The sequence below is a fragment of the Saccoglossus kowalevskii genome, chromosome 3, assembly GCF_978046115.1.
Source record: "Saccoglossus kowalevskii chromosome 3, keSacKowa6.1, whole genome shotgun sequence".
Lineage (NCBI taxonomy): Eukaryota > Metazoa > Hemichordata > Enteropneusta > Harrimaniidae > Saccoglossus > Saccoglossus kowalevskii.
The window spans coordinates 8,010,355-8,154,533 of record NC_140643.1 but is presented as its reverse complement, the minus strand read 5'-3'; the positions used below and the strand labels follow the sequence as shown (position 1 = coordinate 8,154,533).

The 144,179-nt window shown below is 36.4% G+C and overlaps 2 protein-coding genes across 2 annotated transcripts; one reads left to right on the top strand and one right to left on the bottom strand.

Moving 5' to 3' along the window:
* Positions 1-49,991: 49,991 nt before the first annotated feature.
* Positions 49,992-95,094, top strand: LOC100374401 (sodium- and chloride-dependent GABA transporter 1-like). Its single transcript, XM_085496713.1, has 12 exons — positions 49,992-50,655; positions 70,303-70,434; positions 71,830-72,094; positions 72,657-72,789; positions 72,963-73,097; positions 73,767-73,870; positions 74,421-74,545; positions 74,777-74,889; positions 74,991-75,122; positions 75,465-75,668; positions 91,332-91,502; positions 91,760-95,094. Exons 1-12 carry the CDS (start codon positions 50,298-50,300, stop codon positions 91,958-91,960), a joined length of 2,073 nt encoding a protein of 690 aa, XP_085352839.1. The 5' UTR covers positions 49,992-50,297; the 3' UTR covers positions 91,961-95,094.
* Positions 95,095-103,892: 8,798 nt separating this feature from the next.
* Positions 103,893-121,258, bottom strand: LOC100374554 (sodium- and chloride-dependent GABA transporter 1-like). Its single transcript, XM_002741509.4, has 12 exons — positions 121,168-121,258; positions 113,061-113,192; positions 111,642-111,906; positions 110,770-110,902; positions 110,055-110,189; positions 109,853-109,956; positions 109,500-109,624; positions 108,183-108,295; positions 107,161-107,292; positions 106,829-107,032; positions 105,957-106,127; positions 103,893-104,573 (listed from the first exon to the last, which is right to left on the bottom strand). Exons 1-12 carry the CDS (start codon positions 121,241-121,243, stop codon positions 104,442-104,444), a joined length of 1,722 nt encoding a protein of 573 aa, XP_002741555.2. The 5' UTR covers positions 121,244-121,258; the 3' UTR covers positions 103,893-104,441.
* Between the last annotated feature and the right edge of the window lie 22,921 nt (positions 121,259-144,179).

Here is a 144,179-nt window from a genome sequence, read left to right as displayed (position 1 = left end):
GTACCATCACTATAGTGAAGTAAAGCAGTTCCCGCCAACTAAATTATATGTGCTACTATTTTGGTACCATCACTATAGGAAAGTATAGCAGATCCCGACAACAAAATTATATGTGCCACTATTTTGGTACCATCCCTATAGTGAAGTATAACAGTCCCCGACAACAAAATTATATGTGCTACTATTTTGGTACCATCCCTATAGTGAAGTATAACAGTCCCGACAACAAAATTATATGTGCTACTATTTTGGTACCATCCCTATAGTAAAGTATAGCAGTTCCTGCCAACTAAATTATATGTGCTACTATTTTGGTACCATCACCATAGTGAAGTATAGCAGTTTCCGACAACTAAATTATATGTGCCACTATTTTGGTACCATCACTATAGTGAAGTATAGCAGTTCCTGACAACAAAATTTTATGTGCCACTATTTTGGTACCATCCCTATATTGAAGTATAACAGTCCCTGACAACAAAATTATATGTGCTACTATTTTGGTACCATCCCTATTGTGAAGTATAGCAGTTCCCGCCAACTAAATTATATGTGCCATTATTTTGGTACCACCCCTATAGTGAAGTATAACAGTCCCCGACAACAAAATTATATGTGCCACTGTTTTGGTACCATCCCCATAGTGATGTATAGCAGTTCCCGCCAACTAAATTATATGTGCTACTATTTTGGTACCATCCCTATAGTGAAGTATAACAGTCCCGACAACTAAATTATATGTGCTACTATTTTGGTACCATCCCTATAGTAAAGTATAGCAGTTCCCGCCAATTAAATTATATGTGCTACTATTTTGGCACCATCCCTATAGTGAAGTATAACAGTCCCGACAACTAAATTATATGTGCTACTATTTTGGTACCATCCCTATAGTAATGTATAGCAGTTCCCGCCAATTAAATTATATGTGCTACTATTTTGGTACCATCCCTATAGTGTAGTATAGCAGTTCCTGCCAACTAAATTATATTAGCCACTATTTTGGTACCATTCCTGTAGTGAAGTATAATTTGTGTGCAATTTTACTGTTAAAGAATTTTTGTCATCAAATCCATTTTCAAGAAACATTTAATTTGGAACACACCTTCAATTTATTTTATTTTCATGCTAAACGTTGATACTTTTACAATCCACCAATGTCCAAACAAGCTGCAATTATTTTGGTTACTAGTGGCGGTCTTTATTGTCGCAGTAGTTATTGTCCGCTTGCTCATTAGTAGTATTCAATAGGCTTTACTGCCACCTCCTAGGTCGCTCATTATTGACACGGTACCAAAATAGTGGCAAATACCAAAATAGTGGCTTAACACACGTCCGATTTATTGACCAAGCACAATTTTGAAAGTTAGGTGCACCAGTTCTCATGGTCCCCAATTTGCATGAGAAGTTTTAGAAGTTTAGGTGCAACGGTATTCAAGTTCTAGGTCGACAAAAAACGGCGGAAGAACTTGAGAAAGAAGAAAGGAAAACTTGAACAAAAACAATAGGGTTAAACTTGAGTTGGGCCCTAATAAGCTTATGTCAAAAGTCAAACAGTAAACCAGAATAAATAAATAAATAAATAAATAAATAAATAAATAAATAAATAAATAAATAAATAAATAAATAAATAAATAAATAAATAAATAAATAAATAAATAAATAAATAAGCAGTAATATTCATATCGTAAAAACAGCCATACACCATCTTTAATAGAAGATTACCTAAGCAATAGTAAAAGTCCAAATTTACTTTTATAGATCAGTAAAATAACATACGCAACAAAAAGTTCAAGAACGTTTCTTGATATCTTTCTGCCATGATGCTTACGCAAAACTCCCAAAAGAACCTGGTCGTTTAATACAGTATATTATGATTCTAATCACGTAATAATCCCGTGATTATCAAGCTTTTTATCCATTTGAAGAACAGATCGCCAGTTTATTTATATGTATTTATAACGACAATTATATGTGATAAAAATTGTATGGTTAATAATAAAATTACGACATTTTTTTCATAGAATAATTTATTACTCTCAAGGGCCTGTCTACATTGTGATCCGACGACCTGACCCGACCCGATGCGACCCGACCTGCGGCCGGCGGCGTGCAGGCTTTGCGCTAATTCACTGCGAGTCAAGAAGAGAAATGTCTACATTCGTTGACACGTTCCCAAAATGTTTTATTACAACGTTGGAAATTTTTTGTGGGCAAGTAAATGAAGACGATGAAATGTCTAAACATTTGTGCAAACCGTTTTTATTAAACTGTCGAAACTGATAACATATCGACTTGGCCGATCCTGTCTTCGTTGCAACAAACCACGTTCTAGTTCTAGTAACCATGAACAAACACATCATTTTGCTCAGATACAACATTTAACGCTTTCTTTTGATGGTCAGTAAGCTAGTTCATTGTTTGTTGATTTATATATTCCACTATTTTAAATTTACCAAGTACTAGTATGTGTCGTGTCTATCTTGAGTTCTGATCGGGTAATGCAAACGAGCCCGAGTTAATCTTATAATCGCTTGAGGGCGTGTGACATACAGTAAATTGTGGTGAAATCTGTCAAGGGTTAATGTTGAGGCTTCGGCCGAATAAATGATCCTTGGCTGGCGAAGATGCTAATATCATTACATGAGCAGTTTTGTCTGGAATTCTGATTATCCCTGGAAATTTAGAATAATGGTATATTAATTTGTTGGGCATATGTCAAACAGGTCGGTGCCAATTTTAGACCATGGGTGGCCTGGTATTTCATGCGGAATCATCGGTTCAAATGGCATTTTACTGCGAAATTTCATACATGTAGTACATTTAGAGACGGTTTATCTATCGTCTTCAATGACTTTACTATTCTTGTGGTTTGCGTGTATTTTTTTAATGATTTCCGGGCGCATATTTGAAGGAATTATCACAATAGCCCATTAGATTAGGTTATTTCATCGCGATATGTATGAAAAGGCTTAGCTTCATTAGGAACACGTGCCCTGCAATTTGGCCATCCTGAAAATTGAAGCTAGATTAATAATATTAATCATAGCGGGATCTCTCGCCGTTTTCTCAAAAGCAACATAGATAGTTTCTGGTTGGAAACGGGCATTTGTTTTGTGACATTTAGTTAATAGGCTCGACTAAGCATACCATGTACACACATTTCTTTGTCTCGTTTCTTGATGACATTGTATTATCTAAAAAGTGTCATGATCTGTCTCGCTATAGTTTTAGCTCCAAATATGTAGTCATGAAAGCTACTGCAACCGAAAACAATTGTGCTCAGTTGTTTTTCTATGGGTGCATAGTCTGATTCAGCACACATTTAGCAAGGTATACCATAATGTCTAGAAATGTCTGAACCTTTGATTTGTTTTGTAGTTTAGGCATTTCTGTGAGAACTCTAATTGTACTCGGACTAGTTTATTTTTTGTTAGCAGGTGAATTGAAAACTTAACTTCATCTAAACCTATCTCATATTTTGGGCAATTGACTTTAATTAGGGAAGAAAATTGTTTTGTTGAACTTTACTATCTCTATAGGACAATATGTCATCTACTATAACTTCAAATCATTCGACATTCCTGAACCATTGTTCTTTGCCAAATGTATTCCTGTCATTGCAAATGGCGTCCGTTTGAATGTGTATTTCTTCCAGGGAATGTAGTCTATTCTCTCACTCGACCTTAGTTGCATCAATTTGTCATTATTTTGTTTTCAAGGTGCTTCATTTCTCGCGGATCGAGACATAACTGAACCTGGCCATTTTTATGACTGTCGCAATCTGACTAACAGTAGATAGTAGTGAGTTTCAGCGAACGGTTCAATTATATACAATATAACCGGTTCAGTTTTAACTTATAAAACTCGTCTTTTGCGAGAGATTTGGCGTGGTGAGGGTTGCACTCATCATATTCACAGTTTTGCACCCTAACCCTTTAAACAGGTCCTTGTTGTGCCCAAGCAATTCTCGCGCCTCTTTGTGACCAGCTATGGGGTTCATATCCATACGAGTAGTTGAATCACTGAACTTTGTCAGGTTTTAATTTACTCCAACGCCTAAAAAATGACTTCCAACTAGATATAATTGGTGGTATCATTTAGAGAAAGAGACTTCAAATGATCAACAGATATCTCTGCTACTTTACAGTCGTCAATTGTCTTTTTCAAGGTCGATTTGTCAGCTCTCTCACCTTCTCATTCTTATTATAAATCAGTCGTTCGATGTTTTCCGTTGTATAAAATGTGACAAGGACAGTAAAACTGTCTAACAGTAAATCATGTCACTAACTCGAGATGTAAATTTAAGTTACATTTTAAAATCAGGCCATTGACGAGTTCCATTGGACATGATTGACTGGGATGTAAAATTGTAAAAGATTTTTTTTTTCGAAAATCAATCGGTTCTGAATTGAACACGATTATAGAGATGACTTTAATTTATATATAACTGTTAAAAATCTAGATATTTCAGTGGCATCTACTTAGATATTCTGACAGACTATATCGTGACTTGACCATCTTACGAAACTAGGTAAGTAGGTACTTGACGAGAGAAGACAAGATATAGTTATAATCAAAACACGTCCCACTCTAAACTGTTAACAATAAGATGTAACCAGATAAAAATCATCTAAAAACAGCGCCACCACAATATCAGCATATTTAGTCACAAGTGATTTAAAATCGCTGTCAATAATGTATATATTTGTCATATTTTAACTTTTAAATTGGATGATTTAAATCAATATAAAAATAGAGAACTTATAATAATGTCAATATTTGCATACGCGCCCTTTTTTATCATGGTGCGATAGAATGACTGTACTAAGTCCTAACTAAATGGGGTAACACCTTTGATAAGGCACAGTAAACAGACATTGAAAATCGATTGTCAGATCAACATTGTGGTCGCTGATTGGAGTGCTACTAAATTCACTCCGTAGTCTACCCATGCAGGTGACACTGACCTTGACTGTGCGATACATATGACCCATGCACAGTCATAGACAGTCATATATAAACATATATATTTAATACACATTATTGAGATTTGGAATCGGTTCATTAAATTGATTGTTATGGTTACCTAACGAGTGTGGTTCATCTATCGCACCTAAGTTGAATCTCGTAATTTTCCATCTTGTTTTTAGGTTATTTCGAGCCGCGTGTCAATTTGTCGTGTACGAGTTCTTATCGGTTATGTCAATAGAGATTTATTATCACGATTTATCACACACTATACATGCCGTAACACTGCCACAATGTATTTTGTTCTGAATGAGAAAAGCCAATAGCAGTGGTAAAAATCATGTCAGAAGGCAACGCCCAAAGTTAACAAAAATGTACTCAGATGGCCAAATTTATCGTGCACGTATTCATTTCTTAAGACGTACATTGATGATTCTCTAGTAACCAACAATATAAAAAGTTCACTCGATAAAACGTAGAATTCTGGATACTGCTGTAAAACCGGTTTATAGGCCAACAAATTGAGAATGGGTCGTAATGTTCGAAATATTCGGCAATATTTTATTTATTTATTTTTGGTATCTTGTTCAACAAAATACGACGTTCCTTGAGCCAAGTATGATAAAGCAAACATCAATGATATGAATAAACATATACACAATATATATATAATAAAATATATAATACAAAACTGATAAATCTAAATCCGCCCATGGATATGACCATAACGTACGCAAACTACTTCTGAAGTTGAGCGAAAATTTGTTTCTACTTACGGTATTCTTCTGGTATCCTGAATTTGCCACCCTCTCTGTGTTGATTGCCTATTTGGTCGTTCGCCCACTCATATTAACACGTTATAGGTATCGAAGGTTGACTCGTACATTGAAATGCAGCATACAATGATGGATAGGAAAAAACACTCAGCCTAAAGTCAACTTAGCTATAATATTTTGTGAAACTCCAGTTACCAATATTATATAGAAATATGACGCAATATATATTAAAACTAATTGTATTTCCAGTGTTTACATAGCTACAACAAGTTGAACCAGCTGCTACCTAGCTGTCAATGCGGGAGTTTGAAACCACATGGGGTCACTAATATCACAGTCATACATATATAGTTATTAATGTAGAATATAATATGATATCAAGCAATAAATTAATGATAATAACACATGTCATAGTGTGAATAGTAAACACAAACAATGAAGCAAACTGTCGCATACGACGTATTTACCACTTCCGTGTCACTGAGAATGTTCTAGAACCGTACTGTGTCTGGGTGGAATATTCTAGATTTTTTTAGAAACTGGTTGAATAGGTAATAGAACACTGTAGGAGGCAATAGAAGGTAATGGAACATTCTAGAAATTTGTAGTAAGTGCCAGACTCATTATGTATGCTGATGTAATGGTCTATTTATAGACAGTGGAGGTATATATAGGGGAGTTGATCAGCACTGGGTTCAGATCGGAGATCTCGTTGAATTGTATTGGAGTTTAAGTATGTAGTTATTGGAGTAGTGGAGTTTTACCGCGTTATTGTACTTGATGTTTGCATAGTATAATAATACCAGTAACAGTTTAAACCTCATCTGTTGGCTCCGTGTTCGTATGTTATCGCCGCCACGGAAGTCTTTCTGTTACTGTTGCCATTTTGGTATTTGAACCATCACACCTGTACTATACCAATTACGGTAATATTACGTTGCGTGTGACATCTGGGGGCTCGTCCGGGAGCAATGAAGACATATAGAAGACAACATGGCCAGCGAGATGAAAGATATGTCGAAACAAGAGTTGATGGAATGGGCGGATGAACTGGGAATGACTGGAGAAGACAAAAGGAAATTTATTTTGGAGCAACTGAGTTCTCAGCGGGCTGACAGGCAAGCGGCGAGGGAACAGAGAAAGGCAAACATGGAATTAGATGAGGAAAATGGAGATTGAGGAAAGAATGGAAAAGTTACGGCTGGAAGCGTAAGCAGAACAGCGAGAAAAGGAAAGGGAGATTGAGGAAAGAAGGGAAAAGTTACGATTGGAAGCGGAAGAAAAGAAAAAGAGAATTTGAGTTGAGGAAATTAGAGCTGCAAGCAGCAATGCCGGGGTTCCAACAGGCTGATTTTGGTGGTCAACGAAATGTAGTCAGTGATGCACAGTCACCAAAGTTGCCTGCATTTGTTGATGGTATGGACGAACTTGATAGTTATTTATTGCGGTTTGAGAGGTTTGCAACGAATGCGAGTTGGCATAGAGATGGATGGGCCACAAAATTGAGTGCGCTGTTGACTGGTAGAGCACTGGAAGTATATTCTAGGATGTCCGACACTGATGCAGTTGACTATGATCGGGTGAAGGTGTCGCTGTTGACAAGATACGATTTCACAGAGGATGGGTACAGGAAGCGATTCCGCGGAATTAAACCTGAAAGTTCTGAGAGTCCTGACCAGCTAATTGTGCGGCTTAAGAATTATTTTGCTAAATGGGTTGAGTTGTCAGGCACTGCAGCAACATATGATGGTGTTACCGACTTGATGGTGAAGGAGCAGTTTATTGGTGCCTGTACAAGAGATCTTGCAGTTATCTTAAAGAATTTAGATGAGTTGGCAGTAATAGCAAAGCAGTACCTAGTGGCATATGATCGACAGTTATCCACAAAGGACCAGGTGAGGCGTAACGATAATAAGACTGCCATTAGAAATACTGATGTGGGACAGGGTAGTAGTATCTGGTGTTATGTATGTCAGGGTGTTGGTCATCGAGCAGCACAATGTCCATCCCACGTTACTGATGTCAACCATGACAAAGGTAAACAGTGCCTTCAGTGTGGTGACATAGGACATGTGGCTAAGTTCTGCCGTAGTGGACAACACAAGGGTCAAGAAAGAGTGTCAAACCCAGCACTACTACTGGTGCAGCTGCAGTGGTTAAAGAGGAGTCTAATATCAGTGCGAGCTGTGCTGTTCAAACTGACAGTGATGTGCCTAAAACGATTGAGAAGGACCATTTGTTGTTAGCATCGGGGGAGCAGTTAAAGGTTGTGAATGGTGCATGTATGGAACGGAGTGGTGTTGTGGAGGACAGGACTTTGCCTGTGGGTCAAGGGAAGGTTGGTGACACAGTTGTGACCATGTTGAGAGACACTGGGTGTAATGGCATTATAGTCAAGAAGAGCTTGGTACCAGATAACCAGTATACAAAAAAGATGGGTCATATATTGATGGTTGATCGTACTGTAAGAAGGGTTCCAGTCGCCATGGTGGAAATTGATACGCCATATTTGAGAGGCACGGTTGAAGCATTATGTGTGCAGGACCCAATCTATGAGTTAATTGTTGGGAATGTGCCCGAAGCATGACCACCAGATGACCCGGATCCAGTCTGGAATGTGAGTGGAGCAGTAACAACCAGAGCGCAAGCGAAGAAATCTGGTAAGGTGAAGCCGCTCAAAGTGTGTGATGTAAAGACTGGAGCAAATGTAACAAAAGACAAATTAATCGAGATGCAGCAAGCAGACACATCGTTGAAGAAATATTATAATAAGAGAGAACCAGAAGCGAGGGGGCACCATACAACCGAATTCCAGGTATATGGAGGCTTGCTATATCGTGTCTATCGGGATCGTTCAGTTCCAGGAGGCAAGACGGTACGTCAAGTGGTTGTGCCGAAACTGTTGAGGACTCGTGTTATGTAGATTGCCCATGATTCAATATTTGGTGGACACATGGGGATAAAGAAGACAGAAGACCGGATTTTGACTAGCTTTTATTGGCCTGGGCTACATCAAGATGTTACCAGTTTTTGTAGGTCGTGTGATGTGTGCCAGAAGACTGTTTCAAAGGGATCAGTTGTGAAGGCCCCATTAGGTAAGATGCCTTTAATTGATATGCCATTCAAGCGTGTGGCTATAGATTTGGTTGGACCAATTACACCAGCCAGTGACAGGGGTCATCGATACATCTTAATTATGGTGGACCCTGCTACACGGTATCCAGACGACGTACCACTTAAAAATATAGATACGGAGACTGTAGCCGAGGCGTTGATTGACTTTTATAGCCGATTGGGGGTTTCAGAAGAAGTACTAAGTGACAGGGGACTCAGTTTGTGTCGGAATACATACAAGAAGTATCAAGATTACTTAGCATTAAGAGACTGACGTCTACATCCTATCACCCCCATTTGTAATGGACTGGTGGAAATGTTTAATGGTACTTTGAAGAAGATGTTAAAGCGGTTGTGCCATGAACAACCAAGGCAATGACATCGGTATATTAGTGCTTTACTCTTCGCATATAGAGAAGTACCACAGGAGTCAACTGGTTTTTCCCCATTTGAGCTGTTATATGGTCGAACGGTTAGAGGCCCAATGAAGATTTTTAAAGAGTTATGGACCAAAGAAAGCGATACTCCTGAGATAGTTAATAGTTACCAGTATGTGTTTGAGTTGAGAGATCGGTTAGAACAGACTTTAGAGATTGCTCGAGAGGAATTACAAAAGGCACAGAACCGATACAAGTGTTACTATGATCGTAAAACGAAGAAGCGAGTGCTTAAGGAAGGAGATAAGGTGTTAATTTTGCTGCCAACTGACAACAACAAGCTATTGATGCAGTGGAAGGGTCCTTATGTGGTGGAGCAGGTAATAGGAGAAAACGATTATCGAGTGAGGGGAGGTGACAAAGTGAAGATGTATCATGTAAATATGTTGAAGTTGTATGTTGAGCGGGAGACGTCACCTCAACCAGATGGAAGTGAGACAAGTTACTCACCAAATACGGCCATAGACTTGATGAATGCTGGCAGATGAAGAGACTGCTGTAGACGAAGATGATCTTCTAGAGTTAGGAACTTGTAAACCCAAGGAGTCAGGTAAAGATGTTCAAATTGGTACAGACCTGACAGAACACCAGAGAAAAGAACTGGTGGGTTTAGTCAATACTTATGATCAAGTGTTTCAGTGTACATAACATGGCATTACGTGAATAGTGCACCCACAATATAATAACACATGGCAATATGTGAATAGTGTACACTCACAATGTGCATAACACATGACATTATGTGAATAGTGCACACTCAAAGTGTACATAACACATGGCAATATGTGAATAGCGTACACTCACAATGTACAAGACACATGTCATTATGTGAATAGTGTACACTCACAATGTACATAACACATGTCATTATGTGAACATTGTACATACACAATGTACATAAAACATGGCAATATGTGAACAGTGTACATTCACAATGTACAAAACACATGGCGATACGTGAATAGTATACTCTCACAATATACATTACACATGGCAATACGTGAATAGTGCACACTCACAATATACTTAACACATGGAATATGTGTATAGTGCACACTCACAATGTGCATAACACATGGCAATATGTGAATGGTATACTCACATAATGTACATAACACATGTCATTATGTGATGAGAGCACACTCACAGTGCACATAACATGGCATTATGTGAATAGTGCACACTCACAATGCACATAACACATGGCAATATGTGAATACTGCACACTCACAATGTACATGACACATGTCATTATGTGATGAGAGCACACACAAAGTGTACGTAACACATGGCAATATGTGAATAGTGCACACTGACAATGTGAAAAACACATGGCAATAATGTGAATAATGCACTCACAATGTACATAACACATGTCATTATGTGAACATTGTACATTCACAATGTACATAAAACATGGCAATATGTGAACAGTATGCACTCACAATGTACAAAACACATGGAATATGTGAATAGTGTACACTCACATTGTACCGAACACATGGCAATATGTGAATAGTGCACACTCACAGTGTACATAACATGGCATTATGTGAATAGTGCACACTCACAATATACATAACACATGACAATATGTGAATACTACACACTCACAATGTACATGACACATGTCATTATGCGATGAGAGCACACACACAATGTACATAAAACATAATACATGGCATTATGTGAATAGTGCACACTAACAGTGTACATAACACATGTCATTAAGTGAACAGTGTACATTCACAATGTTCAAAACACACGGCAATATGTGAATAGTATACTCTCACAATGTACCATACACATGGCAATATGTGAATAGTGCACACTCACAATGTACAAAACAAATGGCACTATGTGAATATTGCACACTCAAAGTGTACATCATACATGGCATTATGTGAGTAGTGCACACTCACAATGTACATAACACATAACAATATGTGAATACTGCACACTCACAATGTACATAACACATGGCTTTATGTGAATAGTGCACACTCACAGTGTATATAACATGGCATTATGTGAGTAGTGCACACTCACAATGTACATAACACATATCAATATGTGAATACTGCACACTCACAATGTACATGACACATGGCATTATGTGATGAGAGCACACTCACAATGTACAAAACGCATGTCATTATGTAAACAGTGTACATTCACAATGTACATAACACATGGCATTATGCGAATAGAGCACACTCAAAGTGCACATGATACATGGCATTATGTGAATAGTGCACACTCACAATGTACCAAACACATGGCAATATGTTCATAGTGCACATTCACCAGTGTACATTTCATGACATTATGTGAATAGTGCACACTCACAATGTACATAACACATGGCATTATGTGAATAGTGCAAATTCACAGTGTACATAACACATGGCAATATGTGAATAGTGCACATTCACAGTGTACATAACACATGTCATTATGCGAATAGTGCACATACAAAGTGTACGTAACACATGACAATATGTGAATAGTGCACACTGATAATGTGAAAAACACATGGCAATATGTGAATAGTGTACACTCATAATGTACATAACACATGGCAATATGTGAATAGTGTACTCTCACAATGTACCAAACACATGGCGATATGTGAATAGTGCAAACTCAAAGTGTACATAGCACATGGCAATAAGTGATATAGGGCACACTAACAGTGTACATAACACATGTCATTAAGTGAACAGTGTACATTCACAATGTTCAAAACACACGGCAATATGTGAATAGTATACTCTCACAATGTACCATACACATGGCAATATGTGAATAGTGCACACTCACAATGTACAAAACAAATGGCACTATGTGAATATTGCACACTCAAAGTGTACATCATACATGGCATTATGTGAGTAGTGCACACTCACAATGTACATAACACATAACAATATGTGAATAGTGCACACTCACAATGTACATAACACATGGCTTTATGTGAATAGTGCACACGCACAGTGTATATAACATGGCATTATGTGAGTAGTGCACACTCACAATGTACATAACACATATCAATATGTGAATAGTGTACTCTCACAATGTACCAAACACATGGCATTATGTGAATAGTGCACATTTACAGTGTACATAACATGGCATTATGTGAATAGTGTACATTCACAATGTACATAACACATGGCATTATGTGAATAGTGCACACTCACAGTGTACATAACATGGCATTATGTGAGTAGTGCACACTCACAATGTACATAACACATAACAATATGTGAATACTGCACACTCACAATGTACATGACACATAGCATTATGTGATGAGAGCACACTCACAATGTACAAAACGCATGTCATTATGTAAACAGTGTACATTCACAATGTACACAACACATGGCAATATGTGAATAGTGCACATTTACAGTGTACCTAACACATGTCATTATTCGAATAGTGCACACACAAAGTGTACGTAACACATGGCAATATGTGAATAGTGCACACTGACAATGTGAAAAACACATGGCAATATGTGAATAGTGTACACTCATAATGTACATAACACATGTCATTATGTGAATAGTGCACACTCACATTGTACTTAACACATGGTAATATGTGAATAGTGTACACACACAATGTACATAACACATGGCAATATATGAATAGTGTACTCTCACAATGTACCAAACACATGGCGATATATGTATAGTGCAAACTCAAAGTGTACATAGCACATGGCAATATGTGAATAGGGCACACTCACAATGTGTAAAACACGTGGTAATATGTTGATAGTGCACCCAAACAATTCACCAAACACATGACAATATATGAACAGTGCACATTCAAAATGTACAAAACATATGGCAAGATGTTAATAGTGTACATTGACCAAGTACATTACACACTTCATCATGTGAATAGTGCACACTAACAATATACTTAACACATGGCAATATATGAATAGTGTACTCGCACAGTGTACCAAAGACATGGCAATATATGAATAGTGTACTCTCACAATGTACCAAACACATGGCAATATGTGCATAGTGAACACAAACAATGTACCAAACACATGGCAATATGTGAATAGTTTACACTAATAATGTACAAAACACATGGCAAGATGTGAATAGTGTACATTGACAATGTACCTAACACATGTCATCATGTGAATAGTGCACACTCACATTGTACTTAACACATGGCAATATGTGAATAGTGCAAACACAAAGTGTAAATAATACATGGCATTATGTGAATAGTGCACACTAACAGTGTACATAACACATGTCATTAAGTGAACAGTGTACATTCACAATGTTCAAAACACACGGCAATATGTGAATAGTATACTCTCACAATGTACCATACACATGGCAATATGTGAATAGTGCACACTCACAGTGTACATAACACATGGCAATATGTGAATAGTGCACATTTACAGTGTACATAACACATGTCATTATGCGAATAGTGCACATACAAAGTGTACGTAACACATGACAATATGTGAATAGTGCACACTGATAATGTGAAAAACACATGGCAATATGTGAACAGTGTACACTCATAATGTACATAACACATGGCAATATGTGAATAGTGTACTCTCACAATGTACCAAACACATGGCGATATGTGAATAGTGCAAACTCAAAGTGTACATAGCACATGGCAATAAGTGATATAGGGCACACTCACAATGTGTAAAACACGTGGCAATATGTCATTATGTGAACAGTGTACATTCACAATGTACATAACACATGGCATTATGTGAATAGTGCACATTTACAGTGTACATAACATGGCATTATGTGAATAGTGTACATTCACAATGTACATAACACATGGCATTATGTGAATAGTGCACACTCACAATGTACAAAACAAATGGCACTATGTGAATATTGCACACTCAGAGTGGACATCATACATGGCATTATGTGAGTAGTGCACACTCACAATGTACATAACACATAACAATATGTGAATACTGCACACTCACAATGTACATGACACATAGCATTATGTGATGAGAGCACACTCACAATGTACAAAACGCATGTCATTATGTAAACAGTGTACATTCACAATGTACACAACACATGGCAATATGTGAATAGTGCACATTTACAGTGTACCTAACACATGTCATTATTCGAATAGTGCACACACAAAGTGTACGTAACACATGGCAATATGTGAATAGTGTACACTCATAATGTACATAACACATGGCAAGATGTGAATAGTGTACATTGACAATGTACCAAACACATGTCATTATGTGAATAGTGCACACTCACATTGTACTTAACACATGGCAATATGTGAATAGTGTACACACACAATGTACATAACACATGGCAATATATGAATAGTGTACTCTCACAATGTACCAAACACATGGCGATATATGTATAGTGCAAACTCAAAGTGTACATAGCACATGGCAATATGTGAATAGGGCACACTCACAATGTGTAAAACACGTGACAATATGTTGATAGTGCACCCAAACATTTCACCAAACACATGACAATATATGAACAGTGCACATTCAAAATGTACAAAACATATGGCAAGAGGTTAATAGTGTACATTGACAATGTACATTACACACTTCATCATGTGAATAGTGCACACTAACAATATACTTAACACATGGCAATATATGAATAGTGTACTCGCACAGTGTACCAAACATGGCAATATATGAATAGTGTACTCTCACAATGTACCAAACACATGGCAATATGTGCATAGTGTACACAAACAATGTACCAAACACATGGCAATATGTGAATAGTGTACACTAATAATGTACATAACACATGGCAAGATGTGAATAGTGTACATTGACAATGTACCTAACACATGTCATCATGTGAATAGTGCACACTCACATTGTACTTAACACATGGCAATATGTGAATAGTGCAAACACAAAGTATAAATAATACATGGCATTATGTGAATAGTGCACACTAACAGTGTACATAACACATGTCATTAAATGAACAGTGTACATTCACAATGTTCAAAACACACGGCAATATGTGAATAGTATACTCTCACAATGTACCATACACATGGCAATATGTGAATAGTGCACACTCACAATGTACAAAACAAATGGCACTATGTGAATATTGCACACTCAAAGTGGACATCATACATGGCATTATGTGAGTAGTGCACACTCACAATGTACATAACACATAACAATATGTGAATACTGCACACTCACAATGTACATGACACATAGCATTATGTGATGAGAGCACACTCACAATGTACAAAACGCATGTCATTATGTAAACAGTGTACATTCACAATGTACACAACACATGGCAATATGTGAATAGTGCACATTTACAGTGTACCTAACACATGTCATTATTCGAATAGTGCACACACAAAGTGTACGTAACACATGGCAATATGTGAATAGTGCACACTGACAATGTGAAAAACACATGGCAATATGTGAATAGTGTACACTCATAATGTACATAACACATGGCAAGATGTGAATAGTGTACATTGACAATGTACCAAACACATGTCATTATGTGAATAGTTCACACTCACATTGTACTTAACACATGGCAATATGTGAATAGTGTACACACACAATGTACATAACACATGGCAATATATGAATAGTGTACTCTCAAAATGTACCAAACACATGGCGATATATGTATAGTGCAAACTCAAAGTGTACATAACACATGGCAATATGTGAATAGGGCACACTCACAATGTGTAAAACACGTGGCAATATGTTGATAGTGCACCCAAACAATTCACCAAACACATGACAATATATGAACAGTGCACATTCAAAATGTACAAAACATATGGCAAGAGGTTAATAGTGTACATTGACAATGTACATTACACACTTCATCATGTGAATAGTGCACACTAACAATATACTTAACACATGGCAATATATGAATAGTGTACTCGCACAGTGTACCAAACATGGCAATATATGAATAGTGTACTCTCACAATGTACCAAACACATGGCAATATGTGCATAGTGTACACAAACAATGTACCAAACACATGGCAATATGTGAATAGTGTACACTAATAATGTACATAACACATGGCAAGATGTGAATAGTGTACATTGACAATGTACCTAACACATGTCATCATGTGAATAGTGCACACTCACATTGTACTTAACACATGGCAATATGTGAATAGTGCAAACACAAAGTGTAAATAATACATGGCATTATGTGAATAGTGCACACTAACAGTGTACATAACACATGTCATTAAGTGAACAGTGTACAATCACAATGTTCAAAACACACGACAATATGTGAATAGTATACTCTCACAATGTACCATACACATGGCAATATGTGAATAGTGCACACTCACATTGTACAAAACAAATGGCACTATGTGAATATTGCACACTCAAAGTGGACATTATACATGGCATTATGTGAGTAGTGCACACTCACAATGTACATAACACATAACAATATGTGAATACTGCACACTCACAATGTACATGACACATAGCATTATGTGATGAGAGCACACTCACAATGTACAAAACGCATGTCATTATGTAAACAGTGTACATTCACAATGTACACAACACATGGCAATATGTGAATAGTGCACATTTACAGTGTACCTAACACATGTCATTATTCGAATAGTGCACACACAAAGTGTACGTAACACATGGCAATATGTGAATAGTGCACACTGACAATGTGAAAAAGACATGGCAATATGTGAATAGTGTACACTCATAATGTACATAACACATGGCAAGATGTGAATAGTGTACATTGACAATGTACCAAACACATGTCATTATGTGAATAGTGCACACTCACATTGTACTTAACACATGGCAATATGTGAATAGTGTACACACACAATGTACATAACACATGGCAATATATTAATAGTGTACTCTCACAATGTACCAAACACATGGCGATATATGTATAGTGCAAACTCAAAGTGTACATAGCACATGGCAATATGTGAATAGGGCACACTCACAATGTGTAAAACACGTGGCAATATGTTGATAGTGCACCCAAACATTTCACCAAACACATGACAATATATGAACAGTTCACATTCAAAATGTACAAAACATATGGCAAGAGGTTAATAGTGTACATTGACAATGTACATTACACACTTCATCATGTGAATAGTGCACACTAACAATATACTTAACACATGGCAATATATGAATAGTGTACTCGCACAGTGTACCAAAGACATGGCAATATATGAATAGTGTACTCTCACAATGTACCAAACACATGGCAATATGTGCATAGTGTACACAAACAATGTACCAAACACATGGCAATATGTGAATAGTGTACACTAATAATGTACATAACACATGGCAAGATGTGAATAGTGTACATTGACAATGTACCTAACACATTTCATCATGTGAATAGTGCACACTCACATTGTACTTAACATATGCCAATATGTAAATAGTGTACGCACACAATGTACATAACACATGGCAATATATGAATAGTGTACTCTCACAATGTACCAAACACATGGCAATATGTTCATAGTGCACATTCACAGTGTAGATAACATGACATTATGTGAATAGTGCACAATCACAATCCACATAACACATGTCATTATTTGAATAGTGCACACTCACTGTGTACATAACACATGGAAATATGTGAATGGTGTACACTCAAAATGTACATAACACATGTCATTTAGTGATGAGAGCACACTCTCAATGCACATAACACATATCAATATGTGAATAGTGCACACTCACAATGTGCAAAACAAATGGCACTATGTGAATATTGCACACTCACAGTGTACATAACATGACATTATGTGAATAGTGAACACTGACAATGCACATAACACATGGCATTATGTGAATAGTGCACACTCACTGTGTACATAACACATGGCAATATGTGAATGGTGTACACTCACAATGTACATAACACATGTCATTTTGTGATGAGAGCACACTCTCAATGCACATAACACATGGCAATATGTGAATAGTGCACACTCACAATGTACCTAACACATGTCAAGATTAGAATAGTGTACATTGACATTGTACATAACATATGTCATTATGTGAATAGTACACACTAACAATGTACTTAACACATGGCAATATGTTAATAGTGCACGCACACAATGTACATAACACATGGCAATATATGAATAGTGTACTCTCACAATGTACATAACACATGACAATATGTGAATACTGCACACTCACAATGTACATGACACATGTCATTATGTGATGAGATCACACTCACAATGTACACAACACATGTCATTTTGTGATGAGTGCACACTCACAATGTACAAAACACATGGCACTATGTGAATATTGCACACTCAAAGTGTACATCATACCTGGCAATATGTGAATAGTGCACACTAACAGTGTACATGACACATGTCATTAAGTGAACAGTGTACATTCACAATGTTCAAAACACACGGCAATATGTGAATAGTATACTCTCACAATGTACCATACACAAAGTAATATGTGAATGGTATACACTCGCAATGTACCATACACATGTCAATATGTGAATAGTGCACACTCACAATGTGCAAAACATATGGCACTATGTGAATATTGCACACTCACAGTGTACATAACATGGCATTATGTGAATAGTGCACACACAATGCACACAACACATGTCATTATGTGTACAGTGTACATTGGCAAGGTACATAACGCATGTCATTATGTGAATAGTGCACACTCACATTGTACCAAACACATGGCAATACGTGCATAATGCACATAAACAATGTACCAAACACATGGCAATATGTAAATAGTTTACACTCACACTGTATATAACGAGGCAATATGTGAATGGTGCACACTCACATTGTACATAACAAGGCATTATGAGAATAGTGCACACTCACAATGTACATAACACATGGCAAAATGTGAATAGTGTGCGCACACACAATGTGCATAACACATGCCAATATATGAATAGTGTACTCTCACAATGTACCAAACACATGGCAATATGTGAATAGTGCACACTCACAATGTACCAAACACATGGCAATATGTAAATAGTGCACACTCACAATGTACCAAACACATGGCAATATGTAAATAGTTCACACTCACAGTGTACATAACATATGTCATTAAGTGAACAGTGTACATTCACAATGTTCAAAACACACGGCAATATGTGAATAGTATACTCTCACAATGTACCATACACAAAGTAATATGTGAATAGTATACACTCACAGTGTACATAACATGGCATTATGTGAATAGTGCACACTCACAATGCACATAACACATGGCATTATGTGAATAGTGCACACTCACTGTGTTCATAACGCATGATAATATGTGAATGGTGTACACTCACAATGTACATAACACATGTCATTTTGTGATGAGAGCACACTCTCAATGTACATAACACATGACAATATGTGAATAGTGCACACTCACAATTTTCATAACACATGGCATTATGTGAATAGTGCACATTCACAGTGTACATAACATGACATTATGTGAATAGTGCACACTCACAATGTACATAAAACATGGCAATATGTGAATAGTGCATATTCACAGTGTACATAACATGACATGTCAATAGTGTTCACTCAAAATGTACCTAACACATGGCAAGATTAGAATAGTGTACATTGACATTGTACATAACACATTTCATTATGTGAATAGTACACACAAACAATGTATTTAACACATGGCAATATGTGAATAGTGTACACACACAATGTACATAACACATGGCAATATATGAATAGTGTACTCTCACAATGCACTTAACACATGACAATATGTTAATAGTGCACACACACAATGTACATAACACATGGCAATATATGAATAGTGCACAATCACAGTGTACATAACATGATATTATGTGAATAGTGCACACTCACAATGTACATAACACATGCCAATATGTCAATAGTGCACACTCAAAGTGTACATAGCATGGCATTATGTGAATAGTGCTCACTCACATTGTACATAATACATGGCAATATGTGAATAGGGCACACTCACAATGTACATGACACATGCCAATATGTGAATAGTGCACACTCAAAGTGTACATAGCATGGCATTATGTGAACAGTGTACATTCACACTGAACATAAGACATGGCATTATGCGAATAGTGCACACTCACATTATACATAATACATGGCATTATGTGAATAGTGCACACTCAAAATGTTCATAACATGGCAATATGTTAATAGTGCACACTCACAATGTACATAACACACGTCATGTGAATAGTGCACACTCACAATGTACTTAACACATGGCAGTATGTGAAGAGTGTACATACACAATGTTTATAACACATGGCAATATATGAATAGTGCACACTCACAATGTGCAAAACACATGGCAATATGTGAATAGTGCACACTCACATTGTACCAAACACATGGCAATGAGTGCATAATGCACATAAACAATGTACCAAACATATGGCAATATGTAAATAGTTTACCAAACTATATATAACATGGCAATATGTGAATGGTGCACACTCACATTGTACATAACAAGGCATTATGAGAATAGTGCACACTCACAATGTACATAACATGACATTATGTGAATAGTGCACACTCACAATGTACATAACACATGACAATATGTGAATACTGCACACTCACAATGTACATGACACATGTCATTATGTGATGAGAGCACACTCACAATGTACATAACTCATGTCATTATGTGAACAGTGTACATTCATCCTGAACATAAGACATGGCATTATGCGAATAGTGCACACTCAAAGTGTACATAACACATGGCAATATGTGAATAGTGCACACTCATAATGTGCAAAACACATGGAAATATGTAAATAGTGTTCACTCACAATGTACCTAACACATGGCAAGATTAGAATAGTGTACATTGACATTGTACATAACACATGTCACTATGTGAATAGTACACACTAACAATGTACTTAACACATGGCAATATGTGAATAGTGTACACACACAATGTACATAACATATGGCAATATATGAATAGTGTACTCTCACAATGTACCAAACACATGGCAATATGTCCGTAGTGCACATTCACAGTGTACATAACATGACATTATGTGAATAGTGCACACTCACAATGTACATAACACATGACAATATGTGAATACTGCACACTCACAATGTACATGACACATGTCATTATGTGATGAGAGCACACTTACAATGTACATAACACATGTCACTATGTGAACAGTGTACATTCACACTGAACATAAGTCATGGCATTATGCGAATAGTGCACACTCAAAGTGTACATAACACATGGCAATATGTGAATAGTGCAAACTCACAATGTGCAAAACACATGGCAATATGTAAATAGTGTTCACTCACAATGTACATTACACATGACAATATGTGAATACTGCACACTCACAATGTACATGACACATGTCATTATGTGATGAGAGCACACTCACAATGTACATAACACATGTCACTATGTGAACAGTGTACATTCACACTGAACATAAGACATGGCATTATGCGAATAGTGCACACTCAATGTGTACATAACACATGGCAATATGTGAATAGTGTACTCTCACAATGTGCCTAACACATGGCAAGATTAGAATAGAGTACATTGACATTGTACATAACACATGTCATTATGTGAATAGTACACACTAACAATGTACTTAACACATGGCAATATGTGAATAGTGTACACACGCAATGTACATAACACATGGCAATATATGAATAGTGTACTCTCACAATGCACTTAACACATGGCAATATGTTAATAGTGCACACACACAATGTACATAACACATGGCAATATATGAATAGTGTACTCTCACAATGCACTTAACACATGACAATATGTTAATAGTGCACACACACAATGTACATAACACATGGCAATATATGAATAGTGCACATTTACAGTGTACATAACATGACATTATGTGAATAGTGCACACTCACAATGCACATAACACATGGCAATATGTGAATGGTGTACACTCACAATGTACATAACACATGTCATTTTGTGATGAGAGCACACTCTCAATGCACATAACACATGGCAATATGTGAATAGTGCACACTCACAATGTACCTAACACATGTCAAGATTAGAATAGTGTACATTGACATTGTACATAACATATGTCATTATGTGAATAGTACACACTAACAATGTACTTAACACATGGCAATATGTTAATAGTGCACGCACACAATGTACATAACTCATGGCAATATATGAATAGTGTACTCTCACAATGTACATAACACGTGATAATATGTGAATACTGCACACTCACAATGTACATGACACATGTCATTATGTGATGAGAGCACACTCACAATGTACACAACACATATCATTATGTGAACAGTGTACATTGGCAAGGTACATAACGCATGTCATTGTGTGAATAGTGCACACTCACATTGTTCCAAACACATGGAGATATGTGAATGGTGTACACACACAATGTACATAACACATGTCATTTTGTGATGAGTGCACACTCTCAATGTACATAACACATGGCAATATGTGAATAGTGCACACTCACAATGTGCAAAACAAATGGCACTATGTGAATATTGCACACTCAAAGTGTACATCATACATGGCAATATGTGAATAGTGCAAACACAAAGTGTACATAATACATGGCATTATGCGAATAGTGCACACTAACAGTGTACATGACACATGTCATTAAGTGAACAGTGTACATTCACAATGTTCAAAACACACGGCAATATGTGAATAGTATACTCTCACAATGTACCATACACAAAGTAATATGGGAATGGTATACACTCGCAATGTACCATACACATGTCAATATGTGAATAGTGCACACACACAATGTGCAAAACATGTGGCACTATGTGAATATTGCACACTCACAGTGTACATAACATGGCATTATGTGAATAGTGCACACACAATGCACACAACACATGTCATTACGTGAACAGTGTACATTGGCAAGGTACATAACGCATGTCATTATGTGAATAGTGCACACTCACATTGTACCAAACACATGGCAATATGTGCATAATGCACATAAACAATGTACCAAACACATGGCAATATGTAAATAGTTTACACTCACACTGTATATAACATCGCAATATGTGAATGGCGCACACACACATTGTACATAACAAGGCATTATGAGAATAGTGCACACTCACAATGTACATAACACATGGCAAAATGTGAATAGTGTGCACACACAATGTACATAACACATGGCAATATGTGAATAGTGCACACTCACAATGTACCAAACACATGGCAATATGTAAATAGTGCTCACTCGCAATGTACCAAACACATGGCAATATGTAAATAGTTCACACTCACAGTGTACATAACATATGTCATTAAGTGAACAGTGTACATTCACAATGTTCAAAACACACGGCAATATGTGAATAGTATACTCTCACAATGTACCATACACAAAGTAATATGTGAATAGTATACACTCACAGTGTACATAACATGGCATCATGTGAATAGTGCACACTCACAATGCACATAACACATGGCATTATGTGAATAGTGCACACTCACTGTGTTCATAACGCATGGCATTATGTGAATAGTGCACACTCACAATGCACATAACACATGGCATTATGTGAATAGTGCACACTCACTGTGTTCATAACGCATGATAATATGTGAATAGAGCACACTCTCAATGTACATAACACATGGCAATATGTGAATAGTGCACACTCACAATTTTCATAACACATGGCATTATGTGAATAGTGCACATTCACAGTGTACATAACATGGCAAAATGTGAATAGTGTGCACACACAATGTACATAACACATGGCAATATGTGAATAGTGCACACTCACAATGTACCAAACACATGGCAATATGTAAATAGTGCTCACTCGCAATGTACCAAACACATGGCAATATGTAAATAGTTCACACTCACAGTGTACATAACATATGTCATTAAGTGAACAGTGTACATTCACAATGTTCAAAACACACGGCAATATGTGAATAGTATACTCTCACAATGTACCATACACAAAGTAATATGTGAATAGTATACACTCACAGTGTACATAACATGGCATCATGTGAATAGTGCACACTCACAATGCACATAACACATGGCATTATGTGAATAGTGCACACTCACTGTGTTCATAACGCATGGCATTATGTGAATAGTGCACACTCACAATGCACATAACACATGGCATTATGTGAATAGTGCACACTCACTGTGTTCATAACGCATGATAATATGTGAATAGAGCACACTCTCAATGTACATAACACATGGCAATATGTGAATAGTGCACACTCACAATTTTCATAACACATGGCATTATGTGAATAGTGCACATTCACAGTGTACATAACATGACATTATGTGAATAGTGCACACTCACAATGTACATAACACATGGCAATATGTGAATAGTGCATATTCACAATGTACATAACATGACATGTCAATAGTGTTCACTCAAAATGTACCTAACACATGGCAAGATTAGAATAGTGTACATTGACATTGTACATAACACATTTCATTATGTGAATAGTACACACAAACAATGTATTTAACACATGGCAATATGTGAATAGTGTACACACACAATGTACATAACACATGGCAATATATGAATAGTGTACTCTCACAATGCACTTAACACATGACAATATGTTAATAGTGCACACACACAATGTACATAACACATGGCAATATATGAATAGTGCACATTCACAGTGTACATAACATGATATTATGTGAATAGTGCACACTCACAATGTACATAACACATGCCAATATGTCAATAGTGCACACTCAAAGTGTACATAGCATGGCATTATGTGAATAGTGCTCACTGACATTGTACATAATACATGGCAATATGTGAATAGGGCACACTCACAATGTACATGACACATGCCAATATGTGAATAGTGCTCACTCAAAGTGTACATAGCATGGCATTATGTGAACAGTGTACATTCACACTGAACATAAGACATGGCATTATGCGAATGGTGCACACTCACATTATACATAATACATGCCATTATGTGAATAGTGCACACTCAAAATGTTCATAACATGGAAATATGTTAATAGTGCACACTCACAATGTACATAACACACGTCATGTGAATAGTGCACACTCACAATGTACTTAACACATGGCAGTATGTGAAGAGTGCACATACACAATGTTTATAACACATGGCAATATATGAATAGTGCACACTCACAATGTGCAAAACACATGGCAATATGTGAATAGTGCACACTCACATTGTACCAAACACATGGCAATGAGTGCATAATGCACATAAACAATGTACCAAACATATGGCAATATGTAAATAGTTTACACTCACAGTGTATATAACATGGCAATATGTGAATGGTGCACACTCACATTGTACATAACAAGGCATTATGAGAATAGTGCACACTCACAATGTACATAACATGACATTATGTGAATAGTGCACACTCATAATGTACATAACACATGACAATATGTGAATACTGCACACTCACAATGTACATGACACATGTCATTATGTGATGAGAGCACACTCACAATGTACATAACTCATGTCATTATGTGAACAGTGTACATTCATACTGAACATAAGACATGGCATTATGCGAATAGTGCACACTCGAAGTGTACATAATACATGGCAATATGTGAATAGTGCACACTCATAATGTGCAAAACACATGGAAATATGTAAATAGTGTTCACTCTCAATGTACCTAACACATGGCAAGATTAGAATAGTGTACATTGACATTGTACATAACACATGTCACTATGTGAATAGTACACACTAACAATGTACTTAACACTTGGCAATATGTGAATAGTGTACACACACAATGTACATAACATATGGCAATATATGAATGGTGTACTCTCACAATGTACCAAACACATGGCAATATGTCCGTAGTGCACATTCACAGTGTACATAACATGACATTATGTGACTAGTGCACACTCACAATGTACATAACACAAGACAATATGTGAATACTGCACACTCACAATGTACATGACACATGTCATTATGTGATGAGAGCACACTCACAATGTACATAACACATGTCACTATGTGAACAGTGTACATTCACACTGAACATAAGTCATGGCATTATGCGAATAGTGCACACTCAAAGTGTACATAACACATGGCAATATGTGAATAGTGCAAACTCACAATGTGCAAAACACATGGCAATATGTAAATAGTGTTCACTCACAATGTACATTACACATGACAATATGTGAATACTGCACACTCACAATGTACATGACACATGTCATTATGTGATGAGAGCACACTCACTATGTACATATCACATGTCACTATGTGAACAGTGTACATTCACACTGAACATAAGACATGGCATTATGCGAATAGTGCACACTCAAAGTGTACATAACACATGGCAATATGTGAATAGTGTACTCTCACAATGTGCCTAACACATGGCAAGATTAGAATAGAGTACATTGACATTGTACATAACACATGTCATTATGTGAATAGTACACACTAACAATGTACTTAACACATGTCAATATGTGAATAGTGTACACACGCAATGTACATAACACATGGCAATATATGAATAGTGTACTCTCACAATGCACTTAACACATGGCAATATGTCAATAGTGCACACACACAATGTACATAACACATGGCAATATATGAATAGTGCACATTCACAGTGTACATAACATGATATTGTGTGAATAGTGCACACTCACAATGTACATAACACATGCCAATATGTCAATAGTGCACACTCAAAGTGTACATAGCATGGCATTATGTGAATAGTGCTCACTCACATTGTACATAATACATGGCAATATGTGAATAGGGCACACTCACAATGTACATGACACATGCCAATATGTGAATAGTGCACACTCAAAGTGTACATAGCATGGCATTATGTGAACAGTGTACATTCACACTGAACATAAGACATGGCATTATGCGAATAGTGCACACTCACATTATACATAATACATGGCATTATGTGAATAGTGCACACTCAAAATGTTCATAACATGGCAATATGTTAATAGTGCACACTCACAATGTACATAACACACGTCATGTGAAGAGTGTACATACACAATGTTTATAACACATGGCAATATATGAATAGTGCACACTCACAATGTGCAAAACACATGGCAATATGTGAATAGTTTACACTCACAGTGTATATAACATGGCAATATGTGAATGGTGCACACTCACATTGTACATAACAAGGCATTATCAGAATAGTGCACACTCACAATGTACATAACATGACTTTATGTGAATAGTGCACACTCACAATGTACATAACACATGACAATATGTGAATACTGCACACTCACAATGTACATGACACATGTCATTATGTGATGAGAGCACACTCACAATGTACATAACTCATGTCATTATGTGAACAGTGTACATTCATACTGAACATAAGACATGGCATTATGTGAATAGTGCACACTCAAAGTGTACATAACACATGGCAATATGTGAATAGTGCACACTCATAATGTGCAAAACACATGGAAATATGTAAATAGTGTTCACTCACAATGTACCTAACACATGGCAAGATTAGAATAGTGTACATTGACATTGTACATAACACATGTCACTATGTGAATAGTACACACTAACAATGTACTTAACACATGGCAATATGTGAATTGTGTACACACACAATGTACATAACATATGGCAATATATGAATAGTGTATTCTCACAAAGCACTTAACACATGGCAATATGCTAATAGTGCACACACACAATGTACATAACACATGGCAATATATGAATAGTGTACTCTCACAATGTACCAAACACATGGCAATATGTCCGTAGTGCACATTCACAGTGTACATAACATGACATTATGTGAATAGTGCACACTCACAATGTACATAACACATGACAATATGTGAATACTGCACACTCACAATGTACATGACACATGTCATTATGTGATGAGAGCACACTCACAATGTACATAACACATGTCACTATGTGAACAGTGTACATTCACACTAAACATAAGTCATGGCATTATGCGAATAGTGCACACTCAAAGTGTACATAACACATGGCAATATGTGAATAGTGCAAACTCACAATGTGCAAAACACATGGCAATATGTAAATAGTGTTCACTCACAATGTACATTACACATGACAATATGTGAATACTGCATACTCACAATGTACATGACACATGTCATTATGTGATGAGAGCACACTCACAATGTACATAACACATGTCACTATGTGAACAGTGTACATTCACACTGAACATAAGACATGGCATTATGCGAATAGTGCACACTCAAAGTGTACATAACACATGGCAATATGTGAATAGTGTACTCTCACAATGTGCCTAACACATGGCAAGATTAGAATAGAGTACATTGACATTGTACATAACACATGTCATTATGTGAATAGTACACACTAACAATGTACTTAACACATGGCAATATGTGAATAGTGTACACACGCAATGTACATAACATATGGCAATATATGAATAGTGTACTGTCACAATGCACTTAACACATGGCAATATGTTAATAGTGCACACACACAATGTACATAACACATGGCAATATATGAATAGTGTACTCTCGCAATGTACCAAACACATGGCAATATGTTCATAGTGCACATTCACAGTGTACATAACATGATATTATGCGAATAGTGCACACTCACAATGTACATAACACATCACAATATGTGAATACTGCACACTCACAATGTACATGACACATGTCATTATGTGAACAGGGTACATTCACACTGAACATAAGACATGGTATTATGCGAATAGTGCACACTCAAAGTGTACATAACACATGGCAATATGTGAATAGTGCACACTCACAGTGTACATAACACATGGCAATATGTAAATAGTGTTCACTCACAAGGTACATAACACATGGCAAGATTAGAATAGTGTACATTGACAATGTACCTAACACATGTCATTATGTGAATAGTGCACACTCACAATGTACATGAAACATGGCATTATGTGAATAGTGGACACTAACTGTGTACATAACACATGGCAATATGTGTATGGTGTACACTCACAATGTACATAACACATGTTATTATGTGAATAGTGCACACTCACTGTGTACATAACACATGGCAATATGTGAATGGTGTACTCTCACAATGTACATAACACATGTTATTATGTGACGAGAGCACACTCTCAATGCACATAACACATGGCAATATGTGAATAGTGCACAATCACAATGTACATAACACATGGCATTATGTGAATAATGCACATTCACAGTGTACATAACATGACATTATGTGAATACTGCACACTCACAATGTATATAACACATGACAATATGTGAATACTGCACACTCACAATAAACATGACACATGTCATTATGTGATGAGAGCACACTCACAATGTACATAACACATGTCATTATGTGAACAGTGTACATTCACACTGAACATAAGACATGGTATTATGCGAATAGTGCACACTGAAAGTGTACATAACACATGGCAATATGTGAATAGTGCACACTCATAATGTGCAAAACACATGGCAATATGTAAATAGTGTTCACTCACAATGTACATAACACATGGCAATATATGAATAGTGTACTCTCACAATGCACTTAACACATGACAATATGTTAATAGTGCACACACACAATGTACATAACACATGGCAATATATGAATAGTGCACATTCACAGTGTACATAACATGATATTATGTGAATAGTGCACACTCACAATGTACATAACACATGCCAATATGTCAATAGTGCACACTCAAAGTGTACATAGCATGGCATTATGTGAATAGTGCTCACTCACATTGTACATAATACATGGCAATATGTGAATAGGGCACACTCACAATGTACATGACACATGCCAATATGTGAATAGTGCACACTCAAAGTGTACATAGCATGGCATTATGTGAACAGTGTACATTCACACTGAACATAAGACATGGCATTATGCGAATAGTGCACACTCACATTATACATAATACATGGCATTATGTGAATAGTGCACACTCAAAATGTTCATAACATGGCAATATGTTAATAGTGCACACTCACAATGTACATAACACACGTCATGTGAATAGTGCACACTCACAATGTACTTAACACATGGCAGTATGTGAAGAGTGTACATACACAATGTTTATAACACATGGCAATATACGAATAGTGCACACTCACAATGTGCAAAACACATGGCAATATGTGAATAGTGCACACTCACATTGTACCAAACACATGGCAATGAGTGCATAATGCACATAAACAATGTACCAAACATATGACAATATGTAAATAGTTTACAATCACAGTGTATATAACATGGCAATATGTGAATGGTGCACATTCACATTGTACATAACAAGGCATTATGAGAATAGTGCACACTCGCAATGTACATAACATGACATTATGTGAATAGTGCACACTCACAATGTACATAACTCATGACAATATGTGAATACTGCACACTCACAATGTACATGACACATGTCATTATGTGATGAGAGCACACTCACAATGCACATAACTCATGTCATTATGTGAACAGTGTACATTCATACTGAACATAAGACATGGCATTATGCGAATAGTGCACACTCAAAGTGTACATAACACATGGCAATATGTGAATAGTGCACACTCATAATGTGCAAAACACATGGAAATATGTAAATAGTGTTCACTCACAATGTACCTAACACATGGCAATATGATAAAAGTGCACACACACAATGTACATAACACATGGCAATATATGAATAGTGTACTCTCACAATGTACAATGAATAGTGTACATTGACATTGTACATAACACATGTCACTATGTGAATAGTACACACTAACAATGTACTTAACACATGGCAATATGTGAATAGTGTACACACACAATGTACATAACATATGGCAATATATGAATAGTGTATTCTCACAAAGCACTTAACACATGGCAATATGATAAAAGTGCACACACACAATGTACATAACACATGGCAATATATGAATAGTGTACTCTCACAATGTACCAAACACATGGCAATATGTTCATAGTGCACATTCACAGTGTACATAACATGATATTATGCGAATAGTGCACACTCACAATGTACATACCACATCACAATATGTGAATACTGCACACTCACAATGTACATGACACATGTCATTATGTGAACAGGGTACATTCACACTGAACATAAGACATGGTATTATGCGAATAGTGCACACTCAAAGTGTACATAACACATGGCAATATGTGAATAGTGCACACTCATAATGTGCAAAACACATGGAAATATGTAAATAGTGTTCACTCACAATGTACCTAACACATGGCAAGATTAGAATAGTGTACATTGACATTGTACATAACACATGTCACTATGTGAATAGTACACACTAACAATGTACTTAACACATGGCAATATGTGAATAGTGTACACACACAATGTACATAACATATGGCAATATATGAATAGTGTATTCTCACAAAGCACGTAACACATGGCAATATGCTAATAGTGCACACACACAATGTACATAACACATGGCAATATATGAATAGTGTACTCTCACAATGTACCAAACACATGGCAATATGTTCATAGTGCACATTCACAGTGTACATAACATGATATTATGCAAATAGTGCACACTCACAATGTACATACCACATCACAATATGTGAATACTGCACACTCACAATGTACATGACACATGTCATTATGTGAACAGGGTACATTCACACTGAACATAAGACATGGTATTATGCGAATAGTGCACACTCAAAGTGTACATAACACATGGCAATATGTGAATAGTGCACACTCACAATGTGCAAAACACATGGCAATATGTAAATAGTGTTCACTCACAATGTACATAACACATGGCAAGATTAGAATAGTGTACATTGACAATGTACCTAACACATGTCATTATGTGAATAGTGCACACTCACAATGTACATAAAACATGGCATTATGTGAATAGTGCACACTCACTGTGTACATAACACATGGCAATATGTGAATGGTGTACTCTCACAATGTACATAACACATGTTATTATGTGACGAGAGCACACTCTCAATGCACATAACACATGGCAATATGTGAATAGTGCACAATCACAATGTACATAACACATGGCATTATGTGAATAGTGCACATTCACAGTGTACATATCATGACATTATGTGAATAGTGCACACTCACAATGTATATAACACATGACAATATGTGAATACTGCACACTCACAATGTACATAACACATGTCATTATGTGAACAGTGTACATTCACACTGAACATAAGACATGGCATTATGCGAATAGTGCACACTCAAAGTGTACATAACATGACATTATGTGAATAGTGCACACTCACAATGCACATATCACATGGCATTATGTGAATGGTGCACACTCACTGTGTACATAACACATGGCAATATGTGAATGGTGTACACTCACAATGTACATAACACATGTCATTATGTGAACAGTGTACATTCACACTGAACATAAGACATGGCATTATGCGAATAGTGCACACTCAAAGTGTACATAACACATGGCAATATGTAAATAGTGTTCACTCACAATGTACCTAACACATGGCAGGATTAGAATAGTGTCCATTGACATTGTACATAACACATGTCATTATGTGAATAGTACACACTAGCAATGTACTTAACACATGGCAATATGTGAATAGTGCACACACACAATGTACATAACACATGGCAATATAGGAATAGTGTACTCTCACAATGTACCAAACACATGGCAATATGTTCATAGTGCTACACAGTGTACATAACATGACATTATGTTAATACTGCACACTCACAATGTACATGACACATGTCATTATGTGATGAGAGCACACTCACAATGTACATAACACATGTCATTATGTGAACAGTGTACATTCACACTGAACATAAGACATGGCATTATGCGAATAGTGCACACTCAAAGTGTACATAACACATGGCAATATGTAAATAGTGTTCACTCACAATGTACCTAATACATGGCAAGATTAGAATAGTGTACATTGACATTGTACATAACACATGTCATTATGTGAATAGTACACACTAACAATGTACTTAACACATGGCAATATGTGAATAGTGTACACACGCAATGTACATAACACATGGCAATATAGGAATAGTGTACTCTCACAATGCCCTTAACACATGGCAATATGTTAATAGTGCACACACACAATGTACATGTACATAACACATGTTAATATATGAATAGTGTACTCTCACAATGTACCAAACACATGGCAATATGTTCATAGTGCTTCACAGTGTACATAACATGACATTATGTTAATACTGCACACTCACAATGTACATAACACATGTCATTATGTTAATACTGCACACTCACAATGTACATAACACATGTCATTATGTGAACAGTGTACATTGGCAAGGTACATAACACATGTCATTATATGAATAGTGCACACTCACATTGTACCAAATACATGGCAATATGTGCATAATGCACATAAACAATGCACCAAACACATGGCAATATGTAAATAGTTTACACTCACAGTGTATATAACATGGCAATATGTGAATGGTGCACACTCACATTGTACATAACAAGGCATTATGAGAATAGTGCACACTCACAATGTACATAAAATGGCATTATGTGAATAGTGCACACTCACAATGCACATAACACATGGCATTATGTGAATAGTGCACACTCACTGTGTACATAACACATGGCAATATGTGAATGGTGTTCACTCACAATGTTCATAACACATGTCATTTTGTGATGAGAGCACACTCCCAATGCACATAACACATGGCAATATGTGAATAGTGCACACTCACAATGTACATAACACATGGCATTACGTGAATAGTGCACATTCACAGTGTACATAGCATGGCATTATATGAATAGTGCACACTCACATTGTACATAATACATGGCAATATGTGAATAGGGCACACTCACAATGTACATGACACATGCCAATATGTGAAAAGTTCACACTCAAAGTGTACATAGCATGGCATTATGTGAATAGTGCACACTCACATTATACATAATACATGACATTATGTGAATAGTGCACACTCACATTATACATAATACATGGCAATATGTGAATAGTGTACACACACAATGTACATAACACATGGCAAGATGTGAATAGTGTACATTGGCGAGGTACATAACACATGTCATTATGTGAATAGTGCACACTCATATTGTACCAAACACATGGCAATATGTGCATAATGAACATAAACAATAAACAATGTACCAAACACATGGCAATATGTAAATAGTTTACACTCACAGTGTATATAACATGGCAATATGTGAATGGTGCACACTCACATTGCACATAACAAGGCATTATGAAAATAGTGCACACTCACAATGTACATAACACATGGCAAAATGTGAATAGTGTACACACACAATGTGCATAACACATGCCAATATATGAATAGTGTACTCTCACAATGTACCAAACACATGGCAATATGTGAATAGTGCACACTCACAATGTATCAAACACATGGCAATATGTAAATAGTGCACACTCACAATGTATCAAACACATGGCGATATGTAAATAGTTCACACTCACAGTGTATATGACATGGCATTATGTGAATAGTGCACACTCACAATGTACCAAACACATGGCAATGTGTAAATAGTTCAGACTCACAGTGTATTTAACATGGCAATATGTGAATGGTGTACACTCATAGTGTACATAACAAGGCATTATGTGAATAGTGCACACTCACAATGTGCAAAACACATGGCAAGATGTGAATAGTGCACAATAGACCATTTTCCGTTTACTGCGAGAATCACGCGTTGTGCAAGAAATCGAACGTAAAAACAGGACAAACAAAGGTCATAGCGTCTTAGTGGCGTCAAACATCGCGTGGGATTCAACAAACGCGAACATATTTTGGGGGCATTTCAATGCTTAATAATGTGCTGTACACATTTGATGATAGACAATTTCAATTAAGTGAGGGTATTCGAAAGCAATATTCCTCTGTCGAAGATCGGCCAGTCGATGTGAGCTACAAAATAAAGAATTTCGAGTTCAAAATCAAATCGTTCGATTTTTGCGGCAGACGTTCGACGCGCGTCTTTCATGCATCTCGCGAGATCTCGCAGTTGAACGGAAAATCACTAATTACAATGTGCATGACATGGCATTATTTGAATTGTGCACACTCACATTGTACATAAAACATGGCAATATGTGATTAGTGCAAACTCACATTGTGCAAAACACATGGCATTATGTGAATATTGGACACTCAAAATGTACATAACACATGGCAATATGCGATCAGTGTACACACACAATGTACATATCACATGGCATAATGTGAATGGTGTACACTCACAATGTACATAACACATATCATAATGTGATGAGAGCACACTCACAATGTACATAACACATGGCAGTATGTGAATAGTGTACACACACAATGTACATAACACGTGGCATTATGTGAATAGTACACACTCACATTGTACATAATACATGACAATATGTGAATAGTGCACACTAAAAGTGTACATAATACATGGCATTATGTGAATAGTGCCCACTCACATTGTACATAATACATGGCAATATGTGAATAGTGCACACTAAAAGTGTACATAATACATGGCAATATGTGAATAGTGCACACTCAAAATGTACATAACATGGCAATATGTTAATAGTGCCCACTCACATTGTACATAACACATGGCATTATGTGAATAGTGCACACTAAAAGTGTACATAATACATGGCATTATGTGAATAGTGCACACTCACATTGTACATAATACATGGCAATATGTGAATAGTGCAGACTCATAATGTGCATAATACATGGCAATATGTGAATAGTGCACACTCACAGTGTACATAATACATGACAATATGTGAATAGTGCACACTAAAAGTGTACATAATACATGGCTTTATGTGAATAGTGCCCACTCGCATTGTACATAATACATGGCAATATGTGAATAGTGCACACTAAAAGTGTACATAATACATGGCAATATGTGAATAGTGCACATTCAAAATGTTCATAACATGGCAATATGTTAATAGTGTCCACTCACAATGTACATAACACATGGCATTATGTGAATAGTGCACACTAAAAGTGTACATAATACATGGCATTATGTGAATAGTGCACACTCACATTGTACATAATACTTGGCAATATGTGAATAGTGCAGACTCATAATGTGCATAATACATGGCAATATGTGAATAGTGCACACTCACATTGTACGTAATACATTTCAATATGTGAATAGTGCACACTCACATTGTACATAATACATGGCAATATGTTAATGATGCACACTCACAATGTGCAAAACACATGGCAATATGTCAATAGTGCACACTCAAAATGTTTATAACATGGCAATATGTTAATAGTGTACACTCACAATGTACTTAACACATGGCAATATATGAATAGTGTACTCACACAATGTACCAAACACATGGCAATATATGAATAGTGTACTCTCACAATGTACCAAACACATGGCAATATGTGCAGTGCACACAAACTTTATAGCAAATACATGGCAATATGTTAATAGTGCACACTTAAAGTGTACATAATACATGGCGTTATCTTAATATCGCACTCTCAACGTGTACATAGTACATGGCATTATGTGAATAGTGCACACTCACAATGTACTTAACACATGGCAATATATGAATAGTGTACACACACAATGTACCAAACACATGGCAATATATGAATAGTGTACTCACAATGTACCAAACACATTGCAATATGTAATAGTGTACACTCACAATGTACATAACACATGGCAGTATGTGAAGAGTGTACACTCACAATATACATAACACATGGCAATATATGAATCGTGTACTCTCACAATGTACATAACACATGGCAATATATGAATAGTGTACTCACACAATGTACCAAACACATGGCAATATATGAATAGTGTACTCACACAATGTACCAAACACATGGCAATATGTAATAGTGTACACTCACAATGTACATAACACATGGCAGTATGTGAAGAGTGTACACTCACAATATACATAACACATGGCAATATATGAATCGTGTACTCTCACAATGTACATAACACATGGCAATATATGAATAGTGCACACTCACAATGTGCATAACACATGGCATTATTTGAATACTGCACACAAATAGTCGTCAATGAAAAGTAACATCGATGCCATGTGCGCATATTGCACGAGTTTTATAAATAGCATGGGACCAATCACTGAACCCGAACTGTTGCTACGATTGTGGAATCATTATTTTGCTATGTTATATAAATAATAAATGTAGCACTTGACTTGTTTGTATCATATTTCGAAAAAATAAATCCATGGCATGTTGGATATACCATCAGCATCGGTAAAAAAATATTATGGAAATCGTCTTAGGTTCTACGTGACCAGCTACACATGTAAAGTGAAATTGCCTTGTGTGTATTTATCTTTATAGAAATGGACCTCCTTTTTAAAAAACAGCGTCCTCATTTCAGTCAAGGCAGTGTACAACTGTCTGTATACGTTGTTTCTAATCGCACAACTACTGTTTTAGTAGCAACGCTTTTCAGACCTTATCTATATCAAATTTGCAATGGGGATAATAAAATCCCTTCCCTATACATTGTCTTCGTTTTCATTTTATGGAACCGGCGCATGTCATGTTTTGGCGAACACCGCTCTGCGGGTATGTGTGAACACATACGTGGTTGACGCGGATCAAAATGAGCATTTAAGTAAAGGCGGTTTCGGTCCACAACTGTTAACGATACACATACAAAATGTTTTACTATTATACAGACACGCATCGTGGAAGTATTGAAAACCATCGTGTTAACACTAATTATCTGTTTCTTTTTTTCCGCTGTTCTGTGATGTTCTGTAATTGGCAGGCGGATATCTGTAGCGTGAATTGCATTACAAATAATACTTGGAGGGCTTCTAACTGAAATTTCACGACAGTACAACTTTAACCTTAAGGTAAATATATTTTGAGATAAGCTCGGCTGATAGCAACGCGTCCTTTCAATGTATTTATATACGACAGAGCGCATATTTTATATTTTCCTTTATTTTATATTTTCCCGATGTGTTTCTGGACAAAAAAAATTGATCAACAACAATATTATTACTAGTTATGATGTGTTCAACTCTTTGTCGTTCATATCGCGCTGGGAAGAATGTTTTAAATAACGAGCTCTCGGTAAGTAGAACATGTTTATAAATAGCGCCACCACGTGACTAAGATTTTGAAATTGATAACCTTGGTTTACTTATTACATGATAATGTATCTCATTTCGTACTGACGCTTTGTCCCACGTAAACTGACCTTGAGGCCACACGTGTAATATACCTCAGACCCTAATACACTGTTATTTCAACCGTGGAGACAACTGGATTTGTGAGTTTATTTCTTGGTATATAATGAGTGATCACGACAATATTCAAATAACGGACATGAAAAAACTTAATGATTATGAGGATTCTGAAATACATGGACACGACAATCCTGCCGAAGACATTGACATTGAAAGTCGTGATTCCGGGTCCGATGACAATGAGAGCAAAAAGAGTGGGGAAGAAGAAGAAACTGAAGATGACGGGCGAGGAGGTTGGGACAGCAAGGCAGATTTTATTATGGCTTGTATTGGGTATGCTGTCGGTTTGGGAAATATCTGGAGGTTTCCTTATCTCGTATATAAAAATGGTGGAGGTAAGTTGATAATTTTACTTAATCTAATAGCCGCACTACCGGCAAACTTTAGACACGTTAAACGGTTTGCCCATGCATATGATGTCATTGTTTCAATTGTTTCACTGAGAGTCATATTAAAGGTGTGCGGACAAAACGTTTGCGCTGACATTACGATCAGTGTTGACATTCTGCCAATTCTAACGGTTACTAATTTAAAAAAAAAAACAGGATTAGAAATGAATCACAAATGAGTGTTAGAGATTTCGTAAATAGAACAGCAACTAAATTCACATAAACTACGTCATTTGTTCAATTCTAAGCACTATAGAATATTGTTGTGTAAATACTGTCAGTAATATCGCATCTTACGAAGTGTAGGATGTAGACAAATCTCTCGAATTGCTGCGACACAATGCAGAAACTTCGTTCTACGTCATAGTTCCAGCAACGATCACACTAAGTGTTAAACAAGAGTACAACTCTACACTCGAAAATATCACACAGTTATAGAATGGGACTTGGAGATGAGCTTTATTTAAAACAAATGTGTATTGTACTGCATTTATGATATACTTAAATGTACTACTTTGCACTTCGTGCTATCGTGTGACATCACCTTGTGGTTTTTTGCCGAATTGATAAAACAGACGATTGCGATTTGCGATAACCCCATTTATGCAACCAAGGTACATGGTGTGATATCACGGTGTAATTAGTGTTCATAAATCACTTATTTTGACGTATGGCGGGAAAACTGTTGATTTAATAGTAGGGTGGGTGTGTACAAGTTCAATGTGCTTAAAGGCTGTGATAATAATTAGCTAAAAGGTCGAGTGTGCAGGTACTTGTCATACGCTGTCCGGGGAAGTCAACTGTCAAATTACAATGAGTCACCTTTTGACAAACTGAAATGTAATTTTAAAAATCATAAGATGGCGCCTTTTAACGACTAGCGACCCTTTAGAAAGCGTTTTGTCACGGTAAGTAAATGAAGTGTGTCCAATCGCACATGAAGGATGTTTATGAATAGCTTTTCAGATGAAACAGCACCAGCGTCACTGAACCCCAGTCCAACGTTCAAGTAGTTATTCGAACACTCCGAACAACATGTACCGGCAAAAACGTGACAGTCCATCGGAAGTGTGATACAGAGTTATAATAATAGTAATAATAATAATAATAATAATAATAATAATAATAATAATAATAATAATAATAATAATAATAATAATAATAATAATAATAATAACTGTTACAAATCTGCTTATACTTCAACTTTTCACAGGAATACATAATAACAACAAAACTATCCACTCATCGGGGTTACCTGTCTACGATTATAGCGGAGTATTGACCCGTCTGTCAAAGATTGAAATAAACTGGATAACGCATGTGTTTGACATATCACTTCGAATTGTCAAATGATGTGTAAATAACACAGTATACTTTTTACCTACCATGAAATTTCAAAGATATTATTCCGAACTGTTCCCGAAGACGCGACTTGTCATCACCCAGATAATATTGTATAATTTCAATTCTGAGCAAATCAATGACATGATTTTAGACGTTGAAGTTGTAATGTTGTCAAAATTTAGTTTCAAGCCTTTCAAGTAATCTTTGTAGCGCAATAAAAGCAGAAGCTACCGTAACGGTAAATATCCGCCTTGTCAATAACCGAACATCACAGGAAGCAATACATTGATTCGACCCGTTTTACAATACATAATGCGTCAGTCTTCCAGTAAACATAAATAAATTGTCTATCAAAGACGTACATTGTATGTCTCAATACGTACTGTCAAAATTCACATAGCAAACCACCTCGAAACCCGGTAGGATATTGATTGTACAAACGCCCCATGGTGGCAGTTCAAAGCATACACGGGGTTGAACTAAGAATGACATATCGACTCGTGGCCTGGATTGACTTAAGAGAGGAGAGCAAAACCACTGACCGGTTTTATTTAACAAATTTGATTGGATGCGACTTGGGGAGGAACATGAATAAGTTGTTTGTCTTCAACCGAGTACATTGTCCTCTTTTGTTTTGTTTTGTACGTTCAGAAAACGTGGAGGCAATTTGCTTGTAAATTTCAATATGAACCATATGTGGTTATCGTCGGATTATGGGTTTGCAATTAGATAATATGTACTATCACGCTGATCCATACACTCTTATATACTTAGTAACACATAATAATGTGTTGTCTTGAAAAGATACCCTAACTTTTGTTTTTGATTCATTATCTTTAGACGTAATGTATGCAGATATTTAAACCAGCTACAAATGTATCGTAGTTTTTGTTTTTGTTTCTTTTTAGTTTACTGCCATGACACAGACTCGATATATAATCCAGTCACTCGCCATTCAGAATTGATATTTTCGAAATATATTAGCTAGCGCGGTTTTCGTATCCGTTCACTTGTCTCTCAACAAGACTACGTTTCTACTTTTCTGTGTTACAAAGTTGTAAACGAATGTTATCATGCATAAGTGTTATTAAAACTCTTCTATGATTGGTGCACAAGTTGCTAGTCACGAAACTCATTACCATATTTAAAGATGGAAAAAAAGTTTATTATAACACGATATCAATCTTTTCAAACTTCTGTAATAGTGTAAAACATTCCGATTAAACCAGTTTGGAGGGACTGGATTTAGATTATAAGATTTCGATTAGTTTACAACGTTTTCAAGGATAAGACGTAATAATTTATTGACGTGATATCAGTTTGTCAATATTGCTATCGTGATATATGTGTTTCTAAACCTATAATTCATATCATATCTTTATACCTTTGTTTTCTACGTCAAACGTTTATGGTTATAAATTGAATTTTATCAACTTTACAGCGATTTGGGGCTTGTATTAGTATGCGATCATAAATTTATTGTAAACAACTATAAATAACGGAGAACTTTATCAGTGAATATACTACTGCCATGATCGACCAAGGTCAAACAAGGACGAAGTTTTTCACGCAAACAGTAAATAAGTTTCTATTCTATTCTATTCTATTCTATTCTATTCTATTCTATTCTATTCTATTCTATTCTATTCTATTCTATTCTATTCTATTCTATTCTATTCTATTTATTCCTAAAAATGTTAATTAGGATGGACTAGTTTTTCTTTTGACTGTTTTCCAATCGCGAAATATTGCATGAATATCCAGTTTTTAGACTTTATAATAAAAAATATTTTCAAGTTCTTCACATCTTTCTTCATTATTGGACACTCAAAATCTATTCATATGGCTTTCACCTTGTGAATATATAATGGTTCAGTCCCACTTTCATAATGACTGTTGTTATGAGGATGTTCAATGTTGGTAGCACGAATGTTTGTTCTTCCAGGTAATCATGGTTTCATGGTATTTCCTATTTATCTAGCTAATTTTAGACAATTAAAACTAGGCTTTTCGTAAACCAAAATCAAAATTGTCAGCATTTAGCATTTTAGAAAGTGGATTGGCAAAAGTACAATTCTTCATTTGGGTGACCAGTACAAACGTCCAGTACTTATGTGAATGGTTTCGGTGACCAGTACAAACGTCCAGTACTTACGTGAATGGTTTGGTGACCAGTACAAACGTCCGGTACTTACGTGAATGGTTTGGTGACCAGTACAAACGTCCAGTACTTACGTGAATGGTTTGGTGACCAGTACAAACGTCCAGTACTTACATGAATGGTTTGGTGACCAGTACAAACGTCCAGTACTTACGTGAATGGTTTGGTGACCAGTACAAACGTCCAGTACTTACGTGAATGGTTTCGGTGACCAGTACAAAAGTCCAGTACTTACGTGAATGGTTTCGGTGACCAGTACAAACGTCCAGTACTTACGTGAATGGTTTGGTGACCAGTACAAACGTCCAGTACTTACGTGAATGGTTTGGTAACCAGTACAATAAACGTCCAGTACTTACGTGAATGGTTTCGGTGACCAGTACAAACGTCCAGTACTTACGTGAATGGTTTGGTGACCAGTACAAACGTCCAGTACTTACGTGAATGGTTTCGGTGACCAGTACAAACGTCCAGTACTTACGTGAATGGTTTGGTGACCAGTACAAACGTCCAGTACTTACGTGAATGGTTTGGTGACCAGTACAAACGTCCAGTACTTACGTGAATGGTTTGGTGACCAGTACAAACGTCCAGTACTTACGTGAATGGTTTGGTGACCAGTACAATCGTCCAGTACTTACGTGAATGGTTTGGTGACCAGTACAAACGTCCAGTACTTACGTGAATGGTTTGGTGACCAGTACAAACGTCCAGTACTTACGTGAATGGTTTGGGTGACCAGTACAAACGTCCAGTACTTACGTGAATGGTTTGGTGACCAATACAAACGTCCAGTACTTACGTGAATGGTTTGGTGACCAGTACAAACGTCCAGTACTTACGTGAATGGTTTGGTGACCAGTACAACCGTCCAGTACTTACGTGAATGGTTTCGGTGACCATTACAAACGTCCAGTACTTACGTGAATGGTTTGGTGACCATTACAAACATCCAGTACTTACGTGAATGGTTTACTTATTGTATTGTTTTATAGTGCATGTCTTAATTTGTTTAAATTTAAAAATTGTAAACAAAATAGAAATAATGGTAAAAGATAATGGTAAAGAGGTTTTGTAATGTTTGAATGTTTAGCATTTAAGGTAGAGATGCAGTTTACCTGACAGGTATTTCAATTACTTAATTAGGAAACCAAGATGACCTCCCTTGTCCACAAATCTATATATTTTCGGAAAGCTTATTGTATGAATTTTAAAATTTCGTTAGTATTGTTTTTTTATGGACACATAGTTTGAAATATGCACAAAAATGTGTTTTTTTGCTCAAAAGTGATTTAAAAAAATTAGCTACTAAAACCATGCTTCTGTTTCCTGTCAAAATTGGTTTATGGGTACATCTGTTTACTATGAAGAAAGTGCCGTCTTGAAAATTGTCTACCAGTTGTCAATTTTGCAGGGCAGCAGCTCAAATTTCACTACTTCAAGTTTATGCATAAATTAACACCCAGGCTAGTTGTCTGTACGATTGTTATAACATTGTTCAACCAAAAACAATGCCCCGACGGCGTTTTGAAGATAAACACATTGTCAATCATTTGTGAAAATTTCAAAACAAAAGGTCAAAGCGTCTAGGAGCTATTTTTTTAAAAGTTCTGGGATGTGCACTAAAAAGAAGCTGAGATAATTGCTAATTTGCATAACAATTCACTCAATGAGAAGTTTGCTAATGCTCATAATTAAAATGGCTGTAACAGTTCCAAATTTAAATGTATTATCGTTTTGTTAAAAGTTAAATATAGTGTATAATATGGAGATCCCGTCATTTCTTTTTTTCACCATGTTTCTTTTTTATTATTTATGTACAACCTTGCTAAATCTTGCTAAGCATTCAAAAGAGAGAATGTTTGCACTCGTTATCTATATTTTTATATCGTTTTTTGAGTATGTTCCACTATTCACAATTCTACAAAATTTTAACAGTCTATTGCCAAGACTGTGTGGATAATAAATTGCAAAAACAAAAAATTGTCACTGCCATGTGAACCTGCATCTCTACCTTAATGCAGTTAATTTGATTCAACATACTCTTGTATTATGAATGGGGTAGGTAGGGAGGGGTCGGGTTATGAAGGTGATTCTTTGTTTTCCTTTCTTGCTTCTTCCTCATAACCATTGCTTAGGAAGAGGAACTTATAAGCAAACTTAACTATAAGTTGTATCATCGTCAAAGTGCTATGTAAAAATATATTAAATTTAGATCACTCATGGTATATTCAGCAGTTTTGATAAATAAATTAATTATTCTATTGTTAGATAATAATTACAGAGAATATACGTTTGTTCAAAATTAATATGATGGATGAAATCTGAATTGCAGAGCTTGAACTTGAGTTGAAAGACTACCCATTTTCAAGGCTGTTTTTTATAGAATAGCCTTAGAAAAAATGAAAATTGTAAAAATTACGCATATTGCGAATCTACAAGTGGTATATATATAGTGCCATGTCCTGAAAAACAATGTGTCTTGAAGGACGTGGTTGTCGCACCACGCATGCGCAAGATATGGGTCTCATATAAACAAAGATGGCGACGCTGACTGTTGCGCAGACCAACATTTACAAATTGAGACGTTACCAAGTTATAAGTAGGTAATTTCTTAGATTGGAAATATTTGAAATTATCGCAAAAGTCACCGGCGGTTATTAGTGCACTTCGCGCCCAGGTCAAAACTCGTATGTTTGATGACATTAGAAGAGCACATTGGATTGTGAGAAAATCAATGTTTATCAACATGAAAGTCGCACATGCGCGGCTCGACGATCACCGCCTTTTACTTGAAACATTTATTGTTAATTAAACTGTATTTTCTACAAATTGACTGAATCCGGGGGGAAATAATTAAGTTGGGAAAATTTGAGGATCTGAAAAACGGATAGATTGACATAAATATAACCAAATAAGCATGGTCAGGTATTATCTCGCCCAATATTGCGCACATGCACGTCCTTGCCCTGTTACCACACAGTAATGGTCAGTCTTTTATCCTTAAACTATTTGACAATTGGTCTATTGATGCCATGTGAGATACGTGATAGGGTTGACTACGATGAAGCCAGGCTGGTATGGATCTGTAACAGTCATGTGATTGGTCGGGCGCGAGTCATCGAGTCACTGGATGGTAGGTCACCTCTGTTTATACACATCACATTCAAAGTTCTGTGTAGACGCGAAGGCGCTGACAGTAGTCTTGTCGTTGTGGTTACAATGTCGATCACAACGACACTTTCAGTGTTTATATGAGATATTTGACGGTACATGAGTATCGACTCGATGATTCTTAAGTTGGGTGATATTGTTATGACGAACGAAGAAAAGTAATCAATGGAAAAATTGAAAAAAAAAACTTTAATATCCGTCAACATTTAACGAAATGGACAACGGATTAGAAAGACGAATGCCACATATTAAATTAGTCTTCGATTACCCACGTGAAGCAACTTTCTTAAACTTTGTTTATTCTTATTGAAGCAAAATAAGCGAGGGAGAGCTTTTTGTATATTGACTTTTCAAAACAAATCACTTGCTTTAAACACTAATTGGACTGTCTGCGGTCCAGTTGAACTGTATTGAAAACGCCATGTTCAATTTGACCACTGGTAGCTAAAGTGATCATTGGTTGAGCACGTACTTAAGATAACGGTCTTAAGTCTTGTTGTCAGTTATCATGTAAGTTGCATTGAGTAATTTGCTTGTATATTTTCTTAAATTAAATTAGCTCTCACGAGACACTGTTCTTGATTTGGCTGAACATCATCCATGTTTCATATATTATCGATGACAAGTTTTAAAACATGTGTGATACATAGGCAGACTGTAAAACTTACAGCTGTCATACAGCGACATATGTCTATTTTCCTGGCGGTTACCTTTATTCTCCAATGCGGCAACAAGTGACAACTTGGCGCCACTGGGGACAACTGTTCGAGATCTGTTCCTGTCCGTTTTACAGTAACGCTTACATATACAAATAAAGCTAGCCACACATGACAGTCAAATTAGATTTGTATACTGATATACTAAGCTAATCAAATGAGCCGAGCTCACAACATGTATACCAAATATCCAAAACCAATGCATACCTCCAATCATAACTCATAGATTAGGCGGGCTTGTCAAATCTTCTTCATAACTGGGCAGTGAAAAACGAAAGGGATGGAATTACTACACTTCTGTCAACAGAGGGGTTTCACGTTCCCACCAGATCACCGTAAACACGTCATTGTGAATCATTCTATGTGGACTGTTTGGGCCAATCTACGCAAGACATCTTGGTTTACAGTATTTTTCTGTTAAAGTATGTGGAAATATTATAATATATAGTTATGGCTATTCTATCGGCTGGCATCGACTTAATTCACCTTGGCTATTGCACTTTGTCACTAATTGGGTTAAAATGTTATCTGGGTTCACCATATCTTCATATATACACCTGTGGTGTTTAAAATCTGAATATACACACGTGTGGTGTTTACCATCTTCATATATACACCTGTGGTTTTTAAAATCTGCATATAAACACGTGTTGTGTTTCATCTTCATATATACACCTGTGGTTTTTACAATCTGCATATAAACACATGTGGTGTTTAAAATCTGCATATAAACACGTGTGGTGTTTACCATCTTCATATATACACCTGTGGTTTTCAAAATCTGCATATAAACACGTGTGTTGTTTATCATTCATATAAACACTTGTGGTGTTTGCAATCTGCATATCAACGCGTGTGTTGTTTATCATCTTCATATATACACCTGTGGTTTTCAAAATCTGCATATAAACACGTGTGTTGTTTGTCATTCATATAAACACTTGTGGTGTTTGCAATCTGCATATCAACGCGTGTGTAGTTTCATCTTCATATAAAAACGTGTGGTGTTTACTATCTTCTTATATACACCTGTGGTGTTTACAATCTGCATATAAACACCTGTGGTGTTTACAATCTGCATATAAACACCTGTGGTGTTTACAATCTGCATATCAACGCGTGTGATGTTTCATCTTCATATAAACACCTGGGGTTTTTACAATCTGCATATAAACACCCGTGGTGTTTACAATCTTCAAATAAACACCTGTGGTGTTTACAATCTGCATATAAACACCTGTGGTGTTTACAATCTTCATATAAACACCTGTAGTGTTTACAATCTGCATATCAACGTGTGTGGTGTGTGTGAGACGTTACCAATCTTTAATTAGCTATGTTTTAGGTGATTGAAAGGTATCAAAGGAGTCACTGGCGGTGCAAGTAGCGCCAAGGTCAAACCTCATACTTGTGATTTCCATTTGATTGTGGGAAAATCAATGTTTATCAACACAAATGTCGCACATGCGCAGCGCGACTACCACCGCCCTTTAAGCCTGTAATTTGAACATAAAAAATGCATTTAATAAACAACCTAACCAATTATAATTAGGTGACATTCACCTCGCTTGCCAAGTATTTAGTTACTATCATTTTAAAATGGTTAATATAATAAATTGGCCACTACACGATAATGTACGCGCATGCGCAATTTTACCCATTAATTGTTAATTGGCACGATATTGCACAGTTAAACTGCATTGACTGCGTGTTCAAACATGGCAGCTGCAAATGGCGATGGTAATGGATAGAAACCAATGATTTTGTAACGTTTTATTTTCATATTTTGTATTGTATTGTAGTTTGCCGTGGTAGAAATTCAGTCACGGCGAATGTCGGATTTAGTGATGATAAACCACTAGATCAACGTTGTCATGGTTTTGTTGCGCATCTGTTGAATATTCCGAAAATAAATAAATTTGACTTTTTTTGTATATCGAATAGGAATAAATCATAGTGACGAATTTAGCATATTCATAAGGGCAAAGTTCAACGAGCATGAGTGAGTTTGAAGTGGACACGAAGGGGTTCCCACGCAAGAATATTTTTATTACCACTGTACTAGCATAGGGCAAATTACTGAAACTGTCCGATATATATTAAGTCCGTCCCCTCGCCCTTTTTTCAACAATAGCTTTACTGATAATTGTTAATTGAGGGGATATTGTTTCACTTATCTTCCCAAGAGTCACATGTGGTGACTCCTTTGTCCGGGCAAACACATTCATTCAAAGATTGGTTACACCGTAACGTCTATAGTAATACGCAATTATATATTCACAAATACGTTTCCTGAAACGTTATAAACATTAATAAATACTCATCATAGCATATACTCGGAGAATTCAGGGGCTCTTTCAGTCTCAGGCTTGAACCATAATAAAGGCCTGAAATAGTTAGAAAGTGGTTTTCAAGAGCTATTTCAGCATCTGCATATTATCTTTTGACCCTTTTAATGGCAATACTCTTTTCCAGACCGATATATATCTTTCTACAAACAACCCCTGGCGTGTATTTCGCTTCTGTTGACAATTCGGCGCATTGGCCTGTGACGTGGGAACAATCTGCGCATTGGCCTGTGACGTGGGGGAACATTACTATATTATTATATCCAATAGCACTGACAGCGAATCAAACTCGTGGTTTCGTGCGTGTCAATGAGTTCGAGTACTGACGACTCCTTTAATAATATAACTTGCGCGTGCGCAATTACGCAGTAAATATTGTCAACATGACCTTCCGCGGATATGATGGTTTCACGATATTAATTTCTAGTAATATTCCATGTGTTTCTTTCTTCTTAGTTTATGTGGTTTCACCTGCTAGATTTGCGATTGCGAAGCTCGATTATTGACGTTAATTTCCCATCATTTACACGACAGTACAGGTATACCTCCGAACATGATATGTCCATGGTTCAAAATAATATTATGATCAACCCGGCTCGTTACTGTCAATGTAAAATAAAACTCGTTAATATTAATCGTTATTTTGGCATAGTGAGTTATTTACATTGTACTACATCGAGGGCCACCAAAGGGTTTTACACTAATATCTGGCATAGCTTTAACCTTGGCACCCCCTCATAGGGTGGCACTGCTCTGCCATGAAAACTTCCTCCCTACACGAGAGTAGTTCATGCAAACCAATAGAAAGCGTTTTCAGTTCGCGGTTCTCTTTAACAAGGCAGATCATTTAAATACGTTCGCATAGATCCATCATTCATCTAAGTGACAAACTGGTCTGTGTGTGTATTCACGTGAGTCTGAGCGTACATGTGCAAAAACACACCAAGTCACAGCATCTAAGTCTGTTTTGAATATTGGTAAAGGGTTGTCATAACACTCTAGCTACTGTATAAACTGTACGTTATCGTCACTTACCCGGCCTACACCGTTATGAGCAAAAACATGGACAAGCAAAACGTGCGCGGGACCTACGTCGAACTGGCTAACATGAAAGACATCATGGAGGAGGACGACGACGACGAATACAAGAAACAAGCAGATGGCGACGTCAAAACTGGTCTAAACGGCCCAGAATCATTGCAACTGACACTAAACAATACAGATTATGATCCCGACGAGACTAAGAAGAAGGAAAAGGAGAAAGAAGTTGAGGATAGCGAATCAGTTACAGATGTTAGGGGAGAAGGTTGGGCTTCCAAAACAGACTTTGTTTTAGCATGTATTGGATATGCAGTTGGGCTTGGCAATGTTTGGCGCTTTCCATATCTCTGCTACAAAAACGGGGGAGGTAAGTGATGAAGGCTATTATAACTAAGAAAACTACGATTATGACATCTCAATATCGTGTGTAATAAAATCAATCAATCCCAACAAATCGGTTGAACAGTTGCTACCTAGGAAGAGCAATTATCGAGGTCATAGTTCCCTGCAGTGTGATCATTTCAACGTGTCAGTAAAAGTCAAATAAAAACTGCGGAAATTGAATATTTCAACGTGTATTAATTAAAATGTCATAACCCCCGATATGGTGCAATTGCATAATTCTGCGTCATGTAGTGTCATGTTTACATATACCCCTGTACCACTAACAGAACTGTTTAAGAAAAAAGAAGTATTCATTTAATTAACCGTAATGATGTTAATAACTTCAAGTATTTTATCAGGGAGGCCAGGAGGAACTTCAATTGATATTTCGTTTTCGTATTCACATAAATAAAATTGTTCTTCAAACCACGTGACTGGGTTGCTGCCATGCGTTTCCTATGTTTACATTCTGTGTCATGATCACTAACTCTATCTGTCTCAGCCCCCCCCCCCCCCCCCACACACACACACACACACGCTCACACGAAGTAGATGGTAACCAACGTGAGTGGATAATTATGAAATACTTTTATATTAACTATATTTTTACTTTACTGGATTCTTGTTTGTGTGGAGCGCTAGCGTCAGAGCCTAGATGCCGGCCGGCACCTCGGTATGTCGGTATTTATTATGACTGAGTGTCACGAGGCTGAATGGAATGACATAAGTTGTGTTAAGAATCGCCATTCAGGAATTCATCAAGGACATTTACCCCAAATTACATTTCTATTGTCGTGTTTGCTAATATCAATTTTGGATGTGTCATGGAGTTTTCAGGAAATTCTAAATAACTTTCAATGTCAACATCGGTATGCAATAAACTGCGGTACGGTAAGGGTTAAGTACACGTCCCCAAGTGTTCTCATTTGGTTATGAGATGAATATGACTAGATGTAGTATCACCACATACTAGTACTTTGTAAAAAAACAAACTACCCGTCATGTTAACAAAGACCATGGCATTATATTGCTATAAATATCAACCAGTTATAGATGTAAATTGCAAACATGTCTATATCGTGTCTTACAGCGGCGTGGATTCATAAGGATGTCACGTGACATTTGCATACCCATGCGAATTATCAACATTACACGGATAGCATGCAAACCCTAAATACTGGAAAGGTCACGTGATCTACTAGTCACGTTTTCAAACCATGAACAACAAACATTAACATAATATACCCATGTGCTTTAAACGCGCCAGTTTATAGCTGTATTTCCCGCCCAGATTGAAACCTAAATCTCGAACTGCTCTGACATTTATTTGGCCTGTCTGGTATCTGGTATGAAATTGGATACTACCGGGCCTCTCGCAAATATGACGTATAGATCTGATACGTACGGATATACAACAACACGGTCGGTCGTTAATGGGTCACTCAGTTGTGCTTGAAATGTTTTACCCTTAAAATAGGTTATCCTCAACTATGTGGGACATCCATATATCGGCCAGTATTTATTGACAATTTAATTTCACGTTTCGTATTTTACGTAAGCTTGGTGACGATTTTCATGTTATAGAAACGTGTTGGCACCTGTCCATGCTTTGCGAATTTGAGAATCTTTTTACGAGTCGTACCTTGGCACGATTCCAATATATTTCTAGGTTTTGGCAACGCATGGCGTATATTTACCCTGCTGTTGAGCAGAAACTATGCTTTGGCAGCTACACATAAAAACACCGTAGTTGTGAATAAGTTACTATGGGGCGTACATCGTAGTATTTATTGGTGTTATACAATAGTATACATTTATAGTATGTGTTTATTATAGTTGAAGCGTGGTTCAATAAATATTCAGACTATGTAGACGAAAATTCAGGATTCTAAATGCATCACGGTTTTCAGGCCCTATATTTGAACTCGTGTCATGAGTGTAAACGGGCTACGGTACGACATTGAAAATGACCTACGGTTACGTCGACTTAGACAGAAAACGTGCACATTGCTACTAGCGTGGGATACTTTACCATATGCCACGGTGATTTACTGTCTCCCGGCCACGTGGTGAAAGACGGTATGACCTTGAGCAAGCAGTGAAATCAAATTCTGCTTACCCTTCTATTAAAATTCACACTTTATGTTCACGTATATACATTGTTGATTTTATTTGTAAAATTGGGGAGGGGAAACGGGGGCGACTTTATTTATTTATACACTTATTATTTATTAACTCATCAGTTTATACAATATAAACTGCATGCAGAAAATTGGGTCGTGACACAGATTTTAACCGACCACGTGTCTTCAACACAAATGCCTGGGTGACTCCACCGTCAGGTTCCTATCATCATGTCGGGATAACTTCACTGTCAGATCCGTGCTATATATGTGGCAGATCAGACGTGACTCTCAGTCTGCCCATAACATACCAGGGGTGACTCCACTGTTAGACCCGTACCGTATTGATGGTGACTCCACCCCTCAGAACCGTAACGTTCGGGATGACGCCAGAGCCATACGATTCTGTATGCGATTCCATCCTCAGATACGTATCATATCGGACATGACTCCACCGGTCAGAACCGTATCATATCAGTCAGACATGACTCCACCAATCAAAACCGCATCATATCGGACATGACTCCACCAATCAAAACCGCATCATATCGGACATGACTCCACCTGTCAGACCCGTACCATAGCGGACATGACTCCACCTGTAAGACCCGTATCATATCGGACATGACTCCACCTGTCAGACCCGTACCATATCGGACATGACTCCACCTGCAGACCCGTACCATATCGGACATGACTCCACCTGTCAGACCCGTACCATATCGGACATGACTCCACCTGTCAGACCCGTACCATATCGGACATGACTCCACCTGTCATACCCGTACCATTTCGGACATGACTCCGCCCATCAGACCCGTATCATATCGGACATGTCTCCACCTTTCGGACCTGTACTATATCGGACATTCCTCCACCTGTCAGACCCGTACCATATTGGACATGAATCCACCTGTCATACCCGTATCATATCGGGCATGTCTCCACCTGTCAGACCTGTACCATATCGGACATGACTCCACCTGTCAGATCCGTACCATATCGGACATGACTCCATCCATCAGAACTGTATCATATTGGACATGCCTCCACCTGTCATACCCGTACCATTTCGGACATGACTCCGCCCATCAGACCCGTATCATATCGGACATGTCTCCAACTTTCGGACCTGTACTATATCGGACATTCCTCCACCTGTCAGACCCGTACCATATTGGACATGAATCCACCTGTCATACCCGTATCATATCGGACAAGCCTCCACCTGTCAGACCCGTACCATATCGGACATGACTCCGCCCATCAGACCCGTATCATATCGGACATGTCTCCACCTTTCGGCCCTGTACTATATCGGACATTCCTCCACCTGTCAGACCCGTACCATATTGGACATGCCTCCACCTGTCAGACCCGTACCATATCGGACATGACTCCACCTGTCATACCCGTACCATTTCGGACATGACTCCGCCCATCAGACCCGTATCATATCGGACATGTCTTCACCTTTCGGACCTGTACTATATCGGACATTCCTCCACCTGTCAGACCCGTACCATATCGGACATGCCTCCACCTGTCATACCCGTACCATTTCGGACATGACTCCGCCCATCATACCCGTATCATATCGGACATGTCTCCACCTTTCGGACCTGTACTATATCGGACATTCCTCCACCTGTCAGACCCGTACCATATTGGACATGAATCCACCTGTCATACCCGTATCATATCGGGCATGTCTCCACCTGTCAGACCCGTACCATATCGGGCATGCCTCCACCAGTCAGACCCGTACCATATCGGACATGCCTCCACCTGTCAGACCCGTACCATATCGGACATGCCTCCACCTGTCAGACCCGTACCATATCGGACATGCCTCCACCTGTCAGACCCGTACCATATCGGACATGCCTCCACCTGTCAGACCCGTACCATATCGGGCATGCCTCCACCTGTCAGACCCTTATCATATCGGACATGACTCCACCTGTCAGACCCGTACCATATCGGACATGACTCCACCTGTCAGACCCGTACCATATCGGACATGTCTCCACCTTTCAGACCTGTACCATATCAGACACGACTCCACCTGTCAGACCCATACCATATCGGACATGTCTCCACCTTTCAGACCTGTACCATATTGGACATGATTCCACCTGTCAGACCCGTACCATATCAGACATGACTCCACCTGTCAGACCCGTACCATATCGGACATGACTCCGTCCATCAGAACTGTATCATATCGGACATTACTCCATCTGTCAGACCCGTACCATATCGGACATGTCTCCACCTGTCAGACCTGTACTATATCGGACATGACTCCGCCCATCAGACCCGTATCATATCGGACATGACTCCACCTGTCAGACCCGTACCATATTGGACATGACTCCATCCATCAGAACTGTATCATATCGGACATTACTCCATCTGTCAGACCCGTACCATATCGGACATGACTCCACCTTTCAGACCCGTACCATATCGGACATGACTCCACCTGTCAGACCCGTACGATATCGGACATGACTCCACCTGTCAGACCCGTACCATATCGGACATGACTCCACCTGTCAGACCCGTACCATATCGGACATGTCTCTACCTTTCAGACCTGTACCATATCGGACATGACTCCGCTCATCAGACCTGTACCATATCGGACAAGCCTCCACCTGTCAGACCCGTACCATATCGGACATGACTCCGCCCATCAGACCCGTATCATGTCGGACATGTCTCCACCTTTCGGACCTGTACTATATCGGACATTCCTCCACCTGTCAGACCCGTACCATATTGGACATGCCTCCACCTGTCAGACCCGTACCATATCGGACATGACTCCACCAGGCATACCCGTACCATTTCGGACATGACTCCGCCCATCAGACCCGTATCATATCGGACATGTCTTCACCTTTCGGACCTGTACTATATCGGACATTCCTCCACCTGTCAGACCCGTACCATATCGGACATGCCTCCACCTGTCATACCCGTACCATTTCGGACATGACTCCGCCCATCATACCCGTATCATATCGGACATGTCTCCACCTTTCGGACCTGTACTATATCGGACATTCCTCCACCTGTCAGACCCGTACCATATTGGACATGAATCCACCTGTCATACCCGTATCATATCGGGCATGTCTCCACCTGTCAGACCCGTACCATATCGGGCATGCCTCCACCTGTCAGACCCATACCATATCGGACATGCCTCCACCTGTCAGACCCGTACCATATCGGACATGCCTCCACCTGTCAGACCCGTACCATATCGGACATGCCTCCACCTGTCAGACCCGTACCATATCGGACATGCCTCCACCTGTCAGACCTGTACCATATCGGACATGCCTCCACCTGTCAGACCCGTACCATATCGGGCATGCCTCCACCTGTCAGACCCGTATCATATCGGACATGTCTCCACCTTTCAGACCTGTACCATATCAGACACGACTCTACCTGTCAGACCCATACCATATCGGACATGTCTCCACCTTTCAGACCTGTACCATATCGGACATGACTCCACCTGTCAGACCCGTACCATATCAGACATGACTCCACCTGTCAGACCCGTACCATATCGGACATGACTCCAATCATCAGAACTGTATCATATCGGACATTACTCCATCTGTCAGACCCGTACCATATCGGACATGTCTCCACCTGTCAGACCTGTACTATATCGGACATGACTCCGCCCATCAGACCCGTATCATATCGGACATGACTCCACCTGTCAGACCCGTACCATATCGGACATGACTCTATCCATCAGAACTGTATCATATCGGACATTACTCCATCTGTCAGACCCGTACCATATCGGATATGACTCCACCTGTCAGACCCGTACCATATCGGACATGACTCCACTTGTCAGACCCGTACCATATCGGACATGTCTCTACCTTTCAGACCTGTACCATATCGGACATGACTCCGCTCATCAGACCTGTACCATAGCGGACATGACTCCACCTGTCAGACCCGTACCATATCGGACATGACTCCATCCATCAGAACTGTATCATATCGGACATTACTCCATCTGTCAGACCCGTACCATATCGGACATGTCTCCACCTGTCAGACCTGTACTATATCGGACATGACTCCGCCCATCAGACCCGTATCATATCGGACATGACTCCACCTGTCAGACCCGTACCATATCTGACATGACTCCATCCATCAGAACTGTATCATATCGGACATTACTCCATTTGTCAGACCCGTACCATATCGGACATGACTCCATCTTTCAGACCCGTACCATATCGGACATGACTCCATCCATCAGAACTGTATCATATCGGACATGTCTCCACCTGTCAGACCTGTACTATATCGGACATGACTCCGCCCATCAGACCCGTATCATATCGGACATGACTCCACCTGTCAGACCCGTACCATATCTGACATGACTCCATCCATCAGAACTGTATCATATCGGACATTACTCCATTTGTCAGACCCGTACCATATCGGACATGACTCCATCTTTCAGACCCGTACCATATCGGACATGACTCCATCCATCAGAACTGTATCATATCGGACATTACTCCATCTGTCAGACCCGTACCATATCGGACATGACTCAACCTGTCAGACCCGTACCATATCGGACATGTTTCACCTTTCAGACCTGTACCATATCGGACATGTCTCCACCTTTCAGACCTGTACCATATCGGACATGTCTCCACCTGTCAGACCCGTACCATATCGAACATGACTGCACCTGTCAGACCCGTATCATATCGGACATGTCTCCACCTTTCAGAACTGTACTATATCGGACATGCCTCCACCTGTCAGACCCGTACCCTATCGGACATGACTCCATCTGTCAGACCCGTACCATATCGGACATGATTCCACCTGTCAGACCCGTACCATATTGGACATGCCTCCACCTGTCAAACCCGTATCATATCGGACATGTCTCCACCTTTCAGACCGAAGCATTTCGCACATGACTCCGCCCATCAGACCCGTACCATATCGGACATGACTCCACCTGTCATACCCGTACCATTTCGCACATGACTCCGCCCATCAGACCCATAGCATATCGGACATGACTCCACCTGTCAGACCCGTACCATATCGGGCATGCCTCCACCTGTCAGACCCGTACCATATCGGACATGCCTCCACCTGTCAGACCCGTACCATATCGGACATGCCTCCACCTGTCAGAGCCGTACCATATCGGACATGCCTCCACCTGTCAGACCCGTACCATATCGGACATGCCTCCACCTGTCAGACCTGTACCATATCGGACATGCCTCCACCTGTCAGACCCGTACCATATCGGGCATGCCTCCATCCATCAGAACTGTACCATATCGGACATTACTCCATCTGTCAGACCCGTACCATATCGGACATGTCTCCACCTGTCAGACCTGTACTATATCGGACATGACTCCGCCCATCAGACCCGTATCATATCGGACATGTCTCCACCTGTCAGACCCGTACCATATCTGACATGACTCCATCCATCAGAACTGTATCATATCGGACATTACTCCATTTGTCAGACCCGTACCATATCGGACATGACTCCATCTTTCAGACCCGTACCATATCGGACATGACTCCATCCATCAGAACTGTATCATATCGGACATTACTCCATCTGTCAGACCCGTACCATATCGGACATGACTCCACCTGTCAGACCCGTACCATATCGGACATGTTTCACCTTTCAGACCTGTACCATATCGGACATGTCTCCACCTTTCAGACCTGTACCATATCGGACATGACTCCACCTGTCAGACCCGTACCATATCGGACATGACTGCACCTGTCAGACCCGTATCATATCGGACATGTCTCCACCTTTCAGAACTGTACTATATCGGACATGCCTCCACCTGTCAGACCCGTACCCTATCGGACATGACTCCATCTGTCAGACCCGTACCATATCGGACATGATTCCACCTGTCAGACTCGTACCATATTGGACATGCCTCCACCTGTCAAACCCGTATCATATCGGACATGTCTCCACCTTTCAGACCGAAGCATTTCGCACATGACTCCGCCCATCAGACCCGTACCATATCGGACATGACTCCACCTGTCATACCCGTACCATTTCGCACATGACTCCGCCCATCAGACCCGTAGCATATCGGACATGACTCCACCTGTCATACCCGTATCATATCGGACATGTCTCCACCTTTCAGACCTGTACCATATCGGACATGACTCCGCTCATCAGACCTGTACCATATCGGACATGATTCCACCTGTCAGACCCGTACCATATTGGACATGCCTCCACCTGTCAAACCCGTATCATATCGGACATGTCTCCACCTTTCAGACCGAACCATTTCGCACATGACTCCGCCCATAAGACCCGTACCATATCGGACATGACTCCACCTGTCATACCCGTACCATTTCGCACATGACTCCGCCCATCAGACCCATAGCATATCGGACATGACTCCACCTGTCATACCCGTATCATATCGGACATGTCTCCACCTTTCAGACCTGTACCATATCGGACATGACTCCACCTGTCAGACCCGTACCATATCGGACATGTTCCACCTGTCAGACCCGTACCATATCGGACATGACTCCACCTGTCATACCCGTACCATTTCGGACATGACTCCGCCCATCAGACCCGTATCATATCGGACATGTCTCCACCTTTCGGACCTGTACTATATCGAACATTCCTCCACCTGTCAGACCCGTACCATATTGGACATGAATCCATCTGCCATACCCGTATCATATCGAGCATGTCTCCTCCTGTCAGACCTGTACCATATCGGACATGACTCCACCTGTCAGACCCGTACCATATCGGACATGACTACACTGTCAGATCTACGCCATATCGTGGATGGCTCCAGCGTCAGAACCGTACCATATCGGACATGACTACATTGTCAGATCTACGCCATATCGTGGATGGCTCCAGCGTCAGACCCGTACCATATCGGACATGACTACATTGTCAGATCTTCGCCATATTGTGGATGGCTCCAGCGTCAGACCCGTACCATATCGGACATGACTACATTGTCAGATCTACGCCATATTGTGGATGGCTCCAGCGTCCGACCCGTATCATATCGGACATGACTCCACCTGTCAGACCCGTACCATATCGGACATGACTCTATCCATCAGAACTGTATTATATCGGACATTACTCCATCTGTCAGACCCGTACCATATCGGACATGTCTCCACCTGTCAGACCTGTACTATATCGGACATGACTCCGCCCATCAGACCCGTATCATATCGGACATGACTCCACCTGTCAGACCCGTACCATATCTGACATGACTCCATCCATCAGAACTGTATCATATCGGACATTACTCCATTTGTCAGACCCGTACCATATCGGACATGACTCCACCTTTCAGACCCGTACCATATCGGACATGACTCCATCCATCAGAACTGTATCATATCGGACATTACTCCATCTGTCAGACCCGTACCATATCGGACATGACTCCACCTGTCAGACCCGTACCATATCGGACATGTTTCACCTTTCAGACCTGTACCATATCGGACATGTCTCCACCTTTCAGACCTGTACCATATCGGACATGACTCCACCTGTCAGACCCGTACCATATCGGACATGACTGCACCTGTCAGACCCGTATCATATCGGACATGTCTCCACCTTTCAGAACTGTACTATATCGGACATGCCTCCACCTGTCAGACCCGTACCCTATCGGACATGACTCCATCTGTCAGACCCGTACCATATCGGACATGATTCCACCTGTCAGACCCGTACTGTATTAGACATGCCTCCACCTGTCAAACCCGTATCATATCGGACATGTCTCCACCTTTCAGACCGAACCATTTCGCACATGACTCCGCCCATCAGACCCGTACCATAATGGACATGACTCCACCTGTCATACCCGTACCATTTCGCACATGACTCCGCCCATCAGACCCATAGCATATCGGACATGACTCCACCTGTCATACCCGTATCATATCGGACATGTCTCCACCTTTCAGACCTGTACCATATCGGACATGACTCCACCTGTCAGACCCGTACCATATCGGACATGTTCCACCTGTCAGACCCGTACCATATCGGACATGACTCCACCTGTCATACCCGTACCATTTCGGACATGACTCCGCCCATCAGACCCGTATCATATCGGACATGTCTCCACCTTTCGGACCTTTACTATATCGGACATTCCTCCACCTGTCAGACCCGTACCATATTGGACATGAATCCATCTGCCATACCCGTATCATATCGGGCATGTCTCCACCTGTCAGACCTGTACCATATCGGACATGACTCCACCTGTCAGACCCGTACCATATCGGACATGACTACACTGTCAGATCTACGCCATATCGTGGATGGCTCCAGCGTCAGAACCGTACCATATCGGACATGACTACATTGTCAGATCTACGCCATATCGTGGATGGCTCCAGCGTCAGACCCGTACCATATCGGACATGACTACATTGTCAGATCTTTGCCATATTGTGGATGGCTCCAGCGTCAGACCCGCACCATATCGGACATGACTACATTGTCAGATCTACGCCATATTGTGGATGGCTCCAGCGTCCGACCCGTATCATATCGGACATGACTACATTGTCAGATCTTCGCCATATTGTGGATGGCTCCAGCGTCAGACCCGTACCATATCGGACATGACTACATTGTCAGATCTACGCCATATTGTGGACGGCTCCAGCGCCAGACCCGTACTATATCCGTACTATATGAGCAATTGCCCGAAACGCCAAGCTAATTTTTAACTGTTGCTAAAGACAACGATTACCATATATTATCTACTGACAATATATCAACATTATCATTCAGTTAAAGTACGGACATGACGTCGACTACTATGAGCACATCCTCCTTTCATGTTGGTATGGTTGCATCGTGTATCTCTACTCTGGAATTAGTACTCCCTATACTTTCACGTGTTTTATTTACATTTATTACAGGAAATGTAATAAACATATATCTCGTAACATTTACACAGTCGTGGCTATCCTATCGTCACAACGTATGTAGTTAATATTGATCATTTTTTTTTAAATATTAAACTTTAAATTCTTCTTTCAATAAACTACCAAATGCTGCCTAATTTATACATTCCACACACGATGAGAATGTATGAATTTCTCTCCATATTTGGAGTGGGCGGTGACAGCTGATAGCTCATTCAATCTTTCTCTGACGGTTTAATTCATGTAACAGCGGGCAAAGACCTCCTTTTAACTATCTCTAACCTAAATGCCGCACACGAATGTGAAGAATGTCATAGATATATTCAAACTACAAAATCAGTACTAGTGAGAGAAGCTAGAACATATTCTACAGTATATACTTGAACCAGCTGATTGTTTGTCTAGTTTCCAATCCCAGTTTTCAGCCAGTCGTTAACACGAATCACCGTGTAGTTGATTTCATTGTACAACAGGCCAGGTCCGGTCGGTTTTGTTCATAATGTCAAGGTCTTACTTGGGAGTAAAACCGGCTGATAACATTCACCCTCGACCTGTGTCATGATTTCTTGGTTAGTGTTCTGCATGGCATCATAGTGGGCATATTGGTATAATTAGTCGTCTGTCTGTCGTACATCACGCTTGAAACTGGACTTCCGTCTCCTTGGGCACTAAGTTCATCTTAATTTAGAAATATAACTTGGTTATTGTGGCGACAACTTATGTAAGACGCCATACTGTACCGCCTGCAGTATTTTTTGTTTTTTATTTGGAAGTGTGTAGGGTTTGAGGTGCCCACGTTTAAAGACAGCTGTTCGCACATTGACGCCAGAAACCTACTAAGTGGGGAACCAGCGTGTGCCAAATTTATTATTACACTATGTAATGAGATGGTTTCACATTTCTGGTATTTTCGTACTCTATTTCAACTCGCAGTATCCACCGAATGTGCTAAAATAGCGCATGCGCACAGTGAACCGCCACCAGGTCTCGGGAGTTGAGTTTGGGTACATGAGTTGGTAACGTTATCATATGGATGCATTCCCACGAACAATTACCACAACACAGGTTATATTTCTAAAAAAATAAACTAAAATAAGCTTCGTCTACATGGCTTTACGGCAACGTCTGTCTGCTTTTGCTTTGATGAATATCGATGTTTTAATGGAGCAATGGCCAATGAGAAGTTGCATAAGTGGTGAGCAAAATTGAGTGCGAAACTTTTAGCAAGTCAGCAAAATTTTCATATAAATAATTCTTGTAAACAGCGAGAAAAACATACTGCAACAGATTCATTTATGTACTGACTACTTTATGTCGAAGGGACACATGCTGGCTTGAAAAATGCTGCTCACCATACTCCTACCACTGGCTGATGACTTATACCCGTAACGACCAGCCTCTAGGATGCGGTGTTTCTTTTCTTTAGTTTGTTGTGTACAATTTATAAAATTGCAATTCATGGCACACACGCATTGTAGGCTCACTCGCGTAGTGTACTAGTATTTTACTTCCAACATAATTATCCGGAGACGGCAACATCTGTTATGCCCTGGAATGATGACTACTATACTCAGCCTAGACAACAGCGTTATCGCCACCCACGTGCGTTGCGAACTAAATCATACATGATAATAATTACCGGTATGCAGATAGTCAGTGTAAATATTGGTTATTGTGGTTAATACGCCATAATATATAATACCCATACAGTTAGGCGACTCGGTTGTTTTACTGGTCGCTTAGGTAGTCTGCGCAAATGTTTAGTTTGTTTCAAAACTTGGAGTTGTAACTTATATTGATTTAGTAAATACTACTCTCAATCGGTGTTCTTTTACGGTGGAAGATGAATAGATCGCATTCATACTACGACACACCCTAAAATGTGTGAACCTAAAGGTGAAAGCATGCTGTAACTTAGTTTGAACCCAAAACATCGAAATAATATCTAATCGACGTAAGCTTTGGTTGTCGTGCAACGTACATGTATGTTTGAATTTCATGTAAGTAAACAATGTTTTTACACGCGTTGTGTACGTTATCGCATATGGAAAAAGACGCAGCGCGACGACCACTGTCCTTTAAGTTTCTCTCAATATTACTCAACTATAATGCTCATTGTCTGGCTAGGCTAAAGACAGTTATGTAATCATATCAGACCCAAAATTGAGAACATATAGTCTATTATTAAAATATGATAATATTTATTACGGTGTGATGAAGATATTATTATTATTATTATCAGCTGTGATAAAGGGACTGTGTGTAATCAAAGCAATCTAGTGATTCAGCGGTAGAAATCCCACGTGACCCCATTCTGACCAATCGACATGGCGTGCACCATATGAAAACTAATTATAAAGAGCGGGAAAGAGGTGAGCACGTTTCATGAATGGAAACAACTATTGTGGTGACATCGCCGCGTCTAAAGCAAATACCATAATTTATCGACTTAATAACTAATTCTCCAAACACACGATGGGCGTACAAGCGATGAACTATGAATCAAGAATTCCGTCATGTTTTGTTTCTGCTAAAACAAATATAGAAGCATACCTGACCTCGTTCTCAGTCGCATTTCATGTTAAATTTGTCAATATTTTGAGCATTATTCAATATATATATATCTAAAAACATAGTAAAACTATCAGAGCCCTGCATTTGACGATTCTCAGTAAATACAGGGATGGAGGAGGTTGACAGAATGGATATGATCATACTTAATTATGCAGAACATTTCTACGCTTACACAAGACGCGCAAACAACGTGTCTTTGGCAAGTATTCGGCGCATTTATTTATGAAGGCTTCATTCAACTGAAATTTCATTTCGCTTCATAAATGCTCGAAATTTGGATCGTGACAACGTCCATAAAGACGATTCCGAGTTACGAGATTACGAATAAAATACGCCTAACAGTACCAGCTATGGTGTTATGGGCACACCTGAAAGTTGGAAGTATTCCCAAACTACGCAATGCCACTATTAAATCAATTCCCCGGTGGACACGTGTACGTTCATGATAATAAATACTAGTACATGTAGCTGCAAGTACTGGTCTATGTTACGCATACTCTCCGACTGAATAGAACGATGTTGAAATAACATACGTATTATGTGTTTACAAAAACTGTACTGTCAACCAGTCAAAAAAGACTCCTGATAGATTTACGTCCCCTTCTTCCGCCGTTTTTTTTTTGTTGTCTTACAATTTGAACACCGTTGCCTGTAGTCCTCTGAGACTACGAGGACTGGTGCTCCTTACTTTCAAAATTGTGATTGGTCGACCGGTGTGGTGTCCTTCTTGAATAATAGTTTAAACAGGAAGTGGACATTTTAACCTTTCTTTGGGCTAGGCATTCTGATATTTGTGTAGTAGTATTATTGATATATGGGACATATATTTCACAAATAATAACGTTAGCGGTCATGTGACTTTTCCCGCCATGTGTTCCCCCGTAAATCACTGAACAATTTATCCGAAATTTGTTATTTTGGCATATATGTATGTTGATTTCTTCTGAGCCGGAAGTAGTTTTTACAGAAGCCACATTTATCGGATTATTTTTGCCACGCTGCTTATTTATACTTTATAGTATTTATACTGTTTTAACCAATCAACTTGATATTTTGCATATATGACCAAAGCTTCTTCGTGAAAATATAACATATATATTATCAGAATGTACATAGTAAGGTATATCCAGCCTTCAAACATGACCCGACAAAGCTACTAAACAGCTTTAATTTGAGTTGTTGTGTTCTTGCAATTATCATTGGCTTTATAATTTTGTCACCTGCACAACTCAAAAGTTTGCTGTCAATTAATTCCAAACCTTTGAGGTACAGTGGTATACCCCTAATTCAACCATCTGTGCGATTCCCACTGCCGTCGAACGGTTATCGACAAGAGTCGTCATGTGTCATATTGATACTTCATATTATTAAATTATGCATACGTCAAAATGATGATGTGTTTGGCAGTGTACCAATTCCATTATATCTTGGACATAATCCACCCTCTTTGTCTTTTTGTGAATCGTTGACAGTCGTAAATCTCAGAGTACTGTGTTCTAATTGTGTTGTATTCCACCATACTGAAAGCGGCCATTGCAGTTTATTTGCTGCTGATTGTCAATGAGGAATGTAGTTTTTCAATTACATAATGACAATTACTTTATTATAAGTATTTATTGCTTTCCTAGGCCATCGGCCCATATACAAACATATCAAAACAATGCTTAAAATGTAACAGGTACAAGTAGAATATGATAAATATTCTCGGCTATTGATCACACGGAATTAAACAATAATTAATTTGTTAACAATTGTTTCCTAACTTCAAATGCTCTGAACACAAACACACAAATATTTCGTAGAATATCACCATTTGTTGCTTGAACAAGCCTTTGAAATATATCCATGGTTGGTTGGAATGAATAATGTTGGGGGATTAACTCACGTCTTAATGTGTTATAGGCTGGGCAAATCAACAGAAAATGATATTCATCCTCAACAAAATTAGCACGACATACTTTACAGACTCTTTCCGTTGAAAGCAAACCTTCGCGCCTACCTTCTTCAATTCTAAGTGGTAAAACCCCACAACTAAAACAGGCAAAAATGCGGACGAGTTTCAGCTTGCAATTTAAAGATAAATATTTCTCCGGTTGTAAGGTATTCTTGAACTCAATGTAATTACGTAATTTAGGTTTCAAGGACGCATTTGCTTTCCAAAGCTGTTTCTGCGTGTCGGAGACTCGCAGTACATATTCAGAAAGAAAAACGTCCTTGCTACCTACTTCTTGAGCTACCAGACATACCCAAAGCCATATGAATACAAAATATGTTTAATTGCCGTCACCCAGTTATTTCTACCTATGTCATTGAGATTACGCAACATTGAATAGGCATGCCTGGGAATTCTCGTCGGGGGGTTTTCTAAGAGTCTAAGCCAATACTTAATACAACGTTTAAGTGTGGAAACGAAGATTGGAAGTCGCCCACACTCTCCAACTATAGCTTCTTTGGCAGTACCTTGTGGGAGCCCAAGAAGCCTCCTGCACCGTTTCCTATGTACTTTTTCAATTTGGTCGTAGTATTGAAATCCCCATACTTCAGATCCGTAACACAGAATAGGAGATATAATTGAATCAAATAATTTGAAATGGGTGTAAAAATGAACCCCATTGAGTTTAACAGATACCGATGAAAGAATTCTAAGCGCTTTCCCAGCCTAGTCCGCCAAAGTAGAAACTGCTTTAGAACAAATGTTCCTGGAAGAAAGCACGAGACCTAAATACTTATAATAGGAAACAACTTCTAACTCGCTTCCCTCAAGGTATTGATTATACATAAAAACAAATTTACAATGATAAGCTACATGTACAATTAAATCAGTGGATGGCCATAAAGTGTGTTTCAATAAAACACAACACCATGAAATCAATATCCGAGTCGAGATATTATTCATTTTCACAGTAATTCACTATTGTGTGATAAACTACTAAATATTGGCCATTATGGTGATTATTGGAATGCCAAATTATATTTCTACGTCTCTACCATTCGAGCATGTTTACAGCTTCTCTCTAAATCTCGACTCAACAATCAATGTTTTTTTTTTAATGTGCCGAATGTTAACTCAGACTTGAGTACTTACTTGAAAAGTATTGAATTTTTGTTACACTATCTGAGTCGATTTAGTTCAATGGATATCAGTATGTCTGTCTACAATAGTTAGTCGAACTAATTTAACTTTTTGTATGATTAAACCCCGGCTCGGGTTCGACATTGTTCAGATGGTGGACGGACGTTTAGGCCCCGGACGTTTCGGCCTGGACGTTTCGGCCAGTGGCTCTCTTCTGTTAAATAAACGTTACAAGTAATGTTGCCGACATTAGTAAAGCCATACAGAAATGTCTACCAATCAGATCAAGTAAACAGAGGTGTTAACATATAAAAATACAAACATACAAAAAATTTTCACTATTGCCAACAAGTAAACGTAAAGAAATCATTATACTTTCATTTAGAATGTTTTCACTCTGTGGCCAAGTAGATCTTATCATTGAACTCTACTTAGGCCCAAACTTCCGTGGCCAAAACGTCCGTGGCCAAAACGTCCGGGACCGAAACGTCCGGAGCCGAAACGTCCGGCATTCGTTCAAATCCAATAGAACCGAATACACAAATTGCTGTTTATATTGAATTGACGATACATACGACATAATTATTGGGAGGGGGGGGGGTACCTCGTAGCCAGAGTGTAGTACGGGTAGTATTACTGATGGTTATCCAAACTAGTTATTCGCACTTTCGCTTTAAAATATATAATGAGATTTGGACTCTTCTCCAAGACCGAGACTGTATTCATCCTGGGATCACGTGAGATTTGGGCTCTTCTCCAAGACAGGTAATGTTATCCTCATGACATCACTCTAACGATGTATTTAACTCTCCTGAGATCACGTGAGTATTGGATCTTCTCGAACACGGAGTATTGACATCACGTGAGATTTGAGTTCTTCTCATGAACGAAGCATCTATCTCTCCTGACATCACGAGCAAATAGAACACTACTCGAAGAAGTTATAAATAACCTTTAAGTTCCTGACAACACGTTTTCTTTAGCGTGATCATCAGCTCAACGAATTAATAAAGACCACGTGACATGGGCTGTGTCATATTGCATACTTATATATTTAGGTGTCTTCCGGTAATAAATACGCTATTTACCCTAATTTATCACCCTATCTCTTTATACAACCCGCATTTTTAAAATGAGCAATGAAGTGTCGCCAAATTGCGGAGTGATTCGTGGGCCCATGGATTACATGACATTATCACATTTGAGAAAAAAAACAGCTGGTGGCATAATATCAATAATATTATATCAGACTAATACATCTTGTGAACTTATCATTACGTCTACAGTGTCACTTGTTGAATACTTATTATAGCATCTCATTACAAGTGTATCTCGAGATGTGAGTTCCCAAGCAATAATAACATTGTTTGATTTAACCGGGCGACTCGAGCATTGGAGGACTAGCGTCGTTTCTTAAGCAGGGGATATTACAACTACCATTTGCAAAAACAATTATGTACCAGGTTACTGTACATTTGGGTATATATTTTTTATGACACACCATATCTAAATTCTGTGTTATGATACATGGTCATAGACTTTTCCCGAAGAGACGCCATTTTTTTCCTCATTTTGTTTGTTTGTTTGTTTGTCTTTCTCCACATCTGTATTGTATTTGATTCAAAAACCTATTAAAGATATGAAAGCAATAAAGATTATTAATATTACGCCAATTCCTCCCCTCTCTCGGGATTTTAAGTCGTGTATAAAATAACTCAGAGTTTATGTCAGCACTTAAACCAACGTGATAGCAGGCCTGAAATCAGAATTGTATACATGATGGATAATCAAAAAAGTAATATCCGATTGGATATTATAACTGCGATTAAACATCTCACTTGTAATCTCGTGAAATAATTATTTGAGATCAAATGACAGAGAGAAAAAAATGAGCAGTCGTAATACACCGCGCTCTAGGAAATAGATTGTGGACTTGGTCGGACCCGGTATTCGCTACAGACATAAAGAACGTCAACATAAACACAGGGGGACACCAGTCGCTAAAAGTGACATCAATATCATCAATATTATCAATATAAAATATGAGTATTGAATTAAAATATAATATCATAATAGAAACAATTTAGTCTATGTTACGTATACCAGCGTTTATAGTTGTTCGTGAAAGGGCGTTATAAATACCGTATTCGCGTTGTTCTTTTGATAATGACAGCACTAGGGCAAAAGCCTCAGTTTTTTGCACACGACCCGAAACCATAAAATGATGTATTGGTGATGTATACAAAGTTTATGCTTGACGCATGGAGCCGGGAACAGCCACTGGTGGCGCTTTATGCAATCGAGACCTTTTTGGCCTACTAGTATTTTGGCTTGCCGTAGCTCATTTATTTAGATAGTAGTAAACGATTAAGCAGTTGTTAAATTTGCTGAACGTTACATTCGTATTCGAAGGCCTTACATAAGCGATGCTACCAGATACATACAACAGCTAACAAGCCACACCAACCCAGTGACTGCTGAGAATTTGTACACACTCCCAGCGTGTCACACGCCGTAATATGCAATGACAATCCTGGTTTCCCCGCAACTCTGGGTACCATCGGTTCAGTTAGCGTTAGTACGACCCGGTTCTGACGCGACCTTACATGAATCGCATCGAACAGTTAATACAATTTAGGTCAAATATCGGAGAAAAAAAACAACCTTTGAACTACTCATATCGATGCCAATATTTGCATCATTCTTGGGGGCGCACTTTGCACTGGTTGACACGAATGTAATCGACTATGATGATCGGTTCTTGAATACTGAACTTAATATTTCATATTTTCTGTTACAGGAGCCTTTCTCATTCCATACACAATATGTCTAATATTATTGGGAATTCCCATATTTTATATGGAAGTTGGTCTTGGTCAATACCTTGGGATTGGTGGGATAAGTGCTTGGCAAATTGCCCCTGCATTCAAAGGTAAGTGACGTATCAAAGGTTATGGCAGTGTATTGGAGCATTTACTTACTTAGTTCTTTAGAGATCGCCTGGCATATGGAAGATTTTCAAAATGTTTGCCGAGCCTACTGTAGTCCGTATCTTGAATTGGGTTCCCTGCCAAAACCCTAATGTCAATGTTTGAAACATGGCAAATGCCTGGTAGGCCGCCTACGCCACCAAAGTTGCAACTATTGTCAGAAAATTGAATGATAGCTCATATTATTGAGTAGTATGATCTTGGTTTTTCATCTTTCTATGAAAGTAAGCCTCAAAGACCCGTCGGATTCGAGACGAGACATTGCGAGCATGAAGTGGAATTAGTGGCATTTTGCCATCATGATACTGGGTATGACAACGTAATATTAATGAGATGCTCAATTGTTTGAGTCACAGATATCGAGTTACGAACGTCGAGTTACAAAAATAACCACGCCCTTATTTTAGAAACCACGATCACTTTTTTTAAAAAATTATAACTGTTTGTTTGCTCAACTCTCGAACTTTGATCAACAGTTGAACGAACTTGAACGATCTAGAATTTGATTGGATATCGTTGGATTGGATATCATCACGTTTTATTCAACGAAAGTTACATTTTGCGTCGAACATATAAATGAACACAATTATTGTGGGCGGATAGTTCATATAATGTATATTATTCAACCCATCAATAAAATGCAATCAAGGTTTTCGAATGCACTTAAAAAGCGGTGCCGTTGCACCACGCATGCGTGAGGTATGGGTTTCATATGAATACATATGAGACGTTATCAAGCTTTAAATGTGTTTTGGAAGGTTTCGATGGAGTCAGCGCACATTGCTCCAAGACATGTGTGATTCCCTTTACAAGGGCGCATTGGATTGTGTGAAAATCAGTATTTACCAACCCCAATGTCACACATTTAAGTCGTCTATCTGCTTCCACATACTAGATCCGATCGGTTGAATCATAAATCGAGTGTACCAGAACTAGTGTTATGACTAAACAGTATTCGCATCTACCTGCAGTGAAAATTAACGAGTCTAGGGAACGGTAGTTTGGTGAGTTGCGGTGTATGCCCGTAATTAACATACATCAGAGTAAATGTTATGAAACACAGTTCTAAGCATGAATTGGAAATCACAATCACAACAACATTTCAGGGAACTTTATATAGACCGACTTTTTGCTTATTGGCTTTAGCTAGACCAATCAGTTGAAGTAGATCTAAATGAATCGGTGTGTTAACATGCTTATGATTAAAAGGTCTCGAATGTCAGACAAACATTTCCACACATTCACATGCTAACATAAAGACAAGGCCAACGATTTATAGAATAAGTTTCCTTGGATATATATATCATGACACGAACTCCATTATCTATTTTTTCTAGGTGTTGGATATGCTTCAGCCACCATCGCATGTATGCTAAATATTTACTACATCGTTATTATTGCGTGGAGCCTTATATACCTGTTCTTCTCATTCTTTCCTACGTTACCATGGACTTTATGTGACGCCAACTGGAATGATATATTTTGTTATGACTATAGCTACCATAATACTACAAACAATGGAACTGCTTTTTGTACCGGACCATACAATAATGTTACAATAAATATGACTGATTCTGAAACACCGTCTGAACAATTTTGGAAGTGAGTTCTTAAAATCATGTTTTTATTATAATTAAGGAGATTAAGTTTATATAATTTTTGTTTATATGTATGCAGGAAACAGGTGATAAAGCACAGCAAACAAACAATAATGGTTCATTGACAGTTAGAAAAGTATCAGAAGTAAATCACGACGTTGTGGACGCTCAAGGTTTACCAGGTTTCATGGCTACCTTGATATTCATTGTGTATTCATATTCTTGTCTATTCATTGTGTTTGTGTTTCAATGAACCGTACATATAGAGATTAACTTGAGATGCAGGTGTTGGTTTCAAAATTCTTTTCCGACGATAATCTCAGCTTGCAATTCCAAGTAAATAACGCAGCTTTACTTACTCCCCTTCGGTGACGATGTTGTCATGCTGAGAAAATTCATTAGATAACATATAATACATGGTTACTAAAACCAGATCTATCATGATAGAACTTTCCATGTTGGTTGAAGTTATTCACAACCGATCCATGTGGTCAAACTAATTTATTTAGTTAAACATTCATCTTCTCGCGCCAATGTTGTTTTACCATTTCTCCATCTTCTTTTAGTAATGCCGTTCTTCAGATATCTGATGGGATTCACGAGATAGGGTCTGTTATCTGGTACCTGGCATTGGCATTGTTTATAGCATGGGCACTCACGTATGCTTGTATTGTAAAAGGAGTCAAAACTACGGGCAAGGTAAGCAAACACAGTTTATCAGGCAGAACTGTTATTGCAATGATGTGTGTGATTATTTATGGTCGAGGTAATATATAAATACTTGTATATACTTCACTATTCTAGCAAATGTATCAATTAAGTACGTTTTGCATGACGTAATCCTTTAATGTAAATTATTCATTTTCTCGCAGATTGTATGGTTCACTACTACATTTCCATATGTTGTGTTAACAATCCTGTTGATCCGAGCTTGTACTTTACCCGGGGCCGAAGACGGAATTTACTACTACCTTGTTCCTGACTGGAGTAAATTATTAGAGGCCCAGGTAAGACATCCTAGCATAGCTGGTGTGTTAGCCACATCAACCGCTGTTCTTCTAAACGCGTGTAGTGAATTTAATAATGGACGCAGCACAAAAGAAAAATTAATCCACGAGTTTTAATCATTCCGACATTGGAGATTCACGTATAACATATTCACAGTTTCGTTATTTTCAAATGTCAACACGAATAGGGTCGTATTTCTCGGAATCGTTATCGTTTCATCATTTGCATACGTGATCAGTGGAACGGACGGAGCCATATTAGAGCTATCAAATAAAACATTTTTAATGACAAATTGCTTCGTTATAACAATATATTACCTTATTATAAGGAGATACTTCGTTATAACGAGACATTACCTCGCTAGTTTTGTTTGGTGAAACAAATAAATTATTTTGTTATAAGGGAATACTACGTAATACCACTTTATGACAAAGCAGTGTCTCGTTAATTACGATGTAATTTTATTGTTCCCCATACCAAATTGAATCGTACCATGATATAAATCGGAGGTGATCATGTGACAAACATGGTATGTTGAGTGACGTTAATAAAGCAGCTATACGAAATATCGTGTGATATCATGATTATAATATGATAATTTACAGATAATATTAGTGTCTCATGTAGTTCACCTTATGACTAATGTAAGGTTTCATTTACTTCTCAAGGTCTGGGTCGATGCAGGCTCGCAGATTTTCTTCTCTCTCGGTGTTGGTATATCCTCGCTGATATCATTGGGAAGTTATAATCCATACCACAATAATATAGTCATGTAAGTTATATTCCTAATCTGTGGCACTGGTTGTAAATCAATATAAAGACAGAAATGGTATAAGATGGTATAATTTGTAACGCAGCAATACTAGTTGTTTGCATTTATATGCATTCAGTGCTTATGAAAAGTTTTCGCAGTTAAAACAAAACAAATAGTCACACATGCAATCACCCATTCACGCGATGACTCTCTGGATCTAATTGCTAAAGGTTTTGATGGGCATTGTAAACGGCGAAATGCTTAAATCAGTCTACCACAACATTTCAAAAAGAAGGACTTTAACGTGTATAGTTCTGAATTATCATTCCTATTTATATTTCATGTTTGCCTACATGTATCGAGAAAGTGAAAGTTGTCAAATTCTTATAGCCAAACATGTATTTGACATGTTTTATAGGAATATATTTTCCTAAACCATTTAATTTGCATAGCATAACATATACATGTACGACACTGCGATAAACATTCGCAAACGCCCACTGCTCCCGTGTGTTGCACTAATACATGACAAGTTCTTATAAAGCAGTGTAATATTATATTATTCCAGAGATACACTTGTTGTGTGTACAGTCAACTGTCTGACAAGTTTTTACGGAGGGTTCATGGTCTTTGCGACATTGGGATTTATGGCGTGGACACAAGGCGTTGAAGTAGAAGATGTAGTGGACTCAGGTTAGTTCAATATTATCGTCGGATTAGGCCACATAAATTCTTCTAAATGATGTGCATTGGTCTACGCCAATATTTCTGATAAAATAATTGTATATGTGACTTCTACTAATGTACGACTGAGGCGTGAGTAATATTCACAACCAGTATACCATTTTTCTACATTTCTACATCTGGTTGAACGTGAACTCACAAATTGAATCGCCGCCAACAGTTTATTTTATTCATTCATAGGTCCTGGACTGACGTTTATAACAGTACCAACAGCTATAGCTGAAATGCCTGGTGCCCAATTCTGGGCGGTATTGTTCTTCATTATGTTGTTACTTTTAGGACTTGACAGTCAGGTGAGCATACGACAATAACATTTACAAGACGTATTGTCAATACGATAACTAATATTGTCGTTACTGTTTATTATCTCAACTTTCTGTGTCCATTTTTGCAGTTCTGTGTGGTTGAGGGATTTTACACCTGCATTGCCGACGAATATCCTAAGTACCTTAGATCAAAGCGACCTCTCTGTTTATTCATCGTGTGTTGTGTTTACTACCTCTTGGCGTTACCCTGCATAACAAACGTAAGACATTCAACTTGTTATAGTTTATGTTTGTTGCCATTGGAGTACAATGCAAGGTGATTTGCATTGCATTATAACTATAACCTTGAGTGTCGATGTACTTTCGTGTCACGATCATAGAGTCAATGCAAATCTATATACAAGATTGTGTCTGATTGGCTAACAAGCCCTAACACCGAACAGTCGAACTAATCAGACAACAGCTTTTTTGTTGGTTGACAGTTTTTTTGACGTAATAAATTCTGCCTCGTACATAAGTTTCGACAACTATACTACACTGTCGGCTATATGTGAGTGGAATATGAATGATGTCATCATCATTTGCTAATTCGTATTTTTCAGGCGGGAATGTATTTCTTCACATTAATGGACGGCTATGGAGCAAGTGGATATGTGTTGTTGTGGGTTGCATTGTGGGAATGTATCGTCATTAGTTATGTATATGGTGTCAAGAAATACCTGAAAGGCATGACGCACATGTTGAAATCTAAACCAAACTGGTTTTGGCCAGCTTGTTGGTGTTTTATCTCACCATGTATTCTCATTGTAAGTGAACATACATGTATCTACGCTTAAAACTAGTCCCTTCGCGTTTCGAGTTGAGAGAGCATATTTTAAATATGTTTTGTCCGATATTGAATGTTGATATTGAATTATAATTTATTCAGAACAACGTAAATAATATTGGTTGGATAAAATGATCAGCTATTTTGTATTAATAGTACATACCTACGTACTACGTCATAATTGAATTGATATTTAATACATTTAATAAGGAATATACATTATACAGAGATTTCTACTATACTAGTTAGATACGACTATTCAGATAATGACTACAATACTAGATAGATACGGCTATTCAGATAATGACTACAATACTAGTTAGATACGGCTATTCAGGTACTTCTACGATACTTGTTCGATACGACTATTCAGATACTTCTACGATACTTGTTAGATATACGACTATTCAGATACTTCTACGATACTTGTCAGATACGACTATTCAGATAATGGATACAATACTAGTTAGATACAACTATTCAGATACTTCTACGATACTTCTTAGAAACGACTATTCAGATACTTCTACGATACTTGTTAGATACGACTATTCAGATAATGACTACAGTACTTGTCAGATACGACTATTCAGATACTAACTACGATACTTGTTAGATACGACCATTCAGATACTTCTACGATACTTGTTAGATACGACTATTCAGATAATTCTACGATACTTGTTAGATACGACTATTCAGATACTGGCTGCGATACTAGTCAGATACGACTATTCAGATACTAACTACGATACTTGTTAGATACGACCATTCAGATACTTCTACGATACTTGTTAGATACGACTATTCAGATACTTCTACGATACTTGTGAGATACAACTATTCAGATACTAACTACGATACTTGTTAGATACGACTATTCAGATACTAACTACGATACTTGTTAGATACGACTATTCAGATAATGACTACAGTACTTGTTAGATACGACTATTCAGATACTGGCTACGATACTAGTCAGATACGACTGTTCAGATACTAACTATGATACTTGTTAGATACGACTATTCAGATACTTCTACGATACTTGTTAGATACGACTATTCAGATACTGGCTACGATACTAGTTAGATACGACTATTCAGATACTAACTACGATACTTGTTAGATACGACTATTCAGACACTTCTACGATACTTGTTAGATACGACTTCAGATACTAACTACGATACTAGTTAGATACGGCTATTCAGGTACTTCTACGTAACTAGACATATACGACTATTCAGATACTGACTACGATACTAGTAAGATTTTATATTCAATTTTCAGATAATGAATACAATACTTGTTAGATACGACTACTCAGATACTGAATACAATACTAGTTATATACAACTATTCAGAAACTGACTACAATACTAGTATAATACGACTATTCAAATATCGACTATGATACTAGTCAGATACGACTATTCAGATACTGACTATGATACTAGTGAGTACGACTATTCAGATACTGACTATGACACTAGTGAGATACGACTATTCAGATACTGACTACGATACTTGTTCGATACTTAATACGTTACTAGGTAGATATTGACTACAATACTAGTATGATTCTATTCAGACACTGACTACATAATTAGTTAGATACTATTCAGATACTAACTACGTTACTAGTCAGGTTCGACTATTGAGATATTGACTACGATACTAGTAAAATACGACTATTCAGATACTGACAACGATACAAGTAAAATACGACTATTCAGATACTGACTACGATATTTGTTCGATACGAATATTCAGATACTGAATGCGATACTAGTCAGATACGACTACTTTACTTTTCAGATGCGAATAATCAGATACTGTCTATGACACTAGTCAGATACGACGATTCAGATACTGATTATGATACTTGTTAGACACGACTATTTAGATACTGTTTATGATACTAGTCAGATACGACTATTCAGATACTGACTACAATACTTGTTAGATATGACTATTCAGATACAGACTACGGTACTAGTTAGATACGACTATTCAGATACTGGCTACGATACTAGTCAGATACGACTATTCAGATACTAACTACGATACTTGTTAGATACGACTATTCAGATAATGACTACAGTACTTGTTAGATACGACTATTCAGATACTGGTTACGATACTTGTCATATACGACTATTCAGATACTAACTACGATACTTGTTAGATACGACTATTCAGATACCTCTACGATACTTGTTAGATACGACTATTCAGATACTAACTACGATACTTGTTAGGTACGACTATTCAGATACTTCTACGATACTTGTTAGATACGACTATTCAGATACTAACTACGATACTAGTCAGATACGACTATTCAGATACTAACTACGATACTTGTTAGATACGACTATTCAGATAATGACTAAAGTACTTGTTAGATACTACTATTCAGATACTGGCTACGATACTAGTTAGATACGACTATTCAGATACTAACTACGATACTTGTTAGATGCGACTATTCAGATACTAACTACGATACTTGTTAGGTACGACTATTCAGATACTTCTACGATACTTGTTAGATACGACTGTTCAGATACTAACTACGATACTAGTCAGATACGACTATTCAGATACTAACTACGATACTTGTTAGATACGACTATTTAAATAATGACTACAGTACTTGTTAGATACTACTATTCAGATACTGGCTACGATACTTGTTAGATACGACTATTCAGATACTTCTACGATACTTGTTAAATACGACTATTCATACACTTCTACGATAATTGTTAGATATGACTTCAGCTACTAACTACGATACTAGTTAGATACGGCTATTCAGGTACTTCTACGTAACTAGTCATATACGACTATTCAGATACTGACTACGTTACTAGTAAGATTTGATACTCAATATTCAGATAATGAATACAATACTTGTCAGATACGACTACTCAGATACTGAATACAATACTAGTTATATACAACTATTCAGAAACTGGCTACAATACCTGTATAATACGACTATTCAAATATCGACTATGATACTAGTCAGATACGACTATTCAGATACTGACTATGATACTAGTGAGATACGACTATTCAGATACTGACTATGACACTAGTCAGATAGGATTATTCAGATACTGACTACGATACTTGTTCGATACGAATATTCAAATACTTAATACGTTACTAGGTAGATATTGACTACAATACTAGTATGATTATATTCAGACACTGACTACATAATTAGTTAGATACTATTCAGATACTACCTACGTTACTAGTCAGGTTCGACTATTCAGATATTGACTACGATACTAGTAAAATACGACTATTAAGATACTGACAATGATACAAGTAAAATACGACTATTCAGATACTGAATGCGATACTAGTCAGATACGACTACTTTACTTTTCAGATGCGAATAATCAGAGAATGTCTATGACACTAGTCAGATACGACTATTCAGATACTGATTATGGTACTTGTTAGACACGACTATTTAGATACTGTTTATGATACTTGTTAGATATGACTATTTAAATACAGACTACGATACTAGTTAGATACGACTATTCAGATAATAACTACGTTACTAGTCAGACACGACTACTTTACCTTTCAGATGCGAATAATCAGATACAGTCTATGACACTAGTCAGATACGACTATTCAGCTACTTTTACGATACTAGTTAGACACGACTATTCAGATATTGACTACAATACTTGTTAGATAAGACTATTCAGATATAGATTACGATACTAGTTAGATACAACTATTCAGATACTGACTATAATATTTGTTAGATACGACTATTCAGATACTAACTACCATACTAGTTAGATACGATTATCCAGATACTGACTACGATACTAGTTAGGTAGGACTATTCAGATACTGACTATGCTACAAGTAAAATACGACTATTCAGATACTGACTACGATATTTGTTCGATACGAATACTCAGATACTGAATACGATACTAGTTAGATACGACTATTCAGATAATGACTACGTTACTAGTCAGACACGACTACTTTACTTTTCAGATGCGAATAATCAGATACTGTCTATGACACTAGTCAGATACGACTATTCAGATACTGACTACGATATTTGTTCGATACGAATATTCAGATACCGAATACGATACTAGTCAGATACGACTATTCAGATACTGACTACGATACTAGTTAGATACGACTTTTCAGATACTGACTACGATATTTGTTCGATACGAATATTCAAATACTGAATACGATACTAGTCAGATACGACTATTCATATACTGACTACGATACTAGTTACATACGACTATTTAGTTACTGTTTATGATACTAGTAAAATACGACTATTCCGATTCTGACTACGATATTTGTTCGATACGAATATTCAGATACTGAATACGATGCTAGTTAAATACCACTATTCAGATAATGACTACGTTACTAGTCAGATACGACTACTTTACTTTTCAGATGCGAATAATCAGATACTGTCTATGACACTAGTCCGATACGACTATTTAGATACTAATTATGATACTTGTTAGATACGAATATTCAGATACTTTTGCGAAACTAGTTAGATAGGACTATTTAGATACTGACTACACTACTTGTTAGATACGACTATTCAGATACTAACTACGATACTAGTTAGATACGACTATTCAGATACTGACTACAATACTTGTTAGATACGACTATTCGGATACTGACTACGATACTAGTTAGATACGATTATCCAGATACAGACTACGATACTAGTTAGATAGAACTATTCAGATACTGACTACGATACTAGTTAGATACGACTATTCAGATACTGACTGCAATACTTGTTAGATAAGACTATTCAGATACAGACTACGATACTATTTAGATACGACTATTCAGATACTGACTACAATACTTGTTAGATACGACGATTCAGATACTAACTACGATACTAGTTAGATACGACTATTCAGATACTGACTACGATACTAGTTAGATACGACGATTCAGATACTGACTACGATACTAGTTAGATACGACGATTCAGATACTGACTACGATACTAGTTAGGTACGACGATTCAGATACTGATTATGATACTTGTTAGATACGACTATTTAGATACTGTTTATGATACTAGTCAGATACGAATATTCAGATACTGTCTATGACACTAGTCAGATACGACTATTCAGATACTGACTACGATACTTGTTAGATACGACTATTCAGATATTGACTACGATACTAGTTAGATACGATTATCTAGATACTGACTACGCTACTTGTAAAATACGACTATTCAGATACTGACTACGATATTTGTTCGATACGAATACTCAGATAGTGAATACGATAATAGTTAGATACGACTATTCAGATAATGACTACGTTACTAGTCAGACACGACTACTTTACCTTTCAGATGCGAATAATCAGATACTGTCTATGACACTAGTCAGATACGACTATTCAGCTACTTTTACGATAATAGTTAGATACGACTATTCAGATACTGATTACGATACTACTTAGATACAACTATTTAGATACTGTTATGATACTAGTCAGATACGACTATTCAGATACTTCTACGACACAAGTTAGATACGACTATTCAGATACAGACTACGATACTAGTTTGATACGACTATTCAGATACTGACTACAATACTTGTTAGATATGACTATTCAGCTACAGACTACGATACTAGTTAGATACGACTATTCAGATACTGACTACAATACTTATTAGATAAGACTATTCAGATACAGATTACGATACTAGTTAGATACGATTATCCAGATACTGACTACAATATTTGTTAGATACGACTATTCAGATACTGACTACGCTACTAGTAAAATACGACTATTCAGATACTGACTACGATATTTGTTCGATACGAATACTCAGATACTGAATATGATACTAGTTAGATACGACTATTCAGATAATGACTACGTTACTAGTCAGATACGACTACTTTACTTTTCAGATGCGAATAATCAGATACTGTCTATGACACTAGTCAGATACGACTATTCAGATACTTTTACGATACTAGTTACATACGACTATTTAGGTACTGTTTATGATACTAGTAAAATACGACTATCCAGATACTGACTACGAAATTTGTTCGATACGAATATTCAGGTACTGAATACGATACTAGTCAGATACGACTATTGAGATATTGACTACGATACTAGTTACATACGACTTTTTAGATACTGAATACGATTCTAGTTAGATACGACTATTCAGATACTGACTACGATATTTGTTCGATACGAATACTCAGATAGTGAATACGATAATAGTTAGATACGACTATTCAGATAATGAATACGTTACTAGTCAGATACGACTACTTTACTTTTCAGATGCGAATAATCAGATACTGTCTATGACACTAGTCAGATACGACTATTCAGATACTTTTACGATACTAGTTACATACGACTATTTAGGTACGTTTATGATACTATTAAAATACGACTATTCGGATACTGACTACGATACTAGTTAGATACGATTATCCAGATACAGACTACGATACTAGTTAGATAGGACTATTCAGATACTGACTACGATACTAGTTAGATACGACTATTCAGATACTGTCTACAATACTTGTTAAATAAGACTATTCAGATACAGACTACGATACTAGTTAGATACGACTATTCAGATACTGACTACAATACTTGTTAGATAAGACTATTCAGATACAGACTACGATACTAGTTAGATACGACTATTCAGATACTGACTGCAATACTTGTTAGATAAGACTATTCAGATACAGACTACGATACTAATTAGATACGACTATTCAGATACTGACTACAATACTTGTTAGATACGACGATTCAGATACTAACTACGATACTAGTTAGATACGACTATTCAGATACTGACTACGATACTAGTTAGATACGACGATTCAGATACTGACTACGATACTAGTTAGATACGACTATTCAGATACTGACTACGATACTAGTTAAATACGACGATTCAGATACTGATTATGATACTTGTTAGATACGACTATTTAGATACTGTTTATGATACTAGTCAGATACGACTATTCAGATACTGACTACAATACTTGTTAGATACGACTATTCAGATACTGACTACGATACTAGTTAGATACGATTATCTAGATACTGACTACGCTACTTGTAAAATACGACTATTCAGATACTGACTACGATATTTGTTCGATACGAATACTCAGATAGTGAATACGATAATAGTTAGATACGACTATTCAGATAATGACTACGTTACTAGTCAGACACGACTACTTTACCTTTCAGATGCGAATAATCAGATACTGTCTATGACACTAGTCAGATACGACTATTCAGCTACTTTTACGATACTAGTTAGATACGACTATTCAGATACTGATTACGATATTACTTAGATACAACTATTTAGATACTGTTATGATACTAGTCAGATACGACTATTCAGATACTTCTACGACACAAGTTAGATACGACTATTCAGATACAGACTACGATACTAGTTAGATACGACTATTCAGATACTGACTACAATACTTGTTAGATATGACTATTCAGCTACAGACTACGATACTAGTTAGATACGATTATCCAGATACAGACTACGATACTAGTTAGATAGAACTATTCAGATACTGACTACGATACTAGTTAGATACGACTATTCAGATACTGACTGCAATACTTGTTAGATAAGACTATTCAGATACAGACTACGATACTAGTTAGATACGACTATTCAGATACTGACTACGATATTTGTTCGATACGAATACTCAGATACTGAATATGATACTAGTTAGATACGACTATTCAGATAATGACTACGTTACTAGTCAGATACGACTACTTTACTTTTCAGATGCGAATAATCAGATACTGTCTATGACACTAGTCAGATACGACTATTCAGATACTTTTACGATACTAGTTACATACGACTATTTAGGTACGTTTATGATACTATTAAAATACGTCTATTCAGATACTGACTACGATATTTGTTCGATACGAATACTCAGATAGTGAATACGATAATAGTTAGATACGACTATTCAGATAATGACTACGTTACTAGTCAGACACGACGACTTTACCTTTCAAATGCGAATAATCAGATACTGTCTATGACACTAGTCAGATACGACTATTCAGATACTTTTACGATACTAGTTACATACGACTATTTAGGTACTGTTTATGATACTAGTAAAATAAGACTATCCAGATACTGACTACGATATTTGTTCGATACGAATATTCAGGTACTGAATACGATACTAGTCAGATACGACTATTCAGATATTGACTACGATACTAGTTACATACGACTTTTTAGATACTGAATACGATTCTAGTTAGATACGACTATTCAGATAATGACTAAGATACTAGTCAGATACGACTATTCAGATACTGCCTATGATACTAGTAAAATACGACTATTCAGATAATGACTACGTTACTAGTCAGATACGACTACTTTACTTTTCAGATGCGAATAATCAGATACTGTCTATGACACTAGTCAGATACGACTATTCAGATACTTTTACGATACTAGTTACATACGACTACTTAGGTACGTTCATGATACTATTAAAATACGACTATTCAGATACTGACTACGATATTTGTTCGATACGAATATTCAGATATAGATTACGATACTAGTTAAATACGACTATTCAGATAATGACTACGTTACTAGTCAGATACAACTACTTTACTTTTCAGATGCGAATAATCAGATACTGTCTATGACACTGGTCAGATACGACTATTCAGATACTGATTATGATACTTGTTAGATACGACTATTCAGATACTTTTGCGAAACTAGGTGGATACGACTATTTAGATACTGACTGCAATACTTGTTAGATACGACTATTCAGATACTGACTACAATACTTGTTAGATACGACTATTCGGATACTGACTACGATACTAGTTAGATACGATTATCCAGATACAGACTACGATACTAGTTAGATAGGACTATTCAGATACTGACTACGATACTAGTTAGATACGACTATTCAGATACTGACTACGATACTTGTTAGATACAACTATTCAGATACTGACTACGATACTAGTTAGATACGACTATTCAGATACTGACTACAATACTTGTTAAATAAGACTATTCAGATACAGACTACGATACTAGTTAGATACGACTATTCAGATACTGACTACAATACTTGTTAGATAAGACTATTCAGATACAGACTACGATACTAGTTAGATACGACTATTCAGTTACTGACTGCAATACTTGTTAGATAAGACTATTCAGATACAGACTACGATACTAGTTAGATACGACTATTCAGATACTGACTACAATACTTGTTAGATACGACGATTCAGATACTAACTACGATACTAGTTAGATACGACTATTCAGATACTCACTACGATACTAGTTAGATACGACGATTCAGATACTGACTACGATACTAGTTAGATACGACGATTCAGATACTGACTACGATACTAGTTAGATACGACGATTCAGATACTGATTATGATACTTGTTAGATACGACTATTTAGATACTGTTTATGATACTAGTCAGATACGACTATTCAGATACTGTCTATGACACTAGTCAGATACGACTATTCAGATACTGACTACGATACTAGTTAGATACGACGATTCAGATACTGACTACGATACTAGTTAGATACGACGATTCAGATACTGATTATGATACTTGTTAGATACGACTATTTTGATACTGTTTATGATACTAGTCAGATACGACTATTCAGATACTGTCTATGACACTAGTCAGATACGACTATTCAGATACTGACTACAATACTTGTTAGATACGACTATTCAGATACTGACTACGATACTAGTTAGATACGATTATCTAGATACTGACTACGCTACTTGTAAAATACGACTATTCAGATACTGACTACGATATTTGTTCGATACGAATACTCAGATAGTGAATACGATAATAGTTAGATACGACTATTCTGATAATGACTACGTTACTAGTCAGACACGACTACTTTACCTTTCAGATGCGAATAATCAGATACTGTCTATGACACTAGTCAGATACGACTATTCAGCTACTTTTACGATACTAGTTAGATACGACTATTCAGATACTGATTACGATACTACTTAGATACAACTATTTAGATACTGTTATGATACTAGTCAGATACGACTATTCAGATACTTCTACGACACAAGTTAGATACGACTATTCAGATACAGACTGCGATACTAGTTAGATACGACTATTCAGATACTGACTACAATACTTGTTAGATATGACTATTCAGCTACAGACTACGATACTAGTTAGATACGACTATTCAGATACTGACTACAATACTTATTAGATAAGACTATTCAGATACAGATTACGATACTAGTCAGATACGATTATCCAGATACTGACTACAATATTTGTTAGATACGACTATTCAGATACTGACTACGCTACTAGTAAAATACGACTATTCAGATACTGACTACGATATTTGTTCGATACGAATACTCAGATAGTGAATACGATAATAGTTAGATACGACTATTCAGATAATGACTACGTTACTAGTCAGACACGACGACTTTACCTTTCAAATGCGAATAATCAGATACTGTCTATGACACTAGTCAGATACGACTATTCAGATACTTTTACGATACTAGTTACATACGACTATTTAGGTACTGTTTATGATACTAGTAAAATAAGACTATCCAGATACTGACTACGATATTTGTTCGATACGAATATTCAGGTACTGAATACGATACTAGTCAGATACGACTATTCAGATATTGACTACGATACTAGTTACATACGACTTTTTAGATACTGAATACGATTCTAGTTAGATACGACTATTCAGATACTGACTAAGATACTAGTCAGATACGACTATTCAGATACTGCCTATGATACTAGTAAAATACGACTATTCAGATAATGACTACGTTACTAGTCAGATACGACTACTTTACTTTTCAGATGCGAATAATCAGATACTGTCTATGACACTAGTCAGATACGACTATTCAGATACTTTTACGATACTAGTTACATACGACTACTTAGGTACGTTATGATACTATTAAAATACGACTATTCAGATACTGACTACGATATTTGTTCGATACGAATATTCAGATATAGATTACGATACTACTTAAATACGACTATTCAGATAATGACTACGTTACTAGTCAGATACAACTACTTTACTTTTCAGATGCGAATAATCAGATACTGTCTATGACACTGGTCAGATACGACTATTCAGATACTGATTATGATACTTGTTAGATACGACTATTCAGATACTTTTGCGAAACTAGGTGGATACGACTATTTAGATACTGACTGCAATACTTGTTAGATACGACTATTCAGATACTGACTACAATACTTGTTAGATACGACTATTCCGATACTGACTACGATACTAGTTAGATACGATTATCCAGATACAGACTACGATACTAGTTAGATAGGACTATTCAGATACTGACTACGATACTAGTTAGATACGACTATTCAGATACTGACTACGATACTAGTCAGATACGACGATTCAGATACTAACTACGATACTAGTTAGATACGACTATTCAGATACTGACTACGATACTAGTTAGATACGACGATTCAGATACTGACTACGATACTAGTTAGATACGACGATTCAGATACTGATTATGATACTTGTTAGATACGACTATTTAGATACTGTTTATGATACTAGTCAGATACGACTATTCAGATACTGACTACAATACTTGTTAGATATGACTATTCAGATACAGACTACGATACTAGTTAGATACGACTATTCAGATACTGACTACAATACTTGTTAGATAAGACTATTCAGATACAGACTACGATACTAGTTAGATACGACTATTCAGATACTGACTACAATACTTGTTAGATACGACTATTCAGATACTGACTACGATACTAGTTAGATACGATTATCTAGATACTGACTACACTACTTGTAAAATACGACTATTCAGATACTGACTACGATATTTGTTCGATTCGATACGAATACTCAGATAGTGAATACGATAATAGTTAGATACGACTATTCAGATAATGACTACGTTACTAGTCAGACTTTACCTTTCAAATGCGAACAATCAGATACTGTCTATGACACTAGTCAGATACGACTATTCAGCTACTTTTACGATACTAGTTAGATACGACTATTCAGATACTGATTACGATACTACTTAGATACAACTATTTAGATACTGTTATGATACTAGTCAGATACGACTATTCAGATACTTCTACGACACAAGTTAGATACGACTATTCAGATACAGACTACGATACTAGTTAGATATGACTATTCAGATACTGACTACAATACTTGTTAGATAAGACTATTCAGATACAGACTACGATACTAGTTAGATACGACTATTCAGATACTGACTACAATACTTGTTAGATACGACTATTCAGATACTGACTACGATACTAGTTAGATATGATTATCTTGATACTGACTACGCTACTTGTAAAATACGACTATTCAGATACTGACTACGATATTTGTTCGATACGAATACTCAGATAGTGAATACGATAATAGTTAGATACGACTATTCAGATAATGACTACGTTACTAGTCAGACACGACGACTTTACCTTTCAAATGCGAATAATCAGATACTGTCTATGACACTAGTCAGATACGACTATTCAGATACTTTTACGATACTAGTTACATACGACTATTTAGGTACTGTTTATGATACTAGTAAAATAAGACTATCCAGATACTGACTACGATATTTGTTCGATACGAATATTCAGGTACTGAATACGATACTAGTCAGATACGACTATTCAGATATTGACTACGATACTAGTTACATACGACTTTTTAGATACTGAATACGATTCTAGTTAGATACGACTATTCAGATACTGACTAAGATACTAGTCAGATACGACTATTCAGATACTGCCTATGATACTAGTAAAATACGACTATTCAGATAATGACTACGTTACTAGTCAGATACGACTACTTTACTTTTCAGATGCGAATAATCAGATACTGTCTATGACACTAGTCAGATACGACTATTCAGATACTTTTACGATACTAGTTACATACGACTACTTAGGTACGTTATGATACTATTAAAATACGACTATTCAGATACTGACTACGATATTTGTTCGATACGAATATTCAGATATAGATTACGATACTACTTAAATACGACTATTCAGATAATGACTACGTTACTAGTCAGATACAACTACTTTACTTTTCAGATGCGAATAATCAGATACTGTCTATGACACTGGTCAGATACGACTATTCAGATACTGATTATGATACTTGTTAGATACGACTATTCAGATACTTTTGCGAAACTAGGTGGATACGACTATTTAGATACTGACTGCAATACTTGTTAGATACGACTATTCAGATACTGACTACAATACTTGTTAGATACGACTATTCGGATACTGACTACGATACTAGTTAGATACGATTATCCAGATACAGACTACGATACTAGTTAGATAGGACTATTCAGATACTGACTACGATACTAGTTAGATACGACTATTCAGATACTGACTACGATACTAGTCAGATACGACGATTCAGATACTAACTACGATACTAGTTAGATACGACTATTCAGATACTGACTACGATACTAGTTAGATACGACGATTCAGATACTGACTACGATACTAGTTAGATACGACGATTCAGATACTGATTATGATACTTGTTAGATACGACTATTTAGATACTGTTTATGATACTAGTCAGATACGACTATTCAGATACTGACTACAATACTTGTTAGATATGACTATTCAGATACAGACTACGATACTAGTTAGATACGACTATTCAGATACTGACTACAATACTTGTTAGATAAGACTATTCAGATACAGACTACGATACTAGTTAGATACGACTATTCAGATACTGACTACAATACTTGTTAGATACGACTATTCAGATACTGACTACGATACTAGTTAGATACGATTATCTAGATACTGACTACACTACTTGTAAAATACGACTATTCAGATACTGACTACGATATTTGTTCGATTCGATACGAATACTCAGATAGTGAATACGATAATAGTTAGATACGACTATTCAGATAATGACTACGTTACTAGTCAGACTTTACCTTTCAAATGCGAACAATCAGATACTGTCTATGACACTAGTCAGATACGACTATTCAGCTACTTTTACGATACTAGTTAGATACGACTATTCAGATACTGATTACGATACTACTTAGATACAACTATTTAGATACTGTTATGATACTAGTCAGATACGACTATTCAGATACTTCTACGACACAAGTTAGATACGACTATTCAGATACAGACTACGATACTAGTTAGATATGACTATTCAGATACTGACTACAATACTTGTTAGATATGACTATTCAGATACAGACTACGATACTAGTTAGATACGACTATTCAGATACTGACTACAATACTTATTAGATAAGACTATTCAGATACAGATTACGATACTAGTTAGATACGACTATTTAGATACTTGCTACAATATTTGTTAGATACGAATATTCAGATACTAACTACGATACTAGTTAGATACGATTATCCAGATACTGACTACGATACTAGTTAGGTAGGACTATTCAGATACTGACTACGCTACTAGTAAAATACGACTATTCAGATACTGACTACGATATTTGTTCGATACGAATACTCAGATACTGAATACGATACTAGTCAGATACGACTATTCAGATACTGACTACGCTACTAGTAAAATACGACTATTCAGATACTGACTACGATATTTGTTCGATACGAATACTCAGATACTGAATATGATACTAGTTAGATACGACTATTCAGATAATGACTACGTTACTAGTCTGATACGACTACTTTACTTTTCAGATGCGAATAATCAGATACTGTCTATGACACTAGTCAGATACGACTATTCAGATACTTTTACGATACTAGTTAAATACGACTATTTGGGTACGTTTATGATACTATTAAAATACGACTATTCAGATACTGACTACGATATTTGTTCGATACGAATATTCAGATATAGATTACGATACTAGTTAAATACGACTATTCATATAATGACTACGTTACTAGTCAGATACAACTACTTTACTTTTCAGATGCGAATAATCAGATACTGTCTATGACACTGGTCAGATACGACTATTCAGATACTGATTATGATACTTGTTAGATACGACTATTCAGATACTTTTGCGAAACTAGGTAGATACGACTATTTAGATACTGACTGCAATACTTGTTAGATACGACTATTCAGATACTGACTACGATACTAGTTAGATACGACTATTCAGATACAGACTACGATACTAGTTAGATACGACCATTCAGATACTGACTACAATACTTGTTAGATATGAGTATTCAGATACTGACTGTTATGAAAATAATATTTGCTTTGTTCTATCCATAATGCAAATTACCTATTATAACGGGTTCTATTCTACTTTCTAGTTTATTCAACTTTTTAGTTTCTTGACTTATGATGGTTTTATGTATGGCGAGGATTACACTTACCCGGTATGGGGTGAAGTATTGGGATGGTTGATGGCTGCCTTCTCAATGCATTGGATTCTGACCTATTTCATATATGCTTATATTGTTAGTCCTGGTAATTACAAGGAGGTAAGACTGTCTTCATTTTCCGCAAATATCCTTTCTTTTAAACTATTTAAACTTTTAAACTCAATGTACAAAGAATAAATCTCACAAATAAATAAAATTTAAAAAGACTTATTTACCGTGATGAGATGGTGACGACACGCATAAAGTTGACCACCTTGAACGAATCAGCTACTATAGTATGAAATCATCCAAACATGGTCCAATTAAATTAGCACTTATTTCTATGTAACTAACGTAATATTTCTCTTCCTGAGTAGCGCTGGCATACAATGATCCATCCTCGTCCGTGGTTAAACCTGCGTGGTCTTGATGACGACATTCCAGACGATTACCAGCCAACAAAGGACGCCATGATGATGACAGATGACGACGACTTCGATGGAGAAAGTCCAACTGGCAGTGATAACAGCGCACCCCCAAGCTATGAAATGACCGCAATAGAAATTAAGGAAACATAAGTGCACATTCACGTGTTGTGGCAAAGGCAAAAACGTACATATAATTGTGCAGCAAAAACATACCAATTAAACTACTGTTATTCTCCCTTTTGGTAGTGGAGAAATCTGATGTGATAATTTCAAAATATTATATTTCTGAACATTGGGTACATTTACTCACGTCAGTCGCTATAATTGTGACCACTGGTTGGAATAAATAAATCTCAAATTATGAAATATTGTTCGATTATTGATAATTACACTTCGAACACGTAAACGCTGACAGATCAGGTCAATTTTGATAATTTATTACAGTAAATCACGAGGCACAATGCTGTGCCTGGTACACATTACGGTTTTCACAGAAACAGATAATAATAATCTTTATTAACAAATTAATCGTCACTTTATATAGCTATTCTATTCATTTTGTTTAGTGGAAAGGTATGTTTGTGTTAATTACTGAGTAGGACGAGTTTTCATAAAGTTTTCATCAATGCAACTTATATTATACATCTATTAATTATTACCGTGTTGACTTGAGGGACTCCACTCTAAAAAGTGCTAAGTAGAACAGCTGGCATATCATTGTACGTAATTTTGTAAATTCATAAATTGTATCTATATTTTTAATGTGTCATTAGTGGACCTTCCGTCCCATAATGGTATTTTCTAGTAATTCTTTACATTTCTATAAAAAAAATGATGTGATAGGGACCGAGTCACTAGTTTCAGTACGTGCGAGACATAAAGATTGACTTGTTAATGCATTGGTAACTTTGGCAACTCGTCCTAAAACGTCGATCGAGCTGAACCTGTTAAACTTTATACGTGACACAACTTATCTATTTGAATGCATCGCTATTTTGATATACCATCGAATGACACGATAAATAACAGTATTTTGCTTTCATATATGCGTATTAATAGTATGAGGAATGTGAATACATGTATGACACAACTCATTATAAACATATAATTAACAAAGTTTTATTATATGAAATATTACACCACAATCTACTTGAATGACGTAACTGAAATATAATAACTACGTTTCATCTCTTTGCACATGCGGTGATGTGGTGTTTCGAGGCTTTAAACGTTCCAATGCAACAAACACTATTTTGTATATGAACTGTTTAATAAGAATGAAATATTTCTACATAATTCATTAAGAACCGTGTATATGCTTTTTGTGTGTCAAACTGACCAATTATGATTCAAATATCTGTTCTACGTTGAATATAATATTATTATGTAAACATTAAAACTACATTATATGACATGTACCACGACCCTCGTGAATTTGAGTTGGCTGACCATTCACGTGCGCCTGGGACATTTTAAAATAAAAAAAATAAAAAATACAAGTGTGACTTTCTGGGTTCTGAGTCTAGCCAGTGAAAATGACTTTCATTTTATTCAAAATTGCGGTGTATATTTTGTGTTGCATCTCTCACAAACTATACTATACGAGAGTCATGTCATTAGTTTTGCCAATTGACGCATATATGCATATATATACTTCTACTCCATCTACCTACATTAGTTAGTGTTTTGGGAATTCATTATCACTTAAATTTATATATTAAATACATCCTTTTTGTTCAAGAAATTCATCTTTGTTGCCCTTTTTAAATTCGTTGTCATGGTGATGGATAATTTATCTCGTTAACTGAGACATATTTTCTTTGAGTTAAATTTATTTTAGTTTTGAACTTTTTAACTTTGTTGTGTATTTTATACAGTAAAAACTGTTCGGATATCTATAGCCTGGTCTTATGCGTGAACAAATTCGTTGTACAATTTTTTCCTGGCATTAAAATAACGCGAAATACAAATACACGTATATTAATGTTTAAAACGTATGACACAATGCACCAGGACTGCATATGCCACTATTCAACTAGTAATAGTGTAGTGCTATATTATATATTAGTTTTCCTGCTATCTGAACAACGTGTGTTTCACATCATGCCACCTAAATGTAAATATCAATTAAGTGTATTTTTAAATTTGTTTCTAGTTTTTTTTTCTTTTTTTTTCGGTTATGGTTTCAAATAATATAGTTTATTTGGGAACGGTGATATGTTGATTGCATATGTAAACAACCAAGACATAATTATGTCGCTTACATCGTGGCCACTATGTATTTCATTTTGAAAGTGCGTACGTTCTATCAATGAATATACGCGTCTGCTTACTTCATGTCTTTTATACTCACACCATGTCTATCAATGTCTAATCCATGTCTATTTATACTCAATACTTACCTATCTTTGCCCAACCCGATACCTTTCTATTCCCAATTCATTCATCTCTATACCCAATCCGCCCCTCTCAATTCTCAGCCTATTCCTCTCTATACTGAGCCCATACCTCACTATACTCGATCCATACATCTTTTAACTAAACCTATACCCCCGGGCCGTTATATTCAACCCAATATCTATATACTAAACGCATACCTCCCTAGTATCAATCATACCTCTCTTTACTCAACCCAATACTCTTTTTACTCAACCCAATACTCTCTTTACTCAACCCAATACTCTCTTGACTCAACTCAATACTCTCTCTACTCAGCCCAATACTTTCGTTACTCAGCCCAATACTTTTTTTACTCAACCCAATACTCTCTTTACTCAACCCAATACTCTCTTTACTCAACCCATTACTCTTCACTCAACCCAATACTCTCTTTACCCAACCCAATACTCTCTTTACTCAACCCAATACTCTCTTTACGCATCCCAATACTATCTTTACTCAACTTCGGTTTACTCAACCCAATACTCTCTTTACTCAACTTCGGTTTACTCAACTTAATATCTCTCTATAGTTAACCCATACATCCTTACATTCACTGCACATCGCTCAGTAGTCATTGCACTAATACACCATTCTCGATATACATACATACAGCCTTTGAGTTGACCTAAAATGAAGTAAAAGTAATAATAACCCAAATGATCTTGGTTATAAGACATGCTTGAATCACCAATCTCACACATAAGTTTTTTTCATAAGTATATATACACTTTTGTGATGTTACATTTTAATACATTGTTTTATCTCCATAGTTACGATGTCAAATCAAATGAAAATACAATGCAATGATTATTTTATTTTCAATACAATTTAATTTCTTTATATGTCTTGATGTATTCGTGTGTGATTTTTGACGTAGATCTGTCAAAACCTGCCCCCATAGGAGGTGTACTATTAGAAATTGTATTGACAGAACGATTATTAACTCATGTTTCAGGCATGGGTGAAACGGAGAAGTTGTTTCCAGGCTTAACTCGATGAGCGCGACAGTCTTAGTACTTGCGATATATTAATTGTATTCAGATTTAATAAAACGTCATTAATATTGGCAAACAGCATAAGAGATTAAAATTAACATCAAACTACAAGGACACTCACGGTATGCTGTAACCGCAAAAGTAGGTAGCCTAGGGATGCAAGAACAAACACTTTTGAATATAGACATTTTGGCTTAATTAGCTAAGATAAGGCTGGTTTATAAGTTATTTTCAGTTACCTGTAGAATTTCGTCCCTTCATATGTGTTTTTCAAATCGCGTAATTCTAGCAAACTTGAAAATAAAGTTTTTGGTGAAAGAAAAATGAGCCTCACCATTCAACAAAAAAGTTTAAAAGTTAGTACTGTACTGGACATTTATGGGTCTGAATTGGTTGACCTGTCATCCAATCAGATTTCGCGCATTTGGCGGTCGTTATATTTGCATATTGACTTCTCATCGGTTAGTGACGTAATATTAGGCTTCTGCGCTTGCGCAGTATTTTAAAATGATTGATCTATAAAATGCTGATTCACCGTTGAGGTTTGTCGGCGTAATGTAATTTGTGAGTAGGTTGAGCAACTGTGTCATCATCTGCTCAACAAGGTATCTTGCATTATAGTTATGTTCTAGGCGAATACTTTAAACCGGGACATAATCATCGAACAACTCGACTATATCGGTCGGTGCTACCATAGTCGCCGCACCGTGTACGTAGCTAGCGCTGATAACTTGCATTTCGCACGGTATTTCAGCATTTGTACACGTCGTATACCGATGTTTAGTGCATTTTTTTCATTAATCGAGGTAATGTTATTACGTATTGTGTATTGTTGTGTATCTGGTGTTTTATTTTGCAATTTTCGATGAACACATTTTTAATAGCTTTTTTAATGTGATCACAATACTGATTCAAAGTCTCAATAATAGATTTATTTACTTATCGATCACGTGACTAACTGTTGGTTGTGCCTGATATAATATTGATTTTTATGTAGGGTAAAGTCTAGGCTTTCATAAAATATATAGTTTAGAACGACACTTCTAGGAATATAATTAATATGTTTTTTACTTCCGGGAAAACTCGACTACATCATTAAATTGTTCATGTGTAAACATCCCGGTTTCTGAAATGTCGCCGATAGCTAGTTGTTACTTACAAAAATCTTAAAAATATAAATAGTCATTGAAAGTGTGTTTGTGAATGGAGAACATTGTGAATGTTGTCATGAAAAACATGGATGGCAAGAGAGATCTTACAATGCAGCCTTTTACAACATGTTTGTTTTATTCTGTACAATAGTAGGAATATTCACCCCAGCCTAGGTCGATATTCAGATTTGTCGGCCCTCAGAAAGCATTGTTGACCTCGTATATCGACCTTGGCCCGCGTTAATATTTATATATACTCTAGTATATTCACAGAGAACACCGGGGTATAACGTGAGTTGTCGTTCATATACTATGCATGACATATTTACGATACTTTCTACGCAAGCAGAGTGCCAATTGTGTATCACATCGTTCTCATGTTACACCAGTAGAGTCGAGTCCTAATCTGAAACACTTGACATTTTAAGAGGCATTCATAGGGTAATTACACACATTGTGCGAGTATCATTTACGTCCATGTCATTAAGTTCATTCGCGTACATTCGACCAATTGAACATGAGCGAAAACATTTTTGTCACATAATTATTGATTTAAACATAAGCATCGACTTTTAAAATGTTGTTCATGCGATGGAAAAACTGTCTGCAAAATGCAGAAATGGGCCTTTAGTTTATTTACATAGGAATCAATGTTAAAACATTACTTCATAAAGAAACACATATTATTTTTAGATAAACATTTTAACCTAAGAATCAATGCTTTGGACCACGTTTTTGTGTTAAAAAAAGTTAAAGGTCTAAGCCAATATGAGCACAATGTTTGTTTATTTTTTTATTCCAATGAACATTATTTTAAAGATTTGTCCTATTCTATTCTATTCTATTCTATTCTATTCTATTCTATTCTATTCTATTCTATTCTATTCTATTCTATTCTATTCTATTCTATTCTATTCTATTTATTTCTACGTTATTTATTCTTCTTATAAGACCTAGGTAACAAAAGTACTATAGCTAGGCCGTCGTCCAGACTGGGTTTTGCTATTTGTGTACTTAGAATTACTAAGACAGTGTTAGTTTACAAATAAAAAAAACGGACTTAGATTTATTCATACATATTCTGCTTTATGGAAATGTTAGTCTATTCTACCCTTCTGGTGTTGAACTTGCGCAGAGGTAACGACTGGAAATGTGATCAACACGGATTATAGTATTAAGTAGCTAGTGTCTTACTGACATTGTGGCAGTGCTTCTACAAAGAATTATTTTTTGAACCATCAATGTATTTACGGTTATGGGGGTTTGTTGACAACATGTTTACTTAATTGTTGACCAATCCCATCAGTGGTCTTCTCAAATATCAACAGTAAATTGACAAGCAGTAGTGGAAGATCAGTTGGAGAAATCAATCCTATACGTTGCGGGAGTAAGTTCATTTTGAATTTTAATGCATCCACATATTAAGTATGGTGTTGCGCCGTCCCAGTTGAAATTGAGAAATGTTCAGCCAATCATAATGCTTTTTTATCTTGTACAGAAAATATACAAAATATATTTCGATGTCCGTGTACATATTTCACATGGTGTATGTGAGAGAGTTCTCTTTGGTCATAAGCCTGTGTAAACAATTTTATTTGAGGTTTTTGCCATTTTTTTATGGATAGAAGACTTTTCTGTAGTAATTGGCATAGATATTAATTTTAAAAATCGCCCGTAAGCCATCGTCGAAGCAACAACGTCCTTTTTACCAAAATATATCTTCCCAATATACTATGGGGGTGAACAGGTTAATTTGTAATCGGTTTCGCCATGATTCAAACAGTTATCACACAAATAAGTTGCCTAGTCACGGAGCAATCTAGTGTCTGGCTATGATTACCCAACCTACTACGCGCGCGCGTCACGCGCACGGTTACCCGGATGGTTCAAAAAAAGATCTTCCCAACAGACTTATGGGGTGTAAAAGTTAAATAGTAATAGGCTCCGCCATGATTTAATAAGTGGATGAGTAGAATAAAAGATATAATTTCTTAAAACTTTTAAGATATGCTCCGTATTGAGTAGTACCACATATTGAAAAGCTGTGATTCCTAATGGTTTCTGCAGGTTTTCCTAGACGTAATACAGGATTTGTCTGTATCCAATAAATTATATTTTCCCTTGTACTCTTTTCATGACAAGTGTTTTGATTGGCTTCCGATCGCCAGCAAAAACTTTGAAAATTAAAATGATATTGTCTTCTTTAAAGAATATTACCGCGAAATCATGCAAAATATGCAACTCGACCACATTGATCGTTTACAAATTGGCTACTTAGTATATCAAAACAAAACTCGACAAATTTGGCCACTGGACGTCCAATACAATCTACACCTATATACTCAAATGAGTAAGGCATATCAACTAATTAGCCCCGTGACCTGAATGGAGTATGGGCTGGAGGAATATGTGGAAGAAAATTGTCATGTAAGAAGAGAATAAATAAAAAATAATGACGTGATGACTGCTTAATTGAAAAATGTGATGTAAAAATGTCGACTATTTACATGTGCATTGTTAATGTGTTCAGTCATATTGACATAGGCCAAATTATTACATAGATTATTTGCTAACTAAGCCATGAGAAACAATAAAAACGCCATCTTCATGACTTTATCTTAAGGACTGCCGAGTCTGGATATGTTATTTATAGTCCCGACTCAACGAGCTCTGACTTATACTTAGCTCAGTGAAACATCAAGGAATGAGTCAAAACATGGCCTTAATGGAAAGTTCAAACAACTATTTCCAGTTCATCTGGAATAATAATGAATATTTGAAGATAGGAAATATTTTAAATAATAGTGCACGTGTTTCTGTACATCTGCAATTGACACACCGTATGTGATAATTAACATATTTTGTTGCATACGTTAAATTACATTAGATATCAAATAAGGTTTAGTGCCATTGAATTTAAGGTTTGTTGTAAATACATAACTCAAAAAATAACACCATCTATTTTGTTTATCTAGTGATTTTTTAGTTTAAATATCGATGTATAAATTCGTATTTAATGTCATTATTCCAGAGCAAACCCGAGTGCAGTGTTGATAAATATGCTGTGAGACCACCGGGTGTGAATGTAGACAGTGTGACCTAGTAGAAGTAGTGTTTTCCAGACAAGGTCATATGACCTCGGAAACATCAAAGACATAGTTAGCTGCAATATAGACACCAACCCCATATCCGATGTAGTTACCAGAGTTTGAAGAATTGGAAATTATGGGCGAGTTGCCCAGGGCATAGACAAATTAATAAAACACTAAGATTCCACGTTTTCAGACGCAAACGCCCATGGATGGGACATCTTTTCCTGAGCTAAATCAATTTTATAGTGATACATTCGTGTTCGATATACTCTGATAATGGTAAATAATATTATATTATAGAATAGCATATTTAATAAAAAATTGTTGAACAAATTTGTTGAAATCAGGCATAAATATAAAAAATACAACGTCTCGGTTATTTTGGTATTCACTATGCAGTCAATTTACTTGATTCATTCATTCATGTTTACAATATTTAAACTTCTCCACATACAATATTCGTTGTTGATTGTATCAATAAATCAAGCAATTTATCAATACTGTTCTCAGCCCAAAATTCCACGTACCCCTAGATATGGTCACATGAGCATAGGTGACTAATTAATTAGGTAACAAGTACAACGAGCTATCTATTATTAACAGGACAATCACTGACCAGTTATCTTCTGACAACAGGGCTACACGTGGTACCGATAAGAATGCGACGTTACAATAATGAAGAATTTAGACTAGCTACGAACGAGGTAACATAATGTTGACGTGTTTGGTCATACATACCACGTGATACCCATAGGTTGACTATTGCACGCCTGCAGAATATTGTGCCTTGAATTTGGTAACGGAAAATCATGTACATTTTAGGTGTAAAGAAAGTTCAGAAATTACAATGACGTACAACACGAGCAACAACCGAAAGCAATGTCTGACGTCGAATTCATGATAGTGCGATAGTACTCAGGTTTTGGGGCATTGGGATAACATGCGTGATACTGAAATGTACACGTTAAATCATTGGGTAATATATATAACAGGCCCGTAACCAGCACTATTGAATAGGGGGTTCGAAAACAACAATAATATATTTGACGTGAAACATGTGATTTTTATAATACTCAAAAAGTGTCTTTGAGCTCTGTTACAGATACTTTTATATTCTCGGTTTTAAATTCAATTGGTTTACTTGTGTTACGTTGGTAAGTTATTTCACATAACATCTTTGAACTATTTTACCATTTTAGAGAAGGGGTGCTGAGCCATTCCCCACCCAGAGACAAACACACCCACACTTTAGATCGTTTTAAAAACAATAAAACATCCATGTAAACATATGGTACTTATGTAAGTTAAGCTGGATTCATATTCATCTCGTCGCTTGAAAACTTTTAAAAGATATTGACAAAAGATCAGCCCTTAGATCAATGACAATGGACATATAAAAACAAAGTGAATTTCATTTACTACCATGCTAAATTCAAACGTATCACTGCAAAAACTAAAAATGTATTGATCTAACTGTATTTTTGTGTATCTGTCTAATTCAACATTATGTTTATGGCCAAAACAGCGAAAACTCGTCATTATATATTTTAGTCTATAATTGCTTGCCAATAAATCTCCCAGGTTATTATACTACTTTGATTTTTCCTAAAGTACACAACCTAATGATTGTAAAATTGAGGCGTGCCATTCTTGGCAACAATTTTTTATTCTTTGAGTAAATATCTCTAAGAAATGTTCAACTTGTTTTTCAAGCCAGACAATGCCGAAACCATATTTGAATAGGAGATTTTTATGTGGATTTCCCAAGTAAGGCTGCCGGTCTTGTCTAATCGTCTTAGCATGATATAACATGTTCTGGGGTTCCAGCTATTTTATACTTCAAGTAATTTTAACTTATATGAGATACAACGCTTGAAATAACCACAGCATAATGGCAGCCTTCCACGTTCGTCCAACATCGCTACATTGTTTGTACAACTATTAACGCTAAGTAGATATCTGCAAAATGTTGTCTGTACCCTCTCGATTTCCGAATTTTTGTACCCCCATATGGCTACCATAAGAAATAGCTGGCACAATGATTGCATCAAACAAATTAAATGCACTAACCAATGGCATACCACCAAGTTTCATACAGTATGTACATTTTTTGGTTCACTGTAAATCTGTTTTTAGAGGCGGGTAGAATAATATGCATATATATAATAGTGGCAGTTTAGCAGCGGTCTCAATAGACTTCGATGACTACATCTTCTTTTTATGAACCCACTAAAAATATAGTAAATTTTCTAAGACATCCAAAAAAAACGTGTAAAAAATATGTTTGAAAAATATGAGTCATCGCATAGGTGCAATGCTGAAGAAACACTGTGGGGTAAATTGTTGGCTACAAGAAGCTCTTCGGCCTATACAACTCATGATGATAAATCTTCGGCATTTTTTTAATGATCTGTTCAGCTGTACACTATTGTCCGATAACACAAGGTACACGCACTAATGCAATAAGTTGACTACATTTGGCTGATACACTTAGAACAAAACAGTATATATGCCATCATTAACTTGAAGAATACAAAACTAATGAACCAAACTAGGAAAGTAGAGTGTCGTGTTGTCGTGTCAAGCCCGTTCGATCCCCACACTTTACTAACTGAGCGAACACTTGCACAAGACAAACGGCCCTATTCAGGACCACCACATCCTTCAGAGAGTGACTACCACTACATTATTGTTTAAATGTTGTTTTAATATTTGACACCAGCTGCTTGAACGCGATCTTCATTATCACCGAATAAAAGCTCGTTAATTTATAACAACCTGTTTTGATTGGCTGCTGTTGAGCGTAACTTCACCAAAATGCTCATTACTATGCTATTTCGACCGAGTCTGATAGTTACCTCACTGAGTCAAGTGATTTAAACGATGATAATTATTTTAATTAATAAGGTTTGTTTTATTATGTTCTAATCTACGATCATAAATTTATTCACTTCCAAAATTTAGGGGATTCGTCTGAACCCCCCGAACCCCCCAAACTACGGGCCTGTATAACGTGTTGTAATATTATCGATGTCTATCGAGGACAGGGTGATACAAACCATCCACTGTAGACGGAGACAGTTATATAGTTATATCGCCATCATAGTAGCGACCGGTAAGCGAAACAAATATACCAATAACAATACATTGGGGCATTGACTATCTCTCACCGTGTTTCTATATATGTGGATATATTTATAAGTAATTCGGTCGACACGAAAATCCTAATTTATATTTATCTTATCGTCCGACTCGCACGGTTTCGTGTCTTCGACCTATAGGCCTCTACACGATACCGTGCGGGGTCACAGGCTAAATTGCGTATCTTAAGCAGTGAGATCTGATTGGGCGATGGTTGTTCTGCCAAAGTCTGTTTGGAGGCTTGGCCGAATAAACTTAGACCTTGGCTAGCGGAGATGTATTTATCTTTATATTTTAATTAATTGAGCTCGAAATGAAAATAATAATGTATTTGAAAACACCTTAGTTACATTATACATCACATGATATATATATATATATATGAGAGTAGTAAACACTGTCAAATGTTAGATTAACTCACGTGACCACCAAGACAGTAAAGTTTATATCTTCCAATACACAGTCACTGCATACTTATTTTGAAATAAAGTAAAGTATATTTATTTTCAAATTATATTTTTCCGTCAAAATAAAAAAACAAACATATTTCAACCGATTAAATTTATAGACGGGACATGAAACAATTCATTACGCCCGTCCCACAGGATAGTTAAATCGAAGGAGTCGTCACCTGCGCATGCGTCAGATGGCCATAGCGTTTCATTGTTTACAAACAAGCGTCTACCCATGAGTCTTTGCGTTTTTATGGGGTGTTGTAATCGTCGCTGAGGACTCAATTTTCGCGCGTGCGCAGGTGACGACCCTCCCGCTTTAAATATCGGTGCGTCTTCCCACGTCACGTCGGAATAACGAGATCTAACAGGAGCTCATAAACGCTAATAAACATTTCGTCAACATTCAACAACAGTCTATCGAGTGTATCCTTAAACTCATATAATCAACTTTATCAGATATTTAAAAAATATAAATTAACCCTAAGAAAGTTTATATATTGTGTATGCCATGGCTCATTATTATAACTGCTCAGTTGATAAAAACAAGAGATCTATATAAAACATCCTCGAATATTAGAGGGCGTTTTCTTTCGAATAGATGTCACATCCACATTGTCAAAATCACATTAGACATTGTAATAATACTCACAATTTACTTAAATAAAAAAATCTTTTGATACTTTTCTTCCAATAATTTTTTTATCATTTTTCAAATCGAATTATTAAAATATACATCATATGTGACATGGTAGAACTGATAATTCATAAAGTTCTATAAAAATATAATATTTACACATTGGTAGCAACCCAAGATGATTGAAATCATAAATGCTGAATTATGATGTGAAATGTTTTTACATAACACATAAATTGAATTCAGATATCCAATAATATATATGTGACTGAGTGATTCTTTGTCTACACAATGTTTATAACTAATTTGTTCAGTACATTGTTGGCAAGACACTTCCACGACTACAACAAAAAATACACACGTGTCTTCTTAGATTCTCCTGCGTCACATTGCGCTGCTCGATCTCAGATCGACGATACGAACGCGATGGCGCCATTTGATGGCTTTTTGGAAACCAGACTAAGCACATTTTGGCAATGAGCGAAATACATAAAAACAAATTAGTCCTTAACAATTTAAAGTTGAGCATTGAGCGATCCGGAAGAATTTGAGCAGAATTTGAAATTCACAATAAATTCGGTATTCAATTCAGCCAATTAAATCCAGCCGATCTGATTAAATAAACGAAGAATATTGTTGTTATTCGTATATGTAAGTACTATGTTATTATTCTATTTTCTGTTTTCTACAGCCACAGTCTTGGATGATTTTGTACACATGCTCACAAATCAGTAGACTCGTCGATCACGACATTTTCGTTGGTCGGCGGCAGGCTACCTTCTACGTCTTCTTTGCTCCCATTAAGACCATGGATTACTAGATGTGGACGTGGATGAGTTGCTGTGTACCAGCGCTGTATAGATACAAACATATAATTACTTATAAGGCCACGCCGACTTAATTTTATGGATGACACCCGCGCGCGCATTAGTTTTCGCCTGTTCTCAAAAAAAAAAAATAAATAAATAAATCTCCGACGACGAGTCTCCACAAATTGGTTTTCTGTCCGGAACTTGCCGACTCATATTGTCGCAAGTGTCTACCTCAAAACCAAACTCCGCACAGATAGATGCTCATTACGTAAAGCGCGAAGACCTATGAAGGGGATTGCCTCAAACCATGCCAATTTTGTTATAAATGATCCAACATGGCAATCACACCACCAAAATACGTGAACATAAAAGTTCAGAGGTAAAACGGAGGGATTGTTGTAGAGTGGTACACAATTGACGTTGGCCAGGGAGATGTGACGTTTACACAGCTATACGAGAGATCGGTAGCGGCAAGCGAGTTTCGCCCAGACAACTTTTAGGACATATTGTCCAGAGTGGCTGTCCTGCGTTTCTTCCGCAACGATGAGAGAAATGGGAGAGGAGTGGAGGTGTATGGTGGCCTAAAGTCGGTCAGGTAACAAGTCAGTTCGGTTGCTTTGTCCGCATTGAAGTCGACAAAACTGCAACGAAAGCAGCGGAAGCTCCTCGGCCGAAGTCCCCTTTTAGGGTGAAGAAAAGTTTCTTATTATTTTTGTTTTCATTTTCTGATTCGGATAATTTGCTTGCACACACAGTCAGTAATATTTTGATCATATGACAAATTTTTCATTAAGATACATGTACATAATTTTCTGCATCCAAATTTTTGTTGACTCTCTGTTGGTGTTTTTTTTTCAATATCGAGCCTCTTATAATTTGTTACATAGTTGAAGTAGTTCTAGAGAATTTGTGTCTACACTTAGTCCATCTGAAGTGTCACTTTAAAAGCTGTAGTTTGAATGTCAAAGAAGTTAATTTCTAGGTTGCTGTTGACAAACTTATTGTTCATTTTTAATTAATTGTTTTTCAATACAACACAGTAAGTTTTTCTTTATTATTGAGTTGATGTGTATGCCTTTGGCAAAGCTAACATCTGCCTTATCCTCTTGCCTTTTCAAAATCAAAGGTGATGATACCTGTGACAGTAATACAGTACGAAATGTGTACATCAACATGTGCCTCCTACAAATAAAGACTTGTTGTTGTTTTTTTTGATACACTGTGGTTCAATTCGAAATAACAGCTCCGTAGTCCTGTGGTTTTAGCAGCATTTTTTTTTGGCAGGATTTTTTTTCGCCCTCTCCGTCGCATTAGTTTTGGGGTCTTCAGAGGATGTCATCCATAAAATTAAATCAGTGTGGCCTAACAATATGTTACATACTACTGACCGATTTACGATCCGATGATCAATTTGAAAGGCTTACCTGTTTCATATTACCGGGTGTGACGATGATGGAGTATATAAAATAGGTCACAACCCAATGCATTGAGAAGACCGCCATCAACCATCCCAATACTTCACCCCATACCGGGTAGTGGTAGTCCTCACCGTACATGGCACCACTGTATGACACGAAGCTGAATAGCTGAATTAACTAGAGACAAAAACAATGTAGGCGTGAGTTGTAACAATGGTGTATACAGCATTAAGAATCCACGACTGCAATTACGTTATACGTCTTCGTTGCTTTATATTCACAGACTGTCATACAAGCGGATTCCAGATACGGTATGGCAATAACACTACACGTTCTGTACACAAATACGGAAAAATACACAAATAAAATAATACAATGCAAGATATATTGGAACTGATTCTTGCAGGTTTTTTCACAGTGTAAATTGTTTTGTCATACAAATTTGTATATTAATTGAGGGCATTGGGGCTCTATGTAGCAGGTTATCCTCGTAAAATAAGCTTCAATAAATAATTAAATAAGATATATAATCTTTCTAAAATACGATTTAATTGCCTGCACATCATTCTGTGATAATCAATGATTTCAAATGAACATTTGCATAACACTATTTAAAAGATTATAAAATTGTTAAGATTATATTAATTATAGTCAACGTCGCAGGATGAACACGAGACAGTTGTTTCACAAACTCACTACTTTGCATTATTTGAATTAAGGTATTTTCTCTAGATATTTGTGATCATATTACGTGACTTTTCCCAATTGGCGTATGATCTTCATCGCATACCTCACACTAACATAATATAATCTTATAAACCAACAATTACTGCTCTTGAAAGTGGACATGATTGCGTGATACTGTCAGTGATACTTACTATAAGAATAACGGGGATTGATAAACACCAGGAAATTGGCCAAAAATACGAAGGTTTTTTCTGCAGCATGTGGTGCATTCCACGCATAAATTTCTTTATTCCATAGACATAGCATATAGTAATACATTCCCAGAGTGCCACCCATAGTAGTACGTAGCCACCGGCACCATATACATTAAGCAGCTCAAAGAAATAGATGCCAGCCTAAAAGACATTAGTGTTCAGAACAACTCAACGTGAAAACAAATAAATGTGATTGAAATACAAATATTTTGTGCAATATGGTTTCCTGCTCAATAAGTATCGATGAACGAGATGAATGATGTACGTACGTTTGTAAGACACGGTAGCGCCACAAAGAAGTAAATAACACACAGTATGGCCAGACACAATGGTCGATGTTTTCTCAGATACTTGGGGTACTCGTCACAAAGGCATGTATAGAATCCTTCTACCACACAGAACTGCAAAGAAAGAAATGTTTATTTATTCATTTATACTAATATTTTATTAATTATTATCAATACTAGTACATTCTATTAATTAATAAGAATTATTAACATTGATTTTTATACTATCGTCTTATCGAATACTGTTATAATATGTTGATTTACATTTTTAGAATTTTAAATTCTAAAACATGTTTTCATTTACTGTATTGATAATTTCTGTTCCTTCTTTACACAAGTTGAACGTTCTATTCATAGTTTCTAATGGACTAAGGTCATTTCATGTTGGATAAAATACCAGCCTGAGAGAGACTAACTTATGCACCTTGTGGTTGAAATCAAAATACACAATAATACTTGAAGTCATGTCGTATAGTAACGCACGAGGGCTCTGTGATCTCAAGGTTTTCATTCAAGTGTTAACCACCAAATACAATAGAAATGGTTAGTTATTACTAGAGCGTTCCCATGCATAAAGGGTTTACTTCGCACTGACTTGCTGGGAACGTACAACTTTGGTATACATAAAACATGCAAGGCGCATATATCGACTCGTGTAACAGCTTACTACTTTTATGTCAATAAATTTTCCTGAAAGTACCTTAACAGGCAAGCTCCCATCCCAAATTCAACTCATGCACCCATTAAACAACACGAACATCCTAGCCAAATAACCCAAGTAAGTCAACTACAGCCCTTTTCATACACCCAATGCACTGCGTGATTTCAGAAAACAATTATATGGGTGTTATTTATATGTTGATAGCCTGTACCTTCATAGCCCATGTGTGTATTCACCACAAACGTCTCCACATTCATAATACATATATGAAAATTATTTCTTTTGTATCTGATATGTGATAAGCATGAATGCGTTCACAGAGGAAACCCTTACTTTTACGTACCTGACTATCCAGTCCAAGAAGTAGCAACATGAAAAAGAATAATATCGACCAGAATTGGGCACCTGGCATTTCTGCTATTGCTGTTGGTACTGTGATAAACGTTAATCCTGGACCTGTACCGGTGCAAATCACACGTTATAAACTCATTATTTTCAGATGGAACTTCTTTTTTAACTCAGCGTTGGATAGTACACATCCCAAGTGTTGAGCATTGATGTGTCGACGCTACCCGAGTAATTTAAACGAATGCAACTCGAAACATTTCTTACAAATTAGGTGCAGCTAGTGCGTTTGAATCGCGCAACAATGAAAGTTCCTGTCAAATTTCAATAATTCTCGAACCAACCATGTGTAATATGTTGTATGTGAGTTGCAACTATTTCGTAAATCATCGTAATCACACATTGGTAGAATGATGGGTTAGAAAAGGTGATACGTGTCACAAATTGAAGATGGCATTGTGCTTGTGTCATGAATTTGTTTTTGCGTATCTGTTAACCGACTTAATTAGCTGATTATTAGCGAATTGCTGTGTTATGTCTGTCATCGTGTAGGCCTATTTGAAGTTTTGAACGGAACTTGGCTCAGTGATTTGGAACTAATTACCAGATAACCGCCGCTTTTTAGACTACTCATTCTGACAGTTTATATTTATAGTTATTAATGTAGTGAACGATTAATCAAAAGATATGACGTATTCAGTGCTTAGTGTGATTGACTTTATGATTGAAGGTTACGCCCTAGAGTCTTTTTACTGCTTTGTAATTGGTTAGAGTTTTGAAAATGAATAAAGAGAGTTTGAGTTGGTCTTGAAGAGTACTCCACGATAGACGCAGTAGAGAGAGAGAGTGCAGTCGAGAGTCCAGTCCAGGGGCGAGCCTTGAGGCAGTCCAGTCTTGGGCGAGTCTTGGTTCAGCCTTGCGAGAGTCTTGGGGACACTTTTCCCCAGGGCGCTGTGTCTTATAGAGTGCTCCAAAAGATCGACTAAGACGAGAGCTGAAACGTATTTCGTTGTGTGTGCCTTATTTGACTGTAAAGCTTAAGTGACTTTCCCGATCCCGTACCTCAAGGGGACGAGATAGAGAGACGAGACGAGATTCCCCTCTGACAAGTGTGGAGAACCCGAGAAGAAGATTACCCCTGTGATACTTGTGCCTGACATATAGTACGAACAAGAATAAATTGACTCCTTCAAATATTAAGTTATTTTTTTTGGCTGTAATTTTTCTCAATACAAAAACGACATGACGAACATTGATCTGTTCACAGCTAGCGAGATTATATGTCACAATACGTGAGTGAAACATCAATACTCACCAGAATCGACGACTTCCGACACTTCCACGTTTTGTTCATGTGCCATAAATCCAAGAGTGGCAAAGACCATGAAACCAGCGTAAAAGCTGGTACCACAATTTACGAAACATACAACGAGTGAATCTCTGTAATAAACACAACTACACTAAATACAACATCACGATTACATATCAACGTGCAATTAGCCAATTTAGAAGTGAACTCTTTACTTCGGAAGAGAGGAAACCATGATCTCAAACAAAAAATACGTATTTTAGATTTATGAGTTATCGATAATTAATGAACTTATATGAAATATTAACGACATGGTTACAATATACACAAACTCATATATATTATGTATGATGCCTTACATTACTATATTGTTGCTGTACTTGTTATAACTCCCAAGTGATATAAGTGATGATATACCAACACCGAGAGAGAAAAAAATCTGTGACGCCGCATCGACCCAAACCTGAAGACAGAACAAATGCACAGGATAAGAATGTGGTGATAGTTCCTCTAGTCTTACAACAGTGCTGACGTTGATATTCTCACATTCCGACTACTCACCTGTGGATCCAACAATTTTTCCCAATCTGGAACAATGTAATAATAAATGCCCTCATCGGCGCCAGGTAATGTCGCAGATCGAATCAAGAGAATAGTTATTATAACATAGGGGAATGTAGTAGTGAACCATACAATCTGAAGAAAGTAATAGTATTCAAATATTATACATGGAGGTCAGCGTATTTACCGTACTTTCGTTGGAACTGTTTTCTTGTAACTAATAAGCCGATATAAGCATGGTCGTATGCTACAGCTCAGATTGGTAGACATTGTGAATTTATTCACAAATTAACGCATATATTTACATACTAAACAGTGACTATGAATACATTAATTATATAATTTGCAATAATTCATGTTTCATGGCATACATAATCACCTTTTTCATATAGAAGACAATTTGTGTCCTCACCTAACCTTGAAGTAGAATTTAAGCTAGTAAAGACACTTATACAATTTGAAAAATACGGTTAAGCTTTAAGATTTATGGTTTTAATGATTTTCAATCAATTTACCAAATCCTACAATCAAATAAATTACAAATCGTTGAGAATGAATATTAATGTAATTGCTTATATGGCCTCGGACGAGAAAATAGAAGCACCTTTAGCTTTCTAACTATGGCGACAGCAATTGATGTTTAGCGTAAATGTTGAGCTGTTTGGCCTGCATATCATCACAAAACTTTGTTACACGCTTGTCGGAATCAACTCACCTTTCCGGTAGTTTTGACACCTTTAACAATACAGGCATATGTCAGTAACCAGGCAACGGTGAGAGCAACCACCAAATACCATACAAGGGATCCAATATCGTGTATTCCGTCAGACATCTGCAACACAAAGTTACTGGGGCCAAAGTAAAATGATATTATTATCATGTCATAAATATGTCATTGGTTGATTTGTATTTGTAGTTGTCGAATGCACTTGAACCATAAGAATTATAATATTGTTAGCTTTTCAACGCAATTATAACTTAATTTTAGGTCACAACTTGTCAGAATCATAATTATATTTCATTTCAGTTCCGTTTCATTTCAGATTGCTAATAAATATTATAGGTGGAACTCCTAATTCAATACTATGCGTGGTAATTTAGAATTTGGTTAAAGATTTAAATCGTTTCACAGATTAATATGATCAACATGGTGAAACTACATGATGACTGGACGATTCCGACCTTAAATAGCGTAATGGCAGTGAAAACAATTATTATAGATTAGGTTCGCATCATGTGACCTTTTTATTGTAATTGTTATTTGTGATCTTCAGAGTCATTTACATGTTCACATGTAATATTTCAACATAATGTGATTAGAAAATGATTGCGGTCACACATGACTCGTCAGTCTGGCAACTATGTTTGGATGATGTGACATTATGTGTAAATTTAACGTAACTTCTTCATTAAACGAAATGACATAATGTCAACCTGAACCTGAAAATATATATTCCATTCGCCGTGTACTTATTTAAAAAATGCAATGGTCACAGCATGTTGACTGATTGTTATTGCGCTTGTCGCACAAAGAGTCCGATTTTTTTTCATATTTTTGTTTCTACAATGTATATATTTAAAACATACTTCCAAAACTGTTCCGACGGCGATTCTGAGTCAGTCATATTGATTGTAATATTGTTGTATTCTCCGGTACAGAATTGTGTTGCATTGTTGGTGGTATTATGGTATGTGTAGTCGTAACAGTAAATATCATTCCAGTAGGCGTCACATACAGTCCACGGTAACGTAGGGAAGAATGAGAAAAATAAATAGACAAGTATCCATGCGATGATAACAATGTAATAAACATTCATTATACAAGCGACTGACGCCGACGCGTAGCCAACCCCTGAAATAAAACAAAACATACAAGGTTATCAGAGTTCCTGTTAAATTAAACAAAGAAATATAATTCAAATCACAGTTTAACACTACGACAAAGACTTTTCGTTGTCGACATTGTGAAATTCTTTCGTTTTTATTGAAGAATATTTATTAAAGCTATTGCTCATACACAAGTTGTTGAGCATCCTACATATTTTGTAATTTCGTGATTTTAGTCATAATAATGCAAAAATACTTTTGAAATTGTCTTGATATATTTTTGAATTCACCTGTCAACATCAGTCCGAAAATAATGATGAATTTCACAATTTCGAAAATGGAAAGTCTTTAAAGTGTTTTATGCTATTAGATTATCCTATACTAATATACGTCTTTTAGAAAGAAGGTCAAACATACTGCAAACAAACGTTATAAAAATTTTGCCATTTCAGAAGCTAGGAAATTCCCTAAAACACAGACGAGATTATTTAGCAAATTAATCTAATTATTACAAGTACAAGACCCCACATACCATGTAAATATATATTTGTTTAGGAATTTAAAATATGTGGTCAAGTTTAAGCAGTTTGTCTAAATGGGGTTGTCGTCACGCGCATTCTGTTCTGTTAGACATATACGACGAATACAGTGAATATCAATTATATTGTTTGTTTACACAACATTCAACGGCAGCACGACGATCACCGTTATTTGCATAAGAAATGTACATGATGTCCATTTCACTCGTGTAAGGATCACGCATAGTTCGTAAATTGCGGCTAAACGATTCAGAAAAAATGGCGTAAAATCAAACCAAATGAATGTAAAACTTGTTTTTCTAGTGATACTGGTGATCTGTTATGTAAATAAAACATTTTTAGTTTATGATAAATCTCATTCCCGTATGGTCTACAGTATGGAACATCAATTTAAAAATGAAACAAAGTATTTGTACGCATTGCATCTTCAAATGGCTATAAGCGAGTTTTGGCGTTATTGGTTGGATAACACAGTCAATACATATAGAACATTTCAATCAATGTGTAAATACACCTGCCAAAATGAATACATGTACAAATGTACTCTTATCAATTATGATTCTTATTTATTCTTTGTTATATTCCTCTATTGAAGTTTTGGCTATACACATACACATACGAGTAGATATCATGAACCTACCTTTGAAGCAAGGTACGATTTGCCAAACGCTTATACCGCCCAATTGTAGATACTGTCCAAGACCAATCTCCAGATAGAACATAGGGATTCCCAAAAACACGAGACACAAGAAATATGGGATAAGAAAAGCTCCTTCAATAAAATAAAAACAATGAGAAATAATTGTACACGAGTCGTAATCAGACCAAGTAAATATGTTATTATTTCATTACACCAACTTTGCATATATTTATAACATGCATTGATTATCGCTTGAATTGGGGACTCCTCATGACCGAGACCCCAGGGAAATAATGACGGTGGTTTCATCCCATGTGTTTGAGGGAGCTCTAAAAAACAAATAACCGACAAGTGTGAGCAAATTCCCAGAACACTGCAGCTGAATGTTATTGTTGTCACTGTCTGACGTATAGTCATGTATATTCGCTTACAGAGTATGTTATTGAGTTCAAGCATTATTATTAGATGGTGCATGAAATGCGTTAAATATTCGTAATATGGGTCAAAGTTTACGAAATATAATCACATATTTCTCACATTGTCTATACATGTTTTGCTACAGTTTGTATCCAGGCAACTAGGTATGAATGACATTTCAGTTTATTAGTCAGTTATTGTATTGATGTATGACACCAGGTTTCTACTTCCCCAAATTAAAACCAAGTGTAGAATTAGATGTTTATGCCAAGATGGGTTCACCAATATATTCCATTCATAATTCCGATGAGTGCAAATTTTGCATCATTTGACAATTTTACTAATTCACATAAAGTCAAGTAGCCGCCACAGAAACACACAGGCAAAATGCATGGTGACCATGTTTTTACATCTTTTAATCTTTTTAAACGACTATGGTACTGTTGAATTTCATAATTTTGCATTAATCGAAGATGGCGACCGTATTACTCGTAAAACAAACATAACTTCATATTCGTCCCGTTTCCAAACCCTTAATTTAAAATGATGGTCTACTAAATGTTTTTTTCGAAGATTTTTGTATCTCATATTTCTGCTGATAATCTGCAAGATGACAAGTTTGGGGATTTTTTCATATTCAAGATTGTTGTCAAAATGGCTTAGTAAATCTATATAAGGAATATCTTGGTTTCCACACAAAAATTCATGACGAAATTATACAAATTTCACCAAATCCCCAAGTTTTTGCCCATTTGAATATCGAATAAGAGGTTGATGTTTAAAGCCATATGTATTTGTACACTTTTCTGTTCTGACAATCTGAATAATTTGGTCCACGTTGGAAAGCTCCGATCTCATATATGTTAGTACTTTATTAGATTGTATATGTAGTCACTCTGACAGAAACGACGTCAACAAGTTTTCGCGTCGTAATTGTGATAATTGTGATATGGTTCAACTTATGTCGCCTTGCACAAAACATACAGTCATACTTAGTTCCATATCTTTTCCAAAACATCTATATCCAATGGGAAATTATGTCTATATGGCCCAAAAACAAAATGAAAAATGGTGGCACAGTACCACATCACCATAACATTATTGATTAGTTGCCATGACAACAACAAATTCTAGCCTTGAACTAAATTGTTCTAGATATTGTACACATGCTGTCTATGTTTGTTTTATAATAAATATATATTTAGTGGGTACAACTGATTATAATAAATATAGTCAATGTATAAATATATATTTAGTGGATACAACTGATTATAATAAATATAGTCAATGTATAAATATATATTTAGTGGGTACAACTGATTATAATAAATATAGTCAATGTATAAATATATATTTAGTGGGTACAACTGATTATAATAAATATAGTCAATGTATAAATATATATTTAGTGGATACAACTGATTATAATAAATATAGTCAATGTATAAATATATATTTAGTGGGTACAACTGATTATAATAAATATAGTCAATGTATAAATATATATTTAGTGGGTACAACTGATTATAATAAATATAGTCAATGTATAAATATATATTTAGTGGGTACAACTGATTATAATAAATATAGTCAATGTATAAATATATATTTAGTGGATACAACTGATTATAATAAATATAGTCAATGTATAAATATATATTTAGTGGGTACAACTGATTATAATAAATATAGTCAATGTATAAATATATATTTAGTGGGTGCAACTGATTATAATAAATATAGTCAATGTATAAATATATATTTAGTGGGTACAACTGATTATAATAAATATAGTCAATGTATAAATATATATTTAGTGGGTGCAACTGATTATAATAAATATAGTCAATGTATAAATATATATTTAGTGGGTACAACTGATTATAATAAATATAGTCAATGTATAAATATATATTTAGTGGGTACAACTGATTATAATAAATATAGTCAATGTATAAATATATATTTAGTGGGTGCAACTGATTATAATAAATATAGTCAATGTATAAATATATATTTAGTGGGTACAACTGATCATAATAAATATAGTCAATGTATAAATATATATTTAGTGGATACAACTGATTATAATAAATATAGTCAATGTATAAATATATATTTAGTGGATACAACTGATTATAATAAATATAGTCAATGTATAAATATATATTTAGTGGGTACAACTGATTATAATAAATATAGTCAATGTATAAATATATATTTAGTGGGTACAACTGATTATAATAAATATAGTCAATGTATAAATATATATTTAGTGGATACAACTGATTATAATAAATATAGTCAATGTATAAATATATATTTAGTGGGTACAACTGATTATAATAAATATAGTCAATGTATAAATATATATTTAGTGGGTACAACTGATTATAATAAATATAGTCAATGTATAAATATATATTTAGTGGGTGCAACTGATTATAATAAATATAGTCAATGTATAAATATATATTTAGTGGGTACAACTGATTATAATAAATATAGTCAATGTATAAATATATATTTAGTGGGTGCAACTGATTATAATAAATATAGTCAATGTATAAATATATATTTAGTGGGTACAACTGATTATAATAAATATAGTCAATGTATAAATATATATTTAGTGGGTACAACTGATTATAATAAATATAGTCAATGTATAAATATATATTTAGTGGGTGCAACTGATTATAATAAATATAGTCAATGTATAAATATATATTTAGTGGGTACAACTGATCATAATAAATATAGTCAATGTATAAATATATATTTAGTGGATACAACTGATTATAATAAATATAGTCAATGTATAAATATATATTTAGTGGATACAACTGATTATAATAAATATAGTCAATGTATAAATATATATTTAGTGGGTACAACTGATTATAATAAATATAGTCAATGTATAAATATATATTTAGTGGGTACAACTGATTATAATAAATATAGTCAATGTATAAATATATATTTAGTGGATACAACTGATTATAATAAATATAGTCAATGTATAAATATATATTTAGTGGGTACAACTGATTATAATAAATATAGTCAATGTATAAATATATATTTAGTGGGTACAACTGATTATAATAAATATAGTCAATGTATAAATATATATTTAGTGGATACAACTGATTATAATAAATATAGTCAATGTATAAATATATATTTAGTGGGTACAACTGATTATAATAAATATAGTCAATGTATAAATATATATTTAGTGGGTACAACTGATTATAATAAATATAGTCAATGTATAAATATATATTTAGTGGGTACAACTGATTATAATAAATATAGTCAATGTATAAATATATATATTTAGTGGGTACAACTGATTATAATAAATATAGTCAATGTATAAATATATATTTAGTGGGTACAACTGATTATAATAAATATAGTCAATGTATAAATATATATTTAGTGGGTACAACTGATTATAATAAATGTAGTCAATGTATAAATATATATTTAGTGGGTACAACTGATTATAATAAATATAGTCAATGTATAAATATATATTTAGTGGGTACAACTGATTATAATAAATATAGTCAATGTATAAATATATATTTAGTGGGTACAACTGATTATAATAAATATAGTCAATGTATAAATATATATTTAGTGGGTACAACTGATTATAATAAATATAGTCAATGTATAAATATATATTTAGTGGGTACAACTGATTATAATAAATATAGTCAATGTATAAATATCTATTTAGTGGGTACAACTGATTATAATAAATATAGTCAATGTATAAATATATATTTAGTGGATGCAACTGATTATAATAAATATAGTCAATGTATAAATATATATTTAGTGGGTACAACTGATTATAATAAATATAGTCAATGTATAAATATATATTTAGTGGTACAACTGATTATAATAAATATAGTCAATGTATAAATATATATTTAGTGGATGCAACTGATTATAATAAATATAGTCAATGTATAAATATATATTTAGTGGGTACAACTGATTATAATAAATATAGTCAATGTATAAATATATATTTAGTGGGTGCAACTGATTATAATAAATATAGTCAATGTATAAATATATATTTAGTGGGTACAACTGATTATAATAAATATAGTCAATGTATAAATATATATTAGTGGGTACAACTGATTATAATAAATATAGTCAATGTATAAATATATATTTAGTGGGTACAACTGATTATAATAAATATAGTCAATGTATAAATATATATTTAGTGGGTACAACTGATTATAATAAATATAGTCAATGTATAAATATATATTTAGTGGATACAACTGATTATAATAAATATAGTCAATGTATAAATATATATTTAGTGGGTGCAACTGATTATAATAAATATAGTCAATGTATAAATATATATTTAGTGGGTACAACTGATTATAATAAATATAGTCAATGTATAAATATATATTTAGTGGGTACAACTGATTATAATATACCGGGTCAAGATGGTCGGTGACCGGTACTATGTTTATGTTAAATTATAATTTGAAAATATTGGTTGATTGTTTCTTCTCCAGTGGAGACCACTCATTCAATAGTCATAGTGGCCCAGGCTGCTATAAAAATGCATCACACATCTCGAACTAAATACGTCGTAAAATCTATAATATTTAAATGATGTCATAAAGTTGGACATGTTCATTTGTATTTTATACAGCCCATAAAGAACATTGTAAATAAAAAACCGACTAGTTTATACAACGAACTAATAAAAGTGTGAAACAAGTTTTCTGTTTTTAGAAAGCAAATACAAAATGATATCGTCATTTTAGTCACACAGCTAAATACCAAAGCAGCACACTGTTACTTACACAATTGTAAAAGTGACCTCGCTGAGTACATACTAGATGTGTTGGTTTGCTAATCAAAAACCGACAGTTTTCATACTGAACTGTAAAATCCATTGCCGGTTTCTGGTATCATATTAAATATAATATTTTGAAAGATCACCGTTCGTGTTTTTGTTGTCGCATGTTCATTAGATCAATATTATGTTATTGTGCAAAAGATTCATTTTCTTTGACAGTGTATAAACTGGAGTTGTGGGTAGTTGCAGTGGTGTGTCCTCGATGTAAAACCATCTAATCTCGCTGTATACTGGGACTACTGAACAAGGCCCTTACTGACGGAACAACGTAAACAACGCAATCTTGCGTGTTTTGTGAGTTGCTGAAAACATGTTAGATTTGTTTCAAATTTCGAGTCGAATTGCAATCTTACTGACAAACATGTAATTGATGCACACATATGCAATGCATTATGGGATAAAACATTCCGCTATATGTAATGAAAAGTAGTTAATACACTGGAAACTGAACAAATTCGTATTAGATATAATGTATGAATTATTCGAAAAATTGTTCCGTGATTTTTTTTATTTTCAGTATTTTTATAGCATAAACCCATAATAATGAATTGATGAACTTGATATATATAATCTGGCATCACCTTAAATGAAATACCGTATAAAAACTATTTGTTTATCAGTGATAACGCTAGTATAATGTTATAATCAATAGTTTAATACAGCATCGGCTCAGAACATGCCAAATAACTAGGGCAGATTTACGAAAGAAACCAAATTGAATGAAGTTTATTGAATAATGTTCTCCACAACAACATGCGAAGTTATAAAATGAAAAGACAATTGCCCTACTAAACTGAACAAACAATATATATCTTTATTGGTTATGGTTTCCTGTCCGAAAACGTTTGTACTCGATGTTTACAGCCCAATAATTGATCATAAACTTCAAGAAGGTACACAAAGTAAAACAGAATTTGTTACCCCAATGTCAGTATTGTTGACCTTTCAGTTTACGCGTGTTTGATATTGGTCATGTGACATTCACTTGAACTTTGACAGTTACATTACTAAATATCTTTATCATGTATACCAATACCGGTGTGTTAGTCACGTGACCAAGACTGTTCACCATTATTTATTAAGACATTTTTAATAGCAGTATTATACTTTTCGCGGGCAAACGATTTGTATTGATGCAGTCTGTGTATACGAGATTATAATATCAATACTTCTAGTCTATATAAATTACCTATATATTCATAATCGCGATATATTTTTTTTTAATTGACGAACAAATAATATTTCTACTCTTTGCCATCCATCTGGTAGATACATTCACAAAACCATACATCGCTCTCACTGTAGACGTTAAATCATCATTCGAGATACACATTGGCGTTCCAATTTTATAATCTTTCCACACGTTGAAATGTATACAGTGCATAGAAGACGTACATCAACCAATACAATTATTCCATATCGTGGCATAGTAAACGTCGTCACATATAGCTACTAGTACAGGCACCATCGATACCACGATTACACTGTTAGTGCATTCGTGTGATGTGTCATGTACATATCTGTATGTATTAAGTAAGTAAGTATTAGTGCGTATTTCACTGGCACCAAAATACAATTGCCGATTAGAAAATCCGAAAATAAACTTATGTTAAATTATCATAATTTATTTACATTTGTTAACATATAAAAAGTGGTAAACATAAGACTCTCTTGGATCAATGACACTCTCAAATCCATCAGTTTATTATGATTCGACCAAATCTTTGTGCGCCTCTTGCGTATTTGTTTTGTTTCAAAGCTGTCGGTTCATTCATTTTAATGGGGATGTATTATTCTTGTCTTCTTTGCTTTGTTTGCACTAAGCATTAATATTAGTTAACTATCAAATAATAATAATTATTAAATAACAATTACTTAGGGAAGACTAATTTTAACAAATGCACACACATAAAAATGTACGAGTCAGTCAAAAAATGCTCAGAATACAATCAACTTTGTATAACTTTAGTTAGTACTGAGGCACGAGATTGGTGAGACTTTCGTTTTCTATAGTCCAATTTGTCCTTGTAATGTTGGATGTAATATATATGGGAATTCACTTCTCAGATTCGTGAGACCTGCCCGGAACATCATTTGCACATTTTTATTTTGTTTGTGTGTGCCACGGCTGTGATTCAACTGCTCGTGATACGTCTAGTAAGTATCTATTGTGAAAGGGTGTAATCCATTTAATAGAACACACATCACAATCTAACATAGTACTTCACAGAACGCTTACTCTACTCAGCGATATACGTAAACATATTTCAGACGTACGTCCTATCCTGATTTTGGTTCACTCCTTGTTTTGTATTTTCCCGCGTCTGCCACCCTCTCCTACACAGTACGAAGTTCAACTTCATAGTTTTATGGGTCATTCGAGCTTGTGTATAATCAACTAGATATGTTATCTGTTCCTATCCAAGTGCACTTGTAATATAAACATGTCACATTGACCGAGGTCGTGACCTCGAATGTCGAGAGCGATGTGGCATTGTTTGTCATACAACATATATGGCCCGTAAATAAGCCCCTGTTGAATTGTAAATTACAGAAATCACGGATCATTTGATCCTCGTCATCTTTCGCGAATGATAACTAATAATTTACATAAGTCTGCAGATGAAAGAGTTTCGTATTAATGACGTAAGATACACTACAATGCAAGTAATCGCACCAATGTCATCAACAAACCAATCTAAATACTGGTACACCGGTCACCACGCAAGTATATATAAGTATATATATGTAGAATTTACCACCTACCTCCTCCATTTTTATATACCATATATGGAAACCTCCAGATGTTGCCGAGACCCACAGCATATCCAATGCAAACCATTATGAAATCAGCCTTACTATCCCACCCGCCTCTCTCATTAGATGTATTCTCATTCAAGTCTTCTTTTTGGCTTTCTTCAATGTCACCTTCGACATCTTGGTTGTTCTCAATTATCTCAGTCGATCCGTTACTCATTTTATCAAGTTCCATTGCTTTTTGCGTCGACGAATCTTCGCTCATATTGGCAGTAGTGGTTAAAATATTACTAAGTATTACTAGACAACAAATATCCACCAAATCAAATGAACTATAAATAGGGGTTAGATTTCACTATACGTAGTTGTTAGTGTGATTTGACTGAGTCTGTAAGATTTGTCACAGTCAGCAATCATATATGCTAGGTTTAAGGCGGGTGGTGATTGGTTGGCAATCAGGACATTTCACGTAGTACTAGGGGTGGTCATGTGAAATTGGACTCAATTAATATCAATAGTTCAAACATGTTTGCCTTTATATCTATCCAGTTATTGAAGATACACGTGAATACGTACACTGTATATAACATTGTACCAACACGGTGAAAATCGACGCTCCCAGTCTCACAGGTAACTGTAAAATCGACCCCCCCCCTAATCTCACAACAAATTGAACATCGACACCCCGATCTCAGATTAAAATATTAAATCGGTCTATTGTAATCAGAGGTCAAATATTGATCAACATTATAGCAGACAGCATCTGCGCTCTAGGCCAAACAACTTCATAGTTTGTTTTGAACGATCTCAAAATTACGGTATTCTATAGCAGCAAACATAGCTACATGAGATGATATTCTATACAATGCCCACAAATCATTCGTTGTCCAACATTCGGCATTATCAGCATCTCTATGTTCTATATATTACAATATGAGATGTTAAACATAAAGTCTTAACCTGAATATTCGCGTCATGTGCTTAGGTGCACTTGGGTCAATAAATGTCAAATCATTAGCCCGACGACCATTGAATGCAAAACAGATTACAAGTAAATTTTAGTAGTACACAAATACATACGTCATCACACACGAGGTTATAATAATAATACTTAATAATTGATTGCCAGAGCAAATTGACATCACGACATAGTAAAGACAATAGCAGCTGTCGTGATTAGGGGTGGCTCGACCAATAAAATTATGAATACACATAACTTAATTTGTTGTTAATTTGCGCTATTGGTACTTTGATCTCATATCCGTAACATAACTAGATTACACAAATACAACTATAGAAATTATATAACACTCATCAAACGATATCAAGATTATCTGATACGATAACGAGATTTTGAATTGGGCAATATTCAAAGATTATAAAAAAAGAAAAGAAATGGAATTTGATGGCGTGTATGATAAACACGAATAATTGGAAGTAACTGTAACGTGTTCAATAATGCAATAATTATCGTTATTAAATATGTGCTGCAGTTGACTGTACTGCAGTGGTGAAAATACAAGCGTCGATATGAAAATAAGCAAAGAAACATAGTGTTAGTGCAGTATTCCATGGTATGTCTTCACGGATGCGATTAAAATACTTTACAATGAATATCACACAACATCTGTGGCAAAAGCAAAAACTGCGTTTGCAAATGTTTGCATATGAAAAGAATGAAACGCCGGGTTAGCCAATCAATAAACAAAATTTAAAATACGTCATTGCCATTGCGCGCACTTAAACACTAATTTTAAAAAGCGTGGTTACAAATTTCCCAATGATGTTCATTACGTCTATCAACATACGGATAATAGTGGCATTGCCATCGCGTTTGTGGGTTTAAAGTTATTTTCACTATCTATGCTGTATTTTTACTCATGATACGGTGTATCCATGCTGTATTTTTACTCATGATACGGTGTATCCATGCTGTATTTTTACTCATGATACGGTGCATCCATGCTGTATTTTTACTCATGATACGGTGTATCCATGCTGTATTTTTACTCATGATACGGAGTATCCATGCTGTATTTTTACTCATGATATGGTGTATCCATGCTGTATTTTTACTCATGATACGGTGTATCAATGATGTATTTTTACTCATGATACGGTGTATCCATGCTGTATTTTTACTCATGATACGGTGTATCCATGATGTATTTTTACTCATGATACGGTGTATCCATGATGTATTTTTACTCACGATACGGTGTATCCATGCTGTATTTTCACTCGTGATACGGTGCATCCATGCTGTATTTTTACTTATGATACGGTGTATCCATGCTGTATTTTTACTCATGATACGGTGTATCCATGATGTATATTTGCTCATGATATGGTGTATCCATGCTGTATTTTCACTCGTGATACAGTGCATCCATGCTGTATTATTACTTATGATACGGTATATCCATGCTGTATTTTTACTCATGATACGGTGTATCCATGCTGTATTTTTACTCATGATACGGTGTATCCATGCTGTATTTTTACTCATGATACGGTGTATCCATGCTGTATTTTTACTTATGATACGGTATATCCATGCTGTATTTTTACTCATGATACGGTGTATCCATGCTGTATTTTCACTCGTGATACGGTGTATCCATGCTGTATTTTCACTTGTGATACGGTGTATTCATGCTGTATTTTCACTCGTGATACGGTGTATCCATGCTGTATTTTCACTCATGATACGGTGTATCCATGCTGTATTTTCACTCGTGATACGGTGTATCCATGCTGTATTTTCACTCATGATACGGTGTATCCATGCTGTATTTTTACTCATGATACGGTGTATCCATGCTGTATTTTTACTCATGATACGGTGTATCCATGCTGTATTTTTACTCATGATACGGTGTATCCATGCTGTATTTTTACTCATGATACGGTGTATCCATGCTGTATTTTTACTCATGATATGGTGTATCCATGCCGTATTTTTACTCATGATACGGTGTATCCATGCTGTATTTTTACTCATGATACGGTGTATCCATGCTGTATTTTTACTCATGATACGGTGTATCCATGCTGTATTTTTACTCATGATATGATGTATCCATGCTGTATTTTTACTCATGATACGGTGTATCCATGCTGTATTTTCACTCGTGATACGGTGTATCCATGCTGTATTTTTACTCATGATACGGTGTATCCATGCTGTATTTTTACTCATGATACGGTGTATCCATGCTGTATTTTCACTCGTGATACGGTGTATCCATGCTGTATTTTCACTTGTGATACGGTGTATTCATGCTGTATTTTCACTCATGATACGGTGTATCCATGCTGTATTTTTACTCATGATACGGTGTATCCATGCTGTATTTTTACTCATGATACGGTGTATCCATGCTGTATTTTTACACATGATACGGTGTATCCATGCCGTATTTTTACTCATGATACGGTGTATCCATGCTGTATTTTTACTCGTGATACGGTGTATCGTTGCTGTATTTTTACTCATGATACGGTATATCCATGCTGTATTTTTACTCATGATACGGTGTATCAATGCTGTATTTTTACTCATGATATGGTGTATCCATGCTGTATATTTACTCATGATACGCTGTATCAATGCTGTATTTTTACTCATGATACGGTGTATCCATGATGTATTTTTACTCATGATATGGTGTATCCATGCTGTATTTTCACTCATGATACGGTGTATCCATGCTGTATTTTTACTCATGATACGGTGTATCCATGCTGTATTTTTACTTATGATACGGTGTATCCATGATGTATATTTACTCGTCATATTTCACTCATGATACGGTGTATCCATGCTGTATTTTTACTCATGATACCGTGTATCCATGCTGTATTTTCACTCGTAATATGGTGTATCCATGCTGTATTTTTACTCGTGATACGGTGTATCCATGCTGTATTTTTACTCGTGATACGGTGTATCCATGCTGTATTTTCACTCATGATACGGTGTATCCATGCTGTATTTTTACTCGTGATACGGTGTATCCATAATGTATTTTTACTCATGATACGGTGTATCCATGATGTATTTTTACTCATAATACGGTGTATCCATGCTGTATTTTCACGCATGATACGGTGTATCCATGATGTATTTTTACTCATGATACGGTGTATCCATCATGTATTTTTACTCATGATACGGTGTATCCATGCTGTATTTTTACTTATGATACGGTATATCCATGCTGTATTTTTACTCATGATACGGTGTATCCATGCTGTATTTTCACTCGTGATACGGTGTATCCATGCTGTATTTTCACTTGTGATACGGTGTATTCATGCTGTATTTTCACTCGTGATACGGTGTATCCATGCTGTATTTTCACTCATGATACGGTGTATCCATGCTGTATTTTCACTCGTGATACGGTGTATCCATGCTGTATTTTCACTCATGATACGGTGTATCCATGCTGTATTTTTACTCATGATACGATGTATCCATGCTGTATTTTTACTCATGATACGGTGTATCCATGCTGTATTTTTACTCATGATACGGTGTATCCATGCTGTATTTTTACTCATGATACGGTGTATCCATGCTGTATTTTTACTCATGATATGGTGTATCCATGCCGTATTTTTACTCATGATACGGTGTATCCATGCTGTATTTTCACTCGTGATACGGTGTATCCATGCTGTATTTTTACTCATGATACGGTGTATCCATGCTGTATTTTTACTCATGATACGGTGTATCCATGCTGTATTTTCACTCGTTATACGGTGTATCCATGCTGTATTTTCACTTGTGATACGGTGTATTCATGCTGTATTTTCACTCGTGATACGGTGTATCCATGCTGTATTTTCACTCATGATACGGTGTATCCATGCTGTATTTTCACTCGTGATACGGTGTATCCATGCTGTATTTTCACTCATGATACGGTGTATCCATGCTGTATTTTTACTTATGATACGGTGTATCCATGCTGTATTTTTACTCATGATACGGTGTATCCATGCTGTATTTTTACTCATGATACGGTGTATCCATGCTGTATTTTTACTCATGATACAGTGTATCCATGCTGTATTTTTACACATGATACGGTGTATCCATGCCGTATTTTTACTCATGATACGGTGTATCCATGCTGTATTTTTACTCGTGATACGGTGTATCGTTGCTGTATTTTTACTCATGATACGGTATATCCATGCTATATTTTTACTCATGATACGGTGTATCAATGCTGTATTTTTACTCATGATATGGTGTATCCATGCTGTATATTTACTCATGATACGCTGTATCAATGCTGTATTTTTACTCATGATACGGTGTATCCATGATGTATTTTTACTCATGATACGGTGTATCCATGCTGTATTTTCACTCATGATACGGTGTATCCATGCTGTATTTTTACTCATGATACGGTGTATCCATGCTGTATTTTTACTTATGATACGGTGTATCCATGATGTATATTTACTCGTCATATGGTGTATCCATGATGTATTTTCACTCATGATACGGTGTATCCATGCTGTATTTTTACTCATGATACGGTGTATCCATGCTGTATTTTCACTCGTAATATGGTGTATCCATGCTGTATTTTTACTCGTGATACGGTGTATCCATGCTGTATTTTTACTCGTGATACGGTGTATCCATGCTGTATTTTCACTCATGATACGATGTATCCATGCTGTATTTTTACTCGTGATACGGTGTATCCATAATGTATTTTTACTCATGATACGGTGTATCCATGATGTATTTTTACTCATGATACGGTGTATCCATGCTGTATTTTCACTCATGATACGGTGTATCCATGATGTATTTTTACTCATGATACGGTGTATCCATCATGTATTTTTACTCATGATACGGTGTATCCATGCTGTATTTTTACTCGTAATACGGTGTATCCATGATGTATTTTTACTCATGATACGGTGTATCCATGATGTATTTTCACTCATGACACGGTGTATCCATGCTGTATTTTTACTCGTGATACGGTGTATCCATGCTGTATTTTTACTCGTGATACGGTGTATCCATGCTGTATTTTCACTCATGATACGGTGTATCCATGATGTATAATTGCTTATGATACGGTGTATCCACGATGTATTTTCACTCATGATACGGTGTATCCATGCTGTATTTTTACTTATGATATGGTGTATCCATGATGTATTTTCACTCATGATACGGTGTATCCATGCTGTATTTTTACTCCTGATACGGTGTATCCATGCTGTATTTTTACTCTTGATACGGTGTATCCATGCTGTATTTTCACTCATGAGACGGTGCATCCATGCTGTATTTTTACTCGTGATACGGTGTATCCATGCTGTATTTTCACTCATGATACGGTGTATCCATGCTGTATTTTTACTTATGATACGGTGTATCCATGCTGTATTTTTACTCATGATACGGTGTATCCATGCTGTATTTTTACTCATGATACGGTGTATCCATGCTGTATTTTTACTCATGATACAGTGTATCCATGCTGTATTTTTACACATGATACGGTGTATCCATGCCGTATTTTTACTCATGATACGGTGTATCCATGCTGTATTTTTACTCGTGATACGGTGTATCGTTGCTGTATTTTTACTCATGATACGGTATATCCATGCTATATTTTTACTCATGATACGGTGTATCAATGCTGTATTTTTACTCATGATATGGTGTATCCATGCTGTATATTTACTCATGATACGCTGTATCAATGCTGTATTTTTACTCATGATACGGTGTATCCATGATGTATTTTTACTCATGATACGGTGTATCCATGCTGTATTTTCACTCATGATACGGTGTATCCATGCTGTATTTTTACTCATGATACGGTGTATCCATGCTGTATTTTTACTTATGATACGGTGTATCCATGATGTATATTTACTCGTCATATGGTGTATCCATGATGTATTTTCACTCATGATACGGTGTATCCATGCTGTATTTTTACTCATGATACGGTGTATCCATGCTGTATTTTCACTCGTAATATGGTGTATCCATGCTGTATTTTTACTCGTGATACGGTGTATCCATGCTGTATTTTTACTCGTGATACGGTGTATCCATGCTGTATTTTCATTCATGATACGATGTATCCATGCTGTATTTTTACTCGTGATACGGTGTATCCATAATGTATTTTTACTCATGATACGGTGTATCCATGATGTATTTTTACTCATGATACGGTGTATCCATGCTGTATTTTCACTCATGATACGGTGTATCCATGATGTATTTTTACTCATGATACGGTGTATCCATCATGTATTTTTACTCATGATACGGTGTATCCATGCTGTATTTTTACTCGTAATACGGTGTATCCATGATGTATTTTTACTCATGATACGGTGTATCCATGATGTATTTTCACTCATGACACGGTGTATCCATGCTGTATTTTTACTCGTCATACGGTGTATCCATGCTGTATTTTTACTCGTGATACGGTGTATCCATGCTGTATTTTCACTCATGATACGGTGTATCCATGATGTATAATTGCTTATGATACGGTGTATCCACGATGTATTTTCACTCATGATACGGTGTATCCATGCTGTATTTTTACTTATGATATGGTGTATCCATGATGTATTTTCACTCATGATACGGTGTATCCATGCTGTATTTTTACTCCTGATACGGTGTATCCATGCTGTATTTTTACTCTTGATACGGTGTATCCATGCTGTATTTTCACTCATGAGACGGTGCATCCATGCTGTATTTTTACTTATGATACGGTGTATCCATGCTGTATTTTTACTCATGATACGGTGTATCCATGATGTATATTTGCTCATGATATGGTGTATCCATGCTGTATTTTCACTCGTGATACGGTGCATCCATGCTGTATTTTTACTTATGATACGGTATATCCATGCTGTATTTTTACTCATGATACGGTGTATCCATGCTGTATTTTTACTCATGATACGGTGTATCCATGCTGTATTTTTACTCATGATACGGTGTATCCATGCTGTATTTTTACTTATGATACGGTATATCCATGCTGTATTTTCACTCGTGATACGGTGTATCCATGCTGTATTTTCACTTGTGATACGGTGTATTCATGCTGTATTTTTACTCATGATACGGTGTATCCATGCTGTATTTTCACTCGTGATACGGTGTATCCATGCTGTATTTTCACTTGTGATACGGTGTATTCATGCTGTATTTTCTCTCGTGATACGGTGTATCCATGCTGTATTTTCACTCATGATACGGTGTATCCATGCTGTATTTTCACTCGTGATACGGTGTATCCATGCTGTATTTTCACTCATGATACGGTGTATGCATGCTGTATTTTTACTCATGATACGATGTATCCATGCTGTATTTTTACTCATGATACGCTGTATCAATGCTGTATTTTTACTCATGATACGGTGTATCCATGATGTATTTTTACTCATGATACGGTGTATCCATGCTGTATTTTCACTCATGATACGGTGTATCCATGCTGTATTTTTACTCATGATACGGTGTATCCATGCTGTATTTTTACTCGTGATACGGTGTATCGTTGCTGTATTTTTACTCATGATACGGTATATCCATGCTATATTTTTACTCATGATACGGTGTATCAATGCTGTATTTTTACTCATGATATGGTGTATCCATGCTGTATATTTACTCATGATACGCTGTATCAATGCTGTATTTTTACTCATGATACGGTGTATCCATGATGTATTTTTACTCATGATACGGTGTATCCATGCTGTATTTTCACTCATGATACGGTGTATCCATGCTGTATTTTTACTCATGATACGGTGTATCCATGCTGTATTTTTACTTATGATACGGTGTATCCATGATGTATATTTACTCGTCATATGGTGTATCCATGATGTATTTTCACTCATGATACGGTGTATCCATGCTGTATTTTCACTCGTAATATGGTGTATCCATGCTGTATTTTTACTCGTGATACGGTGTATCCATGCTGTATTTTTACTCGTGATACGGTGTATCCATGCTGTATTTTCATTCATGATACGATGTATCCATGCTGTATTTTTACTCGTGATACGGTGTATCCATAATGTATTTTTACTCATGATACGGTGTATCCATGATGTATTTTTACTCATGATACGGTGTATCCATGCTGTATTTTCACTCATGATACGGTGTATCCATGATGTATTTTTACTCATGATACGGTGTATCCATCATGTATTTTTACTCATGATACGGTGTATCCATGCTGTATTTTTACTCGTAATACGGTGTATCCATGATGTATTTTTACTCATGATACGGTGTATCCATGATGTATTTTCACTCATGACACGGTGTATCCATGCTGTATTTTTACTCGTCATACGGTGTATCCATGCTGTATTTTTACTCGTGATACGGTGTATCCATGCTGTATTTTCACTCATGATACGGTGTATCCATGATGTATAATTGCTTATGATACGGTGTATCCACGATGTATTTTCACTCATGATACGGTGTATCCATGCTGTATTTTTACTTATGATATGGTGTATCCATGATGTATTTTCACTCATGATACGGTGTATCCATGCTGTATTTTTACTCCTGATACGGTGTATCCATGCTGTATTTTTACTCTTGATACGGTGTATCCATGCTGTATTTTCACTCATGAGACGGTGCATCCATGCTGTATTTTTACTTATGATACGGTGTATCCATGCTGTATTTTTACTCATGATACGGTGTATCCATGATGTATATTTGCTCATGATATGGTGTATCCATGCTGTATTTTCACTCGTGATACGGTGCATCCATGCTGTATTTTTACTTATGATACGGTATATCCATGCTGTATTTTTACTCATGATACGGTGTATCCATGCTGTATTTTTACTCATGATACGGTGTATCCATGCTGTATTTTTACTCATGATACGGTGTATCCATGCTGTATTTTTACTTATGATACGGTATATCCATGCTGTATTTTCACTCGTGATACGGTGTATCCATGCTGTATTTTCACTTGTGATACGGTGTATTCATGCTGTATTTTTACTCATGATACGGTGTATCCATGCTGTATTTTCACTCGTGATACGGTGTATCCATGCTGTATTTTCACTTGTGATACGGTGTATTCATGCTGTATTTTCTCTCGTGATACGGTGTATCCATGCTGTATTTTCACTCATGATACGGTGTATCCATGCTGTATTTTCACTCGTGATACGGTGTATCCATGCTGTATTTTCACTCATGATACGGTGTATGCATGCTGTATTTTTACTCATGATACGATGTATCCATGCTGTATTTTTACTCATGATACGCTGTATCAATGCTGTATTTTTACTCATGATACGGTGTATCCATGATGTATTTTTACTCATGATACGGTGTATCCATGCTGTATTTTCACTCATGATACGGTGTATCCATGCTGTATTTTTACTCATGATACGGTGTATCCATGCTGTATTTTTACTTATGATACGGTGTATCCATGATGTATATTTACTCGTCATATGGTGTATCCATGATGTATTTTCACTCATGATACGGTGTATCCATGCTGTATTTTTACTCATGATACGGTGTATCCATGCTGTATTTTCACTCGTAATATGGTGTATCCATGCTGTATTTTTACTCGTGATACGGTGTATCCATGCTGTATTTTTACTCGTGATACGGTGTATCCATGCTGTATTTTCACTCATGATACGATGTATCCATGCTGTATTTTTACTCGTGATACGGTGTATCCATAATGTATTTTTACTCATGATACGGTGTATCCATGATGTATTTTTACTCATGATACGGTGTATCCATGCTGTATTTTCACTCATGATACGGTGTATCCATGATGTATTTTTACTCATGATACGGTGTATCCATCATGTATTTTTTACTCATGATACGGTGTATCCATGCTGTATTTTTACTCGTAATACGGTGTATCCATGATGTATTTTTACTCATGATACGGTGTATCCATGATGTATTTTCACTCATGACACGGTGTATCCATGCTGTATTTTTACTCGTGATACGGTGTATCCATGCTGTATTTTTACTCGTGATACGGTGTATCCATGCTGTATTTTCACTCATGATACGGTGTATCCATGATGTATAATTGCTTATGATACGGTGTATCCACGATGTATTTTCACTCATGATACGGTGTATCCATGCTGTATTTTTACTTATGATATGGTGTATCCATGATGTATTTTCACTCATGATACGGTGTATCCATGCTGTATTTTTACTCCTGATACGGTGTATCCATGCTGTATTTTTACTCTTGATACGGTGTATCCATGCTGTATTTTCACTCGTGAGACGGTGCATCCATGCTGTATTTTTTCTTATGATACGGTGTATCCATGCTGTATTTTTACTCATGATACGGTGTATCCATGATGTATATTTGCTCATGATATGGTGTATCCATGCTGTATTTTCACTCGTGATACGGTGCATCCATGCTGTATTTTTACTTATGATACGGTATATCCATGCTGTATTTTTACTCATGATACGGTGTATCCATGCTGTATTTTTGCTCATGATACGGTGTATCCATGCTGTATTTTTACTCATGATACGGTGTATCCATGCTGTATTTTTACTTATGATACGGTATATCCATGCTGTATTTTCACTCGTGATACGGTGTATCCATGCTGTATTTTCACTTGTGATACGGTGTATTCATGCTGTATTTTCACTCGTGATACGGTGTATCCATGCTGTATTTTCACTCGTGATACGGTGTATCCATGCTGTATTTTCACTCGTGATACGGTGTATCCATGCTGTATTTTCACTCATGATACGGTGTATCCATGCTGTATTTTTACTCATGATACGGTGTATCCATGCTGTATTTTTACTCATGATACGGTGTATCCATGCTGTATTTTTACTCATGATACGGTGTATCCATGCTGTATTTTTACTCATGATACGGTGTATCCATGCTGTATTTTACTCATGATACGGTGTATCCATGCTGTATTTTTACTCATGATACGGTGTATCCATGCCGTATTTTTACTCATGATACGGTGTATCCATGCTGTATTTTTACTCGCGATACGGTGTATCCATGATGTATTTTTACTCATGATACGGTGTATCCATGATCTATTTTCACTCGTGATACGGTGCATCCATGCTGTATTTTTACTTATGATACGGTATATCCATGCTGTATTTTTACTCATGATACGGTGTATCCATGCTGTATTTTTACTCATGATACGGTGTATCCATGCTGTATTTTTACTCATGATACGGTGTATCCATGCTGTATTTTTACTTATGATACGGTATATCCATGCTGTATTTTTACTCATGATACGGTGTATCCATGCTGTATTTTCACTCGTGATACGGTGTATCCATGCTGTATTTTTACTCATGATACGGTGTATCCATGCTGTATTGTTACTCGTGATACGGTGTATCGTTGCTGTATTTTTACTCATGATACGATGTATCCATGCTGTATTTTTACTCATGATACAGTTTTATCCATGATGTATTATTATTCATGATACGGTGTGTCCATGCTGTATTTTCACTCGTGATATGGTGTATCCATGCTGTATTTTTACTCATGATACGGTGTATCCATGCTGTATTGTTACTCGTGATACGGTGTATCGTTGCTGTATTTTTACTCATGATACAGTTTTATCCATGATGTATTATTATTCATGATACGGTGTATCCATGCTGTATTTTCACTAGTGATATGGTGTATCCATGCTGTATTTTTACTCATGATACGGTGTATCCATGCTGTATTTCCACTCCTGATACGGTGTATCCATGCTGTATTTTTACTCATGATACGGTGTATCCATGCTGTATTTTTACTCATGATACGGTGTATCCATGCTGTATTTTTACTCATGATACGGTGTATCCATGCTGTATTTTTACTCATGATACGGTGTATCCATGCTGTATTTTTACTCATGATACGGTGTATCCATGCTGTATTTTACTCATGATACGGTGTATCCATGCTGTATTTTTACTCATGATACGGTGTATCCATGCCGTATTTTTACTCATGATACGGTGTATCCATGCTGTATTTTTACTCGTGATATGGTGTATCGTTGCTGTATTTTTACTCGTGATACGGTGTATCCATAATGTATTTTTACTCATGATACGGTGTATCCATGATGTATTTTTACTTATGATACAGTGGATCCATGCTGTATTTTCACTCATGATACAGTGTATCCATGATGTATTTTTACTCATGATACGGTGTATCCATCATGTATTTTTACTCATGATACGGTGTATCCATTCTGTATTTTTACTCGCGATACGGTGTATCCATGATGTATTTTTACTCATGATACGGTGTATCCATGATCTATTTTCACTCGTGATACGGTGCATCCATGCTGTATTTTTACTTATGATACGGTATATCCATGCTGTATTTTTACTCATGATACGGTGTATCCATGCTGTATTTTTACTCATGATACGGTGTATCCATGCTGTATTTTTACTCATGATACGGTGTATCCATGCTGTATTTTTACTTATGATACGGTATATCCATGCTGTATTTTTACTCATGATACGGTGTATCCATGCTGTATTTTCACTCGTGATACGGTGCATCCATGCTGTATTATTACATATGATACGGTATATCCATGCTGTATTTTTACTCATGTTACGGTGCATTCATGCTGTATTTTTACTCATGATACGGTGTATCCATGCTGTATTTTTACTCATGATACGGTGTATCCATGCTGTATTTTTACTTATGATACGGTGTATCCATGCTGTATTTTTACTCATGATACGGTGTATCCATGCTGTATTTTTACTCATGATACGGTGTATCCATGCTGTATTTTTACTTATGATACGGTGCATTCATGCTGTATTTTTACTCATGATACGGTGTATCCATGCTGTATTTTTACTCATGATACAATGTATCTGTGCTGTATTTTTACTCATGATACGGTGTATCCATGCTGTATTTTTACTCATGATACGGTGTATCCATGCTGTATTTTTATTCATGATACGGTGTATCCATGCTGTATTTTCACTCGTGATACGGTGTATCCATGTTGTATTTTTACTCATGATATGGTGTATCCATGCTGTATTGTTACTCGTGATACGGTGTATCGTTGCTGTACTTTTACTCATGATACTGTGTATCCATGCTGTATTTTCACTCGTGATACTGTGTATCCATGCTGTATTTTTACTCATGATACGGTGTATCCATGCTGTATTGTTACTCGTGATACGGTGTATCGTTGCTGTATTTTTACTCATGATACGATGTATCCATGCTGTATTTTTACTCATGATACGGTTTTATCCATGATGTATTATTATTCATGATACGGTGTATCCATGCTGTATTTTCACTCGTGATATAGTGTATCCATGCTGTATTTTTACTCATGATACGGTGTATCCATGCTGTATTTCCACTCCTGATACGGTGTATCCATGATGTATTTTTACTCATGATACGGTGTATCCATGATGTATTTTTACTCATGATACGGTGTATCCATGATCTATTTTCACTCATGATACGGTGTATCCATGCTGTATTTTTACTTGTGATACGGTGTATCCATGATGTATTTTTACTCATGATACGGTGTATCCATGATGTATTTCCACTCATGACACGGTGTATCCATGCTGTATTTTTACTCGTGATACGGTGTATCCATGCTGTATTTTTACTCGTGATACGGTGTATTCATGCTGTATTTTCACTCATGATACGGTGTATCCATGATGTATAATTGCTTATGATACGGTGTATCCACAATGTATTTTCACTCATGATACGGTGTATCCATGCTGTATTTTTACTTATGATATGGTGTATCCATGATGTATTTTCACTCATGATACGGTGTATCCATGCTGTATTTTTACTCCTGATACGGTGTATCCATGCTGTATTTTTACTCTTGATACGGTGTATCCATGCTGTATTTTCACTCGTGATACGGTGCATCCATGCTGTATTTTTACTTATGATACGGTGTATCCATGCTGTATTTTTACTCATGATACGGTGTATCCATGATGTATATTTGCTCATGATATGGTGTATCCATGCTGTATTTTCACTCGTGATACGGTGCATCCATGCTGTATTTTTACTTATGATACGGTATATCCATGCTGTATTTTTACTCATGATACGGTGTATCCATGCTGTATTTTTACTCATGATACGGTGTATCCATGCTGTATTTTTATTCATGATACGGTGTATCCATGCTGTATTTTCACTCGTGATACGGTGTATCCATGCTGTATTTTTACTCATGATATGGTGTATCCATGCTGTATTGTTACTCGTGATACGGTGTATCGTTGCTGTACTTTTACTCATGATACTGTGTATCCATGCTGTATTTTCACTCGTGATACTGTGTATCCATGCTGTATTTTTACTCATGATACGGTGTATCCATGCTGTATTGTTACTCGTGATACGGTGTATCGTTGCTGTATTTTTACTCATGATACGATGTATCCATGCTGTATTATTATTCATGATACGGTGTATCCATGCTGTATTTTCACTCGTGATATTGTGTATCCATGCTGTATTTTTACTCATGATTCGGTGTATCCATGATGTATTTTCACTCATGATACGGTGTATCCATGCTGTATTTTTACTCCTGATACGGTGTATCCATGCTGTATTTTTACTCTTGATACGGTGTATCCATGCTGTATTTTCACTCGTGATACGGTGCATCCATGCTGTATTTTTACTTATGATACGGTGTATCCATGCTGTATTTTTACTTATGATACGGTATATCCATGCTGTATTTTTACTCATGATACGGTTTATCCATGCTGTATTTTCACTCGTGATACGGTGCATCCATGCTGTATTTTTACTCATGATACGGTGTATCCATGCTGTATTTTTACTCATGATACGGTGCATTCATGCTGTATTTTTACTCATGATACGGTGTATCCATGCTGTATTTTTACTCATGATACGGTGTATCCATGCTGTATTTTTACTTATGATACGGTGTATCCATGCTGTATTTTTACTCATGATATGGTGTATCCATGCTGTATTTTCACTCGTGATACGGTGCATCCATGCTGTATTTTTACTCATGATACGGTGTATCCATGCTGTATTTTTACTCATGATACGGTGCATTCATGCTGTATTTTTACTCATGATACGGTGTATCCATGCTGTATTTTTACTCATGATACGGTGTATCCATGCTGTATTTTTACTTATGATACGGTATATCCATGCTGTATTTTTACTCATGATACGGTTTATCCATGCTGTATTTTCACTCGTGATACGGTGCATCCATGCTGTATTTTTACTCATGATACGGTGTATCCATGCTGTATTTTTACTCATGATACGGTGCATTCATGCTGTATTTTTACTCATGATACGGTGTATCCATGCTGTATTTTTACTCATGATACGGTGTATCCATGCTGTATTTTTACTTATGATACGGTGTATCCATGCTGTATTTTTACTCATGATATGGTGTATCCATGCTGTATTTTCACTCGTGATACGGTGCATCCATGCTGTATTTTTACTCATGATACGGTGTATCCATGCTGTATTTTTACTCATGATACGGTGCATTCATGCTGTATTTTTACTCATGATACGGTGTATCCATGCTGTATTTTTACTCATGATACGGTGTATCCATGCTGTATTTTTACTTATGATACGGTGTATCCATGCTGTATTTTTACTCATGATACGGTGTATCCATGCTGTATTTTTACTCATGATACGGTGTATCCGTGCTGTATTTTTACTTATGATACGGTGTATCCATGCTGTATTTTTACTCATGATACAATGTATCTGTGCTGTATTTTTACTCATGATACGGTGTATCCATGCTGTATTTTTACTCATGATACGGTGTATCCATGCTGTATTTTTATTCATGATACGGTGTATCCATGCTGTATTTTCACTCGTGATACGGTGTATCCATGCTGTATTTTTACTCATGATATGGTGTATCCATGCTGTATTGTTACTCGTGATACGGTGTATCGTTGCTGTACTTTTACTCATGATACTGTGTATCCATGCTGTATTTTCACTCGTGATACTGTGTATCCATGCTGTATTTTTACTCATGATACGGTGTATCCATTCTGTATTGTTACTCGTGATACGGTGTATCGTTGCTGTATTTTTACTCATGATACGATGTATCCATGCTGTATTTTTACTCATGATACGGTTTTATCCATGATGTATTATTATTCATGATACGGTGTATCCATGCTGTATTTTCACTCGTGATATTGTGTATCCATGCTGTATTTTTACTCATGATACGGTGTATCCATGCTGTATTTCCACTCCTGATACGGTGTATCCATGCTGTATTTTTACTCATGATACGGTGTATCCATGCTGTATTGTTACTCGTGATACGGTGTATCGTTGCTGTGTTTTTACTCATGATACGGTGTATCCATGCTGTATTTTCACTCGTGATACGGTGTATCCATGCTGTATTTTTACTCATGATACGGTGTATCCATGCTGTATTGTTACTCGTGATACGGTGTATCGTTGCTGTATTTTTACTCATGATACGATGTATCCATGCTGTATTTTTACTCATGATACAGTTTTATCCATGATGTATTATTATTCATGATACGGTGTATCCATGCTGTATTTTCACTCGTGATATGGTGTATCCATGCTGTATTTTTACTCATGATACGGTGTATCCATGCTGTATTGTTACTCGTGATACGGTGTATCGTTGCTGTATTTTTACTCATGATACGGTGTATCCATGCTGTATTTTCACTCGTGATACTGTGTATCCATGCTGTATTTTAACTCATGATACGGTGTATCCATGCTGTATTGTTACTCGTGATACGGTGTATCGTTGCTGTATTTTTACTCATGATACGATGTATCCATGCTGTATTTTTACTCATGATACGGTTTTATCCATGATGTATTATTATTCATGATACGGTGTATCCATGCTGTATTTTCACTCGTGATATGGTGTATCCATGCTGTATTTTTACTCATGATACGGTGTATCCATGCTGTATTTCCACTCCTGATACGGTGTATCCATGCTGTATTTTTACTCATGATACGGTGTATCCATGCTGTATTGTTACTCGTGATACGGTGTATCGTTGCTGTGTTTTTACTCATGATACGGTGTATCCATGCTGTATTTTCACTCGTGATACGGTGTATCCATGCTGTATTTTTACTCATGATACGGTGTATCCATGCTGTATTGTTACTCGTGATACGGTGTATCGTTGCTGTATTTTTACTCATGATACAGTTTTATCCATGATGTATTATTATTCATGATACGGTGTATCCATGCTGTATTTTCACTCGTGATATGGTGTATCCATGCTGTATTTTTACTCATGATACGGTGTATCCATGCTGTATTTTTACTCATGATACGGTGTATCCATGCTGTATTTTTGCTCATGATACGGTGTATCCATGCTGTATTTTTACTTATGATACGGTGTATCCATGCTGTATTTTACTTATGATACGGTGTATCCATGCTGTATTTTTACTCATGATACGGTGTATCCATGCTGTATTTTTACTCATGATACGGTGTATCCGTGCTGTATTTTTACTTATGATACGGTGTATCCATGCTGTATTTTTACTCATGATACAATGTATCTGTGCTGTATTTTTACTCATGATACGGTGTATCCATGCTGTATTTTTACTCATGATACGGTGTATCCATGCTGTATTTTTATTCATGATACGGTGTATCCATGCTGTATTTTCACTCGTGATACGGTGTATCCATGCTGTATTTTTACTCATGATATGGTGTATCCATGCTGTATTGTTACTCGTGATACGGTGTATCGTTGCTGTACTTTTACTCATGATACTGTGTATCCATGCTGTATTTTCACTCGTGATACTGTGTATTCATGCTGTATTTTTACTCATGATACGGTGTATCCATGCTGTATTGTTACTCGTGATACGGTGTATCGTTGCTGTATTTTTACTCATGATACGATGTATCCATGCTGTATTTTTACTCATGATACGGTTTTATCCATGATGTATTATTATTCATGATACGGTGTATCCATGCTGTATTTTCACTCGTGATATGGTGTATCCATGCTGTATTTTTACTCATGATACGGTGTATCCATGCTGTATTTCCACTCCTGATACGGTGTATCCATGCTGTATTTTTACTCATGATACGGTGTATCCATGCTGTATTGTTACTCGTGATACGGTGTATCGTTGCTGTGTTTTTACTCATGATACGGTGTATCCATGCTGTATTTTCACTCGTGATACGGTGTATCCATGCTGTATTTTTACTCATGATACGGTGTATCCATGCTGTATTGTTACTCGTGATACGGTGTATCGTTGCTGTATTTTTATTCATGATACGATGTATCCATGCTGTATTTTTACTCATGATACAGTTTTATCCATGATGTATTATTATTCATGATACGGTGTGTCCATGCTGTATTTTCACTCGTGATATGGTGTATCCATGCTGTATTTTTACTCATGATACGGTGTATCCATGCTGTATTGTTACTCGTGATACGGTGTATCGTTGCTGTATTTTTACTCATGATACAGTTTTATCCATGATGTATTATTATTCATGATACGGTGTATCCATGCTGTATTTTCACTCGTGATATGGTGTATCCATGCTGTATTTTTACTCATGATACGGTGTATCCATGCTGTATTTCCACTCCTGATACGGTGTATCCATGCTGTATTTTTACTCATGATACGGTGTATCCATGCTATATTGTTACTCGTGATACGGTGTATCGTTGCTGTATTTTTACTCATGATACGGTGTATCCATGCTGTATTTTTACTCATGATACGGTGTATCCATGCTGTATTTTTACTCATGATACGGTGTATCCATGCTGTATTTTTACTCATGATACGGTGTATCCATGATGTATTTTTACTCATGATACGGTGTATCCATCCTGTATTTTTACTCATGATACGGTGTATCCATGATGTATTTTTACTCATGATACGGTGTATCCATGCTGTATTTTTACTCATGATACGGTGTATCCATGCTGTATTTTTACTTATGATACGGTGTATCCATTCTGTATTTTACTTATGATACGGTGTATCCATGCTGTATTTTCACTCGTGATACGGTGTATCCATGATGTATATTTGCTCGTCATACGGTGTATCCATGATGTATTTTCACTCATGATACGGTGTATCCATGCTGTATTTTTACTCATGATACGGTGTATCCATGCTGTATTTTTACTCATGATACGGTGTATCCATGCTGTATTTTCACTCGTGATACTGTGTATCCATGCTGTATTTTTACTCGTGATACGGTGTATCCATGCTGTATTTTTACTCGTGATACGGTGTATCCATGCTGTATGTTTACTCATGATACGGTGTATCCATGATTTATATTTGCTCATGATACGGTGTATCCATGCTGTATTTTCACTCGTGATACGGTGCATCCATGCTGTATTTTTACTTATGATACGGTGTATCCATGCTGTATTTTTACTCATGATACGGTGTATCCATGCTGTATTGTTACTCGTGATACGGTGTATCGTTGCTGTATTTTTACTCATGATACGATGTATCCATGCTGTATTTTTACTCATGATACGGTTTTATCCATGATGTATTATTATTCATGATACGGTGTATCCATGCTGTATTTTCACTCGTGATATGGTGTATCCATGCTGTATTTTTACTCATGATACGGTGTATCCATGCTGTATTTCCACTCCTGATACGGTGTATCCATGCTGTATTTTTACTCATGATACGGTGTATCCATGATGTATTTTTACTCATGATACGGTGTATCCATGCTGTATTTTTACTCATGATACGGTGTATCCATGCTGTATTTTTACTTATGATACGGTGTATCCATGCTGTATTTTACTTATGATACGGTGTATCCATGCTGTATTTTCACTCGTGATACGGTGTATCCATGATGTATATTTGCTCGTCATACGGTGTATCCATGATGTATTTTCACTCATGATACGGTGTATCCATGCTGTATTTTTACTCATGATACGGTGTATCCATGCTGTATTTTTACTCATGATACGGTGTATCCATGCTGTATTTTCACTCGTGATACTGTGTATCCATGCTGTATTTTTACTCGTGATACGGTGTATCCATGCTGTATTTTTACTCGTGATACGGTGTATCCATGCTGTATTTTTACTCATGATACGGTGTATCCATGATTTATATTTGCTCATGATACGGTGTATCCATGCTGTATTTTCACTCGTGATACGGTGCATCCATGCTGTATTTTTACTTATGATACGGTGTATCCATGCTGTATTTTTACTCATGATACGGTGTATCCATGCTGTATTGTTACTCGTGATACGGTGTATCGTTGCTGTATTTTTACTCATGATACGATGTATCCATGCTGTATTTTTACTCATGATACGGTTTTATCCATGATGTATTATTATTCATGATACGGTGTATCCATGCTGTATTTTCACTCGTGATATGGTGTATCCATGCTGTATTTTTACTCATGATACGGTGTATCCATGCTGTATTTCCACTCCTGATACGGTGTATCCATGCTGTATTTTTAGTCATGATACGGTGTATCCATGCTGTATTGTTACTCGTTATACGGTGTATCGTTGCTGTGTTTTTACTCATGATACGGTGTATCCATGCTGTATTTTCACTCGTGATACGGTGTATCCATGCTGTATTTTTACTCATGATACGGTGTATCCATGCTGTATTGTTACTCGTGATACGGTGTATCGTTGCTGTATTTTTACTCATGATACGATGTATCCATGCTGTATTTTTACTCATGATACAGTTTTATCCATGATGTATTATTATTCATGATACGGTGTATCCATGCTGTATTTTCACTCGTGATATGGTGTATCCATGCTGTATTTTTACTCATGATACGGTGTATCCATGCTGTATTGTTACTCGTGATACGGTGTATCGTTGCTGTATTTTTACTCATGATACGGTGTATCCATGCTGTATTTTCACTCGTGATACTGTGTATCCATGCTGTATTTTTACTCATGATACGGTGTATCCATGCTGTATTGTTACTCGTGATACGGTGTATCGTTGCTGTATTTTTACTCATGATACGATGTATCCATGCTGTATTTTTACTCATGATACGGTGTATCCATGCTGTATTTTTACTCATGATACGGTGTATCCATGCTGTATTTTCACTCGTGATACTGTGTATCCATGCTGTATTTTTACTCGTGATATGGTGTATCCATGCTGTATTTTTACTCGTGATACGGTGTATCCATGCTGTATTTTTACTCATGATACGGTGTATCCATGATTTATATTTGCTCATGATACGGTGTATCCATGCTGTATTTTCACTCGTGATACGGTGCATCCATGCTGTATTTTTACTTATGATACGGTGTATCCATGCTGTATTTTTACTCATGATACGGTGTATCCATGCTGTATTGTTACTCGTGATACGGTGTATCGTTGCTGTATTTTTACTCATGATACGATGTATCCATGCTGTATTTTTACTCATGATACAGTTTTATCCATGATGTATTATTATTCATGATACGGTGTATCCATGCTGTATTTTCACTCGTGATATGGTGTATCCATGCTGTATTTTTACTCATGATACGGTGTATCCATGCTGTATTTCCACTCCTGATACGGTGTATCCATGCTGTATTTTTAGTCATGATACGGTGTATCCATGCTGTATTGTTACTCGTGATACGGTGTATCGTTGCTGTGTTTTTA

Coding starts and splice junctions, on each gene's coding strand:
- LOC100374401 (XM_085496713.1), top strand. CDS start 50,298: ATGAGCAAAAACATGGACAAGCAAAACGTGCGCGGGACCTACGTCGAA. Junction 72,790..72,962: donor GAGTCAAAACTACGGGCAAG/GTAAGCAAACAC, acceptor ATTTTCTCGCAG/ATTGTATGGTTCACTACTAC. Junction 73,871..74,420: donor TACCACAATAATATAGTCAT/GTAAGTTATATT, acceptor ATATTATTCCAG/AGATACACTTGTTGTGTGTA.
- LOC100374554 (XM_002741509.4), bottom strand. CDS start 121,243: ATGGTTTGCATTGGATATGCTGTGGGTCTCGGCAACATCTGGAGGTTT. Junction 109,957..110,054: donor AAAAATTGTTGGATCCACAG/GTGAGTAGTCGG, acceptor TTCTGTCTTCAG/GTTTGGGTCGATGCGGCGTC. Junction 104,574..105,956: donor CACCCGGTAATATGAAACAG/GTAAGCCTTTCA, acceptor GTATCTATACAG/CGCTGGTACACAGCAACTCA.